A 144,179-nucleotide genomic window follows, 5' to 3' on the forward strand; every position below is an offset into this window, starting at 1 on the left:
GTTGAAGCACACGAGTGATGTGGTTGTTCTGCTGAGCAGGAGCAGCAGCAGCAGCTCAGAGCTGGCCCTGCTACAGTCACATCCCTCCCAGCTGGGAGCAAAATGTCCCTCCAGGCAGGTGGTGCCCCATGGTCACACAGAGGATGAGAAAAGGCCACCAAACACATCTGAGAGTTGTCCCTGAAGTCTGGTTATCTTCTCGTTGTCCAGTCCATTTTTGGGTAAAGAGACTTTGCAGAACATGGAATGCATCTGTGTGTGTCTCCTAGGCATGGTTCCTTATTGTGAGGAGAGTCATGGGGGAAAAAACACATGAATGGATGTGTGTTCATAAACTACTGAGATTAGTCTACCAGCAAGTATCATGACTCATAAAATTTCATGAAAAATCTCAGAAATTGGCAATAAAGCAGTTTTCCATGGAGACAAAGGAGCTCAACCTGCACCTTAACACTTTTTTCACCCTCCAATAATGAAACAATTCCTCCTTCAGGTCCAGACACTTACTTGACCTCCACAGCTTTGAAATTACTTTTATAGAGTAAAAAAAAAAAAGAGGATAAAGAGGGAAGAAGGCGGAGAAATAAAGGAGCTGACCTTGTCTCATCCTAAAACAGAAATAGCTCCGTGAAGAAAATCCACTCCCTGGGAGGATTCCAGCTCAGAGCTCTCATGGATGTGTGTGAGCCATAGCTCAGCCATGGCTTTGGGTGTGGAGGGACATTCTACCAGCACAGGACAAATCTGCTAAGGGACCTCCTGGAGACCACAATAATCAGGGTTTGCTCTGGGCTTTAGGGCTGCCCTCACTCCTGTGGTGAAATTTCAGCCCCACAGAGGGGCTTGTCCCAGCTCTGGTGCTGAGGGGGTTGTTTAATTGTAGGAAGATGTTTAACTTCCTTCCCCAAGCCATCATCCTCCCAAGTGCCTTGTAAATAGACTCCTTCACATCTTCATTTTTATGGCCAGACGTAAGTACAGATAATTTAGAGTCTTCCAGTTATTATTTCTCATTAGTTTTTAATTCAGGAGAAGAAGCTCATACAGTCTGTTAAATGCTTTACTCACTGCCTTGCTGAGACTCTCATCTGATTTACTGATGGGTTGTGAAGACTTTCTCATTGATTTTTCTTTGCCCTTTCACTGTATTACTCTAATACAGGAGTAAAGAGATTAACTGGGATTGGTGGGTGGCAGGATGAATGTGCTGGCAGGGGAAAGAGGAGCCAGGCTAGGAGAAGACAAAGCAGCTCTGGGGCCACCAAAGCATGTGTTTGTCATGGCTCTTATCATGTATTTTTGAGATTTTTTTCTACTATCATCAATGAGAGGTGGAAGGCACCATGAAACAAAAAGTCCTGTAAGTAACAAAAAGGGAAAGAGAGAAGCCAGGAACTGGCCAAACCTTCATTTTACTTAAATGAATGATAAGAGACTGGCAAAAAATGTTACAACTCCTTGAGGAAATAAAAATCAGAAGGCTGATCAAATAAAAATACACCCCCTCACAGACACCAAAATGTATAAATATATTTAAATCTCATACCTTTGCATCATAGCTGTGGTTGTGAGGGGAGCAAAACCATTGAAATCACCCCAAGTGTCAGAGTTACCAACAAAGGAAGAAGCAAGGGAAGGACCCACTTGGGCACAGATGACAAACCTGAGGCAATTAAAACAGATAATGCCTCCACCAGGAACTGGCAGCTGATCCATACCAACAAGTCAGGAATCCAGAGAAAAGGGGAGAAAGAAGAGTTTTAGATGGAGGTAGAGAAAAGTAAGGCAGCACGCTGCAATTACTGAACTCTCTGACCAAATAATATTGTTTTCCCAGACTAATTAGTATTCTATTCATCACAAGTAGCACTGAAAAAAACCTCTCAACTCTGTCATGCCCTCCACTTCAAGCTTTGTTTGGCTATTTATAGCCTCTCCATGTCCAAGAGTGCAGCAATTACAGCAGTTCTGCCATGGCCTCTGAGCCTCAGCAGAGCAGAGAAGGGAAGCTGGCCAGAGCACAGCCTCCCAATCCTGCAGCCTTTGCTCTGCCTGGGGGACATGTTTCATCCCAAGCCTTTCCTGAGATAAAGGATGCTTCATCCAAAGCCTGCAGTGCAAAGGAGGAGACCTGTGCCCTTGGTTTTGGCTCAGACTCTGCTCTCCAGCTCTTGCTCTCCATGGCTGAGCCCATCTGAAGGCTGCCAAGAGCAGCTGATGGGGAGCCAGGCCAAGGCAGCTGCTCCAGAAATCTCCTTTTACTCCCCTTTTCCCTCCTCACTTCCTTGCACAGCCCTAGAGATGGTGCACGGGGCCAGGGCAGCTGCTGTGGCACTGCTTGAAGCTTCATTGGTAAAATAAAACTAAGGAGAGCAGTGAGAAAGGCAGGAATTCTTTCTTATCCATGCCCTGGGCTTTGAGACACAACTGCAAGCAGTACAGAGCTTTGTGAATAAAAGCCTGGGGGACAGCTTCATGTCATGAGCATCTTGCTCCTCAGAGAAAAGCAGCAGATACTGCTGAGGGGCAGTAACACTTCCCAAGGAGGAGCATAACTTGCTTCTTCTGGCTTTTCCATCTATAGAACTGACCTTTATCTCAGAGGCAATGAGCTTTGATGTACCTCTGTGATTTAGGGTATATTCACTACTTTTTTTTGCAATATTAATCTCTTCTAGGGTGGGAAATGTGCACACAAACACCCCCAGTCTGCAGACCTGTAAAAATCAGCTGCTCAGCAGCATCATGTCCTGCACATCTTGGAGGATAAAATACAGCTGTATCTTGACTATGAAGACAACTACTGTTTTTCTCCTACTGTCAGTGTCCAGAACACCCCAAAACTTGACTGTGAGCATTGGAATTAATCTTTTTATAGTCAGGTTTTGGGGCAGCATCCCAGTCTTTACACCAGGAGGCAGCTTGCCATGGAGCCTTAGTAGAGCTCACCACAAAACATGCAGCAGCAGTTCTCCAGATGTAATATTTGGCAACAGGCTTTTTTAGCATTCCAGCTCACTGCAGCCCAGAAAAATCTGACTCCTTTCACCAAATAATTGTAAATCTGAGAGAGCCTCTTATGCTCACTTCATTCAGCATTTTGTGTGCTATTCACTTTGGAAGGACATTTGTTTTTCTCCTTTTTGCAGATGGGGAATCCTGTAGCCAAATAGTTCTGGATGTTATCCCAGGCCTTTGATTCTCCCTTCCTCATTCCCCTTCTTCCCTACATCTTCCCCAGACTGAAGCAGACTTTGCACAGATTTGGAGGATTTTTAATTTCATAGTGTGTTTGAAAAATAGGAGTGACTCAGGGATACAAAACATATGCAAAGATGTGATGATTTCAACTATAAAATTTTGAAATCCAATGCCTTCTTATTCCATGCCTACATTAATTTGGTTAAACAAGTGACCAGCATTATCTGCACTCCAGCTATCCCTACAGATGCCTTCCCATCTCAATTCCTAAGAAGGAGCACAAATAAGAATATGAATTTTCATTCATTATTGAACATACCTTTGCCCATCTCAAATTTCAAGGTCATTTCCTGAGACATTCCTTTGGAATGTTTGTATTCAAGGTGCATTTCAGTATTTAAAAAGAAAAAGAAGTGAGAAACCATTTGAACCATTTACCCATCACCTCCACATACCTCACTTAATGCCCTCCTCACTCAATTCTTTGAATATTGTATTCAACCTTGTTAAAGAGTAGAGACAAACAATTTTTTGTCCAGTTAGCTGACTCTGAAACTAACAGCTTTTGCTTTCAACTTATTTTTCTCTTTTTTTTTTTTCTTTTTTTTCTTTTTTTTTTTTCCCCAAAATTGGCAAACCAACCAATCTAGGAAAAAAAAAATAAGACAAAATGAAGGGGGAAGAACATCCCAGAAGGAAGAAGAGCCAAGAAAATACTTTTTACTAGAGCACAAGTGATTTTTAACAATATGTCACTGACATTCTCTAGCTCTGACTGGAGGAACTGACTGTGATCATCCAAGGGATTCAAACACACACATCCAGCATCTGCAGCAAGAATCTTTCTTGGTCAGTCCCTGAGAGCCTGGCTTGCATGCCATGAACATAATGCTGTCCTCACCTGTGAAAAATCATACCGTGCAGATATTGAAAACCATCCTATCAGCACACAGAACACTCCTCCTCATCCTTCTCCTCCCTCCCAAAATTCCTGAAAAATAAAAGGTTTATCAAATGAAACGAGTATTGCTTCTGGAAATAGTTACTCCAATACACCTGTACAGTTTCCTCCTTTCAGAAACAGATTTCCTTTGAAAGGACATTCCCAGATGCCCAGAAACCAGGACAGTCAAAGCTCCAGTCTGTGCTTTCCTTATTCGTCTTGTTCCCTTATTTTCACCAAGACGATAAATTCCTTTCCTTTCCCTCTTGTTACAAATGCCTGTCCCAAAGGCAAGGTATGAACAGCAGGGGATGGAGTTTGAATTGTGGCTGGTCCCTGTCCCAGGCCCCCTGTGCTGCATCAGGAAGTAGAAAAGAGGGAAGAAGGAAAAGCAAGAAAAAACAATGATTTTGAATTTACCAGTCACCACTCCCTGAGGGAGAAGAGGGAAATGCACACAAGCAGGTTGCTCTTTAGGAACACACCTGTTAAGTTGGTCATGGTGGGAATCCTGCCTAAATGCCTCCAAATTTAGATAGGAAGGTGGATACCATTAGGGCAAAAAAACCACTAGTCCCTGTAGGGACAAAAAAAAGATTATTTTCCCATGTTTTTCTCCCTATTTTTAAGTGTTGTAGTCAGTATTCAGTAATTTAAAATAGAGTGTGAGCCACACTTGGGGGCTCAGGGCTTGCAGTGAGTGCCAGGCACTGCCTGCTGCTGGGATTTAGTGTCAAGGGTGTCTTCATTGTGTCTTACCAGGGACAAAAGTCACAGTGAGGAGGAGCTGCAGCCCCAAAACAGCTGCCTGCTCACTCCCCCCAAGCTGGGATGTGTTGGAACCCTGGCTGCTGAGAATTTCAGACTTTCTGTGCTGACACACACTGACCCCCAAGAGAACTCTGCATTTGACCTGAGGCTGTGGAGAAGGCTTCCAAAATGGAATGACAGAACTGGGATTGTGGGTGTGGAGTTTGAATAGAAGTGTGTAATATCACAGGGTGGAAAACTTAGAGTTTAAGGGTCTAGAATATAGCAATATATATAAAGAAATATAGAAGTTTTAAGACAGAAACTAGTCCTCCTTCTTCACCTCCTTCTTCATGGGTTTAAGTAATATTGTGTAATTAGATAAAAAAATCTGCATTGCAAACCACGAGTAGTTAGTTATTAAGTTAAATGTAAAAATAATTTAAGTGTAATTACTTATTTAAACCACTTATCCTTAAAAAGCCTTGTAGAGAGAGAAATACATCTCCATTTTAGAGTTTGATAGTGAAGTGCTGCAGAACTCATAGTCTGTGAGACTGTAATATAGCGAAGAACTAATAAACATCTGAGTCCAAACAAGAAATACCTTCTTGTACATTTAATCCTAACCTTAGGAAAAAAAAAAAAAAAAAAAAAAAAAAATCCACAGGGATGGGGGAGAGAATCAGAAGGGTAGCAGAGAGAAAACTGTGTTGTGATAAAAACAGTCCAACAGGAAAAGCTGCTCATGAAAACAAAGAAAAACACAAAATTCACTCCCCACTTGCCACGGCAGGCAGGAGTTCAGCCACCCCCAGGGCTCCATCACACCTAACAGTGACTTGGGAAGACAAATTAACCACTCCAAAAATCTCCCCCCTCAAGTTCTCCATGCTGAGCATGGCTCCATATGGTGTGGGACATCCCTGGGGTGGTGGCTGTGTCCCCTCCCCTCTCCTGGCTGGGCAGAAAAAACCCAAAACAGCCCCACACCAGCCACTGCAGAGAAAATCAGCTCCACCCCAGCCCAAACCAGCACAGCCCAAACCAGCACAGCCTGGGAAATCCATTGTTCTTGTCCTGAGACATCATTTCCCAGGGAAGCAGGACAAATCCTGCTTCCCTGAGTAAAAGGCCTGACTCCCTGTGCACAGCCATGGGACGGAGGGGATAATTCATCCATTTATAGGAACCCAGTGTGGGTCCAAGACTGGAGAAAGGATCTGTGTGGGAAATAACTCACAGCTATTTTAATAAAAGCTTGATTCAACACTTGCTGAGCTCTATGCTGATGAAAAAACCAGCTTTGTTCCCCCTGCATGCTGCCCACCAAGGAGCACAGCAAGGAAACACAGGATACCAAATGATTGTTTCCTTCACCTCGAGGTTTAATGGCAAAAAATAGCTTATTTAAACGTATTGTGCAGCCCTCCTCCTGCCTTTTATTATTCTTCAGGCATATTTATCTGCAGCTACTGCATTGATTTCAGTGCTGGGGAATGGTGTCAGAGGAATAGATGTAGAAAATTGGAGAGCAGTACTTTTGTGGCCTTATCCTCAGTACAAGATCAATGAGCACCCCAAAGGATGGATGAGAGCCACCAATGTCAATGAGGACGACTCATTGCCTCTGCTCACGTGTTCCTTGGCTTCCTACCTGAGAGGAAAGAGAAGGATCTCAGAGAAAGTCTGGCAAACAGGTTATTTTCTCAGGCCTTGTTTACTGAGCACTTCTGGAGCTTGCTGTTTGCTCCAGGGACTCAGGCCCTGCGTTTGCTTTTGGGAACCTTCATGGGTTTTTCCAACAGCAGCAAAGGAATTTTCTGGAAGTCACTTGAAATGCAAATGGTTTCCATTCACCTTGCTAAATATTTTAGGAATGGAAAGGAGTATAAGAAAATAGATTATTCTGATAATTTGTAGAGTTTTCTCAGTTAATTATGCAAAGATTCCTGTACCTGATCAGTCAGTTTTGATCTTTCATTGTTTAGACAAGCATCCATTGAAATGAGTCAGTTTTGTGCACTTGTGGCCACAGACACTCATGCAGAGTTTCCTATTTAGGAGAGAAATCCTCTCCTTCAGAAAACAAGAAAGTGGTGCTATTGAATCAGAAATAAGGAAATGTTTTTGAAATGGTAATTTTACATTTTGTTTTGACATTCTATTTTTCTTTCTTTTAAATGTGTTGTAAAAACCTCTCCTGAGATACACATTTTTAATCTTAGGAGAACAGTTACCTTTGTTCTGGTTATCCCTCAGGAGAGCTGAAGGTAAATTATAGGGATAGTATATAAAATAATGTATAAAATCAGCTTGTAGTTATAGTACATTTGAGACACCAGCTGTCCAATATGCACCACAAGACCAGTTCACTTTCTAAAGAACATGATTTGTTTTGTTTCACTTAGCTAGCTCTGCTCCAAAAGAAAAATCATTTTGTACATTGAAATACCTCAACCATATTAAAATACAGCTCACCATTCTGGCCCCACTGAATCCAATGGCAGATTTCCATGCCAGACTATAATAGCACCAATATTTCATTTCCAGGTAGGAAAAAAAAATCCAGCCAGCAAGCTAAAAGCACTCCTGTCTTAAGACAGATGCTTTTGGAGACCCAGAAGGTCAGAGGGAAAAAAAAAAAAAAAAAAAAAAAAAAAAAAAAAAAAAGTGAATATTATGCATCAGGTTTATGCCATGTGGCAAAGTGATGAACAAAGCCTGCTGTGTCTGAGGCTGGGGCTTGAACTGCCACAAACTCTGCTCATTCACCTCCATTGGAGATGCTCTGCAGGGGCATTCCCTGGGAAAAGGGGAGGGGAGGTGTCCCTGTGTGAATGCCTGATGGTGACACCTCCTTCTCCAGAGGCACACATCATTAGGAAGGCAGATAGTGTGAAAATGCAGAAAAATGCAAAGAAAGGTCAGAGGAGTAGGCAGGGCTTGATGAGGAGAGACAAAACCTCTTCTAGGTCTCTAGCCTAGCCAAGCAGAGATGTAAAACCCCTCAGGTGTTTGAAGTCTGGCCTGGGAGGGAAGGGAATTGCCCCTTTTTACTCCAGAGGATGGAATGATGCTGGCTGATCACAGCCAGGTGAAATGCAGTGGAGGCTCCTAGGGAAGTTCTGGAAATGCCAATTTTTGGGAGTTATTCAGAGCAGTTGTGGGCACAGCCCTGAGCATTGCAGCTTTGGCAGCCTCAGCAGCCACTAGGGCATAGAAGGGAAGAAGGGTGGGCTGGGGAGGGGATGGGGGCAGAGGCAGAAGCAGTTTTGGTTAAGCTTTTACATTTCCTAGGCAGCAGCAGCCCATGGGCTCCTGCATCTTTATGGTTTGCTCTGAGAGCAAACACACGGGCTGGGCTTATACAGAAAAAAATAATAAAACAGGAAAAAAAACAACATATTTGGGCACACTGATGAGAAGACCTGCTAGTAAACACACCAGAGGTCACAGGAAAAGGCATTTGGAAGCTGCCCAGGCTGTCCTGCTGTAAATCTGCCAGGTTTTGGCAGCATCACGCCGGGGGCACCACTGGCAGGCCGAGCCTCCCGAGCTCATTGTGGGCAACTTGGCAGTGACAGGAGGTTTCTGGCAGGTAAACAAAGCTCTGGGGGTTGGCAGGCCTCTGTCAAGAGTGTGGAAGCGGGGGGTGTAAAAAGAAGGATGATTTTGGATCAGCTGAAGTCACGGGGCTGTGCTTGCAGAGGAGCTGCAGGTCACCCTGTGGTGGGGGAGAGCTGCTCGCAGGGATGCCAGCAGGAGCAGGGTGGGACATCCACTTCCATGGAGCCAGGGCTAGGTCATCAAGGGTTCTTACTAGGCAAAAAAGAAAAGAGAAATCCACCATATCTCTCCCAAAGTAGCTGCTGTAGCTTGAAACAAGTTATGAAAGCACTCTTCATTTTATGTAACAAAACCTTTTACTTTAATCTTTTCATTTCAAAGTGCCTGGGGTATTAAAAAAAAAAAAAAAAAATGAGCTCTTGTGATAAATGCTTCAGATTTCATGGCAGTTTCATTGGGTATTTAAGTCCACCTAATTTCTTACAAGGTAAATGACTTCCAGTGACACTGGATTCCCTTTGTTTCCCTGCAGGCACACAGTGCCCAGTCTGTACTCTCACAGTAAGAAGTTTACAGCACCTGGAAAAAAAATCTCCTGCAAACTTGTGGGGGAGGAGGCAATCCTTGGTTGGAAAAGACAATTTTTTTAGTAGAAGGCAGCCTTTCCCCCAGCTGAACCCTGAGTCAGTTGTAGTCACCACCCTCAGCTGGCTGAAGAGCCCCTCCTGGATGTGGGTGGATCATTACCCCTGAATTATTCCTCTGATATAATGGGAAAGGCTTGGGCTTTCATCACTGAGTAGAGCAGCCTGCTGTTAGGCTCCTGGATATCCATCACTCCCGTTTTTTTCCATCTACTGTCCTTTTTGATCAAATGAGGTGCTCATACTGTTCTAGATGTGAGAAGAGAGACAGACCAGCATCAGATGACTTTGATACCAGTTTATTTGTTAACAAAACCACACAAAGTCCTGCTTTGATGGAGAAATCATCAAGTTTTCCTGCTACCCATCTAAATATCCTCTAGCTGGCCCTTTATTAAATATCCTCTATTCTTGCCCTTTCAGGAGTTCTGTTCCTTGGGCCACAAAAGCTTGTTCAACTCCTTTTCACATCTTCACATAATACACTTACACATCCCTACCTCCAAAAAATACTCAGCTAAAAAAAAAGTCTGCACAAAGCAGGTTAGAATCTTCAATATTTCCCTTAATTAAGCCCATCAAGAGGACCAGACTCAGTTTGGGCTGTTAACCCTGGATAACAGGGTTTGAATCCCATGTCAGGAAGCCATCCAGCCTGGAACAACACTGAATACCAAGGGTCTAAACTCTCCCCTGTTAATGAGAACATGCATCAAGAGGCAAAGCAGTAGCCTGTGCTGCCTGCCACAATGACTGCTGCTGCTAATGAACAGATGAAAAGCTCTTCTCTTATGTCCATATTAGCATTCTGAAGGAAGTTCATCTAGTAAATTAAATCTTAAGTGAAATTATCATCAGAGGGTGTAGGTCATTAAAGTATATTGGAAATCTGCTAAAATGGGGGTAGAGTTGAAAGTACTTTTAATTAATTTAGTGTCAAATCGTCCCTGGGATGTCAAAATGGTCTCTCACTATACCCCCCAAAACTACACTCCAAGAGACAGGTGAGAAAGGTGTCAGGATTTCCAGGATAACAAGTGGCAGGAGGCAATTAGCAGCTCCACTTGTGAAGATGAAGCAGGGAGGGCAGCACACAAACACTCTCACCAGCAGAAGGTGAGCCAGCACTGGCAGCTGGGCTGTGTCTGCTCAGGTTTCCAAGGACTTCTTGCTTCACAGCCTGTCAGTAACACTCAGGGTGCCAGAAGCCTCCCAGAGCTGATTTGGGCTCCCAGCACTCCTCAGCCCCTTGGGTGCAGCACAGCAATGCAAAATAAGAGCCTTGAAATGGTAACAGAGCTGCAGAGCTGACACTGCAGCCACGGGGCTCTCAGTGTGGCTGAGATGGGACCTTTTTCTTGTGAGAGAACCAGGTGAAATGATGTAGAAGCAGGAACTAAGCCTGACCTTTCATTCCCCAGCACAGCCAACACTCCCCATCTCCTGCAGGTATGAATTGATGGGATGAGTTGGCACAGATTCCATAAATAAAGCTCAACCATCCTGCACCTTTGATATCTGAGGGAAAGGTGATTAAAATGCCTAGATTTGTAGAGATTGGATGAAAGTGCTGATCTTACACTGCAGGATGGATTCTGGGCTGCCCTGGGAGAGGCTGGGGGGATGCCTGAGCTGCAGTCCAACGTTGTGTTAGGGAAGGAGTAAATGGCAATGTGTGTGTGCCATGGCAGGCAGGGAGTGCTCCCATCCTCTGGTCCTTTACCCAGATAACTTATTAATCATTCAGGCTTTGCAGAACAGAAGGAATTGACTTGCCTTGCACTGATTACTGGGATATGCTAATGAGTTCTCAGCCATAGCTAGATAATTGTAGGAAGCATCTGAGACCTTCAGAATTGCATCTCTAAAACCAGATGTTTAGATAATGAGGTCCTCAAGAAACCCAGCTAACAGTAATTAAACAGATAACACATTTAACATTTAACAGTACCAATTACTATTTTTTTTTTCCTTAGCAAATTACCACTAAATTAGAAATTGCCATTTCTTTGCCCTGTGGCTATTTTTTAATTCAAAATGACAATGGGGGAAAAAAACACAACATCTCACAAAGCCTTCACTTCTCTGTGTTTTCACTGTGGATCCAAAGCAGGGAAAGGAGGGAAGGCAAATAAATGTCACTGAATTAGAAATAAAGTGAGAAGTGCTGGGGCTTAGAGAGGAGTATGTGGAGAATATCAAATAAGAAATTTCAGGAATATATTAAAGAGTTACAGTACATTGGATGGTGGTGACTCAAGGAGGACAAGATCTAAATGCTCCTTATAGGAATTACCAGTGCCTGACAACAAATGCATCCTCAACAGGCAAAGCTGATTGCACAAAGAGAGGTCAGGGACCCCTCTGAGGCTGGGGAAGCTGCAATACACATCAGGGCACCTGCCTGGCAACAGGGTTTTAAATCCCTGCCCCAAAATACAAACACCTGCCCTGGTAAAGCTGGGGGGTAACCATGGGAGAGCAGGAATATAAAAGTTCAGATTTAAATTCAGGGCTATATCAGCATTACAAGGACAAAGAACTGCATTAATGCTGCTCTCTATTGACAGATAAAAGCAAAACTCAGGGAGCATGACTTGCAATTCTTTCCCTTTTCTGTAGCTGTCTAATGCTCTTGGGACCCTCTGGGATGTTATTGTATCATTGGGGGCTATTGCTGCAGAAGGTAACAAACCTAGGGAATCTCTGGAATGAGGGAAAGGCTGTGCTGAGCAATAGATTGGAGGTTTTTTTGCTGCCAAATATCCCAAAAAGGATGAGAAAGAAGAAAACACAGGCCCCTGAGTTAAGGTTGGAGTACAGCAGGGGCTGTTAATTATTGCCTTTAGCTTGTCACGATCCACATTTGCTGAAATGGGAATATCAAGAGGGAATATCAGGCACAGCCTGGATTCAGGCAGCTTTTGTACCAGCTGTGGGAGCTCACTCAAGGATTTGATGTGCATGGACATTGTGCACATAATGTGCATCTCTCTTCTCTCCAGCTCATCTGTTCCAGCAGCCCAGGATGTCACCCTGCTCGTTATCAGATTGAATGGGGTGAGGTTTGGGCTCTGATTCTCCCACTCCACCCCCAGGTCCTGTAGTTTCTTCTGGTTTTATCCTGAGTTTGGCTTTATGTTCAGTCTTCCCTATTTTATTATTGTCAGGGTGCCCCTGTATGTTTCCATCCATGCTTCAGGGGGTGTTATTTCTCTAATCTGTGCAAAGTCTGGGGGATCAGGACATCACATATTCATCACCACAAGCTTGCCTGACAATTTTCATTTTCTTCTCCTTTTCTTCCCATTTTTTTTCTGCCCAGTTTTAAAACACTGTGACAACTCAGCTGCTTTCCTGCCTTCCATTTCTTCCTTTAGGTCCTGTTCCCTTTTATTATCATTCTTCAGGAACTGACAAGCAGCTGTTGGGTGGCTGCCTAACATTTTACAAACAATTCCATTTCCCTCCTGTGTGTGAGCCCTGGCCACCTTTAGGTGTTCCTCCATTCTCCAGTCGTGCAGCCATCACAAATTCTCTCTTCTGAGGGTTCAGGGCTTGGATTCCTTCCATGCTTTTGTAAGGAATCAGGGATATCACTTTCCACCCTGCCCACTCTGCTGATTTGTTATGCATTAGTGGTTTCAGGTTGCTCAAAGTGTCACCATCAAAGGTAGTAGCAGAAGTGGGTTAAATGTGAATTTGTAAAAGTGGAACTTAACAAAATTTGATGGCAAGGGTCAGTCTGTTACTTACTACACTGATGGAGCACACAAAGGAAAACTGAGTTAAAATTGACTTAGAATGATTTACACACAGCCTGGAGATGCAAAATGTCAAGGGCAACCCTCCCATTGATCAGAGAGGATCCTCTTTTATACTCTAAACCCTTGATAAAGCTTAGGTGAGCTAGGACCAACCTCAGCCTCAGACTTCATCAATAGTTTTTATCTAAAAAACTTTATTTAGCAGCACTTAATCATCGACTAAACATTTATGGAGTGAATCAATAGGATTTACTACAGTCACAATAGTGATTTAATTATAGATCTGAAATCCCAATGTTTATACTATATTTGCTATAGGGATATCAATCAATTAACACATGCACACACACAAAGGAAAAGGTAATTTTATTTTTAACATTCGGAAACAAAATTCAGACTTTCCTTTCCATTTAAAACTGCCTTTTTTTTTTTTTTTCTAGTTGCATTTTTGTCCAGTTAACACTGTGGATATTTTCCTGCATATTTCCAGTGCACCTTTGTTGTTGTCAAGGCAGGACGGGAATGAAGAGAACTCTGACTCAAAGGCTGCTGGGAGTAAAACTCTGATTTATTCAAAATACACTGCTCTTTTATACAGAGCTTTGCAAGGATCAAATCCATTGGTTCTGAAGTGAAAACAACCCATACCATTGGTGCAGTGCTTGATGCACAGTGATAGAACTTAACTATAAACAATGTGAAAAACAAGATATAAAGAATTATTTACATTCTTTCCCAGCACTTTCCCAGACTTTTTGCCTGGCTAGAAACTCTCAGTTTCTTTCTTTGACTGAATCTGAGTCCCACACACCTTGCCCTTGTTTCAAAAGGTTTCTCCTCTCTCACCTGCAACAATTCTGGGTGTCCAAGTAGGCACCTCTTGGGGTTTTCCCCAGCCCCTCGCCTCAGAGGGAAGAAGAGCAGCTCAGTATTTGGGGGTTCCTGGGGGTCTCCGGGAAGAGGGAAACAGAGAGGGAGAAGTTCCCCCTCCCTGGAGCACTGGGAGCAGAACAGGGAATCCATTCCCCTGCCAGGTGCTCAGCCCAGGTGGGACCATCAGAGCACCTCAGCAGGGCCAAGGTGAAGTCAAACGTTTCCTGCTGATCTCATAAATCAGCAGCTGCATCATTATTGCTCCATGCCTTCCTCTGCTCTGCAGGAGTGGCTATTTGACAATAAAACAATCCCCGTGGAGTGTGCCGGGGTAAATCAGCTCTATCCAGACTCTCTCAGAAAATTCCCCAAAGGCAGGGCTGGGGAACAAGTCACCTCCCTCCTCCAGAATCATTCCAAAAGCACCATGTTCCTGGTCCCAAGAAAAAGGCAGGAACAGCCCACTCCTTAACCTCATTTGTCTGTCTGTATGAAGTGAGGCTCTCACCATCTGTCTTTACATCTTCCAGCCCTTTGCCCTTGCACTATTCCTGGCAGCCTGGTGGCTCAGGAAATAGATCCAGGTGAAAAGCAATCCCATTTTTGGCTAGCTGTGGTTTCCAGCAGGAGCAGCTCACTGTGGGCTTCCCTGGCAGCTGAAGGGAGAGCTCTGGAGTGCCCTGCACTGAATTCACCCCCTCAGCTGTGTATTTAACATGTGTATTTGAACCATGTGTATTTAACCAGCAGTAGGTGGGAATTTCACCACACACCTGAAAACCTCATCTGTCCCTGCCCCTGTCACCCTGATCCATCCAAGGGAGCTCTGCTTTAGCCAGTGCTGCTTAACTCTCTGCTGCAAGAACCTGAATTGTGTCAAGGGGGTAAAAAAAGCCTCAAGAATACTGAAAAATTATTCAGATCAAGGGAGTAAAACAGGTGACCTCTAAAAGTTTGCCTTAGATTATTTGGGCATGTTTGCTCTTACTGATAAGGGCACCTGGGGTTTTTTAAACTGTCATTTAAATATTAACCAGAAAGCTCAGCCTTTCCTAGCATTAATGAATTTGGGTTTTGCACTCAAACAACCTTGCTGGTCACCAGCACAGCCCAAAAACCCCAGCTGGAGGAGCCCAGAATGAAGAAGGCACCTGAATGTATTGATGCTGCATCACCAGCCAGGACCCAGGTGTGAAATGCTGGATGCTGGTACCAGTGAAGGGGGATGTTAAATCCCTCCCTGGTTTCCCTGCAGCTGAGGTATTGCTGACAGCAGATTTAATTGCCTTTGTCCTAGCAGGCAGCTAATGAGCATTATGAATAATGCCATGGCTTTCCAGCCCTCCTGAAGCCATTTGTGGGACCTGACTCATAATTCAGCTCGAATTAAAAGGCTGCCAACCTCCTGTGTTACCCTTCTGTTCATACTTTATGCTTAATATTCAGGCTAGTCTTTGGAATTAAAGTGGGACAGTGGGATAGGGAGGTACTACTAGGTTTTGTTATTTCACTAAAATTCCTCTTGGCTATGTGTCCTGTAATGATCTTCTGTTGTGTTTGCAACTAAACTTATTTATCAAAGGAAAACAGGGGTGAAAAAAAGTCCACGTTTTTTGGGGGTAACAAGCCTGCTCCATGGAGAGGGCTGGGCTTTGGGCAGTCACAGTCCATGGCTGGCACAGGAATGGGAGCACTCCAGCCCCTTTCATCCTCAGCAGCACTCCTGGAGCAGGAACAGGGCATGAAGAGCTCAGAGGCAGAACAGAGCAGGTAAACTCTCTGTTCAGAACCCAAAAATTCTCCCCAGAGTCCCACCCACCTCCTGAGTTTTTTCCTCCTTATGTTTTGATCCCCCTGGGCTGTCTGGTCTCTGCACCACCACAGCAGCATTCACACCTGTCCTAAGAGGACAGCAAGAGCAAATGTGTTTCACCCAGTTCCTGGTCCTCAGCTCTCCCAGCTGACTCAGGGAAAGACCTGGCTGCTCCAGTGACCTCCTTTTTTTCAGGAGACATTCCTTTTTTTTTTTTCACAGAGCCCCTGGGGTTTGTAGATAAATACAGATATAGATAGATACAGAGAGATACCATAGAATCACAGAATGGTCTGGGTTGGAAGGGATCTAAAATATCAGCTAATTCCAACCCCCTGCCATGGGCAGGGACATCTTTCACTCAACTGAGTTGCTCAGAGCCTCACCCAGCCTGGCCTTGAACACTTCCAGACTGGATGGAGCCCTGAGCATCATCTACAGATGGAGCTGGACAGAGCTCTGTGCACATCTCTGTGTAAAACCTGATGTATGTATGCACCTCTTTGCCTGTGTGCACCTCTGTGAATCGATTATGGTATCATTGTTATCATGGAGCTATAATTAAGTCATTGTTATAATTGTATAAAATCCGAATGAGTCACTTTTTAAGTGTTAAATTAGTTGATGATTAAGAGTTGCTAACCCCCTCTGCACCTTTTTGTATCCATAGCCTTTACCCCCTTACCCTTCTGCATCTCTGGTCTCTGTGTAAATCATCCTAAATTGACTGTAATCTGATTTTCTTACGTGTGCTTCATCCACAGCCTAAGTAATTGAGTCACCTTTGCCACTGAACTCTAATAAAAATTGCACTCTCATAAATTCATATTTAAACCTGCTTCTTGCCAACACCTTTGAAAATAATTCTTTGAGTGGCTTAACTGCTCATTCTCAGAGGGCTGTGAAGAGGGAGCAGCTTCAGCACTTTCCCCTAAAATATTCAAATCTTTTCAGATCCTTCCCCAGCTGCTGTTTGTATGAGAAAGAGGAGAAACAAACAGAAGAAGTGGAAGCATTGGGCAGCTCCCAGAGCTCTGATATCTGGTTTTGGTGAGACTTGGAATGTGTCCCACACTGGGAGTGCTGGGATGGAGGGTACAGGCTCAGGAGAGGTGTAAGGGAGAGGTTGTGATGAGGTTGCAGTTCGGGATGATGTGGTTCAGAGCCTTGCAGTGGGGATTGGAGGGGATGGAGAAAATGAAATTTGTAGTGGGTGTGCATTACTGATAGCTCAGTATCAGTGAGTTATTCTATAGGCACTTAGGAGAGAATTCTGCACTATCAACCCTGTGGAAGATTTCAACTTCCCAGACACCAGCTGGGAATATCATTCTGCTAAGATGAGCAGATCTCAGAAATTCCTGACTTTTGTAGGGGATAACTTCTTACCACAGACACTCAGTGAGACAACTCACAGAGATGCTCTCCTAGACTTGCTCTTTGTGGCCAGCACAGGACTTTTGTGGGATGTAGTGGTTTGTGGCTGCCATGGCCACAGCGATTGTGAAATGGCAGAGTATAAAATTTTCAGTGTAATGAGAAAAAAAGGACAGCAGAGTTGCTACCCTGGACTGCAGGAGAGCAAATTTTAGGCTATGCAGGGAGCTGTTTTAATGGAGTACACTCAGAAACTGCTTCTGAGGGTTTAAGGAGCCCACAAGTGTAGGTCAGACTTTAGGAACCACCTTTGAGAACCTCTGGAGCAGATGATTCCACTGTGGTTTCAGTCAAGCATGTGGAGCAGAAAGCCAGTTTGGCTGAACAGGGAGCTCAAGAGGAAAAAGAAATCATGCAAGGTCAGGCTTCATAAGAGACAAAAAGCCAAAGTTCCATTAGAATTGAAAGAGAAAACATCACCAAGCCAAAAAACCAGAGACCCATGTTTAGGAAAGGAAATGTATTTTATTGAAAAAAAAAAATTACATTTCACTTATACACCATGAAAATACTGAGTTGTGTGTTATTTTCATAAGAAGAGGTCAAGACTTGCACAAGAAAACCACATTCTTTATTACAGCACTACTCCATGAGATGAGGCTCTGGTGGCATCTGCACTGGGTGTTTTCACTAAACAGTAGAGCAGGGCTAAATGTGCTTTGGGCAAAAACCCTAAATATTGGCCTCTTCCAGGTGCTACTGCCTGTTGAAGACATGGCACTCATTTGGTCAATACTGAATTATTTCTGAATTAAGAGACAAATCTCATAGTTTCTCTACTCACATAGGTCCTAGGCAAATCCACAGCTATCCCTCCCCTCCATTTTTAACAATCTTGATTTCCATGTTCAGCCAGATAAAAGCACGTTAAAGCAGTGTATGGGCTGCCAATCTCCCAGAAAGAAAACAACACTGGAAGGGGATGCATTGCACCAACAAACACTGACAGCCAAAGGCAGGGTCATTGGGTGGTGCTGAACTCTCCAGGGTTTCCTCCCATCACTGCAGCTCCAGCAAGAAACCCAAATTTCCTCCCTGCCAAGGCGTGTACTCACAGCTAGCACATGAATATGTGCTGTAGCAAAGGCAGGACGAGAATGCCTGCAGGTGGCATCCCAATGGCATCTGTCACAGCTGTGTCCCAGGGACTGTGCTCCAAGCCAGCTGTGACAGGCTCGATCACCTCTGAAAACCCCCCTCTGGTGAGGAAAGTCTTATCAATCTGTCAATGAAAATTCCCAGGTAACTGTCCTTATTTATTCATAGATTTATTGATGTCATTTTTTCCTTGCTTAAAGGGAGTGGGAAGGAAAAGAGCCAGACCTGGACAACTCTGGCACCATTCAAGTGCCGTGAAAACAAACTGGACATTTTCTCCACCTGGATCTCCCCATTATATTCCCTATTTAAAGCACTGATTTATTCACTGCTATTTCCTGCTCTGCTAGGCACAAGCAGCACACAGATCATTAAGAACAGCCACATCAAATATTTTAGCACTATAATATTTTTGTGACACAGGGGATGGGATGGATTGAGAACACCAAACTCTGATTAACTGAATCACCAACTCTTCATTCACGTACTTCACTCACAAATATTTATTTTCTTTACCATTAACCAAGCAGCTCTGCAATTAGGTTCTGCTCAGCCAGCACCTCACTGCCAGGGAGAGGCAACTCCACCCTCCCTCATTTTTGAGCAGCTGCATTGTCCCAGACCCTCTCCAGCAGCAGCACGGGCACTTATCTGTTCCCAGCACGAGGAGGTTCAAGGAACTAAAGAAGATTAAAACTTCAGGAGTTTTGACTATATAAATTCCTCATTGATTTTAGCCCCTTCATGTCCCTTGTTATGGGGACAGGCAAATCAGGGACAGCAGAGAAGATGGGAGAGGAAGGTTAGGGCACAGTTTTACGGTGTAGCTGAGATGGACAAGGTAGGTCTACCACAGCAGCTGGTAATTCTCTGTCTTTCTTTTCAAAAGCATAAAACCCAAGCCTGAATCATCTGAATAATGCACTTGCAGAGTCTCTTGATTCTCCATGGCCTGCAGAAGAAATCTAAGGGAATTATGCCATGGCCAGGAGAGCAGGGGGCCGTAAGCCAGGAGCTGCTGGGTGCACCAAGAGCTGTGGGGAACCCCAGCCTTGGGGCAGCACTGCCCAACAAACCCAACAGCTCCACATCAACCTCAGCTCCCTCTTGCTCAGAATAACTCCTCCACATTTCCCCCAGGGCAGGATGCAGGCAGAACAGCCCCTCTGCCACCACCACGGGGACGCTGCGCCCGCAGAGAAAAGCCAGGCACAACAAACCCCCAGCACTGCTGTTCCCTGCCACAGCTCCCTCCTCAGCAATACATTATTCATTTCAGTGACATTTCTACTGCTAGCTTAGCAAAGCAGAAGTGCTTCTTTTTTAACACATCCAAAAATTGGGAACTCTCGGGAGAAAAACTCATGATAAATTCTCCTCTTTCTGCGGTGGTGATTTATTCACAAGAGTGAGGATGCTGCTGTGTTAAATTAAAAGGAACATAACAAGTGATGCTCAGTTTTGCCAAATCATTATGATGCAGATCCTTATGCTTTTTACAGAGATCCTGAAGTTCAACCAAAAAAATTAAACCTGGGCAGTATCTGGACAGTTGTCCTTAAGCCCTGGTCTCCCAGCCATAAGAAACAAAGACTCACTTTGCTTAGCAAGATGAAAATATCCTGCTCTGGTTTAGAACCCTGTGAACAGCTTTGCCTTTTGACTCAATGGGATTTTATCAATAACTCAGCTCTCCTGAAAGGCATTTATGAATTTGAATTCAGAACAAACAACTAAAATTCTTCATGCTGTTACAGCTGACAAACTACAAGGAAAAAAATCTTTACTTTCCCCATTTGTCCATTCAGCTGTCTGTGCACAGGTTTAGCACAAGCTATGAATTATCTTAGTCAGGTCCATCCAACAGGAACAAGCAATTTTTGTTCCATCTCTTGGCTTGTCCCTGTCTTATTTAATTAAATAAACAAACCCACCCCCAATTTTTAACCTAACCTAGATATATTTGAAACTTCTTTCCAATGCAAAATTTCAGGTTTATGCCACAAAGCTTACCTGATGTTAAAGTGGATAAGGTAGCAATATTTAGGGTTTTCTTCTTAAACAATGGTTATCTACCATCCTATTGCCTCTCTCTACAATCAAGCATACAAGCCTTACTGCAGGAAAGATACAACTTGTAATGGCCAACCAGAAAAATACACAAACACTAGAAAGCCTACAGTTTGATCAGAAATGAAATAATTTGTTATTACACAGAACTTCATTGTTTTTCTGGCACAGAAGTAGTTGAATTACTACACACACCTCAAGGACAATCATTTAAGATGTGTAAACAGATAACAGTTCCACCTAGTCAGTACAAAGCACCACACAAACTTTAAGTACATAGAAAGTTTGCTCATAAATATTTCTTTGTTTAACAATTCAGCACTAAAAAAATAATACTTAAAAAGGCATCTTTTATTAAGTTATTCAGTTTGTCCAGGGCTGGTGGGGTTGTACTATCCCTACTATATTACAGCCACGTGACTCTCTTTCCAAACCATTTTATTTCTCTGGAAGAGAAGGCTATGTGTGGCTGGGACCCAAAGCTTCAGCACAATCTATAAAAATATAATTCTTTAAGACCTTCTGCTCACATCCTGAAGGCCTACTCAGCCAGCCCCCCAAATTCTGTTTCCCACCCCTACCACATTGCAAATAAAGCTTCAACATACAAACACACACACACGGAGTACATAAATTACACTCTTCTACACACAATTTTTTTTTTCTAAACAGCAATGCAACCACGAGGGCAATAGGTAAGTGTGATTTCAGTGGTAACATATGGCACAGCCTTCTCATATTGCTGGTTTTCTCTCTCTGAATAATGTGCTGCCTTGTTCTCTGCTCTGCACTTTGGGGGATTTATTACCATTATTTGCCCTGTGGAGGCACTCAGTCAGGAATGTGAGCACATTTTAGGAGCATCCCATCTGCCTCGAGGTCCTCTGCTGCCAGAGCAGCAAAAGCACCAAACTGGTGGCACTGGGGCTGTCACCTGGCACTGGCGAAGCAGATGGGAGTTTTCCCTGGCTGGTGACTGCCACACCACATTCCTCCCTTCTGGGAAATGGTGAGAACTAGCTGGGCTCTCCTGAAGCAGTGCCCTGGCAGCAGCAGCCCTTTGCTCAGGGCACACTCCTCCAGTGGCTGATTGAACCTCGGGGATTTACCTGAAATCTGCTCCTGCATGCATGTACAAACTCACTGGTTCACTCATTTATTGACAATAATGCACTTTCAAGAGTTTTCATTTATGTGAAAGAGCTATTTTTGGGCTGTGGTTGAACATCTTGAAGCTTAGTTTCCATGGCTGACAAATGTCTCTAATGGAGGTGTTTTAGAAAGCTACAGAACTGCTCAGCAGGCTCTCACTTACCAGGAACATGAAGAACATGTGCTTTCAGGAAGAACAGCTCTCCTCTCTGGATATCTAATCCTGGGATTCTCAACAGGAGTGGAATGACTACAGTGGATAAGCCAGTAAGGCAGCAAGGGGATGTACAAGGGATGTTTCCCTTTATGAAGAAATATTTTAGTACCAGAGTGACCAAAATTTGTAACATGTCTCAGCTTTTAAAAGCACTCTTCACCTGGACAAGAACCTTTACTTGGGAGAGGTGTTTTTCTTCAGTGTAAATACAAACCAAACCTCTCCAGGACACAAGTGGAATGACACAGCAATTCCTGCTCTCCTTAACCTGGATCCCTGCTCCTCTCCTCCTGCAAACCACCACGCTGGCAGGGACACTGCTGAGTGCTGGCAGAAGCTCTTGTTCCCACATGAGGAACATTTGTTTCCCTGTGTGCTCCACCCTGCACAGTGAAGGTAAAAATTCAGTGAGTGGAGTGCAGTTAAACACTGCACAAGGAAGACATCTCAAAATGAGTAATGGTTCTTACTCCAAGCCCCTCTTCTCAACTTGTTTGGAGGAAAACAGAGCACAACACAATGAGGTCCTACATATACAAGGTAAGAGGAACTCAAGGGAGGGGTGCAGAATGCCAGAGATTTCCTTCCCATAAAACCTCTTAAAAAAAAAAATAAGACAACAAGGATGTTACACACTTCCACGTCCACATCTGACAGTAAAATTATTACAGGTCACAAATGTGCTCTCTTCCATTAACTGCCCTTTCTCTATCCTAGGACATAACTAAGGAAACATTTAATTACATCCACTTTATTCAGCAAGACTATCAAATCATTCTTGTGCTGTTTAATTCTGAAATGATTAACATATTTAAAAATAGGATCTAACAATTTGTATGTGCACAGTATAATAAAGGTAGATGCTTTTATTACAATCTTCCTTGCCACATATTTTAAAATAAAATTAATCAATACAATCACCATAACAGTCTCAGACAACAAATAAACACCATCCAATCAAGACACAGTTAAAATACTCAAAAGGCAGGATGAGTAGCTGGAAACCTTGGTCCTCCAACTCTTTTGTATAACACATGGATTATAGATTTCTCCCCACTTGAGATAAAAATCAGCACACAAACATTAACAATTCATACTGCAGGTTTCTGAAGTGTCTCTACCGAGTGTGAATAGCACTGATTTTAGCACAATGTCTTTATGCACATCTCAATCCAGGCCCAGAGTAGATGGTTTGTAAACAACTTTTGGTCTCTCCTGCACAGGTGGCTCCAAAAACAAGTGGGTGGACTTGAGCAGTGACCACAGGCACTGCAAATCACCCCAGGAAAAGGGGATCTGACCCAAATTAATTCCAGAATGGAGAAAGAATGTGAGGGAAGTCGAGTGGACACAAAGCATTCACCTTTCATGCACCCAGGATGGCCAGGGAAGGTTATCCATTATTACAGACTCCACTCTCTGGGCTAAAGTGCTTGTTCTCCTGTCATCAATTAGGACCTTTTATCTTTAATTAAAGGTTTGCAAGTGAATCAGACAATGCTGGTCAGTCTCCTCCAAGCCCCTAAGTAAATAGTGGGCACTGTCTGACACTGAGACACTTTCCAGCTGCAGGAGACAGACAGCAGGAACTCAGGAAAAGATGCAGGAGGAGAGGAGGGAATGAAATATTAGACAGGACTATGCTGAGTCTTTGAATTTTGTTCTGCACATGAGCTTTGTGTAACTCTAAACAAATACAAATGTGTACCTTGACATTCAGAAATACCTGTTAGCCTGCTGTGGCTACAAAACATTAGCTACAGAATATATTTACAGCTAATTTCTCATGTTGTTCCTGGCAAGAGATGTTCATTCTTCATTGAAGATATAAACCTGACCTAATTTAGATCAGGTCAGTGGGAGTTTAAAACAGGTATCACATGAGCAACCCTCAGGGACTCAAGCAGCAGCAGCTCATTGCTGCAGGATCCAGCTACTGTGAAATAGGAACTTTTGCAAATTGAGCACATTAGTATGAATATTCTTTTTTAACATGGGTGTCACAGATTCTAAGGAAGGTGTGAATTACTGAATGGACCCATTCTCTGAAGAAGTGGGAAAAGATTACACCTGACAGGTATAAACTGCTCCAACAAACATATCACTTTGTCTTTTATGTCAAGATCATGGCTCATCATGGTTTATAATTAAAATCTTGTTTGCAGTGTTTGTCTTCCCAAATTCCAAACTTCTTTATTTCAGAGGAAACAGCCCTTACCTTTCTCTCAATCCTCTTGTGAAGTCTATTTATTCTAATGGCAAAATAAAATTGTGCTGTCTCACACTTACTAAAAGGGCATTGACCATTGTCTGTACAGGCAGGGAAGTTCAGGATGTTGATTCCTTCTTCCTAAGAGGGCAGAAGGTTTTATAGACTTCCACATGAAACAGTCTGTTTTTAAAAGATGAATAAAGTCATAGTTATGTTTGGAATATGGAATGCAGCACTTGGTTTATCAATGTTAGAGAGTTAAAATCCTTTCCATGTTCAACTGTTGAAACATATCACCAGCTACAGTATTTAAATATCTTTGCTGAAAGCAAGTATCTCAAAAGAGGTAATTGTCTTCCTGACACAGCTGCCCAAGCAAACAGCAGCTAACCTAAAAAGGGGGAGGAAATATTATTATGAGTATTTTCCAGCCCATCTGGAAGTTTGTGTTGCAGGGAGAACAAAATGTAAAAATGCAGCTCTGCAAAGAAAGGTTGTTCAGGGTGCTCAGAGAATCTTGGAATGGCTGAGGTTGGAAGGGAACTCTGGAGATCCTCTGAGCAAGCAGGGCTGAGGACAGCAGGGTGCTCAGGGCATGCTCAGTCAGCATCTGAGTATCTCCAAAAACAGAGACTCCACGACCTCTCTGGGCAGCTGTGCTAGTGTTTGATCATCTTCACAGTGAAGTATATTTTCCTAATGTTTAAATGGATTTTCCTCTATTTCTATTTGCGCTCCTGTCTATTTATCACTTCCTTGGGCACCACAGGGAAGAGCCTGGTTCCCTCTTCACTGCTTCCCATCAGACACTGACACGGTGGGTCACATCTTTTTACAGGTTGGGTAAGCAGCCATGAGCTCATATCTCTGTTCCTGACTGCTCATTTTAGCAATTTTGCACAACACCAAAATTATTATTGCTAGAAAGTTATTTCATGACAGTGGTTACTAAAAACTAGCAGTAGAGTCCCATACTCTAGATAAATTCCTGATGATTTTTTTCCTTAAATTCTCAAGTAACGTGATTTTTTTTTCACTTTTGATGCCAAATGCAGGAGAGGAAATCAATCAGAAATACAATTTCCATCCCTTTATGCAGTCTGAGACAAGTAAAGCTCATCAACTTGATCTGGATTTAACATCACACTAGACTTTATCTTGGGACAAGCAAGAACATGGATCCCATACAGAAATCCTACAGAAGTGTGAGTGTCCAATACCTGTCAGCAGAGCTGCCCTGCTGCTTTAGTATGTGCCTATGATCCCTAGGATACTAAAATGATTAAAAATCCTGTTCTGAAGCCTTATCAAGCAGAATTGTGCATTAATAATAATAAAAATGTATTTCTGTAATGTCCAATAGTTGTTGCTTGGAGAGATATTAAGAAGTTAATTTTTCTGTCTCACTGCATTTGGTAAACACATGTTAACTGAGCAGATCTTACTAAACCAAAACCACTACTTTTGCCACATTGCTTCATTGCTAAGGCTGCCAGCAGTGCTCACTACTGTTAAGTGAGGTACCCATGTAGTTCCTAAGCACATCCACCCACAATGAACAAACCAAGGCAGCCAGCTTCCAGGGTAAGAGCTGCTTTCTCTTTTGCCCTTAGTTAAAAGAGAATCAAACCTGGCCTCAGAGGCCACCCTTCTAACCAGTGGTACTGAATAAAGGCATGATTATTTTAATGAAAATGTTTCTGGAGCAAAATCATGTGGGCACCCACAGACGTGAGAAATAAGCAGCCAGAACCTGTGACAACTGAAACCATGCAGCTGTTCATGGAGAAGAAACAGGAGCAGAGATCAGCAACATGAATGACACCTCAAGGTCACTTGAGAGTACTGAACATGCCAAACATCTTCAAAGTACTCCTACACACAAGCAGAACTGTGTGTGTAGCTTTAACCCTGCTTTGTTTCATAGCAGCTGAGATACTGAGTACGGGGGCAGGTAAGCAGGTACCTCCAGGAAAAGGGAGCATGGAGCCAGCTCCATTGGCACTAGATGCCATCTTGAAATACATTTTCCAGTCAGTCAAGCATTCCATTAGCAAATTCACATCTACAGTCTTTGGCAAGGCAGGAACATTGCTCTCTTGCCCTGGGTAATCACACAGACTAAGTGAATCTGACAGACATTGGGATACCTGGCAATATGCTTCAATGCACACTAACTGTTCTGGTTTTAAAACTGAGCAAGGCCAGCACATATGTTTGAGAGTGGATATCTGCCTATGCTGGGCACTATTTCATGAAAGTCAGGTTTCTGTCACAGATCTAAGGCAAATATTACAATTTACAGGAAAGAAATGAGGACATCGATACATTGTGCGTTATTGGAGACGTGGAGCCTTTATAACACGGTGGCTTTCACTATGATCTCTGGGTTTTCTATGTCCTTTTTGCTTTGGACCATTCTCAGTTCCAGCTGGGCTGAGTTTGGTTTGTTTCCTTCTCCAGCTTGCACTAAAAAGATGACATCAGAATGTCATTAAAAACAGCAGTATAAAAAGAAACAAATTACATTGTTCTGTTACCCCATGATTTTCTCTACCTTCCTCCCTTCCCCACTCTCCCTTACTACTCCCTGCTAAAGGCTTCCAAGGTGGAAAATCCAGGTCAGCACTGATTTCTTATCACCACTGTTCCACACCTCTCTCCAGGAAAGAAATATTGCTCTGCTGTTAATTAGGAAGTCACACAGACATGCTCAGAGAACCCACAGATTTCCTTAAGAACTGAAAGATGGGAGCTCCAAGGGGAGAGAAGCTGAAAAAAAAAAACCACTCCTCACATGGGCCAACACAGCAAAGAAAGAACTGTGACTAGCTGCCAAACCCCTCTCAGAGGGACAGTGGGTGAGCTACACTGAGGCAGGAGCTCTTTGGCACACCAAACTCAGCAGCTCCTCCAGTTCTGCTGGGTTTGCAGAGCTGAGTCAGGCACAGTCAGCACGACTGTCACCCAGCACAAGCTAAACAGTGACATCTGCAGTCGGCTCTGGCCAAAAATGGCCTTGGAGGACAGCAGGAACATGCAGACAAAACTACCAAGCTCTCATTCTGTAAATTCCCTGCCTGAGGGGATGTCTTTAGTCAGGAAACCCAGAAAGCTCCTTGAATATTTCTTCTGATGCCAACAGAACATGGGAACGAGGTCTGGATGAATTTAATTTACCTTTTGCACTCTTAATGGTCCTTTGCAGAACGTGCTGCATGGCTGACACAGTCTTTTCACATGCCACCTGCAACAACATATTGAGGGTTCAGTAAAACTTCAGCTACCTACTTTAGTATTACTTAATTTTACTTAATATTATTTCAAAAACACTGCTATTAAGAGGAAAACATGACTGACAAAACAAACATGATGACAACTATGCAATGCAGTTTGGGAAAACAAAACCTTTGAATTAATTCTCCCTAAACAGGTATTAGAACTCATAATTGTATCAAGGATTCTATGTCTTTAAGGGAAAGAAACAGAAAATTTGATTTGGGAAATTATTTTCAGTGTTTATTATGAAGTGAGGATAAAAAATGTAATTATAATCATGCATGCAGTCTGTCTCTTTAGAAAGAAGAACATCTTATTTGGCAAAATTACAAAATCAATCTAACTGAAATATGACTGTTTATAATATCCATTTTGGCAAAAGGGAAATACTGTGGCTTTTCCTCTGAGGTTAGGAAAAAAAAAGCCAAAACAGAAGACAATATTTAAATAATGTCACAGGTTAGAAATTTTTAAAAACCTCAGGAGAAACAAGGTCTAAACTTTCAGAGAGATGAGTAACTTCTTCCCCACCTTCAAATTGTTTGGGTGCTTGTGTGTCCATGCCAGAAGCATAGCAGCAAACAAGTCTCCTGTTCCAACAAAGACAGCATCCACTTTGGGAGACTCCACTCGAATTCTCTGTGTTATCCTGGTACCATCTGCTTTAGCTACAACACAGATCCACAGTTAAGGGACAGACCCAGCAACTAATACAATAGCAATCACTAGAATTTAAAAAGAAATATTTTTAAAAGTCATCATCAGATTTGAGCTCCTTTGCTGTTTGGAACTAAAGGAGTATTGTAAACTTTGTACCAGCTCTTTTAAAAGGAACAGCCTTCTGAACCTTGGCCAGCTTGGGACAGCATTTACAACTTCTATACTGTACATACTTCATTTAAGAGAGAGGAAAGAGCTACCACCTTCATTTTTCACCCCTCATAACTGGGCCCTTTTCAGGTGGAAACACCGTGTGACAGTCTGAGCACGCAGTGAAGCCTGGTGACAGTACAGAAGGGGACATAGAGAAGGAGCAGAAAGGTATTTTATAACCTAGCAAGGGAGGAACAATCTGCTAAGAGGAAGGACAGAGTGACTTCTCAGAAAAGCATTCAAACATGCCAAGTCCCTGTTTTACATCCTTACTACCAGGGTCAGTACCAGGTGTAAGAGCCTCAGTAAACCTTGCCTAGGACATCCTCCTCCTCTGCCCAGGAGCTGCATGGAAGCTCAGGCCTGGGCACCTGAGATATGGTCCAGATATTCCTGTGTACAGCCCTTCTGTCCTGATGTACTTACTGAATTTTCCAGATTAATCTCAGAGCTGGGTTGCCTCCCTGACTCTGGATTGTCACTGGGATTTTGTGTGCCACCACCCCCTGTCCTGCTGACCTTACTCAGGCTCACTTAGGAACCTGTGCTCCTTCCAGGCACTGCTCATGGGCCTGATGGAACCACTTCAAGGAGTTACTGCAAGCACAGCCAGGTTAAAAGAGAGCACAGGTAAGGCAGGAGCTCTTCACTTACTTTTTCTGTGGCTTCCCAGAGCAATCAGGTAGTCGTTTCCTAGAGGTGCCTGTAGATCTGAGCTTGTGATCACCACAGTCTCTGGTCCCATGGCATGGAGCATATCCATTACCTTTCAGTGTGCAAAAAGGCAGGAATCAGTGACTGCAATATGTGTTGGTTAAACTTTCATTCATAATACTGAGGATTTTTAACAAACACCTTATTTTGGCATCTATTGTAAAGAGGAAAAAAAAACCCCAGTCTCTAGTCAAATAATCCACTTGAATTAGGGGCATTACTTTGAACCAGGGGAATCAAAACATCCATATTTAAATGTACACACTTGTTAAAATATACAAGCATTTCTGTTTGTGTTATCTTTGGATGCTCCTCTGGAAAGAATACTCTGCGATCAGAATTTTTGCCTGCATCATGTTTTCAGAACACATTGTTAAAAGAGTAAGAGAATAAATATATAGATACGTGCACTTCATCTGGCATCTTGAAGCCAGATGAAAGAAGGCATTTTCTAGAAACCCAGCAACTCCAGGTCATGAAATCTTATTTAGCTACTACTTTTAGAGCTACCAAAAACTAAAAAACCTAAATCGGAGGCAAAAGTGTGTCTGTCTCAATCTTCTTTTCTCATTCTGTTTCAACCGTCACACTACAGCTGTAAATTATATACCTTTGCAGATGTATTTCCACTCTGTGTGTTCCTCACTTAAACTCATTAATACTCCCGACATCACAATTGGTTGTTACAGACAGAAGTGATTTTGATTTCACAGAAAAAAGAATTACTTCAATAATGAGTTTAGTATAAAACATGGATAAAATATTAATTCTCCCAGAAGAGTTTAACTAAAAACCCTCTCAGGCTAGCTATGACTCATGAGCAGCTGAATGATAAGGATTTATTTCTGCTGGTTTTTAATACTTTATTGCTTTTCTTTCTTGCTAAGCCTCCAAGTTTCTTCAGCTGTCAGACCTCTTTGCACAGACATCTGGGTTTTGGAGAAGCAGAAGATCCACCAGCACACACTGACACAATCAGTCTGTGCAGGAATATGAAACTAAATTTAATTTCTCAGTTACAATTCACCAGGACCCTCATCTCCACTGTCTCTAGTTGTAGGACTTAGTCCTTTCTATGTTAATATTACATCATACTTAATTTTATGTCAGAAGACACTACAATCATCACAGGTCTTGCTAAAGAAAGGAAAGCAAGCATGAAATCATGGAAATCAATACCAGAATTCATACCACCTTTAAAGGGGACAAATTCCAGCATGGATTATTACTCAGACCCATATATGACATGCAGCTGGAAAGAGAGATAGATTAAAATTTAATATACTGCAAACAGCTTCTTTAAAAATGTTTCCATGTCTAGGTATAATTCGATCTCCTTGGGAGAGATGTTTTTAAAACCCATCACAAATCAGAGCTATGGCATGAGTCAGTCAGAAGACTAACAGGCAAAACTGTTTAGCACATTCAGCTCATGTTTGCAGCTGAAATATGCAAATTTAAAACTAATGGCTGCTCAGCTAATTATGTTCTTCTCAAGACTGGTTCCACTGGTGAGGATGGGAACAGAAGAACTGAATTGCAGTCACTGGCATGAAGCACAGCTCATCACCCTCACCCAGCACAGTGGGATCATGTAAAACTGGGGCAGTGGAAATTCAAAGAGATGAGATCTCTGTAGCTGCTTCCTGCTGTGAAGGGATGGTGACCAAATCGTGTTGTTTGACATTGCTACAGCAAAAAAACAAACATTTGGGCTGACAGACCCCCAGGTACTCTCCAGGGTGCCACTGCAGCTGCTGCTTGTTTAAAGATTTTGTGTTCTTTTGAAGTTCAAAACCAAACTGGAGGGAATGACATCAGTCCATTATGAAAGCACTTGAGTAGCCAACAAAACAAAGAGCTCAGCCCTTCTCAAGACATCAATAAAACTGTATTTCTATTTTGTCCTTCACCATCAATCCCTACAGGTTTTTATTTTCTTCACTTTGTGTGAAAGGACAAATCATTAGACCTCCATGCAATATATTTGCAGGCCATCTATCAGCTCTATATGGCAATGACAGCAGCTGTCAATGCTGTGGATTTATCTGGGAGAATGAGGAAAAGCTGTCCTCACACTCAGCATTGCTGAATGTGGACAGCAGAGTCCCAGAGAGGTTCCTAATGCCTGGGGTGTCCTGGGGTTTTCACCCCAACCAAATAATATCCACAGAGCTGGCAGTGTCTGGGTGTGTGCTGCTGCCACTCCTCCTCCACTGCAGAAAGCAAGAGATGTACTCACTACCACTTTATCTGGGGCTCTTTTGGGAGAATTCTGACAGAATTCTGACATTAAACAGGAAATCTTTTGTGCTTTAATGATGAACACATGGAAAGGACAGAGGCCAAAGTGACTCCAAGGTTGAAGGCAGGAATGCAGAGAGAGATGTCACACATCCCACCCTTTGCCCACTTACCTCCAGTGCATCTTTTTCCGTGTAAATCTTCCTGCCTGTGAGTAACCTGGAAATGAAACAGAAACCTGAAAAGAGCAAGAGTTCTCTCCAGGCAGTGACTGTTTGTTTGCCCTTTCAAAGGAGGAGAGCTGGGACTGCACCAAACTGGCCAAACCCATCTGTAGCTCCAGGGTCTGCTGGACCAGAGCTCAGTGTGTGAGGCTACAGACACACAGTGCTGCTGAAATGCACCCACACCAGTGCCACCCTGCCTCCTCCAGAGATCTCTGCATCACAAACATTCCCTCACAAGTGTTTTCTCACCCTCTCCCATGGAGCTGCTCCCTCCCTTTAGGGTACAGCCTGTGCAGCACCACTACAGATTATCTCCTGACCAAAGAGTCACAACCATGCAGACAGGACAGGCAGGAGACATTTAAATTCTTAGCTCCTGTGAGATGTTGCCATGCTGGTATTTCTGAATCTAATTTTGAAGTGGGGGTGGTGGTTTTGAAGCAAACTATTCCAGTTCTGATATTCTGGCACATAATAAAAATGTTCATACTAATGGGTAAGGATGTAAAAGGTATTTTTTTAACTTATCCTAAAAACAGGCCCCTGGTGATAACAAGAAATCATCATGAAAATGAGACACTGAAGAAAACAAGAAGAATCTTTTCCTCACATAACTCCTAGGTTTTTTATTGGTTTCAACATGCAGCAATTGAGGTTATCTGAAAAACACCACTTGAAACTAACAGCTAAAACTCAAAACCTAACACATACATACATAAGGCACTATATTGGGACAAATAAAATTAAGGACTATCAGTCTTCCTTGCTTTTTTCCACAAGTTTATTTGGCTAGAAAAGGAAATAAGCACTTACTCAGCTTCAAACTGGTTAGGAGTGATTATATCTGCAACAGGTACAACTTTGTCCCTGTAGACTGGCAGGAGATCCTTGGGCACATACTGGGGAGAAAAAACAGTGTCAGAAGTTGTCAGCAGTGTCAGAGATGTGGGACTGCAGCTCTCCCACCCTCAACCACCATTCCTGTTGCCATTGAGTGACCTGACAGCCCCAAGGGTATACAAGAGACATCTCTCATCCTCCACCTGGGGACACTGTCACCAATAGCCCTTTTTATCCTGGAAGGGATGGGAAACACCATTTTTAAGCAGATGGACCTAATCAGGCAGCATTAAAAGGAAATGATGCCTGGGTGAGGAACTTTCAAGTTCTCTCTTACCAAAGTGACACAGCACCATGAGGAAATACAGTGTCCCAGCTCATTCACGTCCTTACCTCCAAAGCAAAATATTTTGTTCAAAATTTTTGATTAAAAATGAATGTTTTTTTGTCAGTGTGCAACCTGGGATTGGCACACAGGACCTTTCTGTCACTGATCAGAGCCCAGAGCCCAACAGCTGTCAGCTCCCACATAAAATACGTCATCTTCATTTAGGTTCCAGGGCTGTGTCAATTCCCAAGATGACTGACTGGCAGCCAGACTACCAGCCAGAACACAGCTCCTGAGAGATGATGGGAGAACTCCAGAGAGACAAAGATAGGGAGCAAGGGGATATTTTCCTGTGGACAGAGTTTGTGTACCCTCTGTTGTCTCAGGACAGAGCCAGAAATAATCCCAGGGCTGGGCAGCTGTCATTCTTTCTAGATACCAATCTCATTCAAAACTAAAGAAATTTAAGTACAAACTTTCCTGATGATGAGATCCAAAGCCACACTTAGGTAAAGCACCTTTTTTTTGTTTTTGTTTAAAAAATAATAAATCTTTATCCATCTTTATACAACAAACATTCACTACCCAGAGAATCCAAGCAGAAGAGTACTCACCATAGAGCCTTCTCCATTCCACTTGTCACCCATCACTGGATCACACACTAGAAAAAAAATTAGATTTAGAAATAGGGTGCAGCTATAAAGACCCTGGTGGGAGGGAGGAATTTTAGGTGGTGGCTACAGAAGAACATTGAGCACCTCAAAGTTTACACACTCTCACAGCTTTTGCAGCACACTGAAATTCATTATGTGCCAATTTTGAAAGAGTAGGTCTTAAAAAGTTCTGTCTTAAAAAGTTCTGTCTTAAAAAGTTGTCTGGAATGGTAGTATGGAGGGCAGAAACATGGGAGAAGATAACAGCTCTCAAAAGAGTCCTATTTTTACTTTAGTTTATAAAAAATACATGCCAAATATACACAGCAAAATGCCGTGTGTATATTAAATAAAGTACTGTAACAAAACAGTAAGAAAATTCATGCCAAAGTATTTGGTGTAATGATATTAACATATTTGGCAGAGCTTCTGGATCACCAGCAGTACTAACAACACACTCCAAGTGTCCTCAGTGAGGACAGAAACAGCCTAGCATTGCACTTCAAAAAGGAACATTGTTCATTGTATTAAAAGATCTTTAATCAAGATCAAAAAGAAACACAAATCCAAAGATATCAAATCAATGTCAGTATTTCAGGAAGTTTCTATGAGTAAAAAGAGGGCAATTTGTTTTACATTTTAAAAATATTTTCTTTACTTAGAATCTATTTATTAAACATACAGGATCTTAGAAGCCTTGTTGTGACCACTTCCTTCCTGCTCTACACAGTGAGATGCCTCTTTCTGTTCATATTCCAAAAGAGTCTTTAGCTTTCACACAAAGGCTATGAAGAATTTGACAATCCAATTGTGTAAATAAAAGCTAAAAAGCAACAAAACCCAGAGAAGATTTCTCTGCTATATTTTGCTAATTAAGACCTATGCTTTGTTAATTTTAAGTCAGGTATCAGTGCTCAGTACAACACCCTGCAAATCCTGCAAATCATTTGAGATGTTTCATGACCACAGTTTACTGAGCCTGGAGTTGACAGCTCAAACCATCATTCCCAGCTTTTTATCCCATTAATTCCTCACTGACTTTGCTCACTCTGAAAGTTTTGCTCAATTCAAGCCTAGTTCAAAATTCCTGAAACAGGAAAGGAAGGAAGGGAAGGGAAGAAATTTTTTCTCACAGGTTGAAGCCTGATGTGATGCATTAGTGACAACAGCTGCTGGAGCCTCTTGCTCCCTGGATAGTCCTGGGGAATATTAAAAGCACCAGAGCTAAAAAAGCCCTGGAGTTCAAGGTAAATAATGAAACTTATTCTGGGATGTTACATGGAACCATGGCAGGGTGACAGAGCCTGTCCTGCTCTGGCTGACTTGGAAATCAAGGAGAGGCTTCACTGCCAGCACACACAGCCTCTGAAGCAGCAGCAGCAGCTGGCTGTGAATTTTATTTTTTCCAGGATACAGACAGCCAGTCCTCAAGGCACACTCTCCTTTGGATGGCATAATGCAAGAACCACACTGAAAGGCAGCAAATACAGAGATAAAACCCAACTCCCTCACCACCTAAAGCTGAAATAAAACATCACTGGAGGCCCAGCTGGCTCCAGACAGACCAGAAATGTTGTGTAACATCACAACAGTGTTTCCATCCTAAAATGTGAAAATGATGAGCATACCCAATAGGAAGCAGAAAGGATTATAATGCACATCCTTACCATACACGAGGTTAGAATTCTGTTGCTTCAACTCCTGGACAATATCCACCACCATTGCAAGAAATGATGTGTCTCTTGTATACCCTTCCAGAAAAAAAAAAAAAAAAGACAACTTTGACGTCCAATTTCATGAACACTTTTGCTGTTTTTAGTTTTAGACAGGAATGCTGCACACTTCTCATTCTATGGATAAATGCATTTTTAGAGCAGAGGCATTTCAGTAGTTGACTCAGGAATAATAGGTTGGAATACAAATTCAGACAGTGCTTGCACAACTACAAGTATAACCTTAAAAATCCATTTACTAAGAATGTTGTATATGAAAGGCTCATATAACTTCAAAATGCTTGAATATATATAAACAAAGGTCAGGTTAGAAGGAAAAAACATTCCTTTTAATAAAAACAATATTTTGATCAGTATTATTTTTCATGCAGTAAACAGAAATCTTTTAAAATTCCATCTACTTTTCTCATGGTCTGTCTTGAAGCAATTTTTTATTATTGATAGTGTTCATGCTGATAGAGTCCAACACATTAATGCAATAGAGATTTAACCTTGATAATTTTAGAGCAGTCTCCAAAATACCAATGAAATTCCTATTTTTCAAGCTTATGCAGTGAAATAAGCTGGAAATAAGCTTTATTGTATACAAGGCCCCAAGCACAATATTCTTATTTTAATAACTAGTTTTAAAATTTTATAGATGTTCCTTAATTTATGTATTTATATATTAACTATTTATAAATTATCAATTTGATTTTAATTATTATAGTTCATTTCTTGGGGATGGTGCTGGGCAGGGCCATAAATTGGACTCAATATTTGTGGGTGCCTTCCAACTCAGCATATTTTGTGATGCTCTGATTTAATACTATTACTGTTAGCAAGGTAGCATCTTTCAGTGCCCTTGAAAATGTCCACTCTAATAAAATATTTTAAATTACATTAGAAAAGTAGATTTTGGAGATTTTTTTTTTAAATCTTGAAAAATTGATCAGTTCTTGGGTGCTGCAGAGAAGTGGAAAAGATTTTTTTGCCAAAATGCTGGATTTTATCCATGAAATACTGACAATCAGTCAAAAGAGTCAAGCAAAGATTTTTATTAAATGACCTCTGATGGCAGACGGGCTGGAAAATAATACTGAGTTTGATTAACATCCCTGATAGAGATGCTAAAAACAATTATACTAAACTGCAATTTATTTCTTAGCTTGAGTGTCCTGCTGTAAATTAAACAAATACAAGAATATCTACAAAAAACTGTCACAAAGTGTCCACAGAGTGTTACTTTGTATAACTGGCCTAAAGATAATAATTTTAATCTCAGCTGAGATATCTACAGTCATCAGACAATTACCAGTCAAATCCCACCTGCTGATAAATTGCTTTTCAGTGTTTAAATAATCATATCCAGGTTCTTTGAGGTACAAAGTAGTTGTGCACTATAGTGAATGTCTGTTTGAAGAGAAAAATCTGACTTTTGGCCCTGAATGAAAAAAAAAAGGATTTTAAATTCAGCCACAGTGCAGCTGAAGACTAAACACAAAAAGTGTTATTAGATGTTCAGAAATTACTGCTTTCTACCTATGCCTTCTTTTCGTTCATGCTGAAAATGGCTGCAGCAAATGAGATTTTAAAACAAATCTGAACAACACACAAAAATCCTATTTTAAAAGACTGTTATTAATAAATAATCCCTTTTTCTCCCAAATTCGTTTTTGCTGAAGATTTCTATTTTCCTTCTATAATTTTTAATCTCTTACATCCATTTTGCCAGTGATAAGAAAGGAGTAGAGGTCTTTTCCAAGAGTTGGAAGTGAAATAAAAAAAGAACATTTCTGCTAGAAGAATATTCAAACATCATTTATAGGTTTTGCACACTAACATCGCCTGAAAATTCCTACAATACAGTGTGCTTTTCCTGGAAATGTGCTCTGTGTGAGTTCCTTCCAGGAAAGAAAGGTTGTTTATCTATTTCTCAATAAAAAAGAACCCATTTATGCCAAAATTATTTTCGTAACCTTAGTTCAGTCTATTTGCTTTCAGTTTCCTTTATTTTGGAGATATTCCTTGACAAAACCCAGAAAATAACTCTTTGGACATGCCACACCCTTTAAGCCAGAATGACTGCTTTGGATTTATAACCCAAGCACTTAAAATTTCCAATTTTCCCTGTGTATAAAGAACATTCCTACATGTGGAAGCCATGAAATCAATCAAAATTCTGGTGATGTATTTCTGCTTACCTTTAAAAAGTCCCTGTTCATTGCTGTAAGAAATTGATACTGTTATCCAAACCAGATGCACAGCTCTTACTGAGCTGAAATCTGATCAGTAACCTACTTTTGAGAAGCAGGAATTGGGTGAGAAGAAATTCTTATTAAAAACTTCTTGTAGAATCTCTCCTTTCTTTGAAGTATTCTGCAAGAAGTTCTTTGCCTCTATTTATAAAGACTTAGTACATAGTACAAGCACAAGAAAACACTGCAGAACTGCATTCACTCAGATGACCTATACAAGAGGAAAAAATCAATATATTGGACAGTCAAAACCAAAACCCAACTCTACTCATACTTCGCTCACTGTCCAAACTACTAAGCCTTAAAGATCAAGTGAAAAAAATCAAGGACATAAAAAAATCAAGACAACTGTTCATAAAATCATGCTGCTACAGATGTGCTAGTACTGCAGACTTGGGAGAAAGGGTTAAACTCATGTCTTCTTAAATACATTTTTAAATAATTCTCTGACATTCCACATCCATTGTTCCAATAGAGGCACTCCCAAAACATTAAGTGAGCCTGTACATGCCTGGCCTGTACAAGTCTGTAAATGATACAAGAGGATCAATTTACCTACCCAGTTACAACCTCCCTGCTGCAGAACTCTGGCTGTCCCAAACTAAACAGCACAAGCCAGTTCAGACTATAACATACAGCTGAAATTTTAATTGCTTGGCTTGAAGCAAGGAGGGATATGTTTTACATTTTTGCAGAACCCTGTTTATATCTGCTGGGAACCCCAGGGAACAAGCTCTCCTTACCTGTGAGCACATAATCGTACTGGTTGACCTTGTTCAGCTTCAGTCCTTCATAAAGTTCATGAAGCTCATCTGAATTCAACACCTGACCCTTCCAGTGGGCATAGCCTGCAAAGAAAACACCAGGTCATCTTTCAAAAGATGGATTTTCTCTTTCAGATCACACAGATGATACACGTGGAGGGACCACATCCAATATCAGCACAGGAAGCAATTTCACCTCCCCTCCTGTGAAATGCTGTTGCTGAATGAAAGGTGCTGTCAGCAAGAACAGGTTATGTGCTCTACTTCTCCTTAGCACCTCTGCCTCCCAAAGGAACTGGAGTGACTACACTGCAGTCTGAGAGTGTCTATTCACCAGCAAATCAAGCTGAGCACACACAAGCTCCTGCAAGGCTTCCCATGGAGCTTTTGCAACTATCCCTTTCCTGTGTGGAGGAGGAAAAACATATGTTTTAGCCTTCACTGGAGGAGGGTGTCAGTATAACCTATTTTTGTTATACTATATATAGATATATAAAAGGAAATATTGGCAGTTAGATGACAATCTTAACAGGCTCATAGATCTGTCTGGACACAGGCCTGCACCCATCAGATAAAGCATCCAATGGGACCTGCATGTCACAAAGTGACCACAGCAGAGCACTGCCATGGATGGTCTTTAAATCTACAGGGTCACCTAACAGACTTTCTTCCAAAAATAGCACAGCTTCAGTGCTGAGGATCCTGGAGGAGGAAATGAGTAGCAGAAAAACACTACAAACAGACAAATAATGTCCATACACTCTCATCTCTAAGAATTGCAAACAACTATGCTCAGCTGAGAGAAGCAGATGGAAGGTGGAAGTTACTTGGGATAAACTCAACTGATTTCCAAGGTCCACAGCAGCCAATTCCAAGGAAAATAAAAAAATATCTCCCTTAACAGAATCTAAAGATTTGTTGAAAAATGCATCTTGCACCTTGTCATGAAAGCCTGCCCCTCTAAATGCACCAATCACTCCTTTGTATGTAAGAATGGGGCTTCCTCCAGGATCCACAATTTAATTCTTTCAAGTTCCATAATTCACAGTTTGTTAAAATGCTTATCTTTTTATTAACTGGAATTAGGAAAAGTGAAAGGTTAAGTGAGGTATCATCTCCCATACCTCCCCTGTGTAGAGGCAATGGCATTTTGTTTAACTTCTGCTCTTGCAGTTAGAAAATTCTGTGATGAAAACTGTTGGCTTTGATTATCACACTAAACTGACTTATTAGAGTGACTGCCAAAAGGTGTCTAGAGCCTGGGATAAGCACATTTTTCAGTTTTCCTCCTGGTGAATGCAAACAGACCCAGTGTATGGTGAGCAGATGGATCATTTTGCTCTCCTCAGCTCACAAAGGCCAAGCCTCTAAAACACAATTTGCTGCCAGCTGCCTGGGGTCCTGACACATCAGCCACCACCACTCCCTCCCAGGAAAATGCTGCTCACAGTCTCTGTGAAGAAAGGGACAAAATAAGGGATTTCTGTGGTTTCATTGCAACACTTGCCCACCTTAGCACAGGGCCAGCCCCAAGGGTATGAAGAACCCCTGAGTGCACTAAATCCAAGGTTTGGTTTATTTAACACAAATGCAGATATTTGTTCTGTCACATCTTCAGCATCACACAGAAATAATCTGTTCTCTCCTCCAGCCTCTGTAGCACTGAAAAGCCAGTAAAGGGACACATCAGAGTCCTTCCATTGTGGCCACCAAGGAAACTGGGTGCACTTTTCACCCAGAATCAAGGCAGAAAATGCTGACATTTATCTTACACATGGCCATAAAAATAACTATGATAGATGGCCCAGGCAACCTGGATACTTTCAGGAGCCATGCCTACAAAGACCATGTAAATTCACTACTTAAGCAAAAGTTCACCTTCCTATGTCCAGCTGTCTTAAATGGTCAGTGCACAGGGTTCATGTTACACTGATCCTCCACTGAGAGAGAGAAATAAATACAAAAAGTCAACTTTAGGCAGCAGCCCAGCTTATTTCTGGAGTTGGTGTCACCCACATGGAGGAGGGACGTTGTCTGAACCATGCAGCAATGACTTCCACAGGTAACTTGATGATCCTTTTAATTACCTGGTGACCTGTAATACAACCTGAAGTCTAACTACACAACAGCCAGAGTTAAAAACAAAGCCCTAGGGAAGCTCTCAGGGAAGCCTCAGATGTTGAGACATTAAAAAAAAAGGGAATGCCTTCACTGGAGCTGCACAGAACTGTGATGTCACTAGGAATTGAATGATGTTCATGTAATAATCAAACCAAATCAAAACTGGCAGCAACAAGAGAATCCCCCCCCATGCCCTTTCCCCAGGGTAATTTCAGGTAACATGACAAACAGAAGGGGCAAATCCCATGACCCTGCATTTATCCTGCTTTTCTGGTGGAATAGAACACCAAAAAGCAGAAAGAGAGAAGAAAAAGGCAGTTACTCATGTTCAAAAAGGGTTTCATGAACTGGAGGATGGGGTCTCAGGAAGAGGGAGTGTCTTGAAAGGGAAAAGGCAAAAAGGAAGAAAGATGAGACTTCCTTGTTTTGGGTACAAAACCACCAAATAATTCCCCTCAGTGCTGGTCAGAGAGCAGAGAGAACACTGCAAATCATGACACAGCTCTTCAAAACCCCATTGGCTCAGACTGCCTTGGTCTCCCAGGTCTGAAATAATTTTAAACACACAGATGAACATAAACACTTAAATAACCTTATACCCCTTCTGCCTGTGTTACAATCTTTTATTGCAATTACATGCTATCTATTTGCTTTTAGTAGAAAAGGCAATATAAACAAGAAAGATAAGTAAGATAAAATGCCTCATGTCACTAAAATGATGAACATACCCACCAGTATCCAAGGAAATGTCCTGGTTCATTTGTATGAAAAATAAATATAATAATAAAAGCTACAACCAAGAGAGGCAGCTAATACTTCCCCCAAGATGGATTTACATACTTGCCTTCCTCTGCTTTTTTTTTTTCCTTCGGAATGTATTTATAATCTTCTTAATTACTTTCAAAAACAAGGATGAAAGAAAATCAAAGTACCAGACATATCAGAAGAAAAAAAAAAAAACAAAAACAAAAAAACCAACTGACCAATACAGTAAAAGAAAAACAAGCTACCATTTTAGTATAGCAAAGCATGTAAGATTCCTTCGTTTTCCAACCCAGAACATTCTGTTCTGAGGTTTGAGTTTCTCCTGTGGAGGAACTATTCCAAGTGGCTCCAGTAACAAAGAATTTCACATGGCAAAAAGGAAGAAAGTTGTAGTGTTTAAGGCTCATGATGAACAGGCAATCTGGGCCCAGCTGTGTCACAAAATTCACATTGCACACTCAGACAACCTGGTCTGAACACGACTCACCTGTAGCTAGCAGGAGGCCTGCCACAAAACCAGAAATTAAGTTTTTTATAGCTGGTCACAGAGTGGGAGTAAAATGTTACCAGTGTCAGGCACAAGTGGAGATCTTTTCTTTGTGCCCTGCACACACAGGGGTGAGTGAATCACCTGGGTGGGCAGGCTGTGCACAATCCCACCAAGGTATAATTGTAATTTCTCATGTGTTAGACCTACCAGCCAACCCAGCCACCTACTACACACCCACTAAGTGGAAGTCAAACATGCTCAAGAATAAAAGGAAAAGTAATAGAAAAAAGCCCAGGCTATTTGTTCCAGAGCTGTTTCAAAGGTAGGATTTTGATGGCAGAGTAAGCACATTATTGCTTAAAATTAACCTACCAATGAGAAACAGAACTGGAAATCACTGAAGAATTAAAAAGACACCCCCAAAATTTAATTATACAATTAAAAATAAATCTAGATTTTTATTTTTTGTACATCATATGAGGTGATGCTGCTGCAAACAGTATATTAATATAGAATAAAGAGCACAGTCTTAATAGGCTGCATGGCAGCTTCTTTTATTTGTATGTGAAGCATGATGCCACTCAAGTGTGAGTCACTCTAATCACTGAAGTTCCTCACGAAGCAACATGACACACTGTTCTCCCAGGGCACCGATTCAAAGCACATTTTCCAAATTTCAGGATCATCAGAAACTAAAGAAAGCTTCATCTTCTGAGCAGGAGTCAGCAGAAAGAGGCCTGTGGTATCTTACTAACTAGTAGATAGGGCAAAAAAAGAGCAATAATGATTCACCAAAGCCTGTTAGTCATAAATTCTTTCTGCATTTTATTTGCTGCTCATTCCAAATTTAAAAAACAGGGGAAGAAGGAAAGAAAGTATAACACATCCAAACCCCACACATTCTTCCACCTGTGTTCCTCTGGCATTCTTTCAGAAACTAAAGTTCACAGCTAGATTTTGAATGGGGAGTTTGTCCTCCAGCTTTAATGATGATGACAGAAATGGTCCTTGTAAAATTTGGTTTTTATAGGAAAATAAGTTACCTTCACCCATTCACCCATCACACAGTGCCTGTGTATTGCAGGACAGTGCCAGACACAAGCTCTGCTTCCCAAAACCATGAGACTGTGTGGCAAACTTTGGAATTTTGAAACAGATTTAGCAAAAAAAAAAAAAAAAAAAGTTCCAGTATTTTAAAGACTTATGATATTTGAGAGATTTTTGGGTTTGGGATGCTCCTTTCAGTCTTCATGTGGCATGAGAATTCACTAATTTAGTGTTCCTTCCACTGGCTACCAAACCTTGAATGAAACATTGGTAATCTTTCCTTGGCTGTGACACTATTAAAAACAAATTTAAAATCTTCTCTCTTTTTTTGTTTTAAGAACCTGGTCACCCTACTGGTAATGTAACTTTCCCACTTTCAGACACATTCAGTTTATGGTCAATAAAGCCTCTATTAAGCTCTTGCAATGCCCTGTAAAGCTGATTTCATCTTGAAACAGAAAGCCAACAAACAACATGTACTCATGCATTTCAAGCACTGAAAAATATGACACGAAAAAATTGCTTAATTTCTGGAAGATTGCAACAGTTTTACCCAGCTACTGAAACAAAGCAACAGAAAATCCCAAACTCCAAAACTACATTCTTTAAATAAACAGAAGTCACACCTAAGTATCTTTGAAAAACACAAGAGAGCCTTTGTACTGTGCCAAAGGGTACAAGCAAAATAAACAGATTTTTGCCTGAGCCAGGAAAGGCCTCATTCCTGTGTTTAATTATTACCTTTTTTGTGCCCTTCTTCAACAAGCAGAGATAGCTTTAAAAACCACCTTTGAAACATTAATTTTTTTCTTCCCAAGGTGACACTAAATTCCCTCCATGATAGTTATCTTACAACCTTTTGAAAGCTGCATGAACAGATTAAGAGTCTGATCTCTGTTCCAAAAATTAGTAGTTTATTAATAGAGCTGCACCTGTAGAGATACTAGAAAAGTACCTCAACTTTTGCCTTCTTTTTTCTTTGTCAGAAACAACTTTTGCTCTTTTCCAAGATGCTAAAGCCAGAATTTGCAGAATTATTTTCTGAAGACACCTATAGATTTTCTTTATCTAGAGTAGTTCTCCTCTCAAAAAATCTGCCACCACTAAGACAGCATGTGTGCCTCCAGTGATCCAAAAATAGCAAGTCACTTGGAGCTCCTTTATGGGTGAAAGGTATTGCTAAAATAAATATAAGTTTCAGCTTTCTTTTAAAAAATAAAGTCCTCTAGCACTGTGAGTATTAGGAAGTCTGAACATATTAAGTGAATGCATTGCCTTCAGGCTTAGAGCTTAAATAAAAATACACTTAGATATATTAACACCCTTCTTCCCACCAAAATGAGATTTTGGGATACTTGGTAGTACCTAGATGAGCACACAGTGAGGAAACACTGCATCTACCTCTCTATTTTCTGATGTTTGATTTGATAATGTGACTATGACTCTCACAGAGCCATAATTCACAGAAAAACATTTCCAAGACTCTCTTATTCACATGCCTGTTGTGTAAATGGCTGTATTTGTGTTATTTCACTATCTGACTTAATTAGTTCACTGCCTAACAGAAGAAACTCACACTCTGAAGGGCAGAAGGGGACATTACCACATCCATCCAATGCCCTACTCCCATATTCAGGCTTCTGAGAGACTTGAATCAAAACATGAAAATTACATTTCCATCCTATATTGTGAAAATGTGAGTGGAAGCATAAGAGCAATGTCCTCTCCAGTACCATGGGATGAGGTGAGCCCCATGCTGGGTGAGTTCAGTGACTGTAGAGTAGATCTGTAAAATTTTACCTGTGTGGTTTGAAAACTGGACAGAGTTCACCGTATCCACTTCAAATCCCAAAACCTGCAACAGAACACAGGAATATTTCTTTTAATAACACAACTTCGTTAATACATTATCCACATCACAAAACATGGGGAAGAACTCCTGGATTTCCAGTGCATACTTAAAAATCTTGGGAGCTGAGTCAAAAAACATGCAACATAAATAAACAGCACAGTGCTCTACTACAGGAACAAACAGGGAACAAAAGTGCCACTGGCAACAGCACCAGAAAAACACAGGATTGTTGAGCTCACACATCCTGAGCTCGGGATGCTCAGGCTGGAGTTCATCTGGGGATAAGGCTGGAGAAGCTGCTCCAGCAGCAAGCACTGAAACCTTGAAGAAAGCTTTGGCTGGCCTTTCTTGCCAAGAAAAGAAGTACAAGGTACTAAATTAATGCACAATATGGAGGGATGATGCTGTTGGCATTCCAGAAAACCAATTTTTCTAAAAGGAGGACAGAGGAATCTTAAAAGGAATCAATACTACAAGCCATACTTGGATGTCAAAACCAGTTACTTTACAACTAAAAGAGAATAGAAAGAAGTCACGGAGAATTAATTTGGGCTATGATTGGGCAATAAAGGGGAGAAATAAACACAAAATAAAAAAGCCTAAAGCATGCTCTGAAAGACACCTGCTACACTGCATTACCAGCAATCCAAATACTGAAATACCCAATAATTTTCTAGTGCAATCAACAAATATTCTTGTTGCCCAAAAATAGATAAATAATATGAAAATAAGAGCATCCAACCAGTAGGAGACTAATGAGGATTTTTAACCTGACAAAACCTGTTTAATGCAGACAGGCACTGCTAGTTAAGCCATTTTTAGACATTTTTATGTGTCATGCAAGGAATTCTAATGCAAAAGTGACATTAAAAGTCTGACAGCCGAGCCTTTGTTTCCACATCCAGCTTGCTCTGAGTAAGAAATCTCCTCAAAAGAAGTGCTGCTATGTATGGCTCAGTGAGTCACACTGGGAGATAACAGGAATGATGCACCACTGTGCATGATCCTCTCCCAGGCAATTTGCTGGGAGGGGAAAGTGAGCAAACAAAGCTTTTCCAGTCACGTTTTCCAGCCAGATTCATGCCTCTCCCTTTTTTTGTCATGAAGGCAACTCCTTCATGTAGATAAAAACCCTTTTGGGTGTCTGGTGGCAGACATCAGGCTTTCCCTGTGCCTGTACTTTCCCTGTGATAAGCTCTTCATTCCAATACCTGGCTACAAGATGAAGCTACATGCTGTGACAGGTTGTTCCTTCTGCCTGCAGGTGCTACTCTTCTGTTGTTTCACAGCTCACATCCACACAGGTCTTCCACTTAGAATAAATCTCTTATTTCAATATTTAATAGAGGTTTCTGTTCCTTCCTCACCAGAAAACAAAGTAATTTTGGATTAGTGGTACACAGAATGGTGGGTTACCTCATCCTGACCACGTTCAAATTAAGCTCAGCACCAATGTTCCTCCCAAGTTGTTGCTTCACCTCAGTGGAATTTATTTGAAAGTCCCAGGAATTGAACAGTTGGGAACATGGCAACACTATTATGACCTTAACCTTCATGTCTGGACATGCTTTTCAAGCAAATAAAAGGGCATATGACCTCTAACCAGACTATCACCCCCAATTAATTCCCCTCCCTGTAATGAACAGAGCTAAGTCGTTACTTCCTTAAAGTATCTTGGCAATAACTGTGAATTAATTAATTTCTCTGCAATACTCGGATCACATCTCTCCAAATACTTAACCCCTGAGACTACAGAACACACTTACAGTGATTTACTGACTAATGAGGTTTAGGGAAGGAGGGCAGGCACAACTGCTGCAGGCAGGGCAGTTCTACAACTCTGGCCAATGCTGTCCCAGATGATGGCCACCAAAAGGAGCAGTCCTTCCTTTGTGCCTTCCCCAGCACCAGTTATCATCTGATTTCTCAGACACGTTTTCCACAGGATTAGGGATTTTTGGTTTGTTTTGACCATTTAATCTGCTTCAACTAAAAGATGGAAAAGTACAAGGGAGTGCCAAGTTAGCTTGGCTGTATACTTGCTAAAACAGTAAATAAAATGCTTTGGTGGAGAGTGGATGAAAAGCCACAGACAACTCAAACTCTGCAAGGCACCTTGATATTATTTCTCTCTTGTCTCATCAGTCCAAAACAGGCTAAAAAAAACCCTTTAAAGGTCTCAATAAAAATCACTTACTGGTATTGGTCTACTCTGTCACAGTTTCCAGTTTCCTCTAAAGTTTTGTTTTGAATAAACGCATGTGACTGAAATCTAACACACCTAATTTTGAAACCTGATTCAACCCTTAAAATAACTCAGAGTTACTCCAAAGCATTTCCTTTTATAAAGGTGCTTACTAAGGCCTAGGCTTAGCATTAGTAGTAGAATAATCAAAAAGAATGCTGAAGCCATGTTAAGCCAAGTTTTGTTTGATTTCAAGGCAAACTGCATTTAAAAGTCCTACAGAATTCAGTCCTTTAGAATTTAGAAGACAACCTGAAAACAGGATTGAGGTGATAAAAGCAGCTTTTCACAGCAATCACCTCTTCTAGGACTAAAGAAAAAACTCTTTCTTTTGGTTTGCATAATTCATTTTAACAACTTGATAGCTTCTAGTGGATAAGGAAGTGTTTTCTTCCTCCAACCAACAATTATAACCAGTGTTAGTGACTGTCATCCTTCACACCTAAAGGACATCAGAGACAGCTTCTGATACACTGAATGATGAATGCTTTCCTTACCTACAAAGGGAATTTTGTTCAGAAGGTATCTTGTTAACCTTTTTAATACATACTCACACTTTGAATTCCTTGGGCAAACCTAACTAAAAGCACTGGTTTTGAGTTTTTTTTTTAATGAATTAAAAGTTTCTACTCAAAGAGGTCAAATAAATATTAAGTGCAAGTTAACTAATTAGAAATACCTTATTTTTGTACGTACAGACCTTGAAAATTGAGATCAGAGCAAATGAATTGAATGCCACAAATCGTACTAAAAAAAATGTCAATCTCTCATATTTGCACATGCAAGTAGCAACTATAACCTGAAAATACGTATTTATTAGGATATAACAATTTTTACCCTGCAATAAACAGTAAGAAGCAATCCTTTCTCCAGAAAACTGCCAGAAAGCAAAAATTTAAAACAGGACTAAACAAAATGTATAAAATTTCTTGCTTGTGTACATACACATGTCTTCCTTGTACATCTGTGTAAATAAACTGAAGGACTCACTCCACTTGGAGTTTGCCTGTGGCAGAACAAGTAGTATTTGATCAGCATCAGGACCAAGCTTACAAAGAAATGCCACTTTTAATGTTTAATTTTTGCTTTTCTACACCATCTTTAGTCCATATCTGTGCTATTCTCCTGCTCCTTACAGCAAGGGTCCCGTGGTGACATTGCTGCTTCTGGATTGGGAAATGAGGTGGCATCAGGCACTCTGCAAGTGTCCAAGGGACACCCATCCCCTGAGCTGGATGTTCTGCTCTCCTACAGGCTCTCCAGGAGAGGACAATTCCAGCTTTCCATGCTTTGCTGTCGTCCTGTATAAATATCATTTGCCCACAGAACAGGAAACCTTGGGCAAATCTAAACCCAGATCTAAGCCCCAGTGTAAGTGCTTTTCCAAGGAAAAGGATGGCTGAGTCCAGCCTAAATCTCTCAGCCTGCAGTCTAAGCACGTGTCAAATGTTGTTCTTCCTAAGACCCAAACCACACTTGCCTGGATCACATCATCCAGTGATATTTGCAATTGAAATCTTAAAGAAAAATGGGCAAATTCGACAGATTTTTCAAGCATCTTCAAATAAAAGAGGCAGAACTGTTAACACTTCTAAAATTAAATCACAAAACATTAAAACTGGAGGAGTTCTGTGCTTGGAAGGCTCAGCTGGCAGATCTGAGTGACACATTTCAGAAAAATATTTGCAGGACTAACTTCAAGTACACACGCCAGAGCAGAACACATGAGAAGAAACAATCAGCACAAAGAACATTATGCATGACATCAAATTCAGCCAAGTTCTTCATCACAGGTAACTGAAGGGAAGGAACAAATCTCATCCAGTTCTTCCCCCAAGTGCTTTCTCAGCCTTGCAAAGAGAAAGTGGGACCAGGGCAGGGATGTGGTCTAGAGAACTACCCAAAAGCACCTGTAAAAATAGCAAATACTCAAGGGAAAAAATTAACACACAACAAAGGAAGAGAATTCAAAATACATGGACAGCCTCTAAAGGTGTTGGCTCTTTTGGAAAAGAGGATAGACAGCCTAGTTTTCCTAAAAGCACAGAAGTAATTTAAACTTATATCCAGCCATTATCCTCTAAATAAAAAACCAAGAAATGGGTCTCCTTGAGGATTAAAATTTTACAAGATATACCAGTTGTTTGACTAGTAGAGCAACCTAAAGGCCCAGACAGACAGAAAACATCTTGAATTGGGTAAGTTACATAAACAGCTGGATTTCAGTTATGGTTCACTCTAATCATGCACCCCTTTGGACTCTGTCACTGTGCTAATTACAGCTTTGTTTAAAATTTGCAGTCTCTCTTCCTATTCCTTCCAGAAAGCCTTTCCACCACATAAACACTAAAAAGTGTTTCATCACCACGACAAACCATTGCCTAAGATTGTTAGGCATCAAATATTGCAAACATACATTCCAGAGAGTCTCGGTTGTTATGTAAAGGGGAAGTGAAAAACAAGAAGAAAACCATTTCACAGTATGGAAAATTGTGAGTGTAACAGCAGAGAAAAGAGCAGGAAGATTTTGAAACAAATGCAACATCTCAAATTCAATTTTAATGACTGCAAACCTTTATGTTTATATTTGTGTAATCTACATTGTATACCAATGGCCTGAAGACAAATAAAGGTACTCATTTCTATCTCCTATTTGGGATCTGTTTATTAACACCACTTGAGTCAGAAAACTGTTAACTTCAAAGAGTAGCTCTGCCTCAGTGTAAATATTAATATACTTTCTCATTTAATAATTTTATTTACTCTGAGAAATTTGAAAAGCTGTTACTGAACTGCTTCTGTTTAAATTTGTATTGCAGCTTTACTATGCTCCTGCAGGGGAAAAAGGTATATTTCCAATGTCACACACTTCATAGTACTCAAGAAATTCTCCTTTTTTCATTGTTTGTATGCAGTTTGGGGAAGAAATAAAGTTTGGTTTTTTTTTTAAGAGAGAAATATATCTCCTAAGTGTGTGAGAACTGTCAATTGAATTACAAAAACCTCAGAACTGAACTAAGTTTTAGTGGTTTCCAGAGTACTAAACATTAGAAAAGCAAAAAAAAAAAAAAAAGTTCACAATTTTCAATGCATTATATGTACATATCCAGAGAAAGAATTGCTGTCATTGGAGGTTTTCAGGACCCAAGGGGGATAAACCCCTGAGTAGCCTGGGCTGAACTTAGGGCTGCCCAAGCTTTGAGCCAGAGGCTCCTGAGGTCCCTTCCAGCCTGGGTCACTCCATCATCCAGTGACACAATTACCTACAAAAAACTCAGTTTTAGCCATTGTAGCACTCCATGTGTAAAATCACAGAAAATACTACCACCAACTCCCCAACCTAAAGTTCTGGTTCTAAGGATAAAGCTCAGGGGTACTCTGTGTTTTCACTATTAACTATGCCAGCTTTGATAGTAAAAATAATACATCCTTTGCTGTTAAATGACCAGTGGACCAATTTAACTAGAATGGTTTAGTTTGTACTTAATTTAAACAACCTTAGAGAACAATGACCTAGTTCTGCAAGAATGAAATTCAATTAAAATCACCTCTCTACTCTGCAACATGACCAGTATATATTGCCCTCTTAGGGCACTTACTTTGTGCCTCCAGTGGCATTTCATTTTCAGGTTTGAAATTAAAACCATGAAGCAGTAATGCAACACAAGTTAGAGGAAAAATCTGGAATAAGGAAAAGGCAGACGGAAAAAAACCCAGAATGGTGTAAGAAAAGAAAAAAAAAAAAGGCACAGTTTGTTTAAAACCACACTGTGTAGACCTGCATATATGTTTCTTCCACAGTATTTATGTTCCTGATACATGGTCACAGGCTGCTATCTACATTTCATAGAATGAAGGCAAGACCTCCATCCAAAATCTTCAGTTCCTTGAAAGTTCTTAATTTTGGAAAACACTAGCTTTATCATACCAGAACACATCAAAACCAATTTTCTCAGATGAGTCCCCAAACAAAACAGTCTGTAAACCATAAATCCCAGGAAAGTATCAGCAGCTGAAGTTGTAAATCAAGCTCAGCCAGTCATTCATAAAAATTCTTGTTGTGAACATAAGGCATTTTGGGTTTTTTTAATTATCTGAGCTACCAATGTGGCACAGGCAAAAATCTCACAACTCTAAAAGATGAGTTTATCTCAAAGGGAAACACAGTTTGACAGGAAAATGGCACAGAAAAATGATTAAAAGGTAAGAAGGAACAAGGTTCTGCTGATCAGGAGAAGAGAACCTTTGAGACTCCACTTCTGAAAGGAGGATTTGACTTCCATGCATCCAGTTGTCCCCAGAAATAAATGTTGCCTTGTATTATAACACTTAAATTCCTTCAACCTCACCTCCTCTGCTTTGTTGCAGGATACTTTTTTTGCAAGTAAAACTTTTATGGAATAAAGATGACTCTTCTTTGAATTAATACTCAAATGATGAAACATCCAAGCCAGGCATGTCCCATGCTTTGTGCCAAGAAATGGCAGCAGACTGATGAGTTAGAGCAAAGTAGGAGTAAATACTAAAAAAAGAAGAGGAAGTATGACACACATCATCAAATGGACCAAAACCACCCAGCTCCCTCAGCCTGTCCTTGTAAGAGAGATGATCCAGTCCTCTAATCATCATGCTGTGAAGTTGCCTCTAATTTCCAAAAATTAATGGCAGCACATGACAAGCCATGGAGCTCTACAGAAAGGAAAAAAAAAGTCCCCAGCTTCAAAAGTCAGTCAAACTTTCCAAGCACTGGGAAGTACTTTGATTTATATAATTTAAAGCACACAGCAGCATTTTAAAAAACAAGAGTATATTTAAGAGCAAATCCTACATCTCAAATATACACAAACATACAAAAGACAAATATTTCCCCCCACCCCAGTTGTTTTATTAACACCCTGAGAGGTTTATCCCAACTGTGGCATCAGTCAAATATTTAGAGACAAATTTTTAAGACAAATTTTTATTGCACAAAGATGTACATAAACCTAGAGGGTTGCCAAGACTTAACTGGACACAATTTATGAGGATTTTTCAAGAAATCTTGTGGTAAGACTCCAAATTGCTGAGTTTTAGCAGAGCATGTGTACAGTTCACAAACTGAATTAGCCAGGAATGCCTGTATTTGTGTAAAAAAAATTGCTGTATCACATAGACCAAATCCATTCTATTCCTTCCAACTTTTTATTATATATTAAAATATACATTTTATATATATTTATTTATATAATATACATATTTATATGAAATATATTTTATATATCTATATATATAAACCCTATCTTAATTGAAAGACATTAACTTTATTAACTAATTGAAAGAATTAACTTTACTACCACCATTAAAATTACCATCACACAAGGTAATTGAGGTTTGGGGTGTTTTTTGCCAAGTAATGGCAGCAATACTTTCCAAAAAGAAAGCCTTTGTGTCAGGCCATGAATTCCTCTATGTATCCATTCTATTACAAGCTGTTTGCATTAATGTCCTCTAGTCTGAAACTTCATCTCACACAGCCATCACTGCAGCTCCAGTGAACATCATTGCTGCACTGTATTCCTCGGGAGATGGCAGAGAAACTTGTTTTAAAAGGCTGAATTTCTGTAATCAAACTAATTTGGAGTAGGAGAAAAAGAAAAATTTCCCAGTTACAGCTTGTGCCTCTCGCTACGTGCCAGCTCTTTCACTTAATTGCATCTCCTTCCATTTGCTGCTGAACCAAAAAACATACATTGTACTGGGTGCAGAAAAGTAAAAATACTAATTCAGTTTGAGAAATAGGAACTTGGGAAAAAGAAAAGGCATGTCCTGACAATTAGTGAACAGGAATAATTGCTGGCGTGGGCTGATAAACTGAACTGAAACTGCTATTGACTAACCATATCTCTTTTTTCTCTGAGCTTTTAATAAGGCACACTAAGTATCTAAAGAGAATTCTGTACCTATAATATAGTTGTATTTTAGTGCAGCATTTGACAAGGCACTGCAAAAAAAAATAATTAGGATATCGGGGATATTGTGCCAGAATAAAAATACTAGAGCAAATAAACTGGGGACAGGGATGCTGGACATATTATTGGTGATTGATGAACAGATCACTTCGAATTCTGAGGTTATAAATAGACAATTACAAAACAGACAGTAAAAATATACAACAGATGACCTTGAGAAAAATGCACCATAATGGAGAAGGATATTAAACTATTAGAAAGCAGCCAAAGGAGGGCTATGAAGATGGTGAAGGGTCTGGAGGGGAAGCTTTGTGAAGGGATTGGGAAAAATGGAGAAAACTGAGGGGCAGGCACTGACCTCTGCTCTGTGGTGACAGTGACAGGACCTGAGGGAATTGCCTGAAGCTGTGTCAGGGCAGGTTGAGGTTGGATATTAGGAAAGGGTTCTTCCCCCAGAGTGTGGTTGGGCACTGGAACAGGGCTTGTGTCTCCAGTGATGCCCCTTTTTTACCTGTGATCAACTGCATACCCATTTTCAAGATTTACAGGCTGAGTGCAGCATTGGACATCACAGAGGACACTTCTGGAACAGAAAACAAATCCTCTCTCTTCTGTCACAATTTTTGTCTACAATTTTTGTCACAGAGCTCTGGCAAAATTGGTACTCACTGAGAATTTGCTGATGGGCTCATCCAGCTGTAATATCATGACCAACTGAAAAGACTAGAACAGCCTAAGACTGCAGTGAATCTGTTCTCAAATAATTTCTTGATTTTTCTGAAAAGGCTTGCAATGCAACTGCAATCTGAATGGTAATTAGGCCAAATTCAAGATTATCCAGTAATGCCTTGAAGATGCCTTTCCAAAGAAATCCTGGAGACACGAGAACACTTCAGAGCAAATACCACAATATCACTAATCTTTCTTTGCACCTGGACAGACTGACTGGCATGCACTACTAACTGTTAAATGCAAGATACTCAGATGACATAAAATAAATCCCTTTATCAAAATTCCCTTCAGCCTTTTTATTCAGCATTAAGAAATTCCTTGTTCTACAACATTACCATTTCCATAGGCTACTCAAAACAGCCTCTTGTGCCTGCAAGACACACACACCCTCCTCAGCACTACTCCCTGCATCACAACAGCTCTAGTTTGGGATTGAGACGACTGCAGGGTCAAAAGATTTGTGGTAGAGCTGCTCACTTGACCTTTCTATGGGCAGGAGGCCATTGCTGACATCTGGAGTGGTGTTAAGTGATGGATCTGCAAGACATCCATTTAAAAAGGTTAAGGCCAATGAAAGACAAGGAGAAAAACTTGTTTCTGTTGTTTTCACCTTCATTCTTCTCATTAAAGGACAAACATAAAAATAGCAGAATGAGGTGATGCTGGGGGTCTCTGCCTGCCTTCCACCCAAGAAAAACTTTCTTTACTGTTGAGCAACAGCGACTTCAGATGCTGATTTCAGATGGAGAAATAGGTTTACTGCAGATTTCAGATTCATCATCTTCATGCTGCTTCCTACTACACTTGGATGTAATTTGACAAAAACACCATACTGTCACTGCAAACTCCTGCCAGCTGGAATCCTGCAGTGCTACACGAGGAGGTTTGCAAACACTGATAAGGAGAGGCAGACACAGACAGCAGCAACAGGTTCAACAGGCGTGGGAATTCTCTTTTATTTTTATGAATGAAATGGTGGAGGAGGATCCCACAGCACATTCTTTTCCTCTGATTTTTTACCTTATTTTTAGTCCTGTTATTCATATTTTGGTTAGCCACCAGTCCATCAGCAAGGTGTGGGCAAGCACATTTTGTACGTCTAAGGTGGAGTTATTCCTACCAGAGAGATTTGTTTTATCCAGCACATTCTTTTTGTGGACTCCTTAGGTAGACTATGAATGGATCCCACTCTCCTACCAAAGGTTTAGACATTAAATTGCATGGTAAGAGATACTTGAAGAAACAGAGCAGGAAACAGCTCCCTGAAGGAGGTGCCACATTATACTAAGATTAGACCAAGGCCACACACAGGAAGAATGATGCTAGAAGAGAGTGGATGTCTCACCACTTGCTTCAGAACAATAAGATGCCTTAAAGAAGAACACTCTGGAAAATGTTTCCTTCAGCAGACAGCAGGTGCAGGAGCCTGGGGCTCCTGCCCTGGCACCTCAGCTATACCAAAAGAGCTGTCTGTGGGGCTACATTTGGAAATTGGATCAGGAAATTGGCTCACTAAATAAACCCTCACCTTCTTTTTTTCCATTTTTGCCAAGTCATTTATAACCTGGATGGCTCCTCAGAGCAGTTTACCACATGGCCTCACAAAATGACTTTCCTTGGAGCATTGAAGTGGACACAAAATAGTGCAGGTGGAAAAACCAGCTGGCAGCAGTAAGGCCAGAGAAAGCATTTCTCAATTGGCTTCTCTACTGAAACCAGCAGATTTCAATAAACCCTAGCAGACAGGTGCCAATATCCTCAAATTGAAACACTTCTCAAATTTAAACACTAGCTTGTTGTGGATTTGTTTGGTGGTTGTATGAATGGGCAGAGGCACACTGTTACTTCCATTAACTACAGTGAGAACAAAACAGCTGGTTTTTTTAAAAAACTTATGTTTTCATTTTAATGAAATGAAATGCTCAGAGTTGCGTTGATGGTTTCTCACAGGTAGTGTGGTGCTCATCCCTGTGAGCCAGGGGCTGTATCCTGCCAGAAAAATGGAAGTAACCACAGTGAAGATGGATAGAAAAAGAGTTTTCCTTCAGTGTAACCCTGAGCAGTAGTACTCACCATCCAAAAAAAGTCATAAAATACACAGATTTGTAAGGTACACAGATTTGTAAAATTTTTTTTTTTTCTAGATTTAGGTTAGACTTTACTAAATACATGACCATAAGCTACAATGTAAAATTCTGCAAAACAGTATAAAATTTTGAGAATTTAGCCAACAATTTTTTTCTGCTGTAACTCATTTTCTTTTTCTTTCCCCTTAGAGAAGATGGAGACAGAATTACCATGTTGAGTACCTATAAACATGGTAAAATTTAGGGAAAAAAAAACCCAAATTACTTTTAAAAAGTTAAAAATAAGGGGAGTATGAAAGATAACACCCTTAGCTTTATTGGCTAGCAATCTGCCCAAGGAAGTTTAGAGAAAAAATGTTGTTGCATTCTGATAAGATAGACCAACTTCTTTAGATGCTTCCAATGAGCACTGTTCTCAAAGACTGTCATGGATTTCTCCCTTCAGCTTGTTAATGTCATTGATAGCTGTGCCATCCTTGCTGGAGATTTCCATGCCAATCCTGTTCTGAGAGGTAAAATATGAGTGGACCCCACAGTGGGGAGAAGGAGAAAGGTTGTGGCGAGACTGGAAGAGTTCTGCAGGTCAAGAAAACCATTTACTGCTGGTTTTGGGAGTGACTGAACCCACAGATCAGGATCAGCCCTCCAGCTTTTGTTCAGCCACAGGGGAGAGACTTTCCATTTTCCAGAGTGTGCTCCAGCACCTCCTCAATCCCACACATCCAGCTGGCAAGAAGTGCTTTGCATTCCCAAGACAGCAAAGTTAAATCACCATGCAAGGATTTCTACTCAGCCAAACTACTCCATATGCTTAAAATTTACAAAGGATGACAGAGGGTGAAGAGAAGTTTGTTTTGTTTTTAAATGAACCACAGAAGAGGTTTTAGTATCTCAGTCCTCTCTCCTGCCCTATGGATAATTGTTCCAGATGTTAAGGGAACTGGAGCTGGGAGGTGTCACGGATGAATTAGCATGACAAATACGAGTCCTGAACAAAGGCTTGAAAAATTTCAGGTAGTTCAGCACAGCAATAATTTTTTGGCTATGATAAGTCACCCCTCTGCTGCCAAGCCACAGGATGATGAACTGGTCTGGCTTCTCCTGGGGCTCATGTTATCTATCAGCACAGACATTCCTGGCATGTTTCAAACATTATGCTCATCATATATATATATATATTCTCCTCTGTACACATTACTATGCAGCTGAACACTCTACTGCATATAGTAATTTCAGAAGAATGGACATTTTATGTCCCAAGACTAATGTCCAGCTCTTCACATTAACCTTGCCTCACCAACTCCAGCCTGTTTTCCATACAACACGAGCAACTGAAGTGGAACTTCCACTTGCATCCATTCAGCCTAAAGAAGCTAAAAATACCTGCCTGGTATGTGTTCAGTCAGCCATGGATAATGCTGTATCCCTTATCTAAAATGACTAAATATGCTTTTCAAGGAGAAGTGACCATCATTTTTTGGATAGAAATAGAAAAAGTGAATAGTAAAAGACAACAATTTACTTAAAATAATATTTTAGAGAGCTATCAGTAACTTTGTATGTCTTTTGTTTTTCTCAAGTGTACCTTTGTACATTTCACATGTATACATATAATTAAAAACTCATTTTATTATTTCAAACTATACTTTTGTTTTTAATACACTTCCATACATTTTAACATGAAAACTTTAACTTGGAGCCTTTTTTTCTTTCCCCAGAAACCTGATCACTCTCCCTCTGTTATCTGTCCCTGTTTGTTTATACACATAAAAATATTATCTCATCTGGAGATTTAATATGGGGCAGAAATAAGACATCAAATACTCTAAAAATTTAAAAAATAACAACCTCTAAGACTTAAAGACAGAAAATAAGGCCATTCCTAATATAAAAATGCCTTAAGCAAGTAAACACTTGCTACTGAGTCTCTGAGTACATTATACTCCCCACACAAACAGTGCAAATCCACCTCTAGGCAAGGTTTTCCAGTCTTTTAATAAGATTTGCAATTTCTTGACAGCTCAATTTTTTTTTCTAAAGACAGTGGGTGAATCAGGGTAAAGTATTTTTGCTTCCTCTCAAGTCAAATATTTGCATGTATTTGTAGGCACCAAATGGGATCCTCCTTCATCCTTTCCCTTTGCTGTGTTGAGACAGATGAAAGGATTACATTTCTGTCAAAAACTATTTGTTCACTACGCACACTCCAGTGTAACTATTGTGTGAAATACCAGCATATGCATCTGCATGGTTCAAACTTCCACAATTTACTACGAAAAAGTCAGCAAATTATCAGAATAATCAATCACTGTAAATACTTATCACCATCATGTTGAAAAATTTAAAATGCCAACTGGTCAACTGGCCCCATACGCACACTGCAAAATAACTAATAACACACCTTAAAATGCTTTTTGCAGCTTTACAGCTGTGTTATACATTTCTGTATTTTCATGACAAAAGCTTGTTTAACAAGCTGCCACTACTGAGTGACTTGCAGGAACAGTCAGAAACACACAAGCACACAGACCTGGCCCTGGATGAGGATGGTTCAGTCAGTCCCACTCTCTGCTCATCAGAGTCCCCAGCACATCTGCAGCCCCTGCTGCACTTCTTTTAGGCAGGTTGAAATTACTCTAATTTTTCAAGCTGATTATTTTGCATTAGCCGCTGAAAAGATTCCATTAGGAGTACAAAGAGAAAATTGAGGTCTCTTTGTCTAGAGCTCTGCACAAACATAAACTCCTATTGTTAGGTAAAAGTGAGACCCCAGCAGCTTCAGGCTAATCTATCTCAAAGCAATGTCAGGAAGTAAAATTAACACAGACACCCCTTGTTCTTGTTGTCTTTTGAGTAATAATCTACTTTCTTATCCCCTCCCAGTCCTGTCCCACTTGGCTTCCCTCCCAGTTTACCATGCAGGTGGAAAGTCCCTCTCCTGCCATCTTCACAGAGGTTCAAGGTTCTCTCAAGTGCACCTGAGCTGAGTTCATCTGGAAAAGCACTTCTGGAAAGGTCTGGTAAAGTCTTTCTCCAGAAATCCACACTGCCAGGTGGGGGGAGCCACCTTGCTTGGACTTTTTTGATTACAAATCTTTTTCAGGGCCTCACTGTGCAGCTGCTTGTGCTGACATCCACCTAAGAAGCAAATGCTCTTTACACAGCTTTGAACAAGCCACCCCAGAGGGGTTGTCAATTTTTTTATCTCTTGGGTTGAATTTTCTTTAATTAATTTACCCTTTATCTACCTTTCTTAAAAGAACAAAGTCAGGGGGAAAAAGCATGCTTCCACAAGCTTCATTTGAAGTATGGTTCTAGAGCAGTATGATGTTTCAGATACGCATTTTTGGACAATCTTTGGGTACTACAAAGACCAAATGAATTCTTTCATCTTTGTATTTATTTTTTGTTTAACGTTCAGGTTTTTTCAGCCTTTGATCTGTAACAGAAATAACGGCTACCCAGTAAAAACATTTCTTATTGTTACTCTGTAAAGACTTTTGATTGATTCATCCTTCTTCTGACTCATACTATTAACACAATAGCAGGGTTTGAAAAAGAAAAAGTAATCTTAAATAAGAGCTGCACTTTATCTTTCCACACAATCTTTAAGCCATTTGACTATACTTTTCAAAAAAACAAAAAAAAAACAAAAAAAAAAAAAGAAAAAAATCTTAAACTTAAGGCAGTAGATACTTAGCAAAGATCTACTGATACTGGTTTTGGTCTCAGCATATACTGGACAAAACAGTTCAAGACTATCTGTAAATATCAAAGAAATTACCACCTGTGCTGACCAAAGTTGCTTTCCCATCTTTTCTACAATTAAGAAGGAGCTAAAAATGTAGACTTACTATTTCTTTCCAAAGGAGAATTACTGAGAATTAGTCTGAGAATCATCAGTCCTTTTGAATATCTGTACAACTATCTCCATTTAGCAGGAGGGAAAAAGTTAAAAGGAAAATAAAATAACTGAATAGATTTCAAAAGGCCATTTAATCCTGTATTGTATAAACTGTTTATGTTTCTACAGTTTAGGACAGACAATTTCATTCCCCAGATACAAATAATTAATGGTGTTTTTCTCAGCTTTTAGCTCCCTCTTTAAGGTAAGCAGATATAAAAGGAAGTCAGGAATTAAATACTCAAAACAAAGGCATGATTTTCTCAAATTCTATGAGTGTTAAGCAGACAAAACAAACAAACAAACAAAACCACCCCAAACCATCACTGCTACTGAGACATACACAAAGATCAGTATTTTTTGGTTTGCAGACAGGGGTATGAACTATTCCAGTGGCAACCAAATGCAAATGTCCATTATCCAGGTAAAACTGGATAGGATTTTCTCATACTCCTTCTTTATACTTTCAAAAGTCTTTCTTAGAAGCTCATGGAGGTCCCAGGAACTGAGCACACACACTGACACACTGATTCCCAAAAGCTGCTTTTATGATGGGTGCAGTATATGAATCTTAAATTCCTCTGCCTACCAAAGTTTTCCTGTTGGTCAGAATGAAGCACCTCTGCAGAGGAGAAATCACCTTGTCCTTCTGGATTCTCTGTGGTTTGAGAAGGACTGTAACTCTCTACCTGCCAGTTCTGCTCCCTTTACTTATTGCCACATTCTGCATACCTAAAAGGTGGGGCAGGAAGGGCAAGATGAAATTATACTTAAAATTAACAGGTAAGAGATATCCCTAAGGAAACAAAAGCCACATACAATAAAAGTGAAGTTGAATGTCATAGTGACAATAATAAAAACTATGATAAATCTTAATCAACATTAGAAACATTCAGAAACTTAGAAACTTTTTTTTTGTGTTTTAAAGCAACTTATCTGACTCCCAATGGCAACTCTCCAAGTTAATGTACACCCTACTGCTCTTACTCCCTGAAATGCTGAACAATCCTGAACCTCTTCCTGATACTGAAAGCTCAGAATACACAGCTGTGGAATAACTTAAGACTATTCTAAAAAAAAAATTCAGAATACCTGCAGAACTTTTTAAAGAGATAGTAAGATCATGGAAGTAGAAACTATTTAAACTCTTAACAAGGCAGAACTCAAAGCAGAGCTGAGGGCAGTTCACTCTCTGGCAAACCCAGGTGCACATTTCCTCTATGACCTATTAGCTAATCTAGACTGTCTAATTACTTAAATGTATTTTAATCTGAAATGATGTAAAGAGTTCTAATATTTCTCCCTTAACTCTATTATTTCCATTATTATAACTGCTCTAATATATGATCTAACTCTGTTTTGCTGTGTTTGCCATACAGAAAGCGTTTACAACACACTCCACAGAGGAGGTTGTCCCACATACCTACATTTTAAATACTTGAGCTTTTACTCTAGTGGAAGCCTGACAAAATGCAACTAACTGATTAAAAAAAAAAAGATCTTAAAGAATTCTCTTCTGTGCAGATTGCTTTGATACTAATGTCACAGATTTGCACCAAAGATCAGGTCATGCAAACACAAGTGATGGTTTTTGGATAAGTCTGCAAAGAGCAGGTGAAACCATGCCAAGTTTTCTATTTGGATGCTGCTGTCCAAATGCAGATTCCTGAACTGTTGCATCAGGATTTCAGCCCATCAAACCTCACAAGCACACACACACACACACACACACACACACACACATATCTATGTACACCCTGCCTTGCAAACTCAATGCTGATGAGCTCCAAAGGGAGCCTCACTTAACTGGTTCAGAAAACTAAAGTAAAAAAAGGAGAATGGGAAATAAAAATAAAAGCATTCCAGACTTGCACCCATCCTCCAGAACAGATACAGGTTATCATTTTCATGGCTATATACAAACAATATAAGAGAAAGACTTAGATTTGTAATTCTTTTCATAAAAAAAAGTGAAGTTTCACTTTGGGGCACCTTGCCCCATCTGATGTTCTAGCAAAACAAGGGTTTAGGTAACTTTCCAACAAGCACAATTTCACTAAGGGCTGCCTACATAGGATTTGCAAGTGCAGCCACTAATGGCAGGAGTTTGGCTGCTCCCCAAGTAAATTTCTTTTCCTCCCACTCCAGAAACTACTTGTTACACTATACACTGAGGAATATTACACAGTGTGAGTGCAACCGCTTCCTGAACAAAACCCAGCTATACCATCAACAGGGTTTTTTTTTTAATGCCAGTAGTATTTTATACCATCATAGCCAATAAAAACACTTTCCAGGAACCCATTTGCCAAGTTACACAGCTCACATGTCACAAAAAGGTTAAGCTACAGACAAGTAAAGAAAACCTTTGACAGATAATTAGAATGGAGAGAGAGAACAGTTTAAGAGACTGGAGATTTCTGGAATAAGTACTACTGCGTTCTCTTCTGCTACACAGAAATTAAAGGGAGAAGTAAAATTTTGAGATAATTTTGTTAGGAGAGGAAGCACAGGTGGCCTGCAGTTCATGACCACCTTTTTGGCCTGGAGCTCTACATACTGGTATTTTTCCACAATACTGGTATTACACACATACATAACCCTTCACCATCCATTAATTTTCAAGAGACTTGGTTACATTATAACTGGATGGTGACATGGGGGTGTGAAGTGGCTTGCTGCAGGCCTGACCTCACCTGCATCATGTATCAGAGTACATCATCTCTCCTGTCTAATCAAACGAGTTACACCATTTTTAAGCACACACCAAGACAACCAACGTCACACCACAACGTGTACTGGTAATGAGGTTCTTAGAGAGCTCCATACAGACACGCGTGTGTAAAGGCACAAAGACCTCCTGATGGGCAGGCCCCAAATTACCCTTTTGGGATACAGACCCCCCAACAAGAGCCAACACTGCGATGTGCAAAGGTTCGCTCCATGTTTTCCCACCACCGGCGAGATCCAAGCAAACAACACGACAGCCACGAAGGCCAAGATCCAATTACACCCTGGAGCCCCGGGCCATGTCAGACAGCTTCTCTGGCCGTGCCTTGCACACGCATTAAGTGGCCCCTAACCCCACTAGAGCTTCCCCAGACCATCCGGGCTGGGGCATCGCCCCCAGGGGCAGGCGGGGTCCAGCTGGCTGCCAGCACAAGGACACCGCCGTCCCCGGCACGGGACACGGCCATGACCCTTCCTTCAGAGGCAGGAGCCCCGGCTGGATGCGCCTGCTGGCGGCAGCGGAGCCGAGCAAACCCACGGGCAGCACCCCGGCTCGCCGTGCACCGCCCCGGGAGGAGCGGCGCTAACGGGAGCGGCGCGGAGCCGCCGGGAGGCGCGGCCGCGGGGTGCGCGGAGCCGCGGGACGGGCACCGCCGCCGGCACCGGGCCGGGCGGGAGGGCGCCCTTGCGGGCATCCCCCGCCGTGCCCTTGCTTTAACCAGGCTTGGCAGGAGCCGCTTGGGCGCCGGAGCTCGCCCGGGCAGCGCTGCCGTCACACCGCCCGCCCCGCAGGGAACAGCGGCGGAGGAAGAGAAGAAGGAGGAGAAGGAGGAGGAGGAGGAGATCCGCGGCCGCTCACCTGCAGGGGGAAGGTGGCCGCCTTGTTGCCCACGTAGCCGCGGACGACGTGGCTCTGGATGGAGAGCACCCGGCACTCCGGCTCCATGGCTGCGCCGCGCGCGCCTGCCCGCGCCGGGCCGGGATCAGGAGCGGGGGGCGGAGCGCGGGTGACGCGCTCGCCCGGCCCGCCCGTCACACACCCCCGCGCCCGGGAGGCGCCCGGGAGGCGCCCGGGAGGCGCCCGGGAGGCGCCCGGGAGGCGGCCGGGAGGCGGGCGGCGGCGTGCTCCCAATGGCCGGCTCCCGATGGCCGCAGCTGCCCGGCGCTGTGTGCGGCGCAGGGGGACGCGGCTGCCGCCCACCCGCGGGCAGCCCCGCCGCCCCCGCGCACCCACCGCCGCCACGCGGGCACGCCTCCCGCGGCCGCCCCGCCCGGCGCGGCCAACGGCGCCGAGCCCGGCCCGGCCCGGCACGGCCCGGCCCGGCCCGGCCCGCGGCTCGGAGGCGGCGGGAGCGGCGTGCGCCGCGCCCCGGCGCTGCGGGAGTCGCGGCATGGTTCAGGCTGGAAGGGACCCACCAGGTCCAGCCTCCCTGCTCAACCCAGAGCACATGGCACAGGGTTGTGACTCTGGAATATGTCCCATACTCTCTCCGGGATGTCTGTCCCAGTGCTCGGTCACTGCACAGTGAAGTTCTGACCATCAGTTTCTTCCCCTTGCTTCCTGTCCTGCTGCTGGGTGCCATCAAGCAGAGCCTGGTCCATGTTCTGACAGCCCCCTTTTAGATTACCCATTAATGATGTCCCTCTCAGTTGTCTCTTCTTGAACCTGAACAGGCCTCAGCCTTTCGCATACGAGAGATGCTCCAGTCCCCCACTCGTCCTCATTATCCTCTACTGGACCTGCTTCAGGAGCTCCATGCCTCTCCTGTCCTGAGGAGCCCAGAACTGGACACAGTAAAGAAGCATTTTCTACCTGAAAAGAGATTGTAGTGAGGTGGGGGCCAGTTTCATCTCCCCATGCCTACAGTGAGAGGGCTAGAGAAAATGGTCTTGAGGCAGAGGTGATTGAGGTTTTTTTAGGGTGCTCAGACATTGGATTAGGCTAGCCAGGGAAGCGCTGGGGTTGCCATTCTTGCAGGTGTTTGAGACATCTAGATCTGCTGGGTGATGTAGTTTAGGAGTTACAGTGCTATAGTGGAGTGGATGAACCGTGCTCGCCTGTGCCATGCCATGAACCACCCACAGCTGCCCACATCCTGCTGGAAAGCCAGGACTGGCACAAACATCCCAGCAGTGTGTCAGCTTCCCCTCCCTGAGTGTTCAGAAAGCCCTGTGGAGCCACAGATGCCACAGGCAGCCCTACAGGCAGCAGTGCCTGGAGTTGACACACAGGCCAGGCTGTGGGTGCCCTGACAGAGCACCACCCTTGCAGCTGGGTTCTGAAGTGGCTGCAATTGTGTGTTATTGATCCAAAAGAAAAAAAAAAAAACTCTGGAGAGCTGCCAAAGAGTAAAAGAAGATGTGTGCATTGGCTGGAAAGTGTTACAATACATCAAGACTCTGCTGAGATGGGCCTTGGTAATGTGTTTGGGAATTTCATCTTCCTCTGGCCATTTGTCATTATTGACCGTCACAGGTCCAATCGCAGCTCACAACAAGAAATGGCACCTGATGCCTCTTGTTCTTCTTCATGGATAGCTTTGAATTGACTCTTGAAATAGCGCGATTATTTCTTAAAAATGTGAAAGAGTATTTTCCTCATCGTAAATAATCTGTTGGAAAATGATGGAACATACTGTTCTCTCTTCAGTTGTCACTTGTGTTAGCAAACTTAGGGCTTATTCTAGGCTGGGTTTACTACCAACTGTTGCCTCAGCCCTTCAATACATATTTTTTTTTTAATTGCAGAAATCACTGCATCTCCATGAAGGGCCAGAGCAATTAACTACCTGCATCACATATGCTCCCACTCCTCTAGCTTAGAGGATGATTGTTGGAATACAGATTTTTTTTCCCCTTTTCTCTGGTTTTCATCCTTTGCTCAGGATTAGTGCTTATTGCACCACTTTGGCCTTGTAAGCAAAGATACACATATACCAGTTCTATGCAGGATTGCTACTTTTTTCCTAATATTCTGAAATGTCCAAAAAAATCCAGTTCCTATAAAATTTTATGCTTTCCCCAGAGGAATATCTGGAGCCTCTTCTGATGATTTTTAATTAAGGATTAAGGAGTAGAACCTGCATGCACACAATGTTTTTGATTCAAGAGTATCCAGCCCCAACATTTTTCAAAGTATGGGCGAATCTATATGTCTATACACTAAAAAGCAAAAAAAAAAAAGCCAGAAAATATTTCTTCTTTCCTTCCAGAAAGCAGCTCATCTAAAGGTGAATACACAATTTCTGAGCAGTGTTTTTTTACAGACTTTGTCATATTTATTCTTTAAGAAGTCAGGCCTCTCCCTCATAAAAAGGACTGTGTCTCTCAGAAAAAAGTGAAGCTAAACTACAATTTCATAGTGATCATGCTTCCTACTGTGCTATCCTTCTCAAAAAAATAACTCCCAGGTGCTCCTCCAAATTTGGGGATTACTAAGACTGTTCAAGGAGCAAATAACTGTTCAGTGGATGACAGAAAGATTCATTAAGAAAAAAAAGAAAAGTCACGGCAGGTTAGATTAAAATGTCAGCAATAGAGCAGCTGTTCTCAGCTTCCTACAACAGCTACTGCTGTAGAACTGCTTGTTCTATATACCTCTATATACCTCCTCAAGCTCCTGGCTTCTCAGTGGACTGTGCATAGAATTATACAGTTTTTTTTCTTTAAGGTAACCTGACCTCTCAAACCAGATCCCCTTGGTCAGAGCAGAACATTTGCTATGAAAAATGAAAATTGAGAAGTTTATCAGAATTTGATCAAGAAAGACCACAGTCAAAAAGACCACAGTTTATCAACAACTGGCAATCTTTCTTCTACACATATTGCTCCTATGCTCTCATTCTACAACTCACCTGAACGTTTCTCACATCTCCCTCACTCTCTGCTCAGCCTGGCAGTGCACCACAAACACACCCTATGGCAGACCTGAGGCAAGAATACACACAAGAGTTGTCCAGCCAGCAGTTCTGGAAGATACACATCTTTCCCGGCCTTCCTTGCTCCTGACCAGACAGGACAAACATCCTTTTGGACCAGTTGTTGCACAGGCTGCCGCCTTCCTATATCTGTGTTGTTACCCTTTGGAATTGCATGAAGAAATTGTGAGATTGCAGTGATTAACAAGCTTAACATGAGTCTACAATGTCACAATATTGCAATAAAGGTCATCACCTTTTGGTCTGCATAAACAATAGCAGAGTCTGCCAGATATAGGAAGCCATCCTGGACTCCTCCAGTCATGCTCAGCACTGGTTGGGTCTCTGATGAGGTACTGCCAAGTTTTTGGAGTGGTGTTTTATTCAAAATGGAACAATGGCACAATGCAAGAGGCTGTAAGAAGGGTTGAAGGCTCAGGACACACAGCCTAGGAGGAAATGGTATCTTTAGCTTAATGAAAGCTCAACTCTAATCACAGCTTACATTTGCATACAACACAGAGCTGTGAGGGAGCAGAAAGGACAAAACTACTTTCCATAATGGAGGACTTGCTGCCATTATGAAAGGGATTCTAAAACACACAGGAAGAGATTGCTTTAAAATATTGAAGAGGGTTCATTTTCAGTTTGTTTGTTTTTCATTATTACTGGAAGAAATATTTTATAAATATTGATAGCTATGTGTAAGTTTCTTTTGGAACAGGGGACAGACTTTACCTGCCAAGGTCTCCTGAAGGCCAGATTTTTGATATAAACACAATGGGGCTACCAAGTATATGATACACTGAGCTTGATAGAAGATGCATAGAGAGGGGGCCTTAAATCAGATTTTGTGTATTGTGTATGGATTCTATAAATCATCATAGATATGACAGAAAAGAAAAAAGTCATGGTTATGTGAAAACAGTATCAATACCCACTCCTTTCATCAGTAAGTCTTGAAGGTGGCAGAATTGGACTATCAGACAGTAATAATTAGAATCATAGAATCTTTTAGGTTGGAAAAGACCAATAAGATCATTGAGTCCAGCTGTCAAGTCCACCACTAAATGATGTCCCTAAGCACCACATCACAACTCTTAAATGCCTCCAAGAATGGTGACTCAGCCACAAGCAGCCAATTTCAGTGCTTAACAACTCTTAAAGTGAAGAAATTTTTCCTAATAGCAATATAAATCTTTTTTGTTGCGACTTGATGCCTTATCCTATTGTCCTGTTGCTCGTTACTTGGGAGAAGAGACCAACTTCTCCTACATTTCCTTTTAGGTAGTTGTAGAGAATTATAAGGTCACCCCTGAGCTTCCTTTTCTTCAGACTAAGCACCCTCAGTTTCCCCAGCTGCCCTGTCACAGGGCTCTTGTTCTAGACCCATTCCCAGCTCCAGTGAAGAGTGTACCAGTCCAAGCCACAAGCAGCCAGGTTTTTTCTAGAAGAATTCCATGGGAAACAGTGTCAAAGGCTTTGCTCACATCTAGACAACATCTATATTGTGCATTCCTCAGTCAGAAAACCATCTGGATTTAAGATACTGATATTTGCTTTTCAGTTGAATGTTTGCTAAGACAGATTGTAAAGTACCAATTTATGATTGTGATAATTGCCATAAAGTATTAACAACATTTGATGTAGGAGGGCACTGTTATAGTTGTTTCATGCCAGATTTTCACTTGGCCTCATTGAAGTGGTTAACTTTGTCAGGAATTGTCAATGTTAAGGGATGACACAATCAGAAGATCAAGTGGGCTGTGTTTTCACTTACACTTTGACTAAAACCTGTTCTCTGCCACTGACTTGCCAAAGCTCCATGTGTTCTGAGCATTCTTGCTTCCAAATGTCAGGCCCAGTCTTGCAATCCTCAAATCCATTGTTTTACTGAGGTAAATGGAACTGCTTGTGGGATAGCATCCAAGGAGCTGGGTATCCAGGTGAGAGACAGCACAGTGATAACAAAGTTCTGTTTAAAATGCTGCACTGCTGTCACAAGTTGCCACAGCTGCACAGCACTGTATAGTGTGGCATTCTTGATCCTTATCTCCTTCAGAAACTGAAAATACAGCTTTTTATAAAAACATGCAAGAACACTATGCTGGGCAATTCTAAGCTAAAGCACTCCTTGCTCTGGTACAACTCCCCATAACTATACACAAAATATTTTGTCTTGTGCTGATGTCTGCACATATTGGTTCCAATGTCCATGTAATAAAATAGTCAAAGTTAATAAAACCTCCTTTGCTTGGAAGCCTCCTTTGCTTGGCTGAGGGAGGTAAAGTTCTTTGTATTAGCTTGCAGTTTTGTCCTGAATGCTCATGCTTTCACTCTCAGGAACCAGTTCTTGCACTCAGTATCCACTACCTAACACTTGGGAAAAGTAACTCATTGTCAGGAGTTTAATTCCAGTTATCTCTTTTTGTCCTTCAATTATAAGAACTATAATTCATGTCATAATTTAAGGGGTAGCTGAGTAAGTGGACATATCCCTTTGTCAACAAGTGTATTTCCAGCAGCAGAGCAAAACCCTGCTCTGGAAAGCAAAGAAGTAGGAGATGCAAGCAGTTATGGGGTGATACAGTACATGTGGTCCCGACACCACTTTTAGGGAAACGCATACAAATGTTGTTGTTCTGCTTCATTTTTAAGGCATTTTTGAGGAAAATGTGAAGAAATTAGTGAAATTTCATTACTTTTAATTCTTTGATTTCACAGAGACTTTTGTACCTGGTTTTTGATGCTTAACCTTGAAAATTGAGTTAGATTTTGGGTCAGAAATTCTGCACACACTGCGTATTTGTTCTATGAAATGTGATAACAGCTGGAAAAGAACAAGGCCTTTCCTGGCAATGGGAATAAACCTCTCAGTCATGAACTGCATCTCTCAGCGGTTTGTCCTGTGTGTCTTGCATCACATGCTGTCGTCTTGCAGTCATGAGTCACTTGCTTCAGCTCCCACTGCTCGGGATATTGGCTTGGAAAAACTGCACAGCTTATTCCCTGGGGAAACGTGCACACAAAGCAGTGGGAAGCCAGGCCACTGCGGTGCTGCAAACAGAATAGATTTGCATTTGAGTTCAAGCTGCAGGATGTACATGCTAAGTTGACTAATACCACATCTATTTCTAGTCCTGTTACCTGGGTAATGGCAATTTCAGTTTGTTCTCATCCTTCAGTGGCTACAAAGAGATTTTCTGCTTTAAATTAACCTTTAAAAATCTGAATGAAATAGAGTAAGTTCAGACATGAGCTACATAATTTTTACAGCTGTTGTAATTTCACTAATTAGCAAAATAGCAGTAATAGAGGACAGATTTCAGCAGTCTGAGAGATGCTGGTTCTGTCCCAGGCTGGAAATTCATTTTAATTTGCCCTTGGTTTTGTCTGTTATTAGGGGACAACTCTCCCTACTCACTTTGACCATTGTAATTAGTAGCAAAGTCTAACCTTTGTAGTTCTGAAAGTTTCCTGGGTTGTTCTTCCTTACAACAAAAATTAAATGGTAGAATTAAATCAGCAGACATTAGTGGTGTCAGAATTTAATAACAAACTTTGAAACTGGCATTCTCAATTATTTTTCTCTAGGACAACTATCAACTTCTACAATTAAATAAGCTAAACAAAGATACAAAAATTGCACGAGATAAATGAGCAAAACCAAAGAGTTGTAATCTGGTTCTGGCAGATATTTGAGCTGTCTAACATTATCAGCAGCAGTGGCAGGTTCCTTGGGCAGATAGCATCATTGTCCACAGGCAGTTAGAGATCATCAGCAAAAATGTGTGTGCAAGCCCTGAACATGCCAGTGGCCAGCTGCAAATTCCTGTGCCTGGCATTACAATGCAATACAATACTTCCAACTCTTGGCAAGCAACTCTGGTACAGCTCAGGCCCTCAGTGGCCATTTCTGCAGCTTGTGAAGAAGAAAGCAATTTCTTGCCCTCTTGCCAGAACAGGTGCCCTAGTGGATTTCTATGGCAGAAAGACTCAGCACATTCTGATGTGCTGCTGGAAGACAGTAAAGACCTTGTGAGTAATTCCTATACTCCTTTTCAAAGGGGTTAATTAAAAAAAAGGAAGGCTTTATTTTCAGAAATACAATTATTCCATGACAATATTCTGCACAGGCAGGTACATATTATTGGATTAGACAAGTGTTTACAGTTTTAGCCTTAATTTTGTACTAGATGTCTCCCAGATGTATACCATAGTGGCAAAGCCCATGAAAACATGGGTTAGCACTGGAAGGACATTTGGCACCTAAACTGAGACTGGAATTCATTTCCCTGAAGGGAGTAACTCTTGGCACTTCCATGTTTTTTCACAGACTTGTCTCAGGTAGGATTTAGTCAGGGACTCTCTCCCCATCCCTATTCCTTTCTAAAGAGAAAAATTCCTTCACAGAGAGCTATTTTAGTATTGTATCCTCCTCAGAGCAAGATCACTGAGAAGGGTACAGGCTGGCACTTGACCAAACCTTCATTGACTGAAAGCATTCAACAGCAGAAGGAAGTTCTAAGGAATGACACACTCACAAACCTTACTGGACTTAAGAGAAGTCTGGCTTTTTTGTCATTAAGAAGATCTTGAACAATTATTTCAACCTTTTTCTGTTCATTTTAATTCTTCATCTTGCTGACATAGTATGCGTTTGTGCTGTTCTGCTCACAGGAGATCTGTGGGTTAGGAGCGTGAGCTATTCTAGAGATGAGGAATTGGCTGGATGGACACAGGAGTCGTGGGCAGTGGCTCCATGTCCAGCTGCAGGTCTGGGATGAGGGCTGTCCCTCAGGGCTCTGCCATGGCTCCAGGGCTCTTGAATGGCTTCCCCAACGACACAGACAGTGGATCCAGCTCACCCTCAGCACATTTGCAGGGGATGGGAAGCTGAGAGGGGCAGGTGTCACTATGGAAGGACAGGGCCATGCAGAAGGACCTGAGCAAGCTTGGGAAGTGAAACCACAAAAACCTCACCATGTTCAACAAGGCCAAGTGGCAGGTGCTGCACCTGGGTCAGGGCAGTCCCTGAGTCCCAGAATCATTGAGATTGGAAGAGACCAGCAAGACCATCCAGTTCCATCATCATCCCAGCAGCACCATCAGCACCCCTAAAGTGCCACATCCATCCAGATGCCTGGGCAGAGGGCTAGGGGCATGCAGGGATGTCTGCATGGGATGGGTGTGCTGGGCACAAGGGTGAGTGCAAAGGGTGTGTGCAGAGCAGGAGTGTGAGCACAAGCGGGGTGTGCAAGCAGGGCACCATGGTGAGTGTACAAACAGGCAAGGCCCTGTTGCAGACAGCTGAAGCAGTACTGCAGCATGGGAGTGTGCAGGGCACCTCTGGGAATGTGCAGGACACCTCTGGGAGTGTGCAGGGCACCTCTGGGAGTGTGTAGGGTACCTCTGGGAATGTGCAGGGCCCTGTCCTGAGCTTTGGATGTACTGGAATGTCCAGAGCTGCAGTTGGCAAGGCCACCTGAAAGCCTCTGGGAAAGGATTGAGGGACAAACCAAGGGAGAGAATATCACCGTGGGAGGATGCTCTTGACCACCCAGCCAGGAGGTCGACCCCCCAAAATGATTTTTTAAGGAACAAATGGACACCTCGAAATCAGCTGCCCTTGTCCTTGTGGAGAATTCAGCTTGCCAGGTGTTCACTGGGAACACCACACAGCTGGCCCAAACAGCCCCAGCAGATTCCCCAAACACCTGGAGGACAATTCTCGGCACAGGGACTCGGGAGCCGGCTCGCAGAGGTGTCCTCTGGGATTTGTTGCTCCTTCCCAGAGAGGCTCTCGGGGCTGATGTGGGATTGTCTCGGCCACAGCGACCGCGCAGCCGCCAAGTTTCAGATCTCTGCTGCTTTTCCTGCGCCCGTCCGGCTCCCGAGATGGGCCAGGCACAGCTGAGCCTGGCTGGAAAAGCAGCATCTTTTATCAATGTGTCCATGGCAAAGCTGCTGTCCCAAAATGGATTCTTTCACCCCGTGTGCAAGGAGCCAATCTCCACACAGAGTTCAGCTGTTTCCTTTATTTACAGTTCTGCACAGAAGGAGGTGCAGGGGGGACAAATCCACAAAGTCAGCACAGCAATTATCAAAACTTTTCACTAATTTCTAGTAAACAAAAGTAAAGCAAGGGGCCTTGTAATAAGTGGGAGCTGGACAGGACAAATGTAGATCTGAACCAATTGTCTATAAAATGGCAGTTTATATACACTTCAATATAGTTTACAGTTGTGAGCACACTGTCATTGGCAAACATTGTCTTAAGGTGGCTAAAGTTTCACACTGCAGACCTATACTAATTCACACCCAGAAAGCCCATTGCTCTGTGCTTACACCTGAACATGATTTCTAACTGCACCATAGGCTTCAAAGGCCTCATCGAGGCCCAGACCTGAGGCCTAGGCTGGGGTAGCTCAACCTTCACTCCAAATATAAATCGTCTCCTCCCTCTTTCAGAAATTCTGCCACACAAAGGCATTAATGTTCACTGGCTACCAGCTATATGGTTCTCTTACTAATTTCACATATTATTTCCTTTAAAAATTATTTTAATATGTTTATAGTATATCAAAATACTTAGATATTACATTCATATATACACAATATACAATGTTCTATATCATATATACATGACATATACTATGCTATTCAAAAGATTTTTATTATGAAAAAATATGTACAGATATAGTTATTAAATAAATGGAATATTTAATTTGTATGTTTTAATAGTGTTATGTTTATGCTAGCTTATGTTTATGCTAATATTTATTAAATATTAATGTAATAGTTTCCATTATTATTGGCTAATATTAACTATAATTTATAATTAGCTAATGTGAATATCTTAATATTTTCTGCTATTAGATATAAGATTCCTTTGCTTCTTATGCTAACCAATCTTTCTCTATGCTCAGTCTCACTTTTCTTTTGAAGAACTTTCTTTTTTCTAGCTGGGTTTCTGGGGTCACTGGGCCAGGAGTCAGTGGTTGCTGTCTCCCCTGGGCCAGAAGTGTCTTTTCCCCAGCTGGAGCTGATTTCAGCAGAGTTGCTGATTTGGCTTTATGGGTTTTGTCCTGATTTGGGAAGTTGTGCCAAGTATCCTTGTGGCTGTCACTCCTGCATCCTTGGTGTCCCCTCTGAGCAGGAGCTCCTTCTCCCCAGGCTTTGTGCACCTGCCCGTGGCTCTGCCATCGCTGCTGCCTCTCAAGCCCTAATCCTCAGCCAGGCCATTCTCCCGCCAGGGAACTGATGTCCCCGACAGCTGGACACCACAGCCAGCCGTCACCTGCGGGGCGCAGCCTGGCGCTGGCAGCGGGCACCGATTGTCCGGCCGTGCCCTCCGGCAGGGCCAGCAGAGCAGCGCCCGCAGCGCCCGCAGCGCCCGCCTGAAGCGGGACGGGCGTTTCTGGGCCGGAGCCGGCTGCTCCCCGAGGGCCTGGGCTGCTGGCTGGGGAGCTGAGGGGCCTGGGGGGCAGCAGGGGCTGCGCGGGGCAGGGCCCTGGCTCTGTGCCCCTGCTGCCTTCACCTGCCCAGCCAAGGCAGGAGGAGCTGCTGCCATGGCCGAGTCCTGGGGAGCAGCATCAGGGTCCTGCAGGAGCTGCGGGTACTTGGGGTTGATCCAAATGGTGTGGATGATGAAGCATTCCGAGTCCTTCTGTGACTCCTTTTTGTCACTGTCGCCTCTCTCTTCGGACAACTTTGGATATTGTCTGACTTCTCCTTCAGACAGCTCTTGGTAAATGGAGTGTTCCCATTGGGGAAACATTTTGTTGCTGTTGTTTTTGTTTTGGAACAGCTCTTGGATTCTCAAGTCCAGCCATTTGGATAGCTCTTGCTGTCTCTCAAATTCCTGGCGGCACAGCTCTGGGTCGATCTCACCTTCTGACAGCTCTTGGTCGCTTTTGTCGTCCTGCTTGTACAGCTCTTGGACACTCCTATCTTGCTTTTGGGAAGGCTCCTGGCATGTCACATCTTCCAAGTGGGACAACTCTTGGTCTCTCTCAAATTCCAGTTGAGACGTATCTTGGTATTTCTCATCATCCCTTTGGGACAGCTCTTGGGCACTCTTCTGTCCCTGCTGGAACAGTTCCCACTGGCCCAAGTAGGGTTCCCACTCTCTCTCCTCTCCAGCCAAGTCCCACTCCACAGTCTGTGGCCCTGGCAGCTCTGCCCCCCCTACTGCCCCCTGCTCTGGCTCCCTGAGGGTTTCCAGCCACCCAGGGCAGGCGCTGGAGGAGCAGCCGGGGCAGGGGGAGCAGCCGGGGCTGTGCAGAGCCGGGCCCTGGCTCTGTGCCCCGGCTGCGGGGGAAGGAGGAGGCTGCCTTGGCACATCAGCGCCTACAGGGCTCTGTCCTCCAGGCAGCTGCTCTCCAGCCCCATCCCGGTTCCCTCCATCTCCTCTCCCTCCATGGCTGGCCATCACCTGGGGCTCTGTGTACAGGCCTGGGTACTCCATGGCAGGGGGGGAGCTGGGGTTCACCTCCTCTGTGAGCGTCTCCATCGTGCTCTGCCACAGAGGCTCTCCGGGGAGCGGCTTCCTCCTGACAGGGCGGCTCTCCTGGGACTGGGCACCCCAGGGCTCTGCGCCCCTTAGAGACACCTCTGGGCTCCCCAGGGCTCTGCCATGTCACAAAGGCCTCTGGGTGCCATCATGTCCTGCATCACCACGGGCCCTGGCACACACGCCTGTGTCACAAAGGGCCACACCCGACATCCCTTCAACAGGCGGCCACAGTGGAAGCAGCACGGAGCAGCCACAGACCTGGCACTTGTAGCCCCTGCTGTGCCCAGGCCCCTGTGAGGCTTTGGACATGGCCCCACACGACAGCCCCAGCCCCACCCTGCAGGGCTCTGGAGGCTGGGCAACTCGGGGCACCAGCCACTGGCCAGATGGACACAGCCAGGGAGCTGTGGGCAGTGGCTCCATGTCCAGCTGCAGGCCACGGATGAGGGGTGTCCCCCAGGGCTCTGCCTTGGCCCCGGGGCTCTTGCATGGCTTCCCCCATGACACAGACCTGGCCGCAGCTTCTGAATTCCAGTTTCTGAATTTCAGATCTCTGCTGCTTTCCCTGGCCCCGTCTGCATCCCTCGAAGGATCAGGCACAGGCAAACACGGTTGGAAAAGCAGCATCTTTTAGTAATGTGTTCATATTGAAGTTCTGTGTCACTCCCTTGGGATGCTGCACAGGCTCTGGGCCGGCCTCTTTTACACAGCTTTTCTCTGAAGGAACTCTTTTCTTGTTTTACCTGAGGACTCATGGTTTAACTTTACTAGTGACACTGGTTGGGATAGATCAGTTTTCTTTATCTGAATAATTATTTCTGCATTCCTGAAAATTATGTGCCTGCAAAACACTGTGATTAATTTTAATTGATCCTGAGTAGGTGCAGGGCCTGCCACTACCTGAGGTGGGGTTTGCAGCACCCAGTGCAGGATTTGTCAGTACAGAAATTCTTTCAGATGTGCTGCTGGTAACAAGCAGGCCAACAGCTTTCCAGGTGTCCATCTCCCACCTATCCTAGCACTCTGCAGTGCACATTTTGCCATGTATCACTTTGGTTATCAATTTTCATCACCGAGCAGTGACAGGATGAGATCTAATTTCTTCTGAGCAATCTTTTACGTGCTGCTATCTCTTACCTGATTCCAAAGGTATGAAGTTCAAGGTGTATGAACAGCTATGTCCTGTCTCAAGCCTACTCCAAAAGTGTCTGAATCTTCTTCAGTTTGGGCTCTTTATACATATAAAATAAAAGTAAAAGACAGATAGCAGGTGCACACCAGCAAATTCACAGATTTACCCAAATACAACATCCACAAAAAATATGGTTTATTGGACTAGATTAAATGATGTAATGCTTAGACAGTGCATTTGTATTAACAATGCTTTTGCAGAGGAACATAAAATTATACTTTTTTTCCTGCCTCTAATGAAATCTCAGTGCAGGTAATTAATGACAAAGGGCACTGGATAATTTCCAAGTCACACAGCTTTGACAGACTGACTGTAAGAGATTTTGCATATCCAATAACTGAAATAGAATTTCAACTTTTTGCCTTGCTGAATTAATTTTGTGCTTTTGAGTTCTCTTGAAGCTACGAAGAATTATAAGCTATTAGAGCTTGACAAAGTTGATCAGATTTGTAACAAAAATACAGAGACAATCATTAAAAACCACCATCCTTTAAAAGTTAGGCCACATTATTTTTGACTCAGAGCATGGCTGGCAGCTAGGGAGCTGGAATAACACTGAAAAAACCCACGAAGTGACATCAAATAGGTCAGATGATTTTTCCTTTCTCTTACCAATACATCTCTCCTCAGAGTATCATTGTGCCTGTGCAGTGGATAGTGCAAGCTGCATTTTTAAATATTTTTTTTCCTTCAATGTTTATTGGCATTGTCATTATCCAAATAATTTGGGTAATGCATTCAAATGTAACCCAAAAATGCTGAGTAAACAGCATTGACAGCGGTTGGATTTTGTTTGTAAAGTTGTCCTGAATGAAATTCCAGACACCACTGAAGACAATACCTCCCAGGTATATTTACAAAACATTGCACTAGTTTCATGGCACAGATGGATTATGGATGCATTGCAACAAGCAATCATATCACTAAAATTTTAGATAAAAACCTGACTGCCATTTCTGCCCTCTCCACTTAACACTGTGGGCAACAAAAGAGTTGGACAAGCAACAGGTTCAGTGGATCTACAATCAACAGAATAAGTCCCAGACAATCAATACACTTCCATAATAGGTTATATGTATTAAAACCAAACTGAACCCCAATATGTCTGGATCCTGGATTTTTCTGTGCACACCAGATCCACCGAGTGATTGACTGCATCTCTATCCTTGGAGGAATGTGGCATCTCCAACCTGAGGCATTCACAACCATGCACATACAAATGGTTTAATGCATATTTCACAGGAGACTTTTCACCCACAGGACAAAGTAACAGTACAACATATTGAACAGGCTGTTCCACCCTACTTACCATCATCTTGTCAACAAAATCCATTATTCTAATATACAATGAGCTTTTTAAAACATAAATGAGCAATACTTGCATAAACGAGTATCATTCATTTATCAATGTATTCTCCAGAGTTCTTTATTGATCACAGAAAGAGCTACAGCCTAGACCAGTACCAAAACCAATTGAAATTCAGTCCTTCACTGTAAATGAGAGAAGACAAGAGCAAAATTAATTTCTGGCAGTACCACAAACCACGGACTGTCATAACCTTAGTGAGAGAACTGGGACGGGTTAGAATTGAGCAACTGAGACCAACCAGCCATCTGGAGTACCCCAGTATTTTGAGGTACAAAAGAACAGTTTCAATACAGTTGCTTTTGAGGAGTAATCTGGCAGAGGACAGACAACATCAAGGACTGGTACAAAAATAGCACTGAAGTATGCAAATATGTACTTCTGCTGGCTGAAGTAGCTAAATAAACATTTATCAGTTTATTTAACTGATAATCCAGTTATCCTAAGACAAGGTATTGAAGCAGGTTCACCCTCTCTCTTGCAGGATCACAGAAATAACCAGAGTGAAGCTTCATGAACAGCTTTGCTCTGGCACCTGGCTGTGCTTCCAAGTTGAGCTCTAATATAGAGATCTGCTGCAAAGCCTTTGCCTCATTTACATAAGGAAAATTTCCAAAGAAAGATTTCAAATCTTCCAATTGTATCAAAAAAGGTTTTATTTTAATTTACTCTCCCCCTCCTCACTGTTCCAATTCAGATTACATAAATGATCTCTTGCAGCAGTGCACCTCAATCTTTACCAAAGGAGCAAATTAAAAGCAAAACACGCAGAGTAGTAGTAAAATATCCAAGTAAAAACTGAACTCCAAGAAATGCCAAGTGGACATCTGATTCTGCATCAAGACCAAAACCAAGCTGCATGGACTGTAAAGTTTCACCCTGTACTGAGAGGCACCAAAGCTTTCAGAGAGACATGTGCTAACCCAAAGATGCACTACACCCAGAGGTTCATGCACTGAATGAAGGCTGAGTTCTGGCACAATGTGGTGACACCAGCTGCTACAAGCAGAAAACCAGGAGACTTGTCAGACCTTCAGGAAAGCCAGAAGAGGGGCCTGGGGAAAGTCTTAGAAATATCAAAATTTCTACTGTGCAAGAGCACGAATTTCAGTTCAGTGACAGGCTCAAGCCAGCTTTGGCACTTGCATTACTGAAAATAATGTGGTGCCTTGTCCACAACTCAGCAGGCAATCAGCTGTGAAGGTTTATTTGCACGAGTGACCACTTGAGCAACAGCTAAGAGTTTCTTATCCTAGCTTCGGAAAGCTCACTTGCTAGCTGCAAAGCTACCCAAGTCCAGATTGATATTAAACAGACACACAAGGTAATCATTATTTCCAGAAGAATTATCAGGATGCCAGGGGTGACACGTGAAAAATGACAGAGTAGAATTTTAAAACACATGACCAAGTAGGCTTAAAATTTGCATTGCCTTTTTCCAATTTAAACTCTGTCTAATGAAAAACAGTTTAACAGCATGAAGTGCAAGTTGTCTTACATTGGCTCAAAAAAATAAAAAATCACTGGAACAATCAAACCCTGAACATTGCTTAATTAAATGGACAAGTCTCTTGGGAATGAAATGGGCAGAGACCATACTTTTTGTAGACCAAACCTGAGCAGATTTTGTTTCTTTTCTGTAAAAAGACAAAACAAGTATTTCAAGGTAGAGCTGAAGTGGTTTCAAAATAGCAATGACCTAGGTCATAATCAGAATTTTGTATATACAATTTGTATTAACTTAAAAAAATAAAGTTCAAAATACCTCCAGAGAACATTCTAGGTTAGCAAAATGTCCTGTACAAAAGTAGGCCCCATTTTTTGGTTTAAAAGAAGTCCACAGCAGTTGGTCTCTTCTTAGCTGACATTGTAAATGGTCTCTTCATTTGGGGCTCTTTTGCTGGGGTCACTGTGGGTGACTTCAGCACCCGATGACGAGGTTTCTGTTCGGGATTGAAAGCCACACGGGAGGGTCCTTCTGGGCTCACTAATATACTTTTGTCAGTCTTTTTAAATTCTGTTGAAAAACAAGCCAACAAGTTACAAAGAAATGCAACCCCTAGAATAACTGGGCCTGTCAATCAACTGTGGAATTTCCCAGCCCTAGAAACCTGAGTTAGATCCTCAAGCCCAGCAAGGATCAGAAGCCTTGGCAGAGAAAAGAGATGGTGGTGAAGCAAATCTCTCAGCAGAGCCCCTTGGGGAACAGGGTCTGCTGCAATCCACTGTGAACCCTCCCCATGGTTCCACAGACCACCAGACATCCTAGGCCTTTTCCTCAGACACAAGTGTTCCAGATATCTTGAAAAACACCACACTGGACTTCAAAAGATGACAGTGGAGAAGCAGGGTCTCTACTGTCTGCTGAACAGCTCTAGAGCCTCTTGGCCCTCCTTTCAGCTAGCAGGGAGGCATTTATTTCTCATTTTGTTCAGCTGTGTTATATTCACATGAAGACATTTACTTAAACACACTGTTCTCAATTTGAACGCGACCTATTGCGCACCTCAGAGAGATAAAAAGTAGCTAAATGAATACATGGAATATAATTCTGTGCTATGGAGCAAGACATTTATTTAACAGGGAAAACATTGCCTGCTTACAGAAGGGGAGTGACCTTTATCTACTCATGAACATTAATAAGCCACAAGCAGCCAAGATAAAAAGCAAACTTTGCTACTACAAAGTCTGATTTTATCAGCATGTCAGCATCTTTGCCTTGGTAAACAGAAGTAAGCAATGAAGACTATGAAGTGCATGTGTTTCCACATGCCCTGCAAACAGGCAGCTCATGAAGGTGAATTCATCACCCTGCTGCAGTTTTCCTTTCCATCCATGAGGCTCCTTCTGCAGGTCACTAATGCAGCACCCTGGAATTGCTCAACTCTAGCTGCAGGGCTAAATGTCCTAAACTTTACCATCTCCTCTGGAAAGGAACTCGAGGAGGTTTTGTAAATTAAACACAAATACTGAGACAAAAAAGGAACAGAACCATCCTGTTTTAGAGGTGTTCCACAGGTGTGTGAGTGTGTTCCACTTCCCCATTCCTCAGTTACCAGAGACTGTGGACACACACACACATACCACACTCACCTGCAGTCATGTTTTTATTCAAGCCAAACGTGACTTTTTTGGAACTGGGTGTCTGCAGTTTGTTCAGCTATAAAGCAAAATAAAGACATGAAATAAAATAAGATTTCTGTGGCAATGCTTTGAGTTCTTTCATCTGCACCCCACTAATGTAAAACAGCCTTCTTCTTCCTCCATCTTGCTTAGAATTGCCCCAGTCCTCTAGCACTGACTGCTGCTAAGACAGCACTGTTTTCCTAGCCAAAAGCAAACATATTCAATTTGTGCAGAAATCACATACTCTCCTTAATGTCATTACATAAGTCAACAACAAACAAGAAGATATTTGTGTGTGAAACAGATTGGCCCCTCTGCACTCTGGCCTCAAACTGCTAAGAGGACTTGAAAAGCTTCAAATGTTAAAAAGGTCTAGAGAAGAGGGCAGACTTTTGAAGCCCTGCACTGTTGACACTGTCCACAAAGAAGAAGTGGAGGCTCAAAGTCCCTTTGCAAGACTGAAACCAGTTTATTTTTATTTTTGCTTTCTTGTGAAATGAGCAGATTCAGAATGGTGTGTGTTCAACAAGAAGGCTGAAAGCAGAGAAGGAAGAAGAGATTTCAGAGACATCTATAACTCATTTTCTGAGACTCTGGAGCCATGTGTGACTCTGTCTACAGCATCTGCATTTCCAGTTATATCTGCTCATGTTAGCAGACTAAGAGGAAGTGGAAAAGACAGCATGAGTGATGAGGAGCTTGCTTGGGAAGACATTTGGTCCCAGACTCAGCTACTCCTTGTGAGATCACCTCACCTGCATGGGTGTCCTGGTGGAGGAGATGGTGCTTCTGGCTTTCCTGAAGAACACTGCCTTTGGTACAGTTGATTTTTCAAATTTTACAAAATCACTTCCTGGTTTCGCTTTCTTTTTCTTTAATGGCGACAGAGCAGCACTGCTTTCCTGTCAAGGAGGGAAAGAGAAAAATGCTTCAATACAAAGTTCTGTATTAAATAATACCTAGTGCTGTGACCAGTGCTGACCACACAATCACATCAGTTAATCACCATGTTTAGCTCCCAGTAGGGAATTTTGCAGTTAGCATGACTGAAAGCAGAAGTTTAAGGCAAGCTCTGTGCAGAAACAGGAAAGTCATTGCAAAGCACAAAAGGAAGAATTTGTAATAAATCTGCCAAGCCAAGCAGAGTGCAAACAAACATGTTTTCTTCATGTGCATGAGGATACTTTGCAATCCATCCAGCTCTCCTGCACACAAGTGATCATTTTTTTCCTTCACCATAAGCAAATACTATTCTGTGGTACCTCTGCATGAATAATATAAGGAACTCATGAACAAACACAGCTTTAGGCTAAGATGGAGACTATGAAGAAAAAAATGGAGTATGAAATCTGACTATACTTTCAGTAATTCAGCTATTGTGTAGTGCTACTGGTTTTGCTCACTAAAATTCATACTTCTTTGGCATTTAAAGCAATTCTTGTCTCCAGTACAAGGCAATTCTTAGGACTTGCACTGGCAGAGTTTTCTAACCTGTTATCTGTGGACTGTGGTGAGGGGAAGTTCAGTTATGCTTCTTATCAACCTACAGACATGGAATTCCAAAGGTATTCACTGACAAACTGTGGAAAATGTACAGCAGATACGGCCTCTTTTGATCTGAAAATCACTTCAGCTTCAAATAAAAGGAAAAAACACAAGACTTCTCATTTTCTGAATTGTGGAGACTACTCTGAAATAATGCTGATCTTGTCTGTTTTTTTCCCTTCTCTTCCTCCTCTTTCCTCTGAATATTTGAAACTAATTCTCTGGAGGTGTGTGTTGTCCTTGAAATCAAGAATCAAAACATGCTCCTCATTTCTGGGCACAAGGCCAAGATTACATAACTAAACCAAGGAAAGAAAACAACATGTTATTTCTCAAGCAATGAAAACAAAATTTGCAAAGCTTAATTTCCTCTGCATTTGTGCATTTTAGCTTTACCATGCCCTCTTCTTTCTTCCATCAGTATTCTCCCTCTCCTCCTGACTCAACTTCCAAGTATCCTTCCTTGTCTCCATACCTCTCCTCCCAACTCAGCTTCCAAGTATCTTCTCTTGTCTCCATCCCTTTACACACACACACACAAAACTATGTGGACTGAGCAAGAAAAAGCAAATGCCATAATTTCTTTGGAATTCCACATGAAGAATGACCCATTAGGGCATGCAGCCAACAGGCCAGTGCTGGGGTTGTGCTGCTGCCTTTCCCTCAGTGCCTACACTAAGTTGTGCCAACAAGTCACTTCTGTGAAGTCTGCAGGAGCTTCTTATCTTGAATCTATCACAGGTCTTGGAACCTGTTGGTCACCTGCAGCAAACTCTCACAGAAAGAGATGGGGGTGTCATATTTTCTTAGAAATTAAGCTTTGATAGGCAAAGAAAAACCATGTGTAAAACATGGAATATTGCGGCAGGAGACAAAGCCAATGATTCCTACTTTGGAAGCTCCAATGGTGAAAGAAATGCAGTTTGAATAATGGGGAGAGAGAAACCTTTTGGCTCTTCCCTCTCAGCACTTTATCATCAAAAAATAGAAAATGTTGGTTATTTTATTACTATTTCAGCAAAGTTTCAATATGATTTTTTTTCTCCTGTGAAGGACTGCATAGTTGTATCTCCATATGCAAGGCTGCACTACTTAACTAATCCTACAGTTTTAAACTTAAGTCAAACAGAAGTGAGCTCATAGGCTCAAAACATGCAGCTTTAACTCTTTTGTATTCATAATCTCATCTGTATTTATGAATTTCTTTTCCACCAAAGTGAGACTGTCAGCAAGACTTCCAAGAATGTAAGTAAACCCCTGAATGTGTTAGGGTGAATATGCACATGAGAAATGAGCAGTTAAAAAGAATTTCAGTAGCAGGAGAGGGAAGAACACCTGCTCTCTCTTTCTTAGCCACTATCAAAACTATACAGTGCAAAATGCTTTTTTTTTCCTGAGAAAAATCAACACTATTCTACCTATTACAAAGAAGAAAATGGGGATGCAAGGTAGAGAGGTCAAAAAAATAGGTTGATCTCAAATTGCAAGGCATACATTTTTGAAGAAGACAACATTGGATCTTCCTAGTGAACACAGTGTTGTCTTTATAAAAAACAACCATTTATACATGTGATCACACAGCCATTAAAGGTCACAATGTCATATTCTCTATTCCAGTGTTCCTGTGTCTATTCTCTTTCTCAAATACTTTCCCCAGACAATCCTATCAGTTTTTTTTAAGATGGAGCAGTGAGCCAGCAGAAGAAGCCACTCCTGGAATTGCTGCGGGCAGTTTCACAAGGAGCTGATCCTAATCTCATGTGCTACTGCTGCTGCAGAAGGGATGTTCCATCTTCCCATTTCTCACTGTTTTGCCAAAATATCATGCTCTCTGTGAGCATGCTGCAAAGCTCAGAGACCCACTGCAAAAGAATCATTAACCCAGGGACCAAATAAAAAAAACAGACAAAAAAAGACACCATCTTGCTCCTAACATCCCATTTTTCAGCTAGATGGGTTCTTTCAGCTGAGTGGCTGGCACAGGATTTAGTGTCATTGCACAGGGGGGGTGTGACACTGTAGCAGTGTGTGGATTTCTGGGGAATCAAGTTAGTTTTTGGTGACAATGCATGATGACATCAGCAAGCAGCCCATGCAGCCCCATGCTCAGAAAGCTAAAACCAGATCAGAAAATGAGCCTGGCAGCTCCTGAAGCAGGCAGAGAAAAGAATGAGATGTACATACCACCTTCCTGTTTTTCTTGCATACAGTCTCCAGCACTCCATTGGCTTCGACAGAATTTAGGACCTCTTTCACTTTTCTCTTCTTTTTCAGAGCTGCTGCATTCTGAGTGGAGACTTTCATCCCTTCCAAACCAACTAACTTTGTCTTTGTCTTCAGTATGACCTTTCTGGAGGGTGCAGATTCACCCTTTTTTGGCAGGGTCCCCAGCAAGCCTTCCTTGCTGGGTTTCAGGTCAGTTTGCTGCACAGGGGGATCCCCATTCACCAGGACAGCTCCTGCTTTCTGCTTCTTTTTCACAGCCTTAGGAGGTAAGGGTGTGACACACGGGCTGGCATCCTCTGCTGCACTGGCAGTGGCTGGTCCATTCTGACACGCTGGTTTTGCAGGAACATTCTGCACTTTTGGATTCATTTTCTTCAACTGACTCTTTTTACTCTGTTCCGCATCAGTCAGACTGTTCTGCTCAGAGATACTCTGATTTTCTATGGTGTCAGTTGCTACATCTGTGGTCTCACTGGCCTCATTTACTAGCAATTTCTTTCTCTTCCTCTCCTTTTTATTTTCTGGCACCTTTTCCTGGCTAGAAGCATTGGATCCAGATGTTTCAGCTTTTCCCTCCTCACAATTTCCATCATCTGTTCCAGAATCAATACTTAGGCTGACCCTCTTCTTCCTTTTTTTCCTCTTTCTCTGGGAAACTGATGGCACCTTCTCACTTGACAGTTCTTCTTTATCCTCTAAATCCATCCCAAAAAGAATGCCATAGCACATGTCAAACACAAAGGTACTTACAACAACTGAATTCTATTCTTTTTTGTTCTTTTCTTTAAAAAAAAGTGCACCATTTTCCTGCTATCAGCCTACACAACAGTTTTACTGTTACAGCTGCTCAGGACACTGCAGTCTGATGACATCTGGCCTAATTAATATTTTATAATTTTGCCTTGTCACAGGTAAGACATTCCCTGTGGCAACCCTATTTTTCATAGCAACATCCCTAAAAAGAGTTGTTATTACCCACCTGTGAAGCCCATCAGACAGGCAACTCAGGGGTTGAATATTCCAACATCCCCACATTTTTATATTCTAACACTCATCTTGTTTTAAGACTGATATGTTTCTGCCTTACAGTAAATACAGTAAATGCACCTGCTCAAAGGAGCAGCGCAAACAGCTGCTTCCACTTCTGCTTTTGACTGAAATTTTTGAGGTGATATTTGCCTCAGAATTGGGAAGAGAAATCCTCCCACTTTCAATGAGAACTGAATTTAACCTTCATCACAACAAGATACAAATCAGCACATCCTGAACAATAATGCAGCCTTCCTCAGAAGAGCTTTTATCTGACACTTCACCAGACTACAAAATTCACTGCAGATTGTCTCTCTCCCAAATATTGATCTTGCCTTACCTTTTACTTTTTCCAGCTCATTTTGCTGCCAAGGCTTGACAGCTTTTTTCTTTCGCTTTCGCCTACCGGATTCATCATCATCTTCATCTGTAGAAACATCTTCAGGAATATCTTGGGGGAAGATTCCTGTTGAGCAAGGATAAGGTATCAGAAAACTGAGAGTCCTACTTCTTTGAATAGTTATGCTGTTCATATACAGCATGACTCTCACAGAAAGAAAAAACAACTCCTCTCTCTTCACCCAACCCTAAAGCAAAGCATACAACCTATTCCTATTTGTTTAGGTAAAAATAATAATCTTTCATTTAAGGACAAAGTACAGGGTTGCTCAAATTGTGAAAGGAATTTGGCCATCTCCAAAATATGTGTAATGTGTCTTAATGAGATTTTAAAAACCCACAAAACCCCCAATATGATATTCTTAAAATGCACATTAAAAAAAGAGGAAAAAATAATTCCTATACATATTATATGAAAACATTATATATAATTTAATAGAAGGTAACTACAGTCTCTGTCTGCTGCTCAGTCCTTACCTTCTGCTAAGTCCTGGAACCTGCAGTGAGAGGAAGGGAGAAAAGAAAAACCAAAACATTATTACTCATTCAGTACCAATAATAACACTAACAGAACAGCATCACTGCACTTTCTATGGGTTTGTCAAAACAGGAACAACATCTTTTTGCATAGGAAGTTATAAACTCCAGAAGAGATCTGCCTCAGTACCCCCCTACTCAAATAAAATCACTGAAAGCATTGAGAAAACAACAATTTAACACACTTGTCCTGCATCTGTTCCTCGCATCACACCCAACCTGATGTCTCATCCTGCAGTTCCAACCCACCCTGTGCAGATAAACCCCAGCTGGCTGCAGCTGTCTGGTCCCAATGAGGAACAGCATGACAATGGTGTCAGGACAAGACAGGCTGGGCAGAAAGAAAATCAAAGTAGCTTAGGACAAGGAGTATTTCAGCAGAACTCACTTTTTGACCAGCTTGTACAGCCGCTTTCTGTTCAGGGAAGGTGTATTTTTCTTGCTTGCAAATTCAAAGATTTTGTCAGCCACAGCCTTGTAATCAAACTGTTGGAGGAAAGTACAACACAGCTGTTCTTAGTTTATCCATGCAAGATAACCCAGTGCAACTCATGTTAGGAATATATCAAGTAGTAAGTTCAATAGGTAAATTGTAAAGATACACATCTTGAAACAGAACACTTCCTTTAAACCCAAATGTTTTCCTCTGTTGAAATTTACACCCCCTTCACACACTGACTTGTACAGATGGCTGCTTCATAAACAGAACAGCTGAACTTGGTATCATTTTCTCAAACGTTCCTAACCTGATTTCTCAAGAGAGAAGCCAACCCACTTCAAAACTCCCATAAATATTTAGCTAAATATCAGATTTCAAGTGTGTCATGTCCTAATTCTTGCTTGAAAGCCACAGATCCATGAAGTGTATCCACCTGCATGTGTGTTTGATGGGAGGATCTGTCAGAATCACTACACTGCACTGGCCCTGGATTTAGAAAACTCAAATTGTAAAATACAACCCTCTCTCCTATGTATCCCATCACCCATGATCAATGAAAATTAGTCTGATTGCTTCCTCACCCTCACTGACTTGGCTTTTAGCACACACATTTTTTAAGTCTTGAAACAGGAAGGGAGGAGCAGAAAACAGAAGGTATGAGAGAGAGGAAAGAGGAATTTAGACATGGATTTATCTTACTACCATTCACAGGACAGACATTACATATATACCACCTTACAATAAGTCAGGAGACTGAAATTTTTATAACATGCTTATCCATTAACACCCTTTACTTCTGCACCTCTTGAAAGGGATGGGGCAAAAAGAGAGCAGAAATATCAGTAACAGAGCAAAAGAGCCACAAACCTGAAGAACAGTCCCAATCCCATCATCAGCATTTTCATTGATATCCTCTGTTTTTTCAGAGTTCTGTGCTGATTTTCCTGACAGAGATCTGTCTGTTATTATAGAAAAAAGACTGAATATTAATGCTTTGTCTGAGATAAGTGATTCCAAAAGAACAATCTTTACTAAGCACATCTGAAGGGAAGACAGGAAAACACAATTATCCTTACAACACCCTGAACATGTGTGTGATTGGTTCAGAGCAGAAATTTATTTTCAATAAACAGATTCTTCCATCCTAGCAGCTCTTACCAGGGCAATTTAGAGCTTCCTCCTTACCTTTGGTTTTAAGCATCTGTTCATTTTCCTCTTTGTCTTCTTCAGAAACATTCTCCTCATCGCTGTTGGCACCCAGCTCTTTCATCAGGTCCTCGATGGCGAAGGGCGACTGATCCACGATCATCTCAAAGACACCGGTGGCCACAGCATGGAGCACACGCCGGCTGTGCCACAGAGAGCTGGGTGAGCCCAAAGGCAGACCAGAAACACCCTCCCTCTCATGTTAAAAAGTGGGAATTTGAAGGAAAATGGATGAGAAAAAATGTGGAAGAACACCGAGCTCTTCAGATGATAAAAGTCAACCTGATACTCCCTAAACCCCTTGAATCCAAGCAGCGTCCTGCTAATGTGCCCCTCTTAAATTTCACTCTTTATATGCTGACCTGCAAAGAAGCAGCTCAGCTGCTCTAATGCATTAAAAAAAATAAGATAAATAGGCAAATTAACCAACAAAATTTGATATAAACCTTCCTTATAAAGCTATGGATACTATCTATAGCTTTGATAAACACATGTTATCTTCAAATAACTGTGCACATTGCTGGTAAAATACCCTTCTTTCTCTACATTCTGAAATTATGATTCTTTGATCCATTTATTACCATATTCAGAGTTCCTTAATTCTTAAAAAATATTTATCCTTTCATCAAACTTACTCCTTTGATTTGGCAGCAATTTTGCAGAAAGGTTCGATGAACTTGAGATTCTGGTCTGCTGTGAGCTGTTTGATTGGAAAGAAAAAAGTGTGAATACACAAAATACTGTATGTGTACACTGAAATTCCTTGAATATTGGTGTTTGTACAGGAATTGGTGTTGGGGGATTTTCTTTAACAGTCTTTCAGCACATTATAATTCCAACTGGCAGAGGTATCCAGGGCCTTTTTGTTACACTGCTACCACTAACTTCCAGATATTCCCTGGAAGTATTATCAAAACACTGACTGCATTGCAGACTTCATTCTGCTGAATACAGAAATACAACAAAGCTTCTTACTTTAGATAAGGAACCATGAGGCAGAGAAAGCTTAAATAATTTTGTGGACTTTCCCAAAGGTCTGTAGCAGACAAGAATAGGATTTGGGTTTCTCTTAACTGGGTTGCTTGCACCAAAACTCTCTCAGCTACAGTACAGCTAAAGATGAAGACCCTTCCCTTCAAAATCCAATTTATGAACATCATCTGTGATTTTAAACAGTCTGGGGGACTCACTCCCCTCTCTAGGCTTCCATTGAGTGGCTTAGCTACAGTTGTGTGACTGTGGAGCTGCAGAAATGATTTGAACTCCAAGTGCCCACATTTCTCTAGTGCAGACTTCATCTCTCTCTTGACCCACAATCCAGAACTTCAAAACCTGCAGGCAGGATTGGTTTGAATACTGACTGCAAAGAATAGGAATGGAAAAGTGCTGACAGCTTTGTCCATTGCAAGGAGAAGTATCAGAGGCCAGAGACAAGGGGAGGCAACTGAGGAGGAGCCTGGGATGAACGTGGGGCAGCAGGAAGGGTGGAGGGACAGGAGAGATGCTCCTTGGTTTTGTTGCTGCAAAACTCTGCACCATTGGAACAGCAGCCAAAATTTAGGGCCATTAATTAACTGTCACAGCAACACACAGCAGAGCAAGACAGATGTCACCAGCAAAACAAACATCTGGATGTGGGGGGTAAACTGCACAATACACAGACAACAATAAGCAAATATTAGACAACTGTGAAAGCTCACTTTCCTCCTCTATTTAGGTGTTACACAACTAGCCAAGAGCTAGTTTATGTCAGTCTTTGCAAAAGCAAAGACTGGAAAACATGCTCACACAAGGGAAATTGCACTGAGTCCTCTCTGAAAAAAAGAAATGAGAACAGTCTAACTATTCTATCACTATTTTTCCAACCTCAATTTGGAGCAGCATAGCACTACTCAGGAACTTGAGAGAAATTACCATATTCCCACTGTCAAAAACATGAACAAAAGTAAAAGCATAACTTGTAGTAAGTCACTTTCTTCATGCTTACTCAGTGTTGTTATATTTAAAACCATTAAAAATTACATAACCTAGAAATTACATTTCTTCTAAGATGCTTCATGTCACAGTTAACATCCATCAGGAATAAAATGACAAAGTATTTTCTAACCTCCTTTGCACCAACTTTAGCCAATTCATCCAGATAGATATCAATGAAATGGAACTTTATCCCAGTAGGAGAATTGCTGTCTGGGTCCATAACTTCTTTCATTAATAGCTGCAGCAATGGTTCAACCAGACTGAAAAAAAAATACAGAGGAAAAACCCCAAGATATTAATATTCAATTGCTCATGTCTCAATTGCCTTGAAAACAAACTCCACTTCTTTTACAGTTATGGACAGCTACCCAATTTAATTTTTTTCCTTCTTTTTTTACCCTGAGGCCTATCATTGCCATCTTTCAGGAAAATGAAGTTTCGTATATTCCAAACTTTTTCCCCTGGCATTCTTTAGGACCTGCTGCAATTTTGCCCAGAACAAACATTTCCAGTCCCGAAGAAAATTCAAAACACTCAAAACCCATAAACATTCTTTCAGTTTTACTTTAATACATGTTTCTTCAAAAGCATTTTAAAAGAGGGAAGAAAGTCATGCTAGGCAGCTTCTAGGCTCCACTCAGGAGGGAAAGGCAGTTCCTGAGCTCCCTCACTCTGCAAAGAAAGGAATCATGATCCTCTCTCTTCCCACACTGTGAAAGATGGAAGCCAAAGTCATAAGAAACCTTGTCAGAAATCAATTTGGGTGACCATGTGTGTGGGAAGAAGGGCTTCAGCTTTATCAAACCTCCTCCCACACCTTCTGCTCCTGTCAAGGAACATTTTCATCTCTTGAACCAGAGGGCATTTACCCAGTGCAAAATTAAGGTGGAACAGCAGGGACAGGGTGTCCTTTAGCTCTGCATTCCTTTCTGTTTCCACAAAAACATGCCTTTGTGCATCCCACATTTCAGAGGGTGAGACAGAGAAAGGATAACCTTATTGAGCATTTTCAGCTATAAGATTTAAATCTCTTCATCAGTTTAAAGACAACAAGCTTAGAAGTGGCACAAGAGCTCAACACAGAGCAAATGACTGCAATTATTTGCCTTTTAATAGAATAGGAAAGAAATACAACTAAAACCACTGATGTTTACAGCAAACAGGAGGCTAGTTTACAATTAAGAGGTTCTGTCTTATCAGAAGTCACCATGATTAAGCACAATAAAATAAATACTTAAAAAAAATCAAAGCCAATTAGAAAACCATAAACACACAGAAAAATTCCTTATCTTCTGGGATTCAGGTTCCCTGTCTAGTCTCTATGTAGCTGATATGTCATTGATAGCCTACATCAGAAAATGAAATATATTTAATTTAATGATGTGTAACACCTTACTACGTTACTAAACAAAGTGATATCAAGAACAAGTAAGTCTTAATGTTAAGACTTCACGACAATGGCATCTATGGAAAAGAAGAATCTATTAAATGAAAATATATTTGAATACAGTTATATTGGGTGACTTGTTTATGATGCAACAACATTCAGAAATCTGCTTACCTCTCATCCCATTCATTTCTTTTCAGCACTTCAAAGGACTGCCTCAAAATCAGACGCATCAGCTGCAAAACACAAAATCTGTCAAACATGCTGTTTATGAAAACAGGTAAAGGAGTCACTGTGACTCTAATATGGAGATTTCTTGGTCAACCTCTATAGCACAAAGTGGAAGCTGCCCCACATGAACATTTTGACAGACTTTCTATCATGTAATGCAACAGAAGGGTGCTGTGAAGCAAAAAAGACAACATATGTTGTCTTTAGCATATGTTTTCATATGCTAAGCACAAAAAATCCATTATCATTTCTATCATTTCTACAGCTTTCTCTTGATTCACGCCCCTGATTTCTTCATTTAGTATTGCCTGAATCTAAGAAAAGCCACAGCTTAAACTGGACACAACAATATGGGGCAGATGATAACAATAATAATTTCATTTACTTGAAAATTACACTAAGAGACAGTCACATGTAAAACAGCCACATTCAAATGGCTCAAAGCACTTCACTTATTGAAATAACTTCTGCTAATATTGGGAAAGAAAAAACACCAATGAATGTGCTTGCAATTAACTTCTTTCAAAGAAGAAGATAATGGGATTTTGTTCTTTACAAAAGTATGCTTTTTAAGATTTTAGTTCCTGCTTTAGTATTTTGTTTCCTATAGAAAGAATTCTAACTACTGAAAGTACTACAGTGGATACTTTACTGGTGGAAAGTTGGGGTTCTAGTGCAGAATCATAAAAGAGTCTTTAAACAGTCTGACCTCAACAACTATGTCGATACTGTGTCCTTAGAGACAGTATTTATAGAAATCAATGAGAAAAATCACTGTGTTAGAAGGGAAAGCACTTGAGCACAACATAAACTGTGTTTGCTTTCAGGTTCATGCACTGGTGAGTGCAAGCCTTTAAAACAAACATCTCTTGCAATGTGTGTCAAGATGACACCTTGTTTTCACTTACAACACACACAAAATGCATGTGAAGACAGAGCTGCCTTCCAGCACACCAGCACCACACATTTCCTAGGAGAAAACACCACACAGAGAGGTAGAATTACCTCTTATTAATTACCTATTATTAATTATAGCACCAGAGAGGTGTAATTACCATGTAGTACTTGTCCAGACGCAGATTGTCAATCCCGTTCCATTCCCGGTTCATCGTCTGCCAAAATGTCTGGATGAACAGGTGTCCTGCAAGGGAGCAAGGAGAAACATCTGCATGTTTGGCACATGGGCTGTTCTGCTGATCTGAAAGAATCTCAGGAAAGGGATGCAGTTCCCTAGGATTCTCCTAGTGACAGGGACAGAGCTGTGGGGAAACAGGCTTGACACTGGTACAATAATCAGTTAAACTTGAGAACAATACAAGGAAAGGCACACAACCACTTTTGAAAGCAAGTTTAATTACAGGGACAGATTTGTATCTATTTAGTGCTGTATTCACACAAGTTTGAGCAAAATATCTATTCTGCACCCATTTCTACCCCTGCATTTCTGGCATTGACTGAGTACTCCATTCCATAAGCATTTTGAATACCAGGGGCTTAACAGCTCATGAAACAAGGCTGGTTTTGAGCAGGAAATACACAGAAGAGTTTATGCAGAATGGAGAAGGGGACAAGTTTATTTTGCTACCTATCCTGAAAAATCTCAGCTGTATCCCACTGAAGACACAACTCTTTTCCTGCAACAGCCAGAAAAAACCTGCAGCTCCTGCCTCCCTTAATGGAATCACACTGACCAGTTGGACAAAAAGGAAAGAAAAAAACACCAAAACAGCTCCTCTGTCTGTCTGTCTTTATTCTGGGACTGTGATAGTGGAATCTTCCCAAAGAGGGAATCACCTTACAAAGCATTAGGTAATTAAATAGTACTTACGAGTCTCTGTATTCTCAAACACGTGGATAAGCTGGGAGATATTGGCTGCAAGTTCCTCCTAAAAGTAAATAAATATAGTTAGTGTAGCATGTTTTAGAGTTTGGTTTCCTCATTAAACATATGACCAGCAAACAGCAAGAAGTATGAATTTCATGAAACATCTGTCAAAATGAAAAACATTCTCCCAACAGCTCCTTTAGCACTGCAGCTATCCTTGCACTGGGACTAGGTCAGCTGGAAGAGAAGTTTCAAGGGTATCAACACCTGTTCATTTTACCAGATCTCTGCACCAACCATCTTTCTGACAGCAGACAAAATTAAATTAGGAGGAGAAGAACCCCATGCATTTTAATTAATAAATGATGCAAAACTTAGGGGGCACTGGTCTCATACAGGTCTCTGTGGAGGGGTGTGAGCTATGTGTGAGATAAACCTTGTTCATGCAGACAAGTGGTCTGAAAATTCAGGTTACTGAGAGCTGGTACTCCAAAACCAGTATCTTTGGAAGGCAGGGAGACAAACTAGTAGAAGTTGACAAAAATATGCAGTAGGGACAAAGTTGGTAGTAGAAGAAGTGCTACTGAAATAACAAAGGAAAAGGAAATTTGGAACTTTCACACTAAAATCTGCACAAATGTTGTAGCTGCAGCTAAGGGCAACCTGCTGTTACTGTTGTAGATACATAAAATAAACATTTTATGAGGTATTTGTTTTAGCTCTCCTTTTGAAAGGTAAACAGCTACACCTGCCCCACAGAAGGTGACTCCTAAGATGATCTGTTCATGTTCAGAACACCGAGTTACAGTCCCCTCTTCTCCTGCACGTGCCACAGATGGGCTGCAGGGGAAGGGAAAAAAAGATAATTTTCTGCATTCTAAATTAGTATGTCCCTAGAGTGTATTTTGGAGGGCCCCCCTCAAGCAAATACAAACCCAGTTACTGTACCTGAAGCAGAGGTTTATCTTGCATCCACATACAATAGAAAAGGCCCTTCCATATTTTCAGCAGTTCTTCCTGACTGAAGCCACCTATGGTACAGAACAAGTCTGAATTAAATAAAAAAACCACTCATTTCCACCAAAATATTTTCATTCAGCTCCCCCTATTCCCTGCTTTCTTCTTTGTTTTAGTTATTTTCTCTGGGTTGCTACTGTAAGCACATTAATTGGAAGGCAATTTGGCATAGAACAGTGATAGAAACTGTTCTACCTTGTACTGAAGCAACAAAGATTTCAAAGCAATCACAGGGAAGATGAATACTGAGGTAATTCTGATAAATGCCTCTGGCATATTTTTCACACCAAGCCTGAAAGAAGTTTTTAATGAGAGTATCAGAAATAGTTTTACAAGAAACATGATATTTTTTATTTTGCTGTTTTTAACAAGTCTCACTCTACCAATAATTTTACTCCTTCCTAGAGGTTTGTTTTGATAGAATGAACTTCTAGGAATCAGCACATTTATTTCTACATTAAACTTTATAGTCAAAGAGCTTGAGCAACTATAACAAAAGGTTTTCTGATACAGTTAGTCTTGGGATGTAGTAAAACCTGAATTTTAACAGCAAAAAAATATTTTCACATTCCAGAAGTAAAGTACTACATGGAAATACTAATACCTGCTCAAGAACTAGATTTTTCATTACATCGGCTAAATTTATGTGAAGTAAAATTTTAACAGTACATTGTTACAAGGCAGCTACAATGACCTACTACAGTTATTTTCAAACTATGGCCTATTAAATATTCCCAAGCAATCCCATAAAAAAAACACTTTGAAAAGGTCATCATCTTCAGTAAGCTCAAATTTGCTCCAAAAAGATCATTGTCTCAAAAAAAGTCAAAAAGTCTGAAACCCAGTGCAAGATCTAAATTGTGCACCTTCCTTTGGACCAAAGGACAAAAACACCTGCACACAGATTAGTCCTGCTTGGTTGAAAAGAAAAGAAGTGAGAAAATAGGCAAAATGCTATGTAGGAAGCAATGTGTCCAGTAATATTAAGCATTAAATTTAGATTTGACAATACTGTTACGATAAAATATGAAACAAATTTATTAACGGAATTAATATTTATTGAAATATTAAAATTAATAACATTTCTTAACTGAATTATATGTGACATACTGAGTGGTAAGAAGCAGTTTCAACCTTACTGGCAGCATGAACCCTACAGAAGTATCAGACAGAGGCATCACCTGCTACCTATAGATGTGGCTCAGGAGTTCCCAGAATTGTATCACAGAATTATTCAGGTTGGAAAAGACCTCTCAGATAATCACTGCCAAGGCCACCACTAAACCCTATCCCCAAGTGCCACATCTACACATCTTTTAAATCCCTCCAGGGACATTAACTCCACCACTGCCCTGAACAGCCTGTTCCTGTGCTCTGAGGGAAGAAAACACACACTTTTATGAGGTTGCTTTTCATACACACAGGGCTTTTTAAAGCGTCCTAGGCAGTCCTGTGCCAATTTGACATAAGACTCTGACCAAAAATTACAGCAATTTTCTTATCCTAATGTCTCAAAAGAGTAGTTTCAATATAGTGTTTTCTGTTCAGCTTTATGTGCTGTTCCCCAGCCACAGCTGGCAAATAATAACCATTAAAGTTATTTTAAAACCCGAATGCATTGTATTAACAACCACAGTGCCCAGAACTGAAGGCCTTCTATACCTTGAACCTATCCTGAGAAAGATTGTGGCTTTAGGGCTTGAATTTCAACTGTCCCTCTGCACAGTAACTCTGTTCTGTGTACTGTGGGAGCTGGGATTAACACATTACAACCACTCAGAGCTACTTTACTGCAAGCCTTGTCAGCCTCTCTGTCTGGGAGTTTGGCTGCTTTGACACTGTTATAATTGAATTTGTTACCATTTTTCCTTTTCTAGATAATTGCAATGGACCAGATCCACACAGGGATATTTCAGTGGAAATTACAGAAATCCTTTACAGATCCAGGCACAAGTCAGCACAGCTCTGTCAGACAGGAAACCCACCCAGCAATCTGCCCTCTTTTACTGGAAGTTATTTCTGTTTACTGTTCTTTCTTCAATTAATTTGGTTAGTTCAATGCCTTCCACAGAGCTTAATTTCTTGAAAATTAAGAGCTCTGGCTCTGTGAAGAAGCTCCCTCAGCCTTAGCACAGACCAACAGAGCAGTCCTGTCCACCTAATAAACACCTGAGAGCCCTGAACATCAGGTGAATTCCATCACTTCTGCCAGAAGTCAGCACATTCTCAACTCCTCAGGTCAGGGCATCCTACCTGGGTTACCTGATGTGTGAATCCCTCTCAGAACACTGGAGATGGGTACAAGACTGCTAATTAATAAATTAACTGTAAAAAAACCCTCTCTCCTGAACATGCTTTTTCTCCAAGCCCGAAGTACTTAATCTTCGTTTCAATACCACCTAACAGCAAGTAAATCTAAGAGCTCTGGAAATTAGTCACCCTTGTTTCCTACTCATTTGCATCCCATGGTGTGCTGATTGTAACATGCAAAAGGTTCACAGCCCAACTGAGCAATTTCCCTGTGATGCTTTCATGATGCTCTAAAGCAGTGCCTGAACCTGTTCCCCCTTAGAAAGTCTCCAGAGCTAAAAAATAGAATGTTCTTGGGAGATACATGATGTACACTGTCCTAGTGCCCAGGAAATCCCTAAATCTATGTTAACTGCCAGGAATGGGATAATGCCTGTTTGGCTCCCTGGCCTGACCCTGTAAGACTGTTCTAGGTGTCCTACCCTCTGTCAGATGTGGCTAATGGGTCAAATACTACTTGGAAAGACAAGAAGCAATATTCTCTCTACAGTCTTTTCAAGGAAGTCATGGAGGTCCAGCCAGCACTCCAGATTAGCTCCTGAGGCCAGCTCTAGGCTGGTTCCCCAAAGCCATACATATATAATATATACTAATATATAAAATATACTTGTAAAATGCAATAATAAATAATTAGAATATATGGTAATAGAATACTGTAGAATGCAGCTTATAAAATATATGTTTTATAGAAAAGAAACATAAAATAGAGATTATACATTACATTATATGTAATATGAGGTATAGGAATAATACACATCCATGTGGAAACTGTGCACCCGAGGCATTTTCAGGTACACGGACCTTCAGACTGGCCTTGCCAGCCTCAAACAGACTCCAAGGACACCACTGAACTCTTAGTTCTAAGGTGCCAATATATAGCTCCAAGTAGAATTTTTGGAAAAACGAAGAAAAATGCTTTCGTTAGCATGAAGTGAAGGTAACAAGTAACCTAAATGTGTTACACAGAACCAGCTGCAATTACACAAGTGCTGAAGCATGTAGCTTTCCTCGATTCCCTCCGATGCTCCTGAATATCAGTCACGGAAACAGACAGACATCAGCTCACAGAAACAACAGAAGATGAAACTTTATGCAGCATATACCGGGATGTTTCCAGCCTGGATCACTTCAGTGCATTTACACCCCTGTTCCTTGGGAACGAGAGCACACGAGCCACCCTGCTCCCATCCCGGATTTGTTAATGTTGCCAGCAAAACCCTCCCTCGATCCAAGCTGATCCTTCCCGAGCTCCTCCAGTGCCCGGAGACACTTCCCGAGCGAGGATCCAGAGCGCCTCGGCTCCCGGGTGCTGCTGGGGCTGCGCTTGCGGCAGCACCGGGGCAACACGTGCGTATACAGGGCGAAAAAAAAAAAAAAAAAAAAAAAAGGCAAAAATGGGAAAAATTGGTAAAGTCAAAAAAAAACAACAACAAAGCCCTAAAAAACCCAACAAAGAGAAAAAAAAAAAAAAAAAAAAGCCCGAGGAGGCGTGCCGGGCTCAGGGCGCACACGTGCTGTTTCCTTCCCTCCCCGTGCCGTCCGTCCGCCGGGGCCGCCGCTCCCCCCGCCACGGCACCGGCACCGGGACCCGTCCCCGTCCCTCCCCCGGTCCCTGCCCGCCGCCCCGGCCCGGTCCGGTCCGTACCGCCGGGGCGCTGGCTCCGCACGCCGATGTAGCCCCGCAGCTTTTTGAGGGCGCGGTCTCGGATGCGCTTCTCGTTGGCGGCCAAGCGCTGCGCGAACTGCACCTCGGGCGGCTGCACGGCCGCGGGAGCCATGGCCCGGCCTGCCCGTGTCCCTGCGTGTCCCGGCCCGTGTCCGTGTCCCGGCCCGGCCCGCCCGCGCCGCGCTCCGCCCGATGCCGTCAGCGGCGCCGGGCTGTGCCGTCACCGCGGGGAAGGCGGAGCGCAGGGACGGCAGCGCCGCGGAGTTCGGGGCTGGCCGGCACCTGGCTCACCCACGGGAGGCACCCGCGGGATCCCCACCGCCCGCAGCGCCCGCAGATCATCACGGCTGGAAAAGAACTCTGAGGTCATCGAGTCCAGCCTGTGGCCGATCACCCACGGCAGTGGTGCCGCGTCCTTCCCGAACGGAGGGACCCAGAACGGGACACAGCACCTGAGATGTGCCCTACACAATCATTGCCCTGGTTCCGCTGGCCACACCATTGCTGACACAAGCCAGGTGCCATTGGCCTTATTGGCCACCTGGGCACACCTGGCTCATGTTCGGCCTCTGCTGACCAGCACCCCAGCTCCTTTTCCTCCGTGCAGCTTTCCAGACTCTCTTTCCCCAGCCTGGAGCTGCAGGGGCTTGTTGTGACCCAAGTGCAGGACCCGGCAGTTGGCCTTGCTGAACCTCCCACCACTCGGTCCTTCCATCCAGCCTGCCCAGATCCCCCTGCAGAGGCTCTCTGCCCTCCAGCAGATCAATCCTCCCTCCCAACTTGCTGTCGCTCCCTGCACCCTCCAGCGGCACCACGGCACGGCCGGGCTGCAGCTCCACAACCCGGTGTAGTCCCGGCATTGTCACGGTTGTTCTCCCGGTGTTATCCCACCTCTACCCCAGCGTTATCGCGGTGTTGTCCCAGTGTCATCCCGATGTTTTATCCCGGTGTTATCCCGCGGCCGCTCCGGGCGGGGCTGGGGGCGGAGCCTGAGTACCAGACCACGCCCCCACACGGGACTAGCCAATCGGAGCGGGCGCGGCCACAGGGGGCGTGGCCACAGGGGCGTGGCCGCCGCGCTCCGCTCCCTCACGCTGCCCCGCTGTCGCCGCTCGCTGTCGCCGCTGTCGCCGCTCGCTGTCGCCGCTGTCGCCGCTGTCGCGATGTGGCGCAGCGCCGGCCTCGCTGGCGACGCGCAGGTATCGCGAGCGGCCCGGGGCTGCCTCAGAGGCCGGGCCCGGCCGGAGGTCCCTGCGGGTGCCTCGAGCAGCAGAAGCAGCGGGGGCTGTGTGGTGGCCTTACGGGGCGCTGAGGAGGCGACGGCGGGGCCGCAGGGAGAGGGCAGCGTGGTGGGGCTGGGGAGCCACAGGCGCCCTGGGCTGGTGGGGAGTGAGTGGGGAAAGGCTGGCAGGGAGTCCGTGCTGGGGAGCTCTGCCCTGTTCGGCCCCTGGAGTGGCAGGGGAGGGAGATTCCCGTCCCTGGGCTCACACCGGGCAGGGCATGAGCTCAGGTGCATTGCTGGGTGACTTCACCCCTGTGAAAGAACTCGAATTTCCTACTTCCTGGCACCTGCCGTTACCTGGACAGAAAACTCCTGTTCTCCCCTGTATTTGCCTTTAACATACTCTTGTAGTGCAGAGAGATGTGGAGAAGCTGCTTAAACAGAGAAAATAAAACTTGCCTGCTGTAGCTGCAGCGCTGCAAAGACTTGTGCTTACAGTGGGAACTACAAAGGAGAATTTTCTCCTTACCGCATATTTTATATTTCAACACCAGTGATTCACAGGCTGTTTTACTTGAATTCAGCTGTTAGTGAACAGAGCTATTTTTATGTACGAAATTTTGCTCTGTAAGTCTGAGTAATACTGAATTCTCTCTGTCATTCGTGGTTGCTGACACGCAGATGGCATTCCTCTAAAGACTCCTCTTCCCATGTGTTTGCTCCATGCTTTTTTGAGACCTAGATGGGTGGAATTTTTCTAGAGTCATGTAATTATGTAGTGCTAGTTAGCCTATGAACCTTGCCATAAGCACTTCCTCGATGCAGCTTAAAGCTTGCAGTTCAAATTAAAGCAAAATTTTTCTTCCCTACCTTCATTACAGCTCTGAACCTGCAGTGGTGGCACTGATCTGTCCCAGAACTCTCTGGATTTGAAATACAGCTGAGAAAGAAATAGAGTAGGAAGCAAAACTGAAAGGAAATGTTCAATGTGAGGAAGTAGGAAAGCAGAAAGAACTGTAGGGAATGGTTGGAGAGGATGACTTCCATTTGTCTTGTGTGTCTACTCGTGAGAGGACTGCAGGGATGGCACATTTTGAACCTCTAGGAGATGAGATTTAGGTTTGTTAGCCTTTTCCCTCTGGAATGTGATACATAAAGCATCTCATTTTGTCAGCACTGTTCTCAGTGCAGTGCAAAGCGCTGCTAAGATTTAACCTTGCTTTCTGGAAGCATATTGAGTGATTGATGTTTTAGTCAAAATACATTAAAACTTTCTTTTTTGTTTGGTGTGTGTGTATCCGCCTTTTAAACATCTAGCAGAGTGCACATGTATACATCAGAAATTGGACTTTATGGGGTTTTTTGTACAGAAATTGCTCTGTAATTTTAAGATTTAACACATATTCTGCTGGAATGTTGAATGAAAATTATTCTATAGCTATAGTTTGGCAGAAGAGGAAGCTAGTAAACATTTCTGTCTTACCTTGGGATTAAATTTTTTATGTGAGATTGAGTTGCAGATGGTTGCAAATAATTTTTGCTCTTCACAAAAGATAAATTGGTTTGAAAACGGTACAGTTTCTTCCAAGAGAGTTGTTGTAATTTAGAACTGAGGATCTTGCAAATGTTTGAATTAATTAAAAAGCTGAGTAATTGTGTCCTTTACGACAGTCGTGAAACAACAGCTTGGTGCATGCTGCTCACATTTTAAAATGTGAGTGTTAATTTTTGCAGCATTCCCAAATGTATTTTACACATTTTGGGTGAAGAAACACATGAAGAGAGGTAATGCTATTTACTTAAGGCCACAGTGGCAAAAATGAAGATAACAGTCAAAGGGTCAACCTCAGAGACTTTGGGGTTGATTGCTGGATAATTCTCTATAAAAAGTTACAAATTGCTGAAATAATGTCATAGGACTGTATATACAGGACTGCAGCTGTGTCTTTGGTTGGTTGTTGGTTTGGTTTTTTTTTTTTTGCTTTGTTGTTTTATTTCAGAAGGCTGAGACCAAAGAGGAATTCGTAAAAGTCAGAAGGAGGGATTTGGAAAGGCTGACAACTGAAGTTATGCAACTGCGGGATTTCTTACCCAAAATAGTAAATGGAGATATCCTGGGGACATTCCAGAAGCTGGATGCTATTGAATCAAGTGAGTAGCACCATCTTACAAGCTCTTGCAGTTTCTGCCAGAACTGCTTAGAACAAACTGTTGTGCTCCAGAAATAGTTGTAGAGTTTATGGAGCTATTCCAGATTCAACTGTGTTGTTCAGTGACTGCTTCAGTAAATTAATGTGTTTGTAGTGAAGAAAATTACAGGCTGCCTTAGGAATAATCAGACATGTCAAATTAATCTTTAAAAATATTTTACTGTGGATAAAAACATATATGGTTCAGGCAGTAAGGGAAGCTGTATGAGGAACAAAAAGTGTTTTCCCCAAAAAACATTTTGTTTTTCTAATGGTGACTTTCACAAAAAAAAAAGACCCAACAACAAAATAATGGTAAATAGCAGTGGGTAAAAATCTGAAGAGTGAGTTAATACTGTATTTGGCCTGTCTAGTTTGTATGCTTTACTAATAAAAAAAGAAAAGATTCTGTAATAAAAGTCTTTTTATCGCTGTCCCCAAAGTCCATTTTTTTCAATGCTGGATTTCTCTGTGCGTTATTTTTTCAAAAAAAAACCCATTCCCAACATGCCATCAGGGCCAAATAGGAGTCAGCTCCATCCCTGGTCTGTAGTTTACCTGGAGCTGTACAATTTATCTGGAATTGGGTTTGCCTGAAAAGACATGGAACAAGCACTGAGACAGATTACTGAGGGTGTGTCTCTTCTAGAATACCAAGTAATAAATGGAAAATTAATTTCCAACAGGCAGCTAAGGAAAAGCAAGGTAGGGCCTCAAGGCCTGTGTCTGACAATGTAATATATTGAGACAAATCTTCCTACTGCCTCAGTGATTCACTTTTTGGGAAGATTCTTCCATGTTACAAGCAGTGGATAAAATCTGGAAGTGTTCTCTGTTGCAGGGCATCAGGGACTGTTTCCAGTTGTGTTAAGCGTTCAGAATCCTCAATTCGTTTTTTCCTCCTTGTCTTGAGATTCCTCTCACTGTTCCCTTCTTACATTCCTTGTGCCAGGCATCAAGGAGACCCTGTCAGGGCCATCCAGAGCAGGCTCATGGCATCAACATGGGATTTTAAGACTCCTTGAAATGTTCTGCTGGCTGTCCAGCATTCTCTGGGTCCTCCAGGGCAGAACCTGAAGCTGAGACAGCTTTTGAATTCTCTGGAGTCTTTCTCCACAGTGGAGATTTCTCTTGCAGGTGATGAGATAATTTGTATATTTATTCAGGCTCTAGCCATTATGTGCCCCCACAACTGGACAAGTCAAGTGGAGATTTTTGCTGCTCCAATCTCCTCCTACCTCTGCAGCATGAAATAAGGCAGACTGGAAGGAGGCTTTTGAGCATGCAAATCACTAAAGGTTGGACATCACAAGGACACAAGCAGCCTCACTCTCAGAATGGTGCTGTTTGCTATATACAGCCTCTTGGTGTGGCATGTGAAGCTCACAGGAGTCCTGGCAGCTTCCAGAGATATTTTTTCATATTGTTCTTACAGAAGCCTAATGTGTGATTTGTACATCTCCAGACTTCCATCAGCTGTTGCAGTTTCCTGGGTACTGTTGAAGTGTGCTTTAACAGCAGAGTCTGCTGCTCCTCAATAAGTGCAGATTGCAGTAGAGACTTTCAAAACCTCTGACCCATTCAGTTGTGAGAATGATGGAGTCTTGAACAGCTTTGAGAAACCTTGAGATCTTTGCATGTTTCCCTGGTGTGTGTAGATCAATAGGACCCCCATTTCCTGTGGATTCCCAGGGTTGATCTCTGAGATCTAAGCTGGCAATCCCCAGTGCAGCCAACACCTGCTTTTCAGGCTGCTGTCAGGGTCTTCATTAAGATTTTTGCCAGGGTCATTGTTAATTTCTAAAAGAGGGTTCTGTTTTGTTTTTATTACCCTTCTCAGGAAGAGTGCTTGGTTCCAGAGTCTTAGAAATACAGCTCCAGCAATTTTCCTGTATTATGGATATGTTTAGTGGAACTCACTCCACTTGGGGAGAGTTAAAAATATCATTTAACACTGATCTAGCATTTGGATAAGTAGAGTTGGAGTTCCATCACTTCTCGTCATTCATTCGTATTGTAGTCAGTTTTCCACCTCCCAGGGCTTTGAGATTAGACACGTAGTCCAGAAAAATCTCCTGGTATGACCTATAATTTTATGTGGATGAGACCAAGTCTACCTCACATCTGAAATGGGGACCTTGTGATTTTTTGCTGTGCCCAGTGTTCTGTTCTTCTTTTGAGTCTCTTTGGGAGCAAGTGCCACTTCTTCCCAGAGTCTGATTCACCACTGCAGTGGTGAAGTTACCATTTCAGTTGTGTGAAGTGTGAAGGTGCCATTTCAATTTTTTTGTTACTCACCCAAGTTGCTAGTGAAAGCTGCTTCTTTCTCTTCAGAGCAAAGGCACAGCTGGGAGAGCTGACTGGGCAGAGCAGGAGAGTTTCCACCAATGAGGAAGAACTGGAAATAAGTATTTTTTCAGCAGCTTCCACTATTGTCGTTTTTTGCCCCTTCTACATAAAATTTTGTGATATCTTAGAGGATGTTGACACATCTTTCTGTTATCTGAAGCCCTTTAAAAAGCCCAGGTTGCATTGTGTTAACACTCAGTAGTCAATATTTCTCCCCTTCTGGCTCAGGTTTTGTTCTGGGACCTTTGCAGTTTGCTGGTGAAGGATGTGGCATCTTCGTTTGTCTGCTGGCTGGATTCAGGTTGGATCCATCCTCTCAAAGGCTAGAAGTGATTTTTCTCTTTCTGAAGAGCTTGTTTCCTTGCAGGAACAGAGATTTTCATTGTTACCTGGCAAGGCTCTTGGCCTGCTGTAGGCAAGCAGAGCATGTTCTACCCCTGCTCAAGACATATTGCTGTCAACTTCTTAGGACTCAGACCCACATAGTCAGAAGTGCACGAGACTGAATTTTCTTGTCTTGACAGAAGGAAAATTTGTTGCCACTGAACAGAGTTATCCCCAAAAACCTCAATTAATCCATTCCTCCCTTCATTCTTTTCCTTTGGACTGCAGATTGAAAAGAAGTGAGTTGCTCAGAGAGCATGTCCTGGCACAGAGATGTTTGTCAGCTGTGAATCCTTGCCTTGCCTCTTTGCTTTTTGCTAAAAAATGTTGCTGGCTCGGAATCACACAAGGGCTGAATGAAAATATACCTCTTCAGATAAATCAGCCACAAACAGCTTTCTTCCTTTTATACATGCTACTCAAAGCAATATGTGTATACTTAAGATGATAAACTTGTCAATTAGGACCAAAACAGGAAGGTATTTATTTTCAAATAATGTAGAATTACTAAACAGAATGCCAGAAGCCAAGTCCTTTGTTTAATAAGAACATATTTGAATAATTTTTAATGATGTTGTCTTTTTATGATAGAATTTGATATGATTTTTGGTAATTACATCAAAAAATACTGTGACATATTGGGGGAAGTATTTCAAATATGTTAAGCTGTAGACCAAACTGTCATGTTCAAGGGTATGGTGTTTGAAGTGGGGTATAATTTTTTTTTTCAACTAACCAAGGTTATAGTAGATGCTGTTTGGATTTTACTTTTTGGAACGACTCAAACATGCTTCCTTTTTTCAGTATAAATACTAAGCATCCAAAACTGTTTTTTTAAAAGTAAAATACAATACACAGTTATTGTTAAAACTGTCCTTCAGAGAGAATTTTTTTAAACAGGCATCATGCTGGTGAAATGGATTACTTTTTACTTGATTTCTGTTCACTAAAATAAAGTGCCTAAATTAGAATGAATTTCTGATAACATCAGAAATTAATTTTATAAAAGAATCATAAAATTGGCTTGTGACTGACATAATGTTTAAATAGTTTATAATAATGGGATCACAGAATGTGTTGGGTTGGTAGGGATCTTAAAGATCATCCAGTTCTAACCTCATTGCCATGGGCAGAGAGAGCTTTCATGAGCCCAGGTTGCTTATACTACTTTATAAATACTATTTTAAAATATTTGAAATAGTTGCTTTTTATTCTTGCTACCCACGTAAGTTGTAAACTGTAGATTGAAACACTCACTTTTGACTACTGTTGGTATTTTTCTTATGTTTTTTAATATAGTCACTGACTTAGGTGAAATTTCACTCCCAGAGTTTTCATGGGAAGCAACATGAAAACAAAGTAGAAAACTGAGTAAATTAAAAAAAAAATCTTTTCAACCCTCAGTATTTAACAGCCAGATGTGATTCTTTTAAATCAGATGTGTCTGCTTTCTCAGAGCTGTTGCCACACACGATATTCCCGTTTAGCCACAGGGAGGTGATCTCGCACAAGCAAACGGCTGAGGCACCTCGGTAATTCACACTTGGTGGCTTCCCTTTGCTTTAATGAAGGCCCGATGACCATAACGTGTTCCTTCTTTCTTTTATCTGATTTATCCTGTCACAGGCCTGGACAGAAAGGAGGAGGAAATAGAGCAGCTGAGGATGGATTGTGAACACTTCAGAGCCCGTCTGGAAACGGCCCAGGCAGATTGCATGAGAGAGAAGAAGGTAGATGTGCTGCCAGGATATGGATATCTGTGTGTTTGAGTTCTAATAACAAAAGCAAAAATGATAAAATTTTCATTTTCATGTCAGAAACTGAATCCTCAGTCTCAAAAACAATTTGGGATTTCTATCCCAAATAGTCATCCATATCCATATTAACATGTTGAAGTAAAACACAGGATATTTGGGAAGATTGTGGCATAGCTACAATCAAAAGGTCCTCTACAGAATCAGTTCTTGTGAATTTAACATTGCTATAACATATTTGCAAAGAGGACAATAGGAGATAGTTTGAACAGTGCAATGTACAGAATGAAAGCAGCCTCTTGGTTTGTGTGAGCTGTGTACCTTTGTTTAGTGTTAATAATCTTCCTCAAAGCACCTATTGATCCAATTGCCATGTACAGCTGAGAATCAAGGAGCAATTTCAGGGCTTCTCTTGCTCTGTCAATATTGTATTTGGTGATTATGAGAGGAGAGATTCTTAACAATTAAGGAATAGCAAAGACACTGACTTCTCAGACTGAAGCCATTTGGGTTCAAATGAGTCTCTGGGAGAATCAGTGGTGATTATTTGCTGCAAAAGTTCATTTCCTTGGAGCCATCTTCAGTAGTCAGCAGTTGAGATTGTACAGCTGGCATTTGCACAAGGAGAGATGAACCACAAAACTTACTTCATTTTTGGAAAGGAATAATGAGGAGTTCAGAAATGAACTTTCAGTGCATATCTGTGTAGACCAAACACTCTGGAATGAAGTTTAGTATGATAGAATTGTTGTCAATCTATTCCTTATTTCAAAATAAATATCTTCTGGGATAGATGTTGCAGTTCTGCAATAGGTACAGAGTTCATTTTGCTGTGCACTGAGGTCTTCAGTTGCAGGATAAAATCCCTGTAAAATTGAATGCTGTTGCTTTAGATATTAATGAAGCAAGTGCCACCCATTGTTCTTGTTAATGCTACAAAATAAAGGGTAGTTGGTTTGGGTTTATGATTTCTTTAGGATGAGTTTTACTCGAAGCACAGTTTACTAGGAGCAGTTGTTTCGGTGTTTGTGCTCCAAGCTCTTCTCTTCATGTCTTTATTGTTGTGCAGTGTGTGGCAGTTGTCTGGCTGGGTTCTGTCAAATGCCAGGAAGGTGTATTTCAATGGATTGTGCTCTTGGTATTTTGAAGTCTTTAACTTTCAGGATACAACAAGGTGGTGTGTGTTTATGAGTGGTTTTTGTTCTTGTTAATCACTTTTCTGGTGTTTTTCATTTGGTTGCTGTTCTGCTCTAGGCATCCTTGTGTAGAGTTTCTGAATTATTTTCTACATATTTATCTTCCGAAGGAGAAGAAAATTATTCACTGAAACAAACATGGAATAAATGCATTTCTGGTTCAGCAGTGTCCTTTTCTGAGGCCATCATAAATCAACATTTTGCATTCCAAATTCTCTGTGCAGAGCTGTATTGCTGATTAGGGAATTGCTGTGCTTTCTGAACCTGAGCAAAACTTGAAGTGCACATGTTATTCTTGGCTGATATCTCCTTTGTCTGTGTTATTGCAGTTCCATACTTGGGCACTGCTGTGTTCTTGTGCCTTGACCTTTTCCTGAAGATGGTGGTGTTGCATAGCACAGGGATTACTGGGTGGTGTGAGCTCTTAGGAGTGCTGCTTCCAGCCAGGTTATTTGCTTTTACAGGCTCTGTTTATTTTCCTGGCTCTTGGATGTACTATTTTGTTTTCCTTCCCTCATATCTTTGTTCTGTTGCTTTTGATCTATTAAAAATTCTGGCATTTTTTCTGCTGGCTTTGCATGCTTCTTGGGGGATCTAGATTTGGTATTACTGGGTTTTATGTCTTACTCAGTATTAGCATCCAAATGCAAATAAAATGTATTAAAGATAGATTTCCCTAAGACTAGGACAGTGTGGAAAAGACAGGGAGAACATAGGGATTAGGCAGGAAGATGCCTGAGGACATTTTGTGGATGCACATGGTGGCAGAAAAGCTGATAGGCCTGGCAGTGAGTCATGTAAAAGATGGAATTTGTCTAATTTGCTTAAAAATGATCAAAGTATTAAGAAATAAGAGACTTTTCCTGGGAGTTTCTGCCTATGGAATCAGCAGCAAGTGTCAGCCTTTTGCTGACTCCAGAGAGTAAATACACACAGAAGTCTGCTTGAGAAATTAAACTTGAACTTTACAAATCTTCACCTGCGTGTTCCATCAGCAGCAGTGCAAATCAGGCTGGTATGTGTGATCAGGAGGTAGTTGGTGACAGAGCACACACAGCTCTGTACTGTTTGACAACATAAATTTTCAGATGGGTTTAAATTTCTATTCTTTACAAACCCTCAAAATGAAGTGTTGAGGTGAACCCCAAAGCCAACAAGATACTTAAAGTCTTGATGACAATACATAGTTGAAAGTATTGTTCTGTTTACTTGCTTTCAAAATTGACATAGAAGAGATTCCTTCTCATTTCCCCATACTTCATCCTGACAAACACACTGGGAAGGCAGAGCTGAGGAAGGTGTTTTCTGCAGTGAATTTGAAAATATCATGTCTGTAAAATGGGCAGAGTAAGATCCTTCTGTTTTTTGACATTGTGCAATCTGTGATTCTCTCTCTTTTAATACTTGAATTAGCATAATTTTTCTGGACTGGCCTTGGTCTTTCCCTGCAGCACTAATACCATCCTACCCAGAGTTATGGGAGCCCCCAGCCACCCTGAGGCACAAACTGCAGAATCCCTGCTTTGATCTCCCTGTCTGTGCTGGCTCTAAACTGAGAAGTGCAACAGCTTTGCTATTCCTGTGGCAGCTGGTAGGAAGCCAGTGAGACCCAGATCCTGCCCAATTCCATTATATTCTTCCAGCCAGCTTCCCATGTGATTGGAGAAAATACTGCCAAATGGAGGTTGTGCTTTGGTTCTGTAGGGTTGATCTGTTCTCTCTTTATGCTTTGTGGCATGAACCACTTAGCAGCTCACTTCAGTGATCGTAGAATCCTTGTGTTACAGAATAATTCAGGTTGAAAGGGATTTTGGAGTTGTGTTACCTCATTCCAGCCCCACTGCTGTGGGTAGGGACACCTTTCACTAGATCAGGTTGTTCAGAATCTCATGAATGCATTGTGGTGCCTCAGCTTTCTTGCAATGGAAGGTCCTCCAAACTTCAAACTTTAGGTGTGTTTTTTGGGACTCTGTCTTGCTTTACCACTGCTGCTCAGGACTATGCCAACAGAAAAGAGCTGGAAGAGACAACATATTTATCCTGGATATCCAGCAACTGTTCCATGTTGGCTAGAACAGAAGCCTGTTTTGAAAAACAAAACAACCCTCCCCTCCTGTAAGATGTTTCCATATCTTTTGGAAGGTGTCAGGGAAGGCTGGCCCCTGATGCTGAAATCCCCTCTCTCTTGAAGAGACATGGAGCTGTTTGCTCAGGACGAGATGTCTCCTGTCAGGCTTCTCTAGGTGCCACCCAGTCTCGGTGGGTCACTTGGTTTGACCTTGTGGACAGTTTCTGGTTCCTGTCAGCCTGCACTACTTAGAGACAGCTCAGGAGAGAAGGAATGTGTCTGCAACTGCTCTGGGTTACCCTCCCTTCTCAGAGATGGTCATGATTGTGTTTCTTGTTCTGTCCCTTAGCCTAGGAACTTGGTGTGGGAAATGTGAAGTGAAACCAAAATTTCCTTACGCTGTTCCAGGAGAAACTGGACCTGCGGCAGCAGCTGAACGAGGCCAAGCAGCAGCTCCTGCAGCAGGCAGAGTATTGCACAGAGATGGGAGCAGCAGTGTGCACCTTGCTCTGGGGGGTATCCAGCAGTGAGGAGGCTGTGAAATCCATTCTAGGAGGAGTAAGTATGGCAGGTGAATACTGACTCCCGGGAATGCCCTCAGACCTTTAAAACAAGGACCTTTAAAATAAGGGCCTTGCTGTGGAGCACACTTTCAGGATGTAGTTCAGAAACTGACTGGACATCAAAAATGCTTTCTGGTTTGCATGTTCTTTGGGAACCATCCATTCTCATTTAAGAAGGGTTGGAGCTGTGAAGTGTTATGAATAAACTCAGTAATTATTTGGTTACCAAATAAGGCTTATCTGTTTTCCACCACACACTGGAAGCAAGGCTACACTTAGCACAATGTAAATATCTTTACAAGCTAACAGAAGGAGAGAATAGTTCCTGGGCACATGCAGGAGTTTCCATGCCTGTGGAGAGCTTGGAGGAGCTATTTCCATGGAGAAAAGACAGATTCATTGATTCTCCACTTCTTTAAATCTTTCTGCTGCCTTAATATGTGAATGACTCTTGGAAATTGAGACCCTCACTGCTTGTGGATCATATTAAATCATCAATGTTAAACATGGGCAAGTAGAGTATTTTCCAAAAACCAGTAACAAACCACAAAGCTAGAACAACAACAGTTAATGACAGTGGTAACATTGCAACTATCACGATTTCACTGCCAAGTGCAGCTGATGGAATTAGGAGGGACTAAGGCGACAGGCCTGAAAAAATATGATTTTCATTCTTGACACAGCCAACATGAGAAGGAATTGCTGTATTTAATCTGAGTGAAGTGATGCCACAGTTTCTTTTGGCTTGATTTTTCAGCAGCATAATGAACAGCTGAGTGAATAGGATTACTTCATTATAGTAAGTGGTAAACCAATGTGTTTGTAAGAGTTGTTCTAGTTGGGTGTTCCAAAATACAATTACAACTTCATATTGGATATTAGAAAGATGTACAATGCTGCCTTATTGATGAATACTTCTGATGTTTTCAAATCCAAGCAGCAGCAGTTACTAGGAAAAACATCTGTAAAACACTGTATAATGCAGTTGAAATTTAAAGAACAAGGCTGGTTTTTGAAAGCAGTCTTAAGTATTAATATTCAGTTGAATTAGTTAAAAACAAAACTGTTGCCTGAAGATTTGTTTGAAGGTAAAAAAACCTAGTGTGAAGATGCAATACTTCAGGGGTTAGGTTGGTTTGAAATGCAAAGTACTTCTCATAGTAATTTCCAACAATCATTAAAGCCTGTTGAACTGCTGTACTTCTGGTGAAGATCAGAACAACATTTGGGAACATAATTTTCTTGGGATGGTGCATTGAGCACTGTGAGAAACGTGCCTGGGCTTGAAACAAGACTCCTAGGAAAAGCAGAAATGGATTGTGTGGCATTGTGTCAACCACAGATTGCAACTGGCAGTGAGTCAGGTCATTAAAAGATGATGGAGATTTGTCATACAACATATTTGGTTTGGGTTATTTTGGGACAAGTTGTACAGCTTGTAGCTTCTTTCCTCCTCCCTGAGAAGGTGCTGTGGACTACGGAAATGTGTGAGAACATCAAGGGTGCTTTGAAACTGTTGCTGATATTTAAGCACATAGGGAAGGTGGCATCGATTCAGAATCATTCATGCCTTGCAGAACAATGCCCAAGCTTTATTTTGGTCTTTGCAGCAATACAGAAGTAGGTCTTTCTTCCAGTCCTGTAATGCAAATAGACTGAAATGATGTTAATGACCAGTATACATTTTGTATCCATAAGGGTTGGGAAAATCAGAATTAAGCAGCAGATTTAAAATGTGACACAGGTAGTTCTCAAGGCAGTGAGGGAGATATGCCTGCTGGTTTTGCCTGTGTTCCTGGAGAGAATTTGAAGAGACATCCAGAGAAACACCATGACAGAGTTTTCAAGGTTTCCTACCTGCATATACCAAAAAAAGAAGTAAATTAATTTCCATGAGATTGTTTTGGATGTCTTTCAAAAAGCTTCAGCAAGATACGACAGGCTTCTCACATGGAAATATAACCTGGAGGTTTGATTTCAGAACAGCATCAAGACTTGCTTCAATTTGAGACATTTTGGATCCTACATGGTGTTTTGCTACTTCAGTTATCTGATACGGTGACAAACAACTTTATATTTTGTGGCAGCAATTTTTCATGTTACCTGGAGCTTTCACACAGGAGTTGCACAGACAGCAGAGGGTTCATTGCACCATCTGAGCTCAGGCACCTTAATGGCTGCTTTCAGAGCTGCCCTTATCTCAGCATGGGTGGGTGAGACATTCTTCAGTCCCATGAAAATGCCGTCAAGTTAATAAGGGACTGTGCAGAGTGTGCACTGCTTGCTATTTATAAACCTGATGGGTCTTTGCTGGAGCTCAGCACTAGTTAAGTAGTGGCTGTGTGGAAAGGAGGATCAGCAGAGAGGACACCAGTCAAATCTCAAGAGGTTGGCATATAGAAGATTTCTCTTGTTTTCTGTTTTCTGTGCAACATACCAACTACTCGGGGTGCTTAGTACCCTCATGTTCCCATGTGAATATGTATTTTCATAATTACTTAGTGGGCTCTTCATTTTCTCTCACAACCTCTTGCTTCTTGAGGTGTAGTCAGTGCTTGTGTTAAAATTGCTATCTTTGAGGAGTGGTGTCCATATAAAAACTACATCCAGCACATGCAGAATTGCACTTATCTTCCTCCTCTTTCTCCATGATGCCTTCATTCCTGTTGTTCTGTTGTGAAGATGCTGTGTTGACTGAGCCTGCTTTTTGTCCCCTCTTGCTGAAGTCACCCCACAGGTACATCTTTAACGTGGTGAATGTGCAGCAGTGGAGGAATAAATAGATGTTACCTCTAGTTTTGCATATACTGTCAAAGCAGTAATCTTGCAAAAGCATGAAGATTTTCAGTCACTTTACAAAATGAATAAAAATTCAGGCATTTCTTGAACTCTCTCATTGGGTCACTGCTGGAAATGACTAAAAGTTTCATCTGCTTCATGAAACAATTGGAAAAATTATTAAAGACACTGGGAAACCCAGCATTATGGGCTCTCAGTTTTGGTTATGAAAGCCTTCATCTTCTGTGTGAAATAAGTTCCAGCAGTGTTTTACTAGTCAGAATTACCAATAAACAGAAACAGGTTTCTCCATCCTTCTTTGTGGACTCTGCACCTCAGGCCAGGCTCTTTGACCTGCCCTGAACTTTGTGGTGCTCCCTAAGCTGAGATACCTCCAAATGGAGCAGGATTGCAGCTGAGGGGAAAAGACATTTCCCTAATTACAGCCTGTGCTTCTGTTCATGTGCTCTGCTGTGGTGATTGTTTTTTCTCACGTGACATAGTTGACTTAAGTTCAGCCTGTGACCCAGGAGAGACCTCCATTTCCTTTTCCAAAGAACTTCTGCATAGCCTGTTACTGTTATTGAGCAATTAATGAGTCCTATTCAGATCCATTTGAATCCTGCTTTTTCTTCCTGGGGACTTCTTTGTTTTCTTAGGAATTTCACGTTCAGTCTCCAATCTTCAGCTGATTTTGACAAAAGCTACTGCAGTAGGCCAAGTGGATGTGAAACACCTGGTGCAACTACTGCAAAACAATGATACAATATTCTCACTTCTGGTAATAAGCATTAATTCTGCTGGTTGATTATATATTATTGTGTGCTTAGGAGGTAGATATGCAGTAGTTCAGATTTATGAATAAATGTGACCTTGAGTAGTTTCCTGTTTTCTTCTAAAGTTAATGGTTTCAAATATTAGGGGATCAAACATGTCACTCAGTGAATACATGGTATTTTCTCTTGTTTATTTGAAATGACTGGATGTTTTAATAATTTGGAAGATTGAGCAGTTTTACTGTAGCATCTAATAATAATAGTTGCTGTAGTGTGTGTAATCTTTCTTCTCCTCCATACTTGCAGACTAAAGCAGTAAAGTTTTTCACAATCACTGCCCAGACCATGGAGAGCTTTGTGAAGTCATTAAGTGAAGACATGAAACAGCAGGATGTGGATTCTGAGGAAAATCAGTTTGTATTAGCTTTGGCAGGGATTGTAACAAGTAAGTTAATGTTGTGTCTCAGAATAGCATTACACACCTACTGGGAATGTGTATTGCCTCATAGAAGCTGCAGTAAATACAGCTTTTCAAAGTTAAGTTGTCACTGTTGATATCTTGGGTGACTTTCTGGTTTTCTGAAGTTCTAGCAGATTTTGTTACTGACACTTCTGTTACAGGCACTTCTGTGCTGCCTGTGACATAGTTAAGGATTAGACAGGTAAGAGCCATGGAGGTCTGAAATTCCTATTGCATCCCTCAGTCTGGAGTGAAACAAGGACCATTGTACCAGTCTTGTATGCTCACATGAGTTTGTACTCACTGAGCAATTTACTTTGTGAATCACCAGTGATGCCAACATCTACAAGGTTATAAATTGGAGATGGTGCAAGTAGATCAGCCCCAGCTTAAGGCACGGACTAAGGATTTTTAAAGTGCTTAAAAATTTTGTTACTGTCAGATACACCACACTTTGACTGTATAAGAGAAGTAGAAGATTATAAACCTGACTTCCATGCTAAGTATTTTTAGGTCCAGAAAATAAGTAAAAAGCCATATATCTGTTGTAGAATGACTGTGCTTGGTTTGGGAGGCTGTGAAGCTGATACATCATCTGAATTTCTGTGAAACTGTAACTATCAAAATTACACTGAAGACATGATGCAAGATAGGCAAAACAGTGGATATTGGTATAAATAAGTGATTATTGAACGAACAGCTTTTCTGAATGTGGGATTTTTAGCTGTTGAGGTGTCAATCTAGATAAAATAATAAAATTATTATGTGATGCATTATGCCACTGTACTGAGTAGGGGGCAGGTATAAGGGAAAATAATAAAGGAAACAGTAGCCTTTGCAAATAATTTTGTCTTTTGGTTTGTGTTTAAATAATGCCACACTTGCAGAGAGGTAGGAAAAAAAGCTTTTGAGTAGTTGTTCATAAGAGTTTTGATTGTGCGATGTGCCAGATATGCTGAATTGTGTGGCTGTAAAACTCTGCAATCCTGTTCATTTAAAGTGGAACCTATAATGATCAGCTTTGTTGCAGTCACACATTACCTTTGGATGAATAGAGCCTTTTGTTTCTCAATTTACAGTGTTGCTATTGGGACACTGGGCATTCTGAATAAATGCTTTTGTTACCAATGCAGAATTTTGAAGGATCTGGACAAGTGTTTGTTGTTCAGTATTTGCTATATAGGTGAATGTAGTCTGAAATTTCTATCAATGCCATAGTTCATTCTTTAGAGCCGACCAATCTTTTTAATGGTCCTGATAATTAGCAGAAACTTCTGTTTGAAACGTGATTGGTGGTGATGTTTTGGGCTTTCCCACAGATGTGGCTGCGCTGGCGTGTGGCCGCGAGTTCCTGGTCAGTTCCAGTCGGGAATTACTGGACACGATGATGCATCTCCTGGGAGACATGAAGCCAGGACTCTGTAACAAATTTAAAGTGTATGTTGACTTTTCTTGCCCCTTTCAAATGAAATGCATTATCTTGCAGTGCAGCTCAAGTGATGACAGTTTTCCCACTCTCCCATTATTCCTTTCCTGGAGAGGAAGCATAATTTTTGGAAGCTCTTTTCCCAGTAGTGTTCCTTGCAGACGTACTGGAGTTGACTACAAAATTTTATCTAGGTTTTGTATCTCTTGAGAAGTCTCTTAAGCACCATAATATTGTAAAGGGGAACAGGGATGCCCTCTTCCAGCTTGTGAGGGGTTCACGAGTTTGATGTGGTATAAGGAACGTATGAGAGCAAATTTTACAACAGAGAAGATACAGGAAACATTATCTCATTTTTATTCCCTCCTAATATGAAATGTAAAATGTCACATGTCCTTAGTGAAGAAAGTGAGTTATGGAGCTGCTAAGAGCAAAAATTAAATCATTTTAGGCTCTTTAGCAGCCAAACTCACCACACACTTCAGTTTGTAAGAGGCAATGCCTGTAAAGTGACCTTGTAATACAGCTTGAAAGGCAAGGCCCTGTTGCACAGTTCAGCTACTGCAAAAGTGCTTTTCAGCTGATGGAGAGATTAAATAAACAATTGTCGTTGCCTTTTTCTCCTAGACCTTACAAGCTGAGGATATATGGCCTTGGCTGAGCAAATTACTGCTTAACGAGTGGCTCATCTGCTGAAGTGTGGGCACTGGTTCTGTGTTCATGAAGGTGGTTTGAGCCACTGTGGTGTCTTTTTCTTAAATACACAAACAATTCATACCCCAGGCAGCTGTCAGAGCTCAGCTGACAAACAGCAGCCTGGCCAGCTATGGTAACTTGACCACGTCCAGGCACACATTTAGGCAGGTTGGATGTGATAGTCATGAAGTCAGGCCCGTTCACTTTGGAGAGGTTTTTATCTTGCCTAACCTTAGCTGTCAGAGAGGGGGATGTCAAACATTTCCTGACTGCCTGGGCTCCTTCCCACACTCACTGGGAGGAGATGGTCTGTCAGGTGATTGCTCATGTGAGGGAGAGTAAGTTGCCCTCTGAAGGTGTTTGCCTTTCCCTGTTGGGTGGTGAGGGGTAAGTTGAACAGCCTGTGCTGTAGGTAGTGGCTTGATGATTTGAGATCAGATATTTACTCTGTTTCCCAAGCATTGGGCTTGAAGGTCAGTGGTAGGGGTTTTTTGAGTACATCCCAACTGAAAGAATTGTATGAGAATCTCAGTTTACTAAAGAAAAGGTAATTTGTGCTTTCATGTGTATAAAAAAATCAGACCAACCAAAACCAAAAAACAACCCTGAAAAGAGGATCCATGCTGTTTCAGAATCTGTGAATGGGGTAAAAACAAAAGAGGACTTTGAGAGGAGGAGGGAAGATGTTCCTAAGCACACACTCTGAATTTCAGGGGGATACATGCCTATGGGTCCAGATAAACTATTTTTGATCATTTCATATTGTATTAATGTAATTGGATTTGAAGGCCGTTCTTTTGAGTTTATATCTTGCTTGTTATACTTCAAAATCTGCTTCCTTTGCAGAAGAATTACCCATGGTGTTGTAAACTTGCCTGCCAATACGGCACTGCTTGTAAAATATACATAAAACAATCCCATGAGGTGGCAAGGAATTCAACAGGGGCCAGCTTGGTAGGCTAGAAAATGGAGGGAAGCTTGGATAAGAGGTTGCTCAAGGTGGTTGATAAGTGAGAAATGCTAAGCATATGTTACAATACTTTGAATGCAGTCCAGTGATGATATTTTCTGATCCCCACAGAACCAACTTTTTTTTTTTCCTTACTCTGAACTTGCCATTGGATTAAAAAAAATGATGTATTCTGACATGAAAGCAAATGCCAGAAAGGCCATTTCTTCATGGCCTTGTCAGAGAATGAGGGAGCCTAATTTGCTCAAATGATTTAGTGCAAAATGTTTCCCTGTGTTTGTCTTCATGTCCGTAATCAAAAAAAGTCCTTTTTTTTATGAGCTCTATATGTGTCTTGTCACTGTCCAGTTTGAAAAACCTGTTCCTAACTAACACTATATTTTTTTCTTATACTTTTGGAGCATTTTACAATCTTCCAGCCCAGAAAATAAGGGGTTTGGAGGGTTGGTTGATTTGTTTTTAAATTGTTCTTTGCATGTAAGGTTTTTTAGCTGCTGGCTAACCTTAATCAGCATTTTTATAAGCAGATGTATCAGAACTCCTCTTTCTCCTCCCATAGGGAGCATAAGCCAGGACAAAATGAAAGACAGCTGTGAGACAAGGATATGAAGGTTTCCATAAATTCTAGTGCAATTTCAAAGTTAGGTGAAGATGGACTCTGGAGTCATCATAAATAATGTTTACATATACATTTAGATATATATTCATACAAACAGATACATTTTTAAAACTACACCTCACAGATGAAAATGACTTCATTATTCTGGAAATGCAATGTACTTTTTCTTAAAACATCACCATGGTGTTGCATGGGAAAACATCAATTTATAATCTAACAAGTTGAAGAAAAAAATTGCCTTTTAATTTTAAGTGCTGTGGTTATCTTTTGCTTAGTTCTGAGATTTTACGATTATTTTCTAGCTTTTGTTTTCAAAAATATTTTTCATTGCTGTGTGACAAATCAGGGGAAACCATGAGTCCACTTCTACACATAGCAGTATCAAAGTAAGCTGATAAAGAGAGGAGTTCTCTTTTCTTGTTCTAGCAATCCTATGTTTTATTTGGATGAATATATAAACAAAAAAAAAATTACAGGGAGAACCTGTCACTTACTCCAAAACTGCTGTGATATCTTCTGTAGTCTGTGAGTATGGAATAAATATATCCCAGGCATTAACTTGAGCGCTGAGACTGAAATCTCAGGGGTGTCCTTACCCTTCTGAAATAACAGATGTGAAAGACTTCAGGTTTTCTTCTCATTGGTGTCAGGTTTGTTCAATGTCTGTAATTATTACACAGTCAATAAACATTTACATAATTGTTTGTAGCTGTAATTAAATGGTTAAGAACATTCAGCTTTGCTTTTGTGGCAGTTTAAAGTAGCCAGCAAAGAGACATATTTAAAATAATAGTACATTGTATATACTAATCCTATGTATTAACAAGACAAGAAAGGGCTTTAGCTGTGCATTTAGTTCTACAGTTTAAAGAAAGCATTGACAGATACAGTAGTACAAGATGTTAATTAAATTTGGCTTGTCTAAGTAGAAAGATTATGAAATGCATAATTAAGACTAACTCCACATTTTAGAAGACAACACCAGAAAGTTTTGTTTATCCAGTAATCATTTGTGTCAGGTTTGCTTCAATACGCACTTTTGCAATTATTATTGCAAAAAATATTTACTAAAATGTGGTGATAATGGAGGTGAAGGTGGTTTTAAAGGGCCTGGAAATGTTTCTCTGTTGTGCATAGGTGAGTGTGTTTAATTAAATATGCTGTTATATATTAATATGCCACTGCATTGGCTTGTGGGATGTTCCAGCACTCCAAAAACCTCAGCACTCCCCTGGATCACCACCACCAGTCCCTTTTGTCTGCACAAAGCAAACAAGTGAAATAAAAATACAAACACAGCAGTGCCTTTTTACGTCACTTTATTTCTAACTGCAAATGTCAAACAGATTAAGGGTGAAAGACGTTCTCAAGAAATGTTAGCATTGCCATTATAAGATGATGGTTTATTGATCATTTCCATTCTGGCTGATTATAGGTAGTGCTGTGCTCTTTTGTCAGAGGTTGTTCTTGAAGCCCAGAGCTGCAGGGGCTGGATGAAAAGCTATGTATGGCCTTTACCAGCTGCAATTTCAGATCCAGAGCACCTCTCCCTGCTTGGCAGTGGCCACTGGTGCAGTAGATTTAATAAATCTGCTCTTCCTTCTTTCTCCTCCTTAATAATCGAGGTGATCGAACTCAGAGTTACATAAATGACACCTCTTAAAGCTCAGTTTAGCCTTTTCTGCTTTCTGAAAGTGTTCACAGAGTGTCCAAGTCTGCTGGTGGCATAGGAGCTTAAGCCATGAAACCTTGTTTGAGAATTGGATGTGAGGTGTGAAGTCCATTTGGAATTATCATTTCCCTTTTGTGTGGACATGGTGGCAGTGCAGTGACACATGGGCATGAGAGAGAGCAGTAGCCAAGCTGGCTCCAGAACAGAGAACATTCCAGCCCCTCCCTGAGGCCTTCTTACTCTTTTCCACGTGTTTGGAATATGTAATTTAACAGTAGAAACAAAGGTTTGCACAACATTACTTATATATAATTTGAGATTTATCTCTGTTACCAAAATATAAATTATTATTACAGGCTTCTGCTTTGGTATATAGTTGACACAAATGGCAAAAGGTGATGAAACATGCAAAGAAATCAAAGGCCCTCAAATCTTCTTTCTTTCAATTCTAGGCTAATGCTAATGTCACTTTACAATGTGAGTATCAACTTGAAAGGCTTGAAGTACATCAGTGAAAATCCAGGTTTTATTCCCCTGCTTTGGTGGCTGTTGAATGGTAAGTTGCTCTAAGAACCTTGTAAACTGTGATTTTCAGGATTTTGTAGAATTACAATAGATGTTGCAAATAACAAACCAGAAATTTATATCTGTAACCTGATTATCTTTTGACAGAATAAAAGTAAACATAAAGGGCAAATAGATGGAGAGAGAAGATGTGCATTTCCCACAAAATTTTTGACACTGTGTGTAATATTCCATTAATGTGAAGTTTAAATGTGGTAGATTTAAGAATAGGGAATGGAGAAATTTGATGAAGTGGTTTAAAAAAAAAGCCACTTGTTTCCTGATGCCAACTTTAAAATAAACCTTAAGGGGAAACTATATATCAGTTCACCACTATTAACACAGGAAAATGTACACATTTGGAGGGAAGAAGCCAAGTCTGTAACTTCACTGGCTCATTGCAGAAGTGTCTCTTTCTAGAGAGAGGCCTTGTGCTCTAATAGGATTTGGGGCTCCAGGGCTGGAGAGCTATTCCCAGCTATGCCTTTGGCCAGTGCAGGACTCTAAGGACGTCAAGGACTTGTCACTGTCAGGTGCATGAGTGACATCAAGGCTCTGCTCTTTGGGAGGCTTCAAATCCCTGTGCAGGAGCCAGCAGGGATTGACGTTGGACCAGGCTGGCAGCTGCGTGCACAGCTCGGGAGGGGCAGCAGGGGGACAGAGCTGTGACACTGCACTGCCTGCGCTTTCCCAAGATTTATGAGGAGATTTTGGTGTGCAGACAGGACTGGGGAGGTTAATTATCCCTCTGTGCTGCTAAAACCTTGCTGAAGTACGACTGGTAAATACTTAGAGCAGCTGGAATGAGAGGGATTGCATCTGCTTTTTGCAGACATGGTTTTGATGCTGAGTTTTTGAAAAAGCGTTGGTTAGGGTTGGTAATCTGAAAGCTATTTGTATAGTTCATGGTTCCCTTAACTGTTTTACAGAAAATGTAGCTGCTCAAGCTTTTCATCAAATAATTTCCTGCTGTGAAATGCCACAGGCCCTCTCTTCCAAGGTCTTAGGAAATTAAGTAAACCTTGTAAGGGAAAACACCATTTCTATAGGGGTTTTTAATATATTTTGGTAAAAATGGGTTCCTTAGAGCACATAAAATACATGGTCCTTTGTTCAGCTGTGCTTTGAAATGTTACATGTCTTCTTAGTCCAGGTTTTCCTTTTAGTTTATGTTGGCTAATATATACATAAGGTGTTCCAGCGAAAAATACCAACCCAAAATACCCTCAAAGAATCCTGTCCATGAGTTCCCAAATATGCCCTTCCATTTGCTGTGATAAAACAAAAAAGATAATAATTTGATGCAGTCTGTTGTCTGAAAAAGGCTCCTAGGTCAAGTAAGAGGATGAAATGGGAAACATTTATAATTAATTTGCAGCGACTAATGGAAATAAATGGAAAGACTGCTCTGCAGTTTGGAAGTGCTAGTTGCTTATGGCTGGGTTGTAGAAAGAAGAAGGATCGTGACTAATTCCTTAACTTTTTGATAATAAACTTCTCCAAATTACAGCAAGGGGGGAAGAATCTCAGATAAAGCAGTTCTGCAGGTTCACATTCCTGACTGTGGAGGAAGTCTGCTTGCTGTCAAGAGAGAGCTGTCTGGTTTGGGTACCAGATGAGGGGTCAGATCCAAGACCTGATCTTGTTCCCATCATGTTGTGCGAGATCTCCATAATTTTCCAACATTTAATCTATTTCTAAATGTGTCTGCTTGGAAAATTCAGCAGCTTTCTCCCACTCTTGCTCCTCTCCTGGTTTCCCTGACCAGCATCTTCAGGTTCTGCTAGCCAAGATTAAGCTCATAAACACCTGGAGCTGCTACAGCATAAGATCTTGTTTTTCCATGCAGGAGAGTAGAGAACTATCCTGTGCTGGCAGAGTATCCTGGATGTGCTGCCTGCCTGCAGGAAGCTTCTTCAAAGCTTGTTTTGATTAAGGCTTATGACCAGACAGCTTTCCAGTTTTGTATGCTTTTATCACCATTCCCCCTAAGAGAGGCCTCAGAAATCATCCTCTGATTTTTTTTTATTTTCAGAGAATCATCCTGTTTGCTTTTCCATTGTCAATCTGCAAAGGTCCATGACCTCAGCCTGTACATCAGGCCCATTTTTCTCCCTCTGCCTTGTATGCAGCTGATAACTCCCTCAAATTCCTTCTCTGAGTTCTTAGTCTACTTATCCTTGTCCCCTGAAGAAGAATGTCCTTTCCATTAAATGAAGAGAGGAAAATAATTGACTCGATTTTCTTTATTTCCCTTTGTTGGATCTGAGGCAAAGAGGGATTTGATTCAAGTTGTCTCACAGCATTTTTGAAGAGACAGAAATGTGCCTTGATGTTGAATACACCGACTGGAAGAGAAAGAAGAGAAAAAAATCTAATAAAGGTTCCTAGTGGAGTAAGAATGTTAACAGCAAACTGTCCTACTGTCTTTGGGAAACTTGGATGAGCTGGTGTGACTTCATGTTCACTAACAAGAATTCTTGATAGCTCTTTCTGCTGGAGGCTGTACTGATCATAGGAGAAAACCAAATGTTTGACACATTTTTTTGAAGATAATGCAGGTCTCTGTAGTTTTATCACTTCATGAGGTGGGCTGTCTTTTTCTTCCTTTTTTTTTTTCTGCCTTTTTAAAACTTTCTAAAAGATGGACACCCTTTAATAACCAACACTGATCACTGAATCCTCTCTGTAGGTATTAGCTGGCCTACACCTTCTGAGCCTGGCACCAGCATAAAGCACGTGAATGATGAGTCAGATTTCTGTCCATGGAGCAGCTTGTGGGATCAATAGAGTTCTCCTCTTGTGGAGCACCATTTGTTTGCAGAGCAGCTGTTCCTATCTTGGACAAAATAGGCAGCTTCAGTTTCAGCTGCTGTCCTTGTGTTGGTGTCCTGGCTGAAGGTTTCACATAACTTTCAGATTTAAAGAAGCCCTGTCCTCAGCCACAGAAAAAGAAACCTGTATCATCTTGGGTAGAAATCCACCTGAGATTTGTCAATATTATTTTTTCTGGTGTTTTCCATCTAAAGATGCAATAAGACCTCCATTCTGTAACTCCCAAAGAAGTGGATTAGAACATTATTCTGACAAGGATCTCTTGAAGAATAAGAAATAACAATCAGCTCACGTATTAATAATAAAGACTAAATTTAATGTTTTTTTGGTTTTGATCATGCAGAATATCTGAAAACAAATGAGAGCTGGAGAAAATGAGTCTAGGCTCTTCTTTAATTTCTGTTTGAAGTTTTTTGATTGTTTGGGTATTTTTAACACTGTGCGTCTTTATTTTGTTTTTTTCCCACTTTTCTTTGAATGCAGGCAGTTTAAAAAAAATGTGTCTTTTAAAAAAAATTGATACTTGAGAAAGCATGGAATTCAGAGACACTTTGTCAGTGACATTTCTTGTTCATAGCTGGGAAATTGCTCCAGGTACTTCATTAAACAAAATACAAAAAGAGAAACAGGACTAATTTTAGATCTTGCCCTTCAGTTTCCTCCACCTCAGTTCCATGTGGAAATCCAACCTTGTTTATCCAAATTCTTTGCAAATGATGGTCTCTATTAGAAATGCTGGTACGAAGTACATTCTCACTTTGCTGCCTGCACCCTCAATATTTGCTTTTCATTACTAACTCTGAAGGTTTTCTGTCTGAATTTGTTATGGCTGTGACAACTTTTGAAATTTCAGGTTATTTGCATGGCAGCATGTTATTTAAAAAACATCTGGACAAACAAAATGGTCATATTTATAAACTGATGTCTGTATTAAAAGAAATTTTGGTTCATAAATCAAAACCAGTCTTTCAAGTGCTCAACGGTTTCATCCTCTTGTCATAGAACCACAGAATATGCTGAGTTGTAAGGGATCCATCAGGATCATTGAGTCCAATTCCTGACCCCACAAAACATCTCCAGAATGCCACCATGTTGTCCAAACACTCCTTGAACTCTGGCAGGCTTGGGGATTTGACAATTTCCCTGTGGAGATGATTCTAGTGCCCATCCACCCTCTGCCTGAAAACCTTCAGATATCCAGCCTAAGCTGCCCCTGATTCATCTTCATGCTGTTCTTCAGATGATGAGATTAATCTTAAGGAGAGGATTGCCCTTTAAGGCCACATCCATTTGGTAAGTGCAGGGATGTCAGCTCTGACGCAGCATTCCCCGAGCCTCAGTTATCTGGGAGGCTGCAAGAGTGGCCAGGGCAAGTCTCCTGGAATGCTTGCCCTTTTCCATACTCAGCTGCTTGCCCAGATGGAGCTCTGGGCTGTCCTTGCCATCTGAGCAGGAGCTTCTTGGCAGGGTCCTTGCCCTGCCTAACAGCTCATGCAAATTGATATTCTGTGAGGAGCAGTTACCCACCAGCTACAGAGCTCTGTGCAAACTCCTGTTCACTCTCATCCCCTGAGTAGAGGCCAGGCAAATTGGGACTGAATTGCTGCTTCAGTTTGGATCCTGGGAGTTTCTCTCAAGGATTTCCCTAATAAAAGCATGACAAATGTGTGGCTGTAAGAGAATGGGGAATTCTCCTTAGCTGAGCTCCATGTGGGAGCAGCCACCCAGGCAGGCAGGAGACTGACAGAAACCCAGCTGTAACACAGGAGCTGGGGCAAAAATTTTGTAGAGAGAAAGTGCATTTGTGTCTGTAAGAACTGCAGCAGCAAAGCTTGGCCTTTTTTCCTACTTCAGTGTTCTTCCTGCTCCTTCCCCTCAGAGCATCTTTACCACATCATTTGTCTCCTCAGGCCTGTTAACAGTATAGAAATGTCTGGAAAACTGCTGCTGCAGATGCTGCCTCAGCCCTGCCAGCAGTGGCAATGCAAAGAGATCTTACACAGGGGAAGCTGTGGCCATGGCTGTCTCTGTTGGATATGCTGTGAACACAGATAGTCTGACAGGCTCATTACAAGGAAAGGCTGAGAGGCAGATTGCTCCTTCCTGCTGGAATCAGACAGGAATTGAATTGAATCATATCTACAGCAGTGGTGGGAAGCTTTTGAAGTTGTAAAGTCATAGAATGTTTTAAATTGGAATGGGATCTTAAAGAGCATCTCATTCCAACCCCCTTGCTGTGGGCAGGGACATCTTTCCACTAGATCAAGTTCCTCAGAAGTCCATCCAACCTCAATTTCCAGGGATGAGGTATCCACAGATTCTCTGGCCAACCTGTGCCAGTGCCTTATCACACGCATAATGAGGCATTTCTTCATAATACTTAATCTAACCGTCCCCTCTTGCAGCTTAAAGCCATTTCCCCTTGTGCTGTCACTACATTCCCTTGTACAAAGTACCTCCCAGCTCTCTTGCAGCTCCTTTAGGCACTGGAAGAGGTTCTGCGGTCTCTCCAAAGCCTTCTCCAGGCTGAACAGCCCAAACTTCCTCAGCCTGTCTCCATAGCAGAGGTGCCCCAGCCCTCTGATCATCCTTATGTCCCTCCTCTGGACTCACTCCAACACATCTACATCTTCCTTATATTGTGAGCTCTGGGGCTGGAGGCAGCTCTGCAGTTGGGATCTCACCTGAGTGAGGCAGAATCCCCCCCTCCCCTGCTGCCCACGATGCTTTGGATGCAGCCCAGGACAATTTTGGCTTTCTGGGCTGTCAGTGCACATGGCCAGCTCATATCCAGCCTCTTATCCACCAGCACCCCTGAGTCCTCTTCAGGGCTGCTTTGAATCCCCCAGCCTGTGCTTGTGCTTGGAATTGCCCCATCCCATGTGCAGGACCTTGCACTTGGCCTTGAGAACTTCTGTGCTCTTGTACACGGGCTCAGCTGTAAACAGTGTGCTGGCAATAAATCTTGCATTCAGGTGGCCAGGGGCTGGTGTGGCCACGTGTAAATTGAGTTCACACAACTCAGAGCCAATTGTGGATAAGCTGTTCAGCATTGATGTAATGCAATTACTTAAACACTGCTGTAGGGGACAGTTCATCTGAGAGCCTGGTGCTAATGACAGATGTGACTAAAATCCATCCACGTTATCAGCTGCCTTTTGTCAGTGACATCAAACTGAGCTGGCAGCTTGCAGGACGTCAGCCAGCTCCAGCAGTTTCAACACCTTGGTAAAATTACATCAGCACCTTACGGTGGTGGTAGGTTTGTGCTGTGCCTGGCTGAGGCAAGCAGCTTGATTTCTCCCCCTCTTCTCCAGAAATAATGGTGATAGTTTTGAAATTGTAGTTGGAGATGTGTGTGCTGGTGGTTGGGAGGATGTGATGCACTGATTTGATTACAGCTAAAGGATTTTTTTGATCTTGTACAAACAAAATGTTACGCAGCTACTGTAGAAATGACTAAATCTGGAAGCTGTTGACATAAATATAATGCTGAATAATGAAGATTCCTTGCATTTCTCTGAGTGCTTTGTAGACAGGGCTTTTAGAAAATGTCCCTAATGATATTGGAGACAAGAGAATGATTTCTCTGGTATTTTTTTTAAATCCTCTTAGGAAACATGATTATCCTCAATAAGTAGTATTCTCGAAACCACATGTAATCCTCAGGGAGTGTATTTTAAGGCATATGTATTTATTTAACTCAGAACATCTCAGAATACATTCAAAACAATGGCAATCTGAGGTTAAATGTGTATTAAGTCATCTTCTGGTGCAGGATCATTTCCTTCCTTTGCTGGATGCCCGCGTGCTTAATCTGTTCTTCATTTGAGTGACTCAAGCTGTTGAGCTTCCCTGGCTGCTGCTGGGGATTCTTCCTAGAACCTCTCTGCTCTTACTGGAAAACATTCTTGTTTGTCAAGCTGGAAATCGTTTCCTGATCTCCTACAGATCCTCATTGTCTTGGCTCCCCTGCTAAGGCATCTCCCCTGATCAATTCTCTAATTTCTACAGCCTTTAAACACTTGCAGATAGCACTAATATTGATTCCTGTAACTGTATTAATAACAAAGCTCTTTTCATCTTACATATATGAAGCTTCCCAGCAGTACTGCAAGCCATTAAAAGTATTAGTGGCTTTATTTTGTGGAGGAATAATGTCACACAGAGGAAGATTGTAAATGAGCTACATAGATTTCACTCCCCAAAGCTTCTTCTTACCTATTTGGGCTGTAGTTTGTGGCTGCGACAATGAATAAATGTAGAATAATACTAAGAACAGAAAAAGGGGGAGGTGATCTGTGCAGAGTTTGAACATTGTATCAGGCAAAAAAAAAATAGGCATTTTTCCACAGTGTGGAAGGCATGGAGACAAAAATGGAAGGTAAGGGAAGACAAATTCAAGGCTTTTAGTCATATTTTGATTAGGTCAGAATAAGTCTGAAAACCAAAACTTGTGCCTAGGTTTTTTCAAAAGGATTCACTGAAGTGCTGCTGGCCAGGAAATTGGACATGAAGTCTTGCTGTCTGTGAGGCTGAGCTACAGCATTTCCCCAAGAGTTATGACTGTTCATCACTCAGAAAGTTGCACCTGCAGGTAGTGCTGGAGGTGATCATGGACAGAGACTCCTTAGGGCCTTCAGCCTGGGTGTCAGCAGGAAGAGTGGCTGTGCCATGGGTCTGCAGCACTAATCACAGGGCCTTTATTGACCTGACATGTTTAAAATTGTCCAGCATGCCCAACAGCTAGGATTCTCATTGCACACAAAAGGAGAAAATGCATTTTATTTTTTGGATTTGGACAATACCTGTGTCCTCAGATTATACCCCACTCTGCTGGTTTTCCAGGAGAAAGTAGAACTCCTTTCTTAAGAGGTAAACACTTGATTATTTCCATTTATGATGGAAGATGGGAGAAGAGAGAGAGAGAGAGTGCCCAGAGGCTTTTGGGTGTAGATCAGATGTTACAATCTTTAATATTGTTCTTCAGCTTTGTGCTGTTGGGAATTACTTAAAAATCCCCATCTCAGCAGTGAGTTTCATGCTGAAAACCAGAGCTTCTTCAGTGTCCATCACATCCTGTTCTCTGCCCCCTTGGGTGCTTTCAACCCTTATGCTTTAATGAATAATTCTCCTCAGTCCTTTTTCAGGTCACCAGTGTTATGTGTGAAATAAGCCAGGGAAGGAAAGAACTTGCCTTAGCCCTACCAAATACTTCCTCCAAACTCAATGCACTCTGGTTCATCACTGTGCTGGTTTTATACTCCTTCAGTGAGATTTTGGTCTCTCTGGTGATTTTGTGCTCAAAGTGATCTGAATTAATTTTGTCAAACCTTTCTGCACAATCCTTTATCAAAAGCTTGCTGAAGACTAGGTATGCTAATGAAAAACACATTAAAAATGCATGGCACGTGGGACAAATAACTGCTTCAGCTGTAAAAATATATTAGATGTTTTCATTTGGAATAGGCAGGATTGGGAAGTCTTTCTACCACATGCTTTTGATAAAGCTGTAAACCACTAAATGCAAATGGGCCATTGCGAATGATTAAAATGTAATGCTCCTAATGTTTCAGTAATTAAAAATGCATCCTGTGTTCTTAGCAGTGGAGTTATTACATGTCTTCCTGGCTTAAGTCAGTCAAAGGTCTTTGCTGCATTTTCCTGGCACATTCCTGAGCAGCACTGCTTCAATACCCGTTCCAATTTGGTGCAAACTGAATTAAACACTTGAAAGGTTGCTAGAAAGTTTTCTTTAGATTAATATTTTATTGAGCTTTGAGGAAATCCAAAGCCTCATATGAAAAGAAATTAAAGAAAAGCCTCATGATTTACTGCAGATTGTGAGTCTGTTTGTTTTTTAAGTCTGAATAATCATGGGATACAGTTTGTTCTGCTCTTAAATTGGATTGGATCCAACAGTATATCCTGGGTATTGACTGGGTAAATTCAGGTTGATAAATTCCCTGCTGTACAGCAGTTTCAACATCTGAAAAACAAGAGAAAGGTTCCTGATGATCTCTCCCTCACAAACACTGCTGGGGAGGACAAAAACGTGGTTTTCAGGTACCTCCTAGAGCCAGCCAGCCAGCAGCAAACAGCACCTGGGAGTTACAACACTTCCATTATTCCCTGTCTGCCTGGCGCATCCTTTCAGACCCGCTTCTAACAAACCCTGGATGCTTTTCTTCCCTGCTTCCAGACCCGGACACCGAGGTTTGCCTGCACGCCCTGCGGCTGCTGCAGTCGGTGCTCCTGGAGCCGGAGGTGCTGGCCAGGTCGGGCGCCGAGGTGCGCCAGACGCTGCCCTTGCAGCGCATCGTCGCCCTGGCCCAGAGCCGCAATGCGGAGCTGCAGGCGCTCGCCAAAGAGCTCCTCGAGGACCTTAAAGTATTTGAGTGCGAAGCGTAGAAGAGCTCTACAATTCTTACATCTTTCCTATATTTTTATGCTGCAAGAGTTGTTGGAAGATGGGCTTGACTGAAGAAAAGAACCAAACCAACTCTGCCTAAGTTCCTCTGGCAAAATCCTTTTCGGGAATTGGAATTAAGCCAACTAAAATCTTAACTTGGGTAAACCTGTTGGGTTTTAGATGCCCAAAGAAAACCTTGGGTGGTGTGGTAGAGGTGGGACAGGCTTAATTTCTTTGAGCAGAATTTTATTGATAATGGGTTTCCAAAATTCTGTGGTTATGTTCTGTATTTGCTTCTAGATGGGGTAATATATTCTCATTCCTTGATAACAGTTCACTGCAGAGGTAAACAATCCTTTTGGTCCATAAGAATTACTGTACTGTGAGGAAAACTCTGTTGCCTTTCATAACTCTTCTGTGTCAGAATGCACCCCAAGTTCCGGTTTTATTGTTGTTTCTCACCTCTCTCTTTCTATTGTAATAAAAGAAAACTGAAATTCTGTAGCATGTAATGGATTCTGCTTTCAAAATTTGTATTCAGATTCACTCTTAACTGCAAGTCAGGCTGGTCTGTTGCTGCCAGGCATGCTAGAAAATGGGCTATTGTTTTTAGAAAAGCCCTGAGAAGGGAAATAAATTGCTGTTGTCTGTGGTACCCAGTTGTGTGCTGAAGAGGCTAAAATGAGCTGCTGCTCTGTCATGAGCAGCATCACATCCCCTCACAACCCCGGGGTTTGTTGGAGCTTCTGAGTACAGCTTGCTTATCTCAGAGGTAAATACAAGCACTTGGTGCTAGATATTGGTAGACTTTACAATTTATTTAGAAAGTAATAGCATTCATTTCTATGATACCAGAAACAGAGGCAGTTAAGTGAGGCTGTTCAAGGGAACAGCAAATGAGAAGTGCTGTGCTGTGGTAGCACCTTTTTCCATACTAAAGTTACTGCACCTCATCTGGATACACAGTGTGTTAACAAAATACAGTGTGGACTTCAAATTACAGGAAACATGAAGTAAACTTCATAGGATTAAAATATTATGATTGGCAGACACCTTTAGAGGGAGAGCACTGCAAAATGTGTAAGTTAAGGTATAGAGCATTTCCCTTTAGGCTGTTCACAGAATGATGGATGTTTAGAGTCAGAAATGTAATAAATCATCTTGAAATTACTTGGCTCAGATGCTGTAGATGGTAACAGTCTGTTTTGGGGCTGTAAAATTAAGATTAAGATCTCACATACACAGGTGGGTTGCACAGGGTTCTGCCATGTCTGATTCAACACTACATTGAACGTACCAAGTGCAGATTTGTGGAAGGCTTTAAATCTTCTGTAAAGTGTGCTTTCTTTGGATTTGTTTTCTTATCTTGCTATCCTAGTTAATCCTCCTAGAGTTTAATCCTAAAGGGATCAAAATGATAATTGGTAGTTTCCTGGAATATCAACTCATGAAAGTGTTTGATTTTAAGAAACACTGAAGGGCATCATCCACTTTGCATTGAATTATCTGCTCACAAAGGTCTTTCACCAAACTTTGGAAGCCAGTAAATAGCAGAAAAATAAAAAAGTAGTTATGTGAGCAGAAAAGCAAATGGAGCTTCATGTCCTATGGATTTGAGATATTTCTTGAAAATTTCCCTGCCCTTCCCCACCTGAAACCAAGACCTTCCAAGAGTCAGTGTGGTGTGCACAAGCTGGGGGTGAAACAGGTGCTCATCACCAGGTCAGCAAACTGTGGTGATGGGCCAGCTTCAACCTTGTGAGAGGGACTGGCATCTGCACCTCATTTCCATGTGAAATCAGGAAACAAAGCAATCAGGACTGCTCATTGTGTGTCCACTGGCGTGGTCAGCCATGCTCCAAGTGGTGATTTGAGACACAGCTTTCCCCAGCAAGCTGCTCAGGTCTGATGATAATCTTCTTTCAACTTGTCCCAGATGACTTTATTTTCAGGTGTAGCTTGCCAGGACTGTTTCTTCAGAGCCAAATCATCAATGACCCACAAACCTGCAGAAAGTCTTTTTTATGTACAAAGTGTTTCATTATGCAGGACTGAAAAATAAGAAAAAAGTCACCTCATCTGTGAAATACAGTGTATATTTAAAAATCCTAGAGAGAAAAAGTATCAGAAACATCAGAGAAGAACCTGTGTCAAACAGTTTTCTAGGAAAGTCTGTGTGTTTTCCCTAAGCTTACTTTTTCTAGGTGTTCACAATTAATTGAGTTTATGGAAAAGAAAAAGACAGCATTTGAGGGAAACATCACACACAAGTCAATTCATAATACCTTTTTGGTTAGAAGAAAAAGTGTGACTGGAGTCAAATGATGTTGAAATAAGTTAAGTGGATAAAAGCCAGGGATAAGCCTGACCCTTAAACATTCCAGAGTATTTGAAATGTTCAAGGTGTCTTATACTTAAATGTTTTAGTGAAATGAAGTTAGATGGACATTAGTAGTTGCAGATTGCATGATGAGCTCTTAGATAATTCTGCTGTTTTTCAGGTTCTTTTCTTCCCTAATCCCTATTTGATGGAACCAGGGACCAACCCCTCCTGCTCTTCCACTGCTCTAGGGCTGGGTACAATTGGTTGAAGCTAATCACTGTGGAGTGAGGCCTGCAGCTTTCCTCACAGGAATCTCTTACACCCCATGCATGCTCTTGGACATGTCATGGTGGGATTCTCCCAGACCTTGGCATCTGGAATAACCTATTGATCTGCTCTCCCCCCACCAGCAGCACCAATGCCTTCTTTGCTGTTATTTTCTCCATCCTAAAACAGGTGGGAAGCTCCTGCCATTGGCCATAGAGGAAGCTGCAGTGACTTGTTGAGATGAGATGCCAGCATTTGAAATGGCTAAAATTAGGTGAGGTGAATCCTACCCTTTGGTGTCTATTTTGCAATAACAGATAAGAGCAAGTTTTCAGATTGCCCTATTGTTTGCAGACAGCATTTTATAACCTTGTGTGTTGATAAGCTCAAGAAATCCCTGTTGGAAGAGAAGAGTGTCTCAAGGCCTAATTTATCTTCATGTGGTTAGTGCTAGAAACTAGGCTATTAAGTGACTGTGGTTCTCCTTTGAGTCTCCCTTTCTCCTGAAAGGTATCTTTTTTTGGCAGGTTATGAATAAAAGAAAGTCTCTGAATAACAGAGACTGAAAACTCAGAGTGTGCCAAAGCTTTATGTATAAAGTTGAACAATGAGTGGCACACAGGACTCTGCATGACACAAGGGGCTGCTGCAATTAGGGACTGGTCAACAGATGCATTGTAAATCTCAGCTTTTATTTTGCTTCAGATTTGCTTAATTCTGAAGCTCAGGACCATTAGGCAGCTATATTGGTTTAAAATCAACAGCTCAGCCTGGACTGTAAGGAACACCAGCTTTGGAGTGTTGCTTATTTTGGATCCTTTTGAAAAGTTGGATTCTTCTGTGTAGTAATTGATTAACCCAAGTACTTAATTGATTAACTGCATTACTTGATTAACTGGATTGCTAGCTTACAGGAGTAAAGGGGGTTCACACAGTCAAAGCACAAGTTTCAGTAGCTGTGTTCAAAGTCCAGAGTTACTCCAGCTTTGCCATTTCCTCTGTTGCACAATCTCAGTGTCAACGGAGGAGAAAATGTGACTTTGGTGCCACTTTGAGATTATTAGTTACTCCTGACTTAAACCCATATAACTGAAAGCAAAGTTTGACTCAGGCTAATCTGTCTCAAAAGATGAAAAATCTGTTTTAACGACTTGTAGAAGAAAGTTCACAGTATCAGCTACACAATTAAAAGTGAACTTGGCTCCTTTCAGTCTGTTTACACCATACAGAGCCCTGGAATGATGCCTGTTTGCTGATGCTCCAGGGAGATACTGGGAGATACTCTTCATAGTTGATGCTGGTGGTAAATTAGATGCAAAGGAAAAATAAATGAGAATCCCTTAAACTTACTTCCTGCAGCTGAAGAAGTTAACTGTGTTATGTACTGCCCCACCAGTTCTTTGCATGGTATCTCAGGCTGGTGTTCAGGCTGGACCACGATCTAGCTGGAAAAAACTGGCAAACATCAGTAGAAGAAAGCAACCTGGTGGCTCTGTACCCTGTGCTGGGGGACAGGCATGGCAGCAAGAGGAGCCTGGCATCTCTGGAGGGCACTGTGAGAGCTTGGGTAGAACAGCAACCAGCTGTCCTGAGGGGAGGTGGTGTTTGGTGACATGAGGACACTGGCCCTTGCCCAGTGCTCATGAGAAAGGCAGTGAACTGGGGTTCGAGGCACATCATCCTGTTATGGTTGCTTAAGAGAGGAAAATAAGTCCCTTTTAAGGAAGAATTAGAGGAAGAATGGGAGATGTGACAATTTGGTCTCGTGGCCACAAGTGAACTTTCAGATGATTCAATTTCAGCTGGTTGCACCAGTCATTTAGCTGCTCCTTTGAGTTATCATTTGCACTTGTGATATGTGCTGATTAGCACAAATTGGCTTTCAGAATTGATAAGATTTTACAAGTCTTGCAAATAATGTATGATTCATCTCTACCGCCTCCGGTCCTGTGAGGACGCTGGAGGTGAGGAGAAAGGAGTTTTCCTGGGGAATAAGGAACCTCTTCTTTGCTCTGTTACCCCTGCCCAGTGCTTGTTTACAAGTTATGAGCTATGCACAGCATGGCTGCCCCTTCATTTCTCTTCATAGCATTTCATTTGCAGCTGCATCTGGCCGTGTCTGTGTTGTTTGTAATTTTCTGGCTTCTATGCAGGAACTTTTGCAACTGCTGGTTGCTGCTTGAATATGTGAGTTCCAAGTTACAGCTGATAAAAAGTCATTAGAGAGCTCTTGAGGTCATAGAGATTTAAACTTCTCCGATGCTTTATGATGACCTTTACAACCTAGAACTTGCTCAGTCGGAAGCCTTGAAAAGACTTTGACCAAATTGTAGTTACATATGTCATTTATGGGAACTATAATTTTTACTGTGGGCATGACTGCAGTGAGAGCACTTCAAATGCCAGGTCCTTCCAAAGGCACATGTTTGTCTGTGCTGCTGGGCTGCAGGTGGGAGAGGCAGCAGCCACCAAGGACAAGGCTGGCATGGGCTGGGGATGGGAAGGGATTGTGTGACCTGGGGTGGATGGAGAAGGTCAGCTCTGACTGAGCTGCCTACGTGCCTTTCATGCCACCTGAGTCTTGCTTTGAAGTTGTATGAAAAGTTTGAACTTTGAGTCTTGCTTTGAGGTAGGGGATTGGGTTGGGTGTTTAGGAGAGCAGGTGTTCTGCTTGGAGCTCTCTGCAGAAATAAATCCCTCCTTGCTTCTTTATCTTCACCAGGGTCAAATGAAGTGCAGCAGTCATCCTGCTGCAAAACAGAAAATAGAGAATATAGGGGGGAAAGCCCAGTTTTTGGATCTGCACACCTTCCTCCTGAGCAGGATCTGTGGTGTCCAGAATCAGTTTCATAGAATCCCAAATGGCTTGGGTTGGAAGGGACCTTAAAGATCATCTCATTCCAACCCCCTGCCATGGGCAGGGACACCTCCCACTAGACCAGATTGCTCAAGGTCTTATTCAGCCTGATCTTGAACACTGCCAGGGATGGGGCTTCCCCAGCCTCACAGTAAAGAATTTCTTCCTAATATCTAACCTAAATTTCTTCTCTTTCAATTTGTACCTATTTCCTCTTGTCCTAACACTATAGTTTCTGACAGAGTCCCTCTCCAGCTTCTCCCTTGTCAGACTCTGCTGTCTGAGAGTGGGCTGAGAGACATCACTTAGGGGGAGTGAAGTCTCTGAGGCTGCTGGAGGCAGGGATGAGAGGCTGGGGCAGACATGCCCAGGGTTTCAGCAGTGCTCCAGGCTCTTCTCTCTGCAGTGGGGCAGCATGGTTGTGCTCAGGCTGCCCAGGGGCACTGGGATACACAGTCCTGAGTGAGTGTCCTGAGCTGCCTGACTTTGGAGAGGGGACCGAAAGCACCAGGGCCTTGCTTGTGCCAGGAAATGGTGCTGGCATTTTGTGGGATGCCTTTCCCAAGGAATAAACCTGGGCAAAAGACAGGGTGGCCAACCTGGAGGGCAGCTAGCCATTGAAAACCCAAGCACATGCTCTCCTGCTGGCCTCCTCATGGGTTCCCTGGCAGCCCTTGCTGACCCTGGAGGTGTGTGGGCAGAGCTTCCCACAGGCAAAATGGGACTTCTGTGGGATCTGTAGCACATCATGGACCCAGAACATGGGGGGCAGGTGGTTGTTACCTCTGCTTCACGTGTGCAGACCCTCCATAGTGCTTGCAAGCTCCCCAGCAGGCACACACAGAAGCACACACGCTCTCATCACTGTATGCTTCACTCCACAGCCTGGCTGGGTGCAGCTGCATTTTGGAAAATGCAGCGGATGCATCATCCCGTGGCTGACGCAGAGGGACCCAGAGCTCTGCATGCACTCGGAAATTGTTCAGCAGCAAGAAGCTCCCGATAGCGTCTGCTCTTCCCAAACATCCTCTCTCCTCTTCATATTGCAGCAGCTGAGTTTTCCTGGGGGTTTTCACGAGCATCATCGTTGCCCTGGTGCAGCAGGAGCGTGATCCCTTTGAGACAAGAGCGGCTGAGTGCCGTGAGTCAGCCACATTCCAGTAAGGAAGCTCCTTCAGGAACCTCTCCAGCAATGATCCTGTGCAGCCCTGCTCAGCTCTAACAATGCTGACAGAGTGTAACACTGCCCCGGAAACCTGCCGAGACTGCTTGTCAGGCACAGCAGAGCCTCCAGTGCCCAGGCAGCTCAGCCAGCAGCAGACAGATCCTGGGTGAGGACGCCAAGGGAAAGGAGGTGCCCTCTTGGCTTTAAATGGCAAAGGACCAAACGGTGCCAGAGTCATTTCATGAGCACTGATGGCAATCTGGAGCACAGTCAGAAAAAAAGGGATGGCCTCTGGGGATCCTGAAGTCAGCTGAAAAGCTGAGCTGCTAAAAACAATAGCGCTGCTGTCAGTGGCTGAGGGAGAGGAGAGGTTTCAAGGGCAGATTACAAGCATGAGAGCACAGTGACACCGATGAGGGAGCTGCCACAGAGCCTGTAATGGAAAGCGTTGGTATCCCACAAGCTTTTGTCCCCGGAACGATGCACATTTCTCAGGATTGAGAGAGGGAGAGAGTGCACTTGCCATTAATTTTTAATTATAATGGAGTGTTCTCTAGTGATAGGGAGCTTATACTGCACAGGCTGTCTGCGTCAGGGGTTGACCCACTGGCAACCTTCTTAGTGATAAAGCTGTCACAAGAGGAGAACAGAGGGAAGGACAGGAAAGTGCTGCTAAGGCACTGCTATAATGCCACAAAAAAAAAGGGGAAGCATTACTACACAATCTAAGCATTTCCTCTGAAGTGCCCCACTAGTATTAAATTTCAGTTTCTTAGACCTGCATTCCAGTTTATATGGGCACAAGAGGATTGTACAGCTTGTGCTCCGTGGGTGGCCAGGAGACGCTGTCTCCATGGCTCCTGTTGGGGGCAGGAGATGCAGCCCTGGGGCCTGAGATAAACTTCTGAGCTTATCTTGGACATGGAGGTGTGGATTCAGTTCCCTGTGCGGTCACGGGCCTCCTGTGTGCACAGGTAAACCAAGTGGAGCAAGATTGCTGAGGGGCTGAGCTTCTGTTGGAGCATTCCTGATTTCAGAGGGAGTGTGCTGGAATGTTCAGTCCTCCAAATCAGTTTTCTGTTTTGGTTCTCTTTTCATGTAACTTCCCCTCCTTTCTGCCTTGGCGTGATCTCCTTTACCTGGACTGCAAAAAGTCTTTGTGGTAAGTAAGTAAAGTGTCCTGGCAGGAACAGGGAGGATGATGCTGCAGTCCAAGTAATGAGGGAAGGAGAAGAGGGAGCCTGAGGTGTTGAGGATACCCAGTCCTGCTCCCAGCCAGGTGTGTAGCTGTGACATGGCCTCTGCTGTACTGATAGTACTCCTGTGGTATCAGTGAGACCCCTGCAAGCTGCTAAAAGAACCCATCTTAAGTCCTACAAGTCTTTTGCAGCCCAGGAGATGTTGCTCCTGCCAGGTTACCAAGAGCCTTGTGGAAAAAGAGGCCCTGGGCTTTCAGCTCCTGCATATCTGCAGCCCAGCTTGTTCACAGCACTCTCAGTTTGTGTGAACTCTCTTCAGCTCATGCTATGAAAGCCTAATGTGGAAGAAAGCAAAAGGAGCAGCTCTTCTATTGCCCAGAGTGTTCCTGCTCTCACCACCATAAATTATGGGAGGGAGAATTTCCCCTGCACAGTCAGGGAGCCTGTGCTCCTCTGCCTCTCAGAAGGGAGTCTGCTAAGATCCTAAATAAGGATCCAAAGATCCGAAATTAAATGCTAAAATCCTAAATGAGAACGAAACAATCCCTCCTGGAGATCTTGAGGCAAGACAAAAGGACAAAGGGCATTCTGGAACTAAGAGGAAGAGAAAAAAGAAGCTTGCTTCCAAGGACTCAGCCCTTATGCACAGTGACGTAGAAAGAAGGAGATTCTGTTTACGGAGGAAGTGAGAAAGGAAATGAGTGTGGGGGAGGGATAAGCAGCTAGCCAAGGAAAGCTGGTCCTTGGGGACAGGGCAGAGAGGTAGGCCTGTTCCCTGGGGAGCTCCCCCTGGAGCAGAAACCTCTGTGGGTGGCTGCAGTGCCTGGGGGCCAGGCTTTGAGGAGACCTCTGTGGGCTGTGCTCTCCTTCCTGCTGCAGCACAGCAGAGCTGGCTCCCTTCCCTCCCCTGGGGGATCCTGGCTGGATGCTTTCAGAATGCTGAATCTGTTCATTCTTGAAGAGCTCAACTTCCCTGCAAAATAAAACGTATAGTCAAGGAGTAGGCAACCTAATATTTGGAGGATGTCTTAGGAACTGGAAAACGTCCCATGTGTTTTGTTTCTGATGCTAGCAGGAACCTGGAGAAACTGATTGGGTCTGCAGCGTTGTTCTGCCTGTGGATCAGCACCTCCCAGGCCTTCAGGCAGGCACAGCCCGTGGTAATGCTGCTCCTACACCTCATCCCCCAGTCAGGTCTCAAACCATTCCTTCCTTCCTTTCACGAGGAGTAACCTCCCCATCCTGCTGAGCCTTTGGCCAATGTGTCTGATCAGCTGGCAGCAGAGAAGCTGCAGTGATGCCACCCCTGAGGGGCTGCAAAGCCTGTCTTCAGCAACCAGGCTGACATTTCAGCTTCTCTGCATCAGCAGTGAGCACGGATTGCAGCAGAAGAAGAAGGGAAAATAGCAGCAAGAGTGCCCAGACTGCTGCCTAAAGTTACCCGGCCTGTCTGAGCAATAGGGCTGGGGCACCAGGGGCTGCCCAGCTGTGGCAGGGTGCCTTCTGTCTGCCCCATGGCCACAGCCTGCAGAGAGGAAAGCAGGCAGACAGGTGAGTGCTGTGAGCCTCTGTTTATCCAGACTCTCTCCCAAGGGCTCGCTGCAGTTCCCTTCCTTTCTCTGCCCTGCAGGGGATGCTTTGTTTTTTTTACCTTAAAAATCTCGCTGTCCTTGAATTCAGAATAGTAGCCAAGGCCAAGGATACAACAACAGGGGCAGGGAAGAAGGTCTTCCTGATTGTTGTCTGATCATGGGAATATCTTTGCATTTCTTGCCCTTTTTACTCTTTTCCATAAAGACAAGCATCTTCCTCTGTTCTCCTCTTTTTCCTCCCATGGCCATAAGCACTAGAAGATGTGATGAGTCTTTGTATTGGAAAAGGCTGAAAAGTGCTGTGTTGGCTCTGGTCAGCAGCACCTGATGCTGGTCTGATTTGGAGTTGTGTGATGGGCTTGCAGAAAGCACCTTCAGCTATCAACTGCAGGGCTTCAGAGCCTGTGCCACAGGGGGCCAGGACAACATCAACCATGAAATGCTGCAGAAGTAGCACTTATTATGTCCTATTTAATAGAGTTTCTGCCCAAAGCCAGAGCTGACCTGCAGCTGAGCAGCAGGGGAGCTGTGTGCAGGCAACTGGCTGGGTTTGGGGTGACTCAGCTTGCTGAGCATGTGTGCCCTCAGGTCTGGTCATTTCCCACCTCCTGCCTGATTTCTCTATCTTACAAAAATATTTGAAGAGCTAACTGAAAGTATGTGCTCAACAGCATGACACAGGGTATGGGTTTCTGTGAACAACCCAGGTTTTCTCTTGAGAAAACCAATGTGGAATGTTTGGGGGAAAAGATTGGATTAGGCTTTACTCTTTTTTCTCATTTGCAGTGTAAGACTTACAATACAGAGCAAAGCCAGCGGCACAAAAGGACAGAAATGGGACTTTGCCAACAGAGAACTGAAGCAAAATGTAACCTCAGCACTGATGATGTCATTTTCCAGATGAGAAGCACTGAAAGGCATTCCCAAGCCATTACAAATACTCTGCTCCTCACCTATCACTTAGGCAGAGCCAACCCTGTGTGTGAGCACTGCAAAGCAAATCTGTGCCAGTGTTCCTGCTGTACCAAGGCTTCTGCATTTGCCTGTGCACCCTGGAGTGTAGCTCTTGGCTCTTGTGGCTGGGATGCTCTGGAGTTCACTCCCAGGCAGTTAAAAGGAAACTTGCCTGTCTTTCCAGGAAAATCTCAGGGAAAGCAGTGGGAGGTTTTGAAAACTGATTTCTTTCCACATCTCTGTGCAGAGCAGCAGCTCAGGGCATTATTCTTGCCCTTGACCACACCAGCTAGTGAAATTTCCCTGAGCCAGAGTCCTTCTAGGTGGAAAGTGAGTGGAGTAAGAATGAAACTTGTATGTCTGCAGAGAAAACAATTATTGGTGAAAAATCCACCTTTTGATGGGCAATTTTTTTTCCCAAAACCTGTCTCCTTAGAGTTTTTCATAGTAGATAAAAATATGTCCCTGTGCAATGAGTGCAAATGGGCTTCTTGCACCTCTAAGGTGCCTCTCCCTGCAGGTGAGGAAGAATTTGAAGGCTTCTGTTGTGTATCTCAGTGAGGATGTGCCACTGATCCTTGCTCCAGCAGAATTAATATTTGCTTCATCTATTTAGAGAGGAATTGGAATCTTCTGCCATCTCAGAGGAACACTGCAGAAGGGTATGGTTAAAATCCAGCATTATGTGGAGCTCCTGGGAAGGCATCTCTCTCCTAATGATGACATTTTTAAAAACACTCTAAAGGTTTGATCTTGGTCCCACTGGGCACTTTGCCATAGATCTTAATGGCTCTGTGGCTGATCTCTTAATCTCCAGTGCACCTGTGCAAACTTGACAGTTTATTGCAATTTCATGCTTTTTGGAAATCGTCTCACACTAACACCATCAGAGAGAGCAATTTTTAAGGTCATTAGCTCAGGACATAGCAAATAAGTACTGAGAGAAAACAATCTGTAAATGTCATATTTGTTTAACACACAAAGTAGCTCCTGAAGAGCAGTTATCCTTATGTCTAGAGACAGCATGAAAATTGCATCCTGTGGCTGGGAAATGTGGATCTGTTGAAAGAGAGAGGAGGATATATAACATGGCTGTTTGTCTTCACTGCTCTCTTCCCTATCACCTCATTGTTCCCCACACATCTGTTGTTTGACTTGCTCAACAATATTCTTAAATTTTTGGACTACAGATCAGGGCTCAAGGAAATAAAGACCTTCAGGTTCTGCTGCTGAGATTTTATAACAGGGTTTTTTGTTGTTTGTTTTTTTTTTTTTTTTCTGTTCGGAGGATAAATAGTACTTTCTAACTACCATTCCCAATAAAAAGAATTGTGTTGAGTGGGAAGTGTTATCCTTTTTCCATCTCAGTATAAAAGACAGGTCCACTGATGTAACCTGCTGTAAATTCTCTCTGAACACAAAAAAAAAAAGAAAAAAAAAAAAAGGGAAAAAAATACCAACCAACCCCCCCCCAGAAAAAAAAAAAAAAAAAGGCAAAAACAGATGAAACTTTTATGAACTGAATCAAGCCTGTGCCATCAATAGCTCTACTTTCTCTATTGTGTTATGATTCCATGGATAAGAGGCTTTATTCTCTCTGTCACCATCGACCCTTCCTCTCTCCCATTCTCAGCACAGAATCCATTTCCCAGCAGTGCTGGACACATCTGCCTGTGAGACATCACAGATTTACTGATTTAAAAGAAACCCTGACTTTTTTCTGGGTAATTTTTGGAGTATCTGTGGGAAGCCACTTACAATGACTTTCCCATTGGTGAGACTGGAAGAGGGCAACCAAACGCTCAGCTCCTGAGATGAATATTTAGTAAATATTCACCCTGCCCTGCTTTAGCCATCTGACTTGATACATTTTTCAGCTCTGCAAAGACTGACTGTCGTCCCAGGTGAGTCATTTGAAGCACCCAAGTGTTTCTTGGTTGATACACTTGGGCCTCCTAGGGATTAAATACAGTGGTGCCCAAGATAAATGGGGTGAAATGTGCACTGCTTTATGTGCTAAAGGAATACCAGGTTATCAGCAAGCCCAGATAAGCTTCAGTAGTGGATAATTATTACAAGGCATTGTGTCACACTTGGGTTAAGCATGACAAGAATTTCCCCAATGTAAAAAGATGTCAATGTTTGCTGAAAGTATGTGCAATTTCTTGCTTAAAATATTTGTTTGTTCATTCTGGAGTAAGTTAACACTGTAAATTTACATTTCACAATGTAAACATTAGTCCACTAGCTAGTTTTTATATTTTTGGCCAAGTTTCTTTAAATATTAGCCACATGTTTAATGGTTGCTTTATTCATTTCAGTTTCATACATTCCTCTAATTAATCTTACAACTCAGCAGGGTGGTTGAGGCTTGAAGCAGGGCTTCACTCCCGTTACAGTGACGTCTGTTTGCTTTTATCAAGCCCAGTGACTCAGTTTCAATTGATTTGTACATCCAGAGTTTCAGCCACTCTAGGGTGTAGATGCAATTTCAAATAAAGAGACACAAACTAAATGAATATAGAATGGTAGGGGATTCGGCCTCTTTGAAAATTCAGCTTCTGCAAAAGGCTTGAAGTTTTGTCCACTGGAAGTGTGAAATGCCAGGACTGGCCATTCAATGGCAGGTGCAAGAAGTCAAAACCTTCTGGATGCTGAACAACCTGACACTCTGCCATAACTCACCTCAGCAGCAACCCAGACATTGCCACCCAAAATGTGCAGTGACAGCAGCAGGAACAGCTCTTGCACAGGCAGGTTGATTCCGTGTGCTGGGACTGGGCAGGCACGGCTGCATCAGGTGGAATCCCAACCCACAAAGCAGATTCCTGTCTCCAGCAGGGAACACCACCAGCTGCTCTCAGGGAGAATGCTGAAAGTCTGGGAAATAGGGATTTTTCTTAGGAAGAGGAGGGGGATAGGATATTGTTCCTGAGCCCTGTTTGCTCTGGAGCATGAGCTGCCCCCTTGGATTTCAACAAACATTCCTTGGCCACTGCCCCACACTCTGCCAGGAGAAGCCCTGCAGTGTCTCTCCTGCCCCAAAACAGCCCTCACCATCCTGCCCAGTGCAAGTGATGCCTTTTTGGGCTACCTAAAAACAGAGACCAGACAAAATTATGGGAAAAAAGCAGTTGACAAAGCCCCTCCAGGGGCTACACCCAAAATGGATGATGGGTCACAGGTTTTCACACTTTTATAGGTTTGGTCCATTTGCACATTGGGGGTTAATATTACAATTACAGCTTCAGGTAATGAAGTCATTGATCCCAAATTTGCTTTCCTCCAACTCAGTTTTGTTTATGTTTCTCAGGCCTGAGACAGTGAGGTGTCCTTGATCCCCAGAACTAGCGAGGAATTGTGTTGTGTGACCAAAATGGGAAAGCAGCAGCTCACACTCTACATGGAGTTTAGAGTTATACACTAAAGAATTGCAGGATTACAAATATATGAAAAGTACAAAAGCCAAAATCCTGAGGCATGACGAGGGGCCAGCCTGCCCCTGGTCTGTGCCACACAGCCCTCAGAGGACCTTGTGGCATCTGTCCCCTGCCTGGGCCCAGCTCTGCCATCCCAGCTCAGCCATGGAGCAGCTCTCTCCCTTAGGAGGTGTTGTAGGTGCTGAGGCATTTTGTGTGAATCCAGGAGCAGCTTAAACAGCTTTGTGGGGGGAAATCCACTGAGCATCACCAGAAGAGCTGTGGGCATTGCAGCTGGCTCAGGAAAGCTGGGACACAGGTGTGTTTTTAGGTCCCATTGCTCCAAATACTCCACATCAATACTAGCCAGCCTGAGAACAGGTTGCTGTCTTGTAGGAATGAGCTCTGCAGGCTGCCAGAGCTGTACTGCATCATTTGTAGTCCTATAGTGGAAAAATATTTTCTCATTCTCTCTCATTATTCACATGAACATAACTAAAAAACTGCCATTTTTTCCAGATTTGAATCAAAGGTTTTATAAAATGTCCGTGGCTTTTTTAAAATTTATTTTCTCTGCTAAAAAAAAAAAAAAAGAAAGTAGAAAATATATTCCTATACATATGTATAGGCATGTGAAAATATAATTATATATAACTGTTGAGAAGAATAAGTCCTGCTACCCAATTTTAAGCAAGAAATGGTTCTGTGAAAAGCAAAGAGCAACACATCAATGCTGGTATAAAACAATTGCACAGATTCCTCTGTGAGCTCTGATTGCTGTGTAGCTTTCTGGGAATTCAATATAGCCAGAAACTCAACTTATGGATGGCAGTTTATGGCTCAGAACACCCACTGAATGTGTAGCTGGATTGGTAAATGAGTTCCCATAAAATGCAGAGATTTTTCAAGTGCTGAGTGCAGCCCCTGCTGCTCACAGATCTTCCAGCGTGTCCTGTGGAGAACAGAGCAATGGGCGCGTGGCACGTGGGGACAATCCTGCATGGCTCGTGTGCATCTCCCCTTCTGCAGCCTGACATCCCGTGATTCACCGACCCTTTGGAGCAACATTTCCCTCTGGAACTGGAGCAGCTTTCAGTGCCTCCAAAATCACTCTGGGAAGCTGAGAAGCAGCTCGCTGAGGACAACACAAATGGAGGTCTGAGGTGTTTGTTGCACCTGAAAACCCCAAACCAAGCAGCCATGGGCTGTAACAGTGTAGGGGGACAGGGTGGGACTGACATCCTGGCAGAACATTCCTCACTGAATTATGGGCCTGAGGCAGGGACCTCATTTTCTTCAGATGACTCTCAGGAAATACCCTCCCCATCAGCTATTATTGCTTAAATAATAGGGAGGGAAGTGCAACTGGCTTGAGCCATATCTGAGGTACTCCACAGGGCACATCCCAAATCTGGTACAGGGCAAGGCAGCTGAGACAACTGATTGTAAAGTCACTCAGTGGGCGTATACAGTTCTCTTTTTGCCTCAGAGTTATGAGGTCATGTGGAAAAATACAGATACTTGTTTAGAAATAGGTAATGCACTGAAAAGAAATGCTACAAAATCTGTTCCTGATCAACATTTGTGCATTGATCTTACTTCAATGATGGGACCTCTAGATAGGAAAACCCACGTACAAATGTTTGCAGGATTAGAATCTTAAACATTAAGTTTCCAGAAAGTCCAGTCCAGGAAGGGAAAAGCCTGTCGAGGGAGAGGTCTGCTGGGATTTGATTTATGAACAGGACATCCTGCTTAGTTCTGAGATCTCGCAGATACTATTCTAGTGAGGCTGCTGGGTTATTGTGATGGCAAAGAAAAGGAGCTCACCCTCTCCCTTGTCTGCCAAAGGCACTCCAACCTGTCTAGGCATCATATCAGTGCTAAACATTTGGCATTTTTTATCATGTTTCATCACCACTGTTTACTGAGCGATGTTTAAAATGCACGGCATGTGTGCAGCTCCCTGCTGGGAGGCTGACATGGCTGCCATTAAT

General features: G+C 42.2%; 3 protein-coding genes across 5 annotated transcripts; 1 reads left to right on the top strand and 2 right to left on the bottom strand.

The window, feature by feature from the left end:
- Positions 1 to 17,443: 17,443 nt before the first annotated feature.
- PDXK (pyridoxal kinase) lies at positions 17,444 to 62,563 on the bottom strand. Its single transcript, XM_021540016.2, has 11 exons — positions 62,420 to 62,563; positions 43,863 to 43,917; positions 37,619 to 37,723; positions 34,573 to 34,656; positions 32,867 to 32,913; positions 31,898 to 31,983; positions 31,031 to 31,076; positions 28,554 to 28,665; positions 27,558 to 27,694; positions 26,928 to 26,994; positions 17,444 to 26,216 (listed from the first exon to the last, which is right to left on the bottom strand). Exons 1-11 carry the CDS (start codon positions 62,504 to 62,506, stop codon positions 26,104 to 26,106), a joined length of 939 nt encoding a protein of 312 aa, XP_021395691.1. The 5' UTR covers positions 62,507 to 62,563; the 3' UTR covers positions 17,444 to 26,103.
- A 12,735-nt stretch (positions 62,564 to 75,298) lies between these two features.
- RRP1B (ribosomal RNA processing 1B) lies at positions 75,299 to 98,459 on the bottom strand. 3 transcript variants are annotated; one of them, XM_077781687.1, is made up of 16 exons: positions 98,365 to 98,459; positions 93,429 to 93,511; positions 92,484 to 92,541; positions 91,711 to 91,796; positions 90,599 to 90,660; positions 89,168 to 89,297; positions 87,696 to 87,760; positions 87,040 to 87,203; positions 86,722 to 86,813; positions 85,804 to 85,901; positions 85,356 to 85,375; positions 84,820 to 84,945; positions 83,409 to 84,145; positions 80,435 to 80,581; positions 79,647 to 79,713; positions 75,299 to 78,570 (listed from the first exon to the last, which is right to left on the bottom strand). In XM_077781687.1, exons 2-16 carry the CDS (start codon positions 93,456 to 93,458, stop codon positions 78,380 to 78,382), a joined length of 2,073 nt encoding a protein of 690 aa, XP_077637813.1. In that variant the 5' UTR covers positions 93,459 to 93,511; positions 98,365 to 98,459; the 3' UTR covers positions 75,299 to 78,379. The 3 variants fall into 3 exon arrangements, with proteins under 3 accessions (XP_077637813.1, XP_077637811.1, XP_077637810.1); XM_077781685.1 differs by lacking the exon at positions 98,365 to 98,459 and adding an exon at positions 97,453 to 97,665; XM_077781684.1 differs by lacking the exon at positions 98,365 to 98,459 and adding an exon at positions 97,453 to 97,665 and having other exon boundaries at positions 93,429 to 93,529.
- Positions 98,460 to 98,550: 91 nt separating this feature from the next.
- HSF2BP (heat shock transcription factor 2 binding protein) lies at positions 98,551 to 129,065 on the top strand. Its single transcript, XM_021540010.3, has 8 exons — positions 98,551 to 98,672; positions 100,696 to 100,846; positions 105,244 to 105,347; positions 109,044 to 109,193; positions 113,059 to 113,197; positions 114,532 to 114,649; positions 119,048 to 119,151; positions 128,197 to 129,065. The coding sequence occupies exons 1-8, from the start codon at positions 98,637 to 98,639 to the stop codon at positions 128,403 to 128,405; spliced, it is 1,011 nt and encodes a 336-aa protein (XP_021395685.1). The 5' UTR covers positions 98,551 to 98,636; the 3' UTR covers positions 128,406 to 129,065.
- Positions 129,066 to 144,179: the final 15,114 nt, after the last annotated feature.

The sequence above is a fragment of the Lonchura striata genome, chromosome 2 (assembly GCF_046129695.1).
Source record: "Lonchura striata isolate bLonStr1 chromosome 2, bLonStr1.mat, whole genome shotgun sequence".
Lineage (NCBI taxonomy): Eukaryota > Metazoa > Chordata > Aves > Passeriformes > Estrildidae > Lonchura > Lonchura striata.

Bases quoted from the DNA above. Each gene is read 5' to 3' on its own strand.
- HSF2BP (XM_021540010.3), top strand. From the start codon at position 98,637: ATGTGGCGCAGCGCCGGCCTCGCTGGCGACGCGCAG. The intron at 98,673-100,695 runs GTATCGCGAGCG...GTTTTATTTCAG, and splicing joins GCCTCGCTGGCGACGCGCAG to AAGGCTGAGACCAAAGAGGA. The intron at 119,152-128,196 runs GTAAGTTGCTCT...CCCTGCTTCCAG, and splicing joins GCTTTGGTGGCTGTTGAATG to ACCCGGACACCGAGGTTTGC.
- PDXK (XM_021540016.2), bottom strand. From the start codon at position 62,506: ATGGAGCCGGAGTGCCGGGTGCTCTCCATCCAGAGCCACGTCGTCCGC. The intron at 43,918-62,419 runs GTGAGCGGCCGC...GTTCTGTTGCAG, and splicing joins CGGCCACCTTCCCCCTGCAG to GTTTTGGGATTTGAAGTGGA. The intron at 27,695-28,553 runs GTAAGTGAAGAG...TCTGTGTTGTAG, and splicing joins TCTGGGAAGCCACAGAAAAA to CTAAAGCAGATGGTACCAGG.
- RRP1B (XM_077781684.1), bottom strand. From the start codon at position 97,585: ATGGCTCCCGCGGCCGTGCAGCCGCCCGAGGTGCAGTTCGCGCAGCGC. The intron at 89,298-90,598 runs GTAAGCAGATTT...TTTTTTTTTCAG, and splicing joins AGAAATGAATGGGATGAGAG to TCTGGTTGAACCATTGCTGC. The intron at 87,761-89,167 runs GTTAGAAAATAC...CCAATCAAACAG, and splicing joins CTAAAGTTGGTGCAAAGGAG to CTCACAGCAGACCAGAATCT.